This window comes from Triturus cristatus, chromosome 3_2, assembly GCF_964204655.1.
Source record: "Triturus cristatus chromosome 3_2, aTriCri1.1, whole genome shotgun sequence".
Classification (NCBI taxonomy): Eukaryota; Metazoa; Chordata; class Amphibia; order Caudata; family Salamandridae; genus Triturus; species Triturus cristatus.
In genome coordinates, this window is record NC_140584.1 from 319,116,734 (window position 1) to 319,260,912 (window position 144,179).

Consider the following 144,179-nt stretch of genomic DNA (forward strand, 5'->3'; position numbering starts at 1 on the left):
AAGCAAAATCAGGCAACACTATTGGTTCCCCGGGATGGATTCGCGAGTGGAGGAACAAGTAAAGAATTGTGCAGCCTGCGGCTCCTGCGACAAAACCAAAGTTGTCCGTAAGTCACCACTATTCCCGGTGGAGGTCCCCACCGTACCTTGGGAGAAGCTGGGATTGGACATAATTGGTCCCTTAAACCTACTAAACCAATCTAATAGATTCATGTTTGTTCTTATAGATTACCACTCCCATTGGATTGTAACAAGAATGGTATCTTCCATCACCACCACGTCGCTATTGAACTTCTTGAGAGACACCTTTTCTAAGGAAGGTATTCCAGGGGTCATAATAACGGACAATGGTGTTCAATTCGCTTCAAAGGAAATGAAGCAGTTTATGTCCACGCTGTCCATCACACATCTCAAATCCCCACTGTATTGTCCCAAAGCCAATGGTCTGGTGGAAAGGGCGAACAGGATGATAAAGGACACCATCCAGCTCGCATTGAACTCCCAGATTCCAGTGGAAGACGCCATAAGGAAAATGCTGTGGTCATATCATACATCGCCCAATGCTGTCACGGGTGTGTCACCTTTTGTTTCTCTCAAAGGCAGGAACCCGGGTTCCAAACTTACTCCTAACTGGCTAAATGGTGGATCCCCGGTGTGGGTGGATAGAGACGTTGGGCGGGAGAAAACTCAGAATCATCAACAAGAGTACAAGCTCAGGTACGACAGTCGTTGGGGAGCATCGAACAAAAGGTGGAGAGAAGGCCAGTGGGTGGTTGTTAAGAGGCCGTCTCTGTCCAAATCCAAGATCTCCTCATTTTCCAAACCACTGAGGATAACTCAGGTTAACAACAATTCAGTTGTGCTGGAAGACGGCGGCATGTGGAGTATGGACAACATAGCTAGTTGTCCAAGCACTACTGGTTCCAAACCCACTCACGAGATGGATCCTAGTCTTGAAACACCCAGAAGCAGTGAACTCAAGGTGACGAGAGTACGTAAACCCCCAAGTTGGCAATCCAACTACAGAATGGGATCTTAATCTTTCCATCATGTCTCATTCTCCCTACCCGCTGTGTTAGAGAGGCTCTCTTTCGTAGGGATTTGTGGGGGGATTGCAATTTATGTACTTCTCTATCGCTCTATATTGTGGAAAACGTTTACTCCATGTGTTCAAGTCTTTTGGAACATTTGTAATGTTGATTACTGGGGGGATTGCATTTTATGTACTTCTCTATCGCTCTATCTTGTGGAAAACGTTTATTCCATGTGTTCATGTCTTTTGGAACATTTGTAATGTTGATTACTCTCCACATTGCTTTTAGAGTTGGGTAATGTTGATCCGAGGAGTTAATTGTTTTGTATATTTTTCTCTGCTCCGCAGGGAGATGTGTTACAATCTGCCCCTGTGCCCTTCCCTCTTTTTCCCCCCCTCCTTTCCTGCGCCTATTGGAACTGCCCAGCCTTAGAATGTTGGGGCTGAAGCTCCTGTTGGAATGTTGGCGATCTCACTACGAGAGGCTGAAGGATCCGCATGAATAAACTTCCATCTCCTGACTAACATTTGTTGCGGAATTAATTACAACATATCCTCTTTAAAAATAAATTGGCAATTTGTCAAAGTTTCCACATCTCGCCAGATGTGACAGTTCAAATGTGGTTACACACAAACAATAACAGACCCACAGTATGAATAGGCCTTCACTAATACAGGCTGGAAGGTCCTTGAATTGTTACAGTTGCTAGACCGCTTCCCTCGAGGCTCACCAGGAACTGAGTATCATCTCAAAGCATTAGTGCAGAATTTGCTGCATACAGAGTCAGAATGAAAGGTGAAAATATGTCTGTGTTTAAATCCAAGATGGAGTCTAGGCCTCATTTGGCCAAAACGAGCAAAATACAATTTTCCAATGTGCATTTTTGTCTTTTTTTATGCAAATCATTCAGATTACTAAACAAACAACATCCATTAGGAAAATAATTCTAACATAACTTTAACGCCGAACCTGCAGATGCTTGCTTTGACAAGACATACCCCCACATCCTATGTAATCCATCTTCTTAGGCACACATAAGCATGGAATTACCTGGAGCCGCATTTTCTTACAACCCGAGGTAAACTGCCTAAAGCACTCCTAACACACATTCCTGGAGCTTCGGCTACTTCATGATGTGTGGAAGAACATATTAAAAGATTGAGTGCAGGAGCAGAGACACACACTTCAGTTCGCTTATGTGTGGCGATATTGGCGTGAACTTTTAAAAATACAGATCATAGGGTGTAGAAGGGCATACACGTGAAATACATTTCCCACAATGCACAGTATGGAAGTGTTGGGATGCAGTGTAGGGTGAAGGTAATCTATTGAGCACAGGATCACAAACTGGAGGGATCAGTGGTAACACGTGCCTCTCAATGAAATGTGTCTATCTAAAGTGGTAAAGCATAAAGGAAGGTGGTGTGGAGGTGCCCCACAGCATGCTGCAACAAAGAGTTCGAATAGAGGTTCTTACAAAGGAGGTCCCCAAGGAATGGTCTATAAAATACGATACTGAAGCACTAAATGTTCGGCTGCAATTATTCAATCTCAACTAATAAAAGCATATTTAGCTAGCAATCATACCAAATGTAAATAGTGGTGTACTTGTGAAAAAAGTAGGTTGGTGCTGTGGTAGTTATATAAACAGAATTGGCAGTGGCTAGTTCTAGAGAACATCAGGGTTTCAGAAAATTTGCAGCACGCTCAAAAATGCTACATTTTGTCGTTTTGGCTGCAAGCTCAAAATCGCTATAACCTGGCGTGTCCGCCCTGAAGAAACAGATAAAATAGCCTTGCTAAGTTCTGATGCAGCCGTATTAAAGCAGGAACCCCCGCGCTTTAACAAAGCTGCCCACAGAGGACAACGCAGTGCCACCTGTGAAATCAGAAAGGTGCAGAGGACCCTCTAAAAATAAGAACCGGGTCGTTTTGGAAACAAAATAAGACACTGCAGTGTAAGATCTTTGAATTAGAGTGCAGACACTGCCACCTCATAACAGTAAAAGACGGAGAACCCACAGCGGGTGAATCGAGTGTGTGTGAAGCACCAGAGCGGAACAAGTTTCTCCTGCCTCCTTGAAAATGACAGCAGAGAGACATGGGAATCTAAAATGTTGAGGAACCAGAAATCTAGAGTCACCTCAGGACTGGTTAAGAGAAAGAGCAGCATAGAAGAGCTTGGTAAAATTACCATCAGTGCCAGGTAAAAAGCTACAGAGCCGATGTTGTTAGGTCGAGTCTGGGCAGCGCATGTGCTGCTCTGCGAGGCATGCTGTATTCAGGTATGGACTTGAAGCTCCGCCCATTCTCCACCTATATTTTTCATCGGCTTGTGCCATTGTCCTTTGTAAACTGTGGCTTTTCATTGGTCAATAGGCTTAGTAGTCCTTCCTTAGTACCACCTTGTTTCATCTTTTAACCTCTCATAGTGTTGTTACTCGGTAGGCTTTAATAACAGCCTCCAAGCACTATTTTGTTAAATGGTTTTCAGCTGCCTGCTGTTGCAGGCAAGACACGCTCTCCTCCAACGTGGTGTTTTTTTTTTCTTCGCACGCCACTGTAGCAGCCGCACATTTGGTTTATTTGCGGCGCCGAACACGGCCGCATGTTTTTTTACCCCACTTTTTTTTTTTCAGTTTACAAGTGCCCCATGCTGCACTTTCTTAATGGAGGCCTTGCACCTTTCTTTAGATGAGTCACATCTAAAGAAAGGTCCATGGCCGCTATTAAAGTGAAACCACGGTATGCAGCGTTTTTCCCAAAAAAATGCATTTATTTGTCAACTTGATACACAAATGCTTTTTTTGTAAGAGCGCCCCATACCACGCTTTCACTTTTATAGCGGCCGCGCCCCTTTCTTTAGATGTCTAAAGAAAGGGTGTGAGAGGCTGGGCCGGTATATGATGTCCACTTATGTAATAGGGCACCTTGCACCAGCCCAGACAACTCTTATGGTGATTTATGAGGTCTTAGACAACCTTAGAAAGTTAACCAAGTGGTAGCTGTGGAGAGCAGCCTTCAGGCTTAGTCTTGAAGGAATGTAAAGCAGCTTGTTTTACCAGAATGCATTCTTATAGTATAGATTAAATGAAAAGAACCACACCAAGTATTTATAAAAAATATGTATTTATTATATAATATCCTCTAGTATGTTCCAATATCTCCAACACAGAGATAAACACAATGTACACAATACTTCAGCAAAGTAACACAGGAAATAGTGCAAAATACACAGTGGGCCCAGGGGGGACCACACGATATACTAAAAAGGTGGTATAAGAACCACGACTCGAGTCAGGATGATGTTGAGAGGATATAGAATTGCTGGGGACCCACTGAACCACCCAAGGTAGGTAGATAGGGACCCCACACAGAGTGTGTGCAGTATGTTAACACGACCGCGTGCTCCATAAAAGTCTATGTACAAGTCATGGTTGGATTTGTAATGATTAGGGACCCTTGACAGTGGACCCTGAAGAAATCCGTGGAAGACAGAAGGTTGAAGAGCCACCCCACCCATGGATACCATGGTACCCAAGTTACCTATCCCAGGGAAGCTGGGTTCATAGGTGTGAAGTGGCATCAGAAACCGCTGTTGAACCCAATGGAGGACTTTAGGAAAGTGCCGCTGCTGGAAGAGGAGAAAGTGTCCGGAGGATTCCAAACGTGGATTCTTGAAGAGGAGTACCTGAAAACAGAGGGGACAGAGTCTATGTCACTCAGGGGTGACCAGGAGACTTGTAAGACGAATGCCCTATGATGTCGGGTGCTTCCGGGAAAATGTCGATAACCTTGACTCTGCAGCTGTGAGGACCAGGCGATGCTGAGGAAGACCAGAACCTGGATGCGAGCAGTCACACGAAGGATGTCTAGTGCTGAGGGGTCAGTGTCCAGCAGGAGCTCCAACAAGCCTTGGCAAATGCACCCAACACAGGAAGTCGAGAAGGTGCACAGTTGGGACCAGCAAGATCCAGTGGACTCACCACAAGCAGGTGAGTTAGGGTAGCCCCGGAGCCACCAGGGTAGCCCGAAAGTAACAAGTGTGACCCTTTAGTGGACCCACAGGCGCGGAGGTACTGGAGTCGCAAGAGGACCTCAAGCAGCTCACCAAAAGATGCAGGCCATGATGCACACAATGCGGTGTGGCTGAAGATTCTGGTCACTGGAGGTGGCTACTTGGAGCCCCAAGATCTTCTTGCAAAGAAGCCAATAAGCCTTTGCAACTGCAAGCTGGATGCGGTGCACAAGGGTTCGGTTATTGTAACCCCCACCAGGGATACTGGCCTCAAACTTGGTGAGAGGGCAGGGCAGGCCTCGCGAGCTGTGGGAAACCACCACCTGTGTTGCAGAGCCCACGGAGTCAAGAGGAGCTCAGGATCTGCTGACCAGTCAACTTAGTTATGGTGCCTGCGAATGCAGGGGAGCGACTCCTTCACTCCAAGGCAGATTACTTTAGGTGTCTTTGATGCTTCACAGGCCTTGGAAAGTTCCTGTATGATGCACAGGCACAGACGATGCAGCAGAATGGAAGGGAGACAAAGTCAGCCCAAACGATGTCCAGAGTGCCCATACGGTAGAAGTGCAATGGTGTCTGATCTGAATCTTATCCCACGGCGAATCTAAAGCCCTACACCTAGGTAAGCCCTTAAGTACCTTATGGAAAGGGTTGGGAAGATTCAGGGGACCCTTCCAGGGGAGGGTCTGGACAGGGGGGAGGTTACTTCAATGTCCTTTGTCCAGTTTTGCGCGGGAGCCAACGGCTCCCAGGACTGGTTTGCACTGGCCTATGCACAGGGACACCAAATGTGCCCCTCATGCAGACTTTGACGCTGGCAAGTGCACCCACCCAGCCCTAATACACTAAATCCTGTCTGGGAGGTGGTCACACCACCTCGTGACAGGATGCCTATTGTTCTACCTTCCTCTGCTCGAGCTTGGTTTAGCAGCATGAGGGCAGAAATGTGTCTCTGGTCAGCAGCAACCATTGTGTCCTGTCCGGGACTAGAAGGCTGGTACCGAGAACACTGAGAGCCTAACAGAGGGATCTTCCAGTGTTTGGAATCATACCTCCCACACTGGTAACAGTGTGGGAGGTATGTATCCAACATGATTGATACCAAACATGATACCATTTGTTGCAGCGGTTTTCGAGATGTTCATCACACGATTACGCGGGGCCCCTCTGTATAGTATATGGCTGCTTCACTGACAACCTGGGAGAATGGACTCCGTAGGCTGCAGGGGTGTCCTGCTCATACAGGCGCACCCTCTGACTTAGAACCAAGCCCCCTGCCTTCAGGATTGCAAAGGCCTGCTATAGAGGTGACTTACAGGTTTTAAATGCAGTGATCCTTAGATATAGTAAACCTATATCTTTAGTAAGTGGTGCAAGCACCAACTTACACAGGCTGCAATGGCAGGCCTGTAGTTCCAGTTTGAATGGTCTCTCATGGGTGGCATAATACATGCTTCAGACCAAGGAAGGCCTCTGGGGTGCCTATGCCCTGGGTACATGAGTACCATATACTAGGGAATTATAAGGGTACCCCAGTACCCAAACTGAGATGTACTTAAGTACTGAACACAGAAATTTAGGGAGAGAGCAGATAGACTGGGATCCTGATTACAGGATCCCAGTCAGACTAGTCAAAAACAGCATCACATCAAGCAAAAAGTGGTGGTAACCATAGAAGTAGATCCTATTTTCCTACACCCCCCACCCAAACGTAAGGAGATGACACTAACTGTGCCTAGTTGAGTCTTCATTTTTTAAGTAGAAATATCTGGAAAGTCCATCTGCATTGGAATGGTTACTCCCAGGTCCATGTTCAACTGTATAGTCCATCCTCTGTAGGGAAATGGACCACCTCAGAAGGGTTTTCACTCTACATCTGTTTAAGCCATAAGAGGGGCTTCTAGTCTGCCTGAACAATGAAGTGAGTGCCAAACAGGTATGACCTCAACTTCTTCAGGGCCCAAACCAGAGCAAAGGCCTCCCTCTCTATAGCTGACCAAAGTTTCTCTCTGGGGGCCAACCTTCTGCTGATAAAAGCTACTCGTTGATCCAGGCCCTCTGCATTCAGTTGTGACAACACAGCCCCTACCCCCAATGGTAATGGTAAAAGAATTTCTAAAGCGCTAACATTCATCCCAAAAGGATATCATGGCGCTAAAATTAAACAATTTACAGAGAGCTGACACAGGTCGATGATAATTTTAATGAGTGTTAGGGAACAACGTGGTTTTGAGTTTTTTTCTAAAAGTAAGGTAGCCGCCGGTAAGTCTTAAATCTGTCGGTAAATTATTCCACAAGTTTGCAGCTAAATGTGAGAAGGCACGGCCACCCGTCCTAACCTTCTTTATTCGGGTGGTTACTGCTCTTGCGGTGAATTGGGATCTAAGATTTCTATTTGGTACATAGAAGTTGATTCTATTTTTTAGGATAGTCGGGCCAGTATCATGCAGTACTCTGTGAGTGATGCACAGCATTTTGAAGGAGGCTCTTTCTCTCATTGGCAGCCAGTGTAAGGCTCTCAAACAGCTTGTAGCGGAGTCATATTTTCTTTTGTTACATACGGCTTTTGCTGCCGCATTCTGAACAAGCTGTAACTTTGAAAATAGATAATCCGCCATGCCAACGAATAGGGAATTCCCATAATCAAGTCTACTAATTAATAGTGACTGGACTAAGATCTTTCTACATTCCAAAGGAATCCAGGGAAACACTCTTCGTAGCATTTTCAGTAGCGCGAAGCCTTTACCACAAATAGTTGTTACGTGGTTTTTCATTGACAATGCATTGTCAATGTGGACTCCCAAATGCCTCGCCGTCTGAGTTGGTTTAGGGGGTGTACCAAGACTGTTGGGCCACCAAGCGTCATCCCAAAGCTGTTGGGAACCGCCGAACAATAGAATCTCCGATTTATCGGCATTTAATTTCAGGCAATGATTATGCATCCAACTAGATAATTCGGTGAGGCAGTTGAACAGTCTATTTTTGGAGTCTTCTTCACCATTTAAGGCAATCATTAGTTGCGTATCATCTGCGTATGAGCAGATGTTGACGCCCCACTTCTTCCCAATAGTGGCTAACGATGATACATAAACATTAAATAGTGTTGGGCTTAATGATGTCCCCTGTGGTACACCATACTTGATCTTTCGAGGTGTGGAAGTATAGCTGCCTAGTCGGACAGATTGCGATCTGTCGGATAGAAAAGAGTTCAACCAAGTCAGGGCTTTTCCCTGTATTCCTTTTGCGGCTAACATTCGTGATAAAAGGTTATGGGACACGGTTTCAAAAGCCGCTGATAAATCTAACAATATCAGGGCCACCGTTTTACCCACATCAACCCGATTTCTGATGTCGTCCAGTACTGCCAGGAGAGTTGTCTCAGTACTGTTGTTAGACCTAAAGCCTGTCTGCGAAACATCAAGCAAGTTATTAAATTCCAAAAAATTTGACAGCTGTTTATTCACTAGTTTCTCCAACACTTTTGAGAAATATGGCAACTGCGAGATGGGCCGGTAATTGGCTGGATTGTTTATGTCCGCACCAGCTTTTTTAATAAGGGAGTCACTACTGCTGTTTTCCAGATAGCTGGGAATTCCGCTTGGTCTAGTGACTGGTTTAATACTTGCGTCACTATTGGACCAATTAAAGGAATTCATTGTAAGAAAATGTGGTGTGGGCATGGGTCCAGTGGGGAGCCCGATTTAATTTCTGACATAACTTTGATTACTTCTTCCTCTGAAAAAGGGCCAAAGACAGGACAGCTGGCCAATGAACAAGACTCTGCATCAATATGATGCTCTGTCGTTTTCTGGTCATTGCTGGAGAAGGATGAATACATTTTATCTATTTTGTCAAAGAAGAAATTGCTGATTTTATTGCATCCCTCCTGTGAAGGTGACAGGTTTGTTGTAAGGCTAGGGGGATTACAGAGTTCTCTAACAATTTTGAAAAGTTCTTTAGAGGAATGTTTATGTTCTAATATTTGCCGTGAAAAATAGTCTTTTTTTGCTTTCCGTATGGCTGCATTATAAGCTTTCAATTCCTTTTTATAAATGGATCTGTCATTCATGGTTTTACTTAACCTCCATTTATGTTCCTGCGTAGTGCATTTTCTTTTAAGAGTCTTGAGATCTGGGCCATACCACTTTTCCGACACCGTTCGTCTGGATTTAGATTTAGTAGCGTTTATTGAGCAGTGTTCAAGTGCGTCCCCAATACTTTTTTGTAGATGATAAATTTCTTGTTTAGTAGAGGAGCCCGAATTAGTATTAAAATGAAAGTGCTGTTGGAATTTCTCCAATGAGAATTTTTTCCAATTTCTAGCTGTAGCTGGGGTCTGTATCGTTGGTCTCGTATTTTTTATAGGTAGGCTGATGTTGAATTCTATCCTAAAATGATCAGTCCATGTAAGAGGCACAATGTTGTTAATAATTGTGGTTTCGATATTCGTAAATATCAGATCCAGCCTGTGTCCCGCTCTGTGTGTGTCCTGGTTGACTATTTGTGTTAATTGCAGGATTTCCATGTTGTCTGCAAGATGCTTAGTAAGTGAGTTAGTATGTGACTCAAAATGTACATTGAAGTCTCCTAATACTAAGATGTTTTTATGTTTTAGACAAGCAGGAAGAATCTGAGAGAGAAGCTGAGTACTAAATTCTACTGTGCTTCCTGGAGGGTTATAGATAATAGCTCCTCCCGTCATTAGATAAGTGCCTAAAAAGACTGAGTAAATCATTACTTCATGTTCGCTATCCTGTGTAGGCACTTCTTGGGTGCAAGTGAACTTCTCTTTAAATAGCAAGGCTACCCATCCACCCTTCATTTTGGATCTATTGAGATTTAAGATTTTATACCTTATGGGGAGCGCTGTTGCAATGTCAGGAGTACTGTGAGTGTCAAGCCAGGTCTCCCTAAGGAACACTAAATCCGGTTGCATTTGATGTAAAGTGTCCCAAAGTTCAATAGAATGTTTAGGGAGAGATCTTGTGTTCTCTCCCTAAACTCAGATGCATATGTTTGGACAATGCAGGACTGCAGAATGGGAGCATTACACAGGGCCTGCTTGAGGTCATCAAATGCCTTCTGACAGCTAACTGTCCACTGAACTTTCTTGGGCATTTTCTTAGATGTCAGATCATTCAAAGGAGCCCATATAGACCCATACCCGTTGACAAATCTTCTGTAGTACCCAGTCAGGCCCAAGAAAGCTCGGACCTTCATCTGGGTAGTTGGAGAAACCCATTCCATTAAGGTCTGGATTTTGCTCTAAAATGTTGAACCTGGCCTCCTCCTACAAGGTGGCCCAGGTACACAACCTTATTCTGCCCTATCTGGCACTTGGTAGCCTTGACAGTGAGACCTGCCTTTTGCAGTGCCTCCAAAACATTCTTCAGGCGGACCAGGTGATCCTCCCAGGTGGAGCCAAAGACAGCGATATCATCTAGATATGCTGCACTGTAGGCTTCCATTCCTGAGAGAACTGCATTCACCAACCTTTGGAATGTGGCAGATGCATTCTTCCAACCAAAGGGCATCACAATAAATTGATAATGCCCACTAGGGGTTGAAAATGCTGTTTTTGGTTTGGCATCCTCAGCTAGTCTGCTTTGCCAATAGCCAGCAGTTCAATCAAATGTACTCAAATACTTGGCTGAGGTAAAGTATCAATAAGTTCATCTGTCCTAGTAATTGGGTGAGCATCTGTCCTATTGACTGCATTGAGTCACCTGTAGTCCACACAAAACCTCATCTCTTTCTTTCTACCCTTGGTGTGAGGTTTAGGTACCAGGACTACTGGGCTAGCCCAAGGGCTATCTGAGGGCTCAATCCCTCCCAACTTCAGCATCTTTTGCACCTCTGTCCTGATGCAATCTTTGACATGGTCAGGCTGCCTGTAAATTTTACTCTTGACAGGTAGACTGTTACATGTGTCCACCTCATGGGTACAGCAGTTTGTTTGACTGGGTGTCAAAGAAAACATATGCCTGTATTGATTGAGGATCTTCCTGCAATCAATCTGCTGCTGATCAGGGAGGCTGCCTGCCAAGGCTACACCATCCACTGATCCATCATCAGGGTTTTGTGAGAGGAGATCAGGGAGAGGGTCACTCTCTTCCTCCTGTCCCTCATCAGGTGCCATGAGCAAGCCCATGTCAGCCCTGTCAACAAATGGTTTTAGCCTGTTGACATGGAGCACCCCATGGGGGCTCCTGGGAGTGCCAAGGTCCACCAAATAGGTGACCTCACCCTTTTGTTCAAGTATGGTGTGGGGTCCACTCCATTTGCCCTGGAGAGCTGCTGGGGCCACAGGCTCCAACACCCACACCTTCTGACCTGGCTGGTAAACAGTAAAGACAGCCTTTTGGTCATGCCAAGCTTTTTGGAGTTCTTGGCTTGCCTCAAGGGTTTTACTCGCCTTCTTCATGTATTCAGCCATCCTGGAGTGGAAACCCAGTACATAGTCCACTATGTCCTGTTTGGGAGGGTTGAGAGGTAACTCCCACCCCTCCATCACCAGACACAAGGGACCCCTAACTGGATGCCCAAACAGAAGTTCAAAAGGGCTGTAACCAACCCCTTTCTGAGGGACCTCTCTGTAGGCAAAGAGAAGGCAGGGTAACAGGACATCCCATTTTTGCCTAAGCTTTTCTGGGAGGCCCATGATCATACCCTTTAGGGTTTTGTTGAATCTCTCAACTAACCCATTGCATTGTAGGTGATAGGGGGTGGTGAATTTGTAATTCACTCCACACTCCTTCCACATTGCAGTAATATAAAATGTAAATCCAGTATTTGTAAAGCGCACAGCTACCCGTAGGCATCCTGGCGCTGGGGGCAGTCGGGAAGATTAAGCGAGCTATTGCCCAGAGTCACATGGTGCTGGGCTGACCTGCCACCGGTGTCGGGGATCAAACCGTGATCCCCAGCGTCCGGCGTCAGTCGCCCTGGCCACTGTGCCACACCTCTTCCCTAACTAGACATGAAGTGTGTACCTCTGTCAGTTAAAACCTCCTTAGGGAAACCCACTCTGGAAAAGATCCCCGGGTGGACCCTGGCCACGACAGGAGCTGTAGTGGTCCTAAGGGGAATAGCCTTTGGGTACCTAGTGGCATGGTCTACCACCACTAGAATGAAGCTGAGCCCAGATGCAGTTGGAGGGTTCCTAGGACCAATGATATCAACCCCAACCCTCTCAAGGGGAACCCCAACCACTCGAAGTGGCATCAAGGGGCCTTTGTGGTACCACCTGCCTTACCACTGGCCTGGCAGGTAATACAGGAGCGACAAAACTCCTTTCTGTCCTCTGACATATGGAGCCAGTGAAAGTGAGGGACAATTCTGTCCCAAGTCTTGCTTTGCCCTAAGTGTCCTGCCAGTGGAATATCATGTGCATGGGTGAGCGGGAATTCTGGGGTATGACCAACCTCCTAGTGGCACCAGGCTTGGGGTCTCTAACCTCTGAATAAAGAAGCCTGTTATCCCAGTAGATAATATGGGACCCACTGATATTCCCAGAAGCCTCAACATCACCTTGAGGGGTTCAAGAGAAGGGCAGGTCTGCTGCTCCAAAATCAGATCTGTTCTAGTAGTCCCGCCTGCTCTCAATAACTCAACCTGATCAGGTTCCAGTTCTTCGGGGCAATCCCTTCACAGAGGCTCTGATCATCTCCCTCAATAGACTGATCCTCACTCTTGAGTCTGGGGGGAAGGCACAGACTTACCCTTCCTGCTCTTCTTCTGGGAAATGCAAAAAGAACTATTGATGGACAGAATGCAGAACAATGTCATACATTCACCCCAGTACAGAGATCTGGGCCTAAATCCATCGTTTTTTTGCTCACCATGCCATTACAGTTTGGACCCAGCCATATGCAAATCAGTCTTGACCCTGTGCCCTATGGGAACAGTCCAGCCTGAACAGCCAGGCCAGGTCCTCCCTGGACTGGAAACAAGCATCCTAGGACCGGTTTCGGGGTTTCAAACCTCTTCAGCCAGGATAGCTTGATTCCAGTGGTATGGAGAGCACGGGACTCACTTCTGAGCATACCCGTCCCACTCGGGGTGACAAATGCAAAAAGAACTATTGATGGACAGAATGCAGAACAATGCCATGTCTGAACTGGGGTGGCGTGGTGAGCAAAATAGCGATGGATTAAACCCAAATCTGTGATTGGGGGTGAATGTTTTGCCAATGTGCAACATTCCGTCCATCATCTTGTGTGTTTTGCTGTTCGCCCTATGTGGGAAGGGTATGCCCAGACGTGGGTCCCGTGCTCACTACGCCAAAGGAATCAAGCTTTCCTGGCTGAAGAGGGGTGAAACCCCGAAACCGGTCCTAGGATGCTTGATTCCGGTCCAGGGAAGACATGGCTTGGCAGTTTGGGCTGGACTGTTCCCATGAGGCACAGGGTCAAGACTGATTTGCATATGGCCATGTCTGAAATGGGGTGGCGTGGTGAGCAAAATAACAATGGATTAAATCCAGATCTGTGACTGGGGGTAAATGTTTTGCCAATGTGCAACATTCCGTCCATCATCTTGTGTGTTTTGTTCTTCTTCTGGGAAGGCACCTGGTCAAGTGTCCCAGGATCCAGGGCCTGTTCAGTAGAAAGCTGTTTTGCTTGTGACGTGGTCACAGCAAACACACTTGCAGGGATGCCCAACATTTCTGCAGGAGTCCTTAGTTCTACCTCAGCCCAGGCTGAAGTTTCCAAATCATTGCCCAAACACCAATCCACAGGGAGGTCTGAACTAACCACAATCTTTTTAGGTCCAGTTACCCCTCCCCAGCTAAATTAACAACTGCCAAGGAATGACCAGTCCGGACATTGCTAGCATTGGTCACTTGGTACATTTGTCCAAGTATGTTCTGGTCAGGCGACACAAGATTGCCACCATGCTGACACTTGTACCTGAGTCCCTGTCGGCCATGGCTTCCTTCACATTGATTAAAGGCTATCTGTACTTGCCCAAGTTACTGGGACTGACAAGTAAGGTGGCAAGATCTAAGCAACCATCACAGACCAGTACACCCTGAGCTAGATTTCTGACTAAAAAAGAACCCACCTCAGAACCAAAGGTTAAACCTACTAATCCCTTGTTCCCTGTACTACCACTTGTACCTGTGCGAGGGGGCGCGGTTGCCTTAGGGGTAGTGTAATAGGAGTGTTCTCCTTGGCTTTTGGACAAACAGCATCCTTCGTCCAATGGGTTTCCACCTTACAAAAGTAACACCAAGGTTTCTTTTTGCCTTTCTTGTTGGATTGTGACTCCCTCCTCCCCAGATGCAGGTTTTTGGGCCCTTGAGAAGACTCCTTTTTTTCCTTTACCCTTGTCCCTATACTTATCTTGAGTCTTAGAAGAATCTTGCTGCTTGTGGTCACCACCATTGCTCTGATTTTTCTGCTTAAACCTGGTTCTGACCCATTTATCTGCCTTTTTCCCCCAATTCTTGGGGAGAAGTCAGATCTGAGTCCAACAGGTATTGATGGATGCAAAAGCTGATTTTGACAATTATTAAGGATCTGCTCCCTCATAATCAAATTGTACAATCCATGATAATCATGCATGTTGCTGCCAAGTAACCAACCTCCCAGAGCCTTAAAAGCACTATCCACAAAATCTGCCTAGTCCTGGGTCAGTGCTTTCTGGGTGTCTCTGAACTTAATCCTGTACTTTTCAGTGGTTAAGCCAAAGCCATCAATGAGAGCACTTTTCAAAAATGAGTAATTATCAATATCCTTTTCTCTAACAGTGAGGGGCTTATCTCTACCTTTGTCAGCAAAGGAGAGCCACAAGATAGCTGCCCACTGCTCTTGGGGGACCTTCTGAACTTTACAGGCCCTCTCTAAAGCGGTTATCCATTTGTGGATGTCATCCCCAACATGGTAGGGAGGGACAATCTTGCTCAGGTTCCTATGAACAAAGGAATATTCCTTAATTCTAGTGCTGCCACCATGGGACTCCAGTCCCAATTCTTCCTTGTCTTTTGGACTTCTGTCAAGGGCCAACTGCTATTTCCTGAGCCTAAGCCTAGCTTTCTGAAAGTTGAAACATTTGGTACTCCCTGTCCAAAGAGCTCCCCCCTTTACTAGAAATGGAGGTCCCTACTGACTGTCTAGAAGTATTGAATTCTGCAGAGGAGGATCTAGACCTCCTTGGTCCCCTCTGCGCCTTCCCAGGAGGATCAAAGTGGGCATCCTCTTGGCCCTCTGTGTTCTTCTCTGGGAGGTCTGAATTGTCCAGGTGGAAGTCAGCAGGCTCCACCTGGTCAGGGTTAGATTCTAGGTCAAAGAGGGGGTCCCCCTCCTAACCTATCATCAGTCCCCTACCCACCCACTCTGTCCTGTTCACTGACTTTCCTTAGGTCATCTAACAGTAACGCCTCTACCAGGCGTAGAGTGTTGGCACTTATCCCGGTCTTCAGCTTTCTAGAGGCACACAGTGCTTTCAGTTCTTGGAACGGAAGTTCACTGTATCTAGTAGGCAGAGAGCCACTGGCATCTCATTTAGGAGGCATACTAAGTGAGGTGTGGTGTTGCACCTACCTAACCTAGAGTGAACTAATCTCGCTGAAATTGGAGAAAGGGTGTGCTAGACCCCTAACTTCCCCGACCCCAAGTTCAGTCGAACTTACTATACTAAGCTTGTATTTATATGTGCCTAGTACTAGTGTTTTTTCAGTTAATCAATACAAAGATTTATCTGGTAAAACAATGCAGGCTTGAATCCAAACTGCTGCACAGCAATGTGAGATGCTGGCCTGGTATATGATGTCCACTAATGTAAGTGGGCATCATGCACCAGTCCAAAAAAACTCTTATTGTGATTTAAGAGGTCTAAGACAACCTTAGAAAGCTATCCAAGTGGTAGCTGTGGAGAGCAGCCGTCAGGCTTAGTCTTGAAGGTGTGTAATGCAGCTCGTTTCATCAGTAAGCATTCTTATAGTATAGATTCAATGAAAAGAACTACACCAAGTATTTATAAAAATATGTATTTATTATATAATACCCTCTAGTATGTTCCAATATCTCCAACACGGAGATAAACACAATGCACACAATACTTAAGCACAGTAACACAGAAAATAGTACGAAATACACAGTGGGCACGGGGGGAGAGTACCAAGCCATATACTAAGAAAGTGGTATAAGAACCACGGCTTGAGTCAGGACGATGTCAAGAGGACGTAGAATTGCTGGGACCCACACAACCACCCAAGGTAAGTAGAAAGGGACCCCACGGAGAGGGGTACAGTGTGTGAACACGACCGCATGCGCCATACAAGTCTATGCGCACATCGTGGTTGGATTTTTAAAGATTAGAGACCCTTCCCAGTGGACCCTGAAGAAACCCAGAGGGAGACAGAAGGTTGGAGAGCCACCCCACCTGTAGATACCGTTGTACCCAAGTTACCTATCCCAGGGAAACCGGGTGCATATGTGTGAGGTGGCGTCGGAAACCGCTGTCAAACCCAATGGAGGACTTCATGAAAGTGCCGCTGCTGGAAGAGGAGAAAGTGTCCAGAGAAATTCAAAAGTGGATTCTTGAAGAGGAGTACCTGAAAGCAGAGGGGACAGCGTCTATGTCACTCAGGGGTGACCAGGAGACTTAGAAGACGAATAACTTCAGATGTCGGGTGCTTCAGGGAAGATGATGACCATGACTCTGTAGCTGGGAGGACGAGGCGACTTCTGAGAAAGACCAGGAACCAGATACGAGCTGTCCCATTAAGGATGTTGAGTGCTGAGGCGTCGGTTTCCGGCAGGAGCACCAACAAGCCTTGGCAAATGCAACCCACGCAGGAAGTCGAGAAGGGGCAAAGTTGGGAGAAGCAAGGTCCAGGGGACTCACCACAAGCAGGGGAGTCAGGGCAGGCCCGAGCAATCAGGAGAGCCCAAACGTAACAAGTGTGAACCTCAAGTGGACCCACAGGCCGGAGGCACTAGAGTCACGAGAGGACCTCAAGCAGCTCACCAAAAGATGCAGGCCACCATGCACACAATGTGGTGTGGCTGAAGATTCTGGTCACTGGAGGTGCTTGAGATTGGGGCTACTTGGAGCCCGAAGATCTTCTTGCAAAGAAGCCAACAGGCCTTCGCACCTGCAAGCTGGATGGGGTGCACCGGGGTTCGATAACTGCAACCCCCATGAGGGATAATGGCCTCAAACTTGGTGAGAGGGCAGGGCAGGCCTCAGGAGCTGTGGAAAACAACCACCAGTGTTGCAGAGCCCATGGAGACCGGAGGCGCCCAGGTTATACTGACCGGTCGACTTGGTTGCAGTGCTTGCAAATGCAGGGGAGCGACTCCTTCACTCCAAGGGAGATTAATTCAGGTGTCTTTGATGCTTCACTGGCTTTGGAAGGTTCCTGTGTGATGCACAGGCACAGATGATGTAGCAGACTGGAAGGGAGACAAAGTCAGGCCCAAATGAAGTCCAGAGTGCCCAGACAGTAAAGGTACAATGCTGTCTGATCTGAAACCTATCCCACGGCGCATCTAAAGACCTACACCCAGGTAAGCCCTTAAGTACCCTAGGGGAAGTGTTGGGAAGATTCAGGGGACGATCCCAGGGGAGGGTCTAGACAGGGGGGAGGTTACTCCCATGTCCTTTGTTCAGGTTTGCGCCAGAGCGGGAGCCAACGGCTCCCAGGACTGGTTTGAACTGGACTATGCACAGGGACACCAAATGTGCCCCTCATGCATACTTTCTGGCATTGGCAAGCACACCCACCCAGCCCTAATACACAAAATCCTGTCTGGGAGGTGGTCACACCTTCCTGTGACAAGATGCCCATTATTCTACCTTCCTCTGCTCGAGCTTGGCTCAGCAGCAGGAGGGCAGAAACGTGTCTCTGGTCGGCAGCAACCAGCATGGACTTGTTGCCGTATCCTGCTGAGGAAGTCTGCCAAATCATTGTGCATCCGCAGAAGGTATTTCATCAACCAATGAATGTTATGGCTGAGAGCCCAATGCCAAATGGTCTGATCTATCGAGACTGCTGTGGACAGGTGTCTCCCCCCAGCCCCCTTCTGGTTTCTGAAGGTAGCACATGGCTGTCATATTGTTCACCCGGACAAGGCCAAACTTACGTATGAGGTGAGGCAGGAAGACTTTCAACGCTAGGTGAACAGCTAGAAGCCCCAGGTGGTTGATCTGTAGACCCTGGTATTTGTTCTCCCACAGACCCTGTATATTCAGATCATGCAAGTGGCCTCCCCACTCCGAAAGTAGTGTCCGTTGTAACAATTGACTGCAGAACAGGGTCGAGCAAAGGTCACCTTTGCAACAGGTAGTTAATGTTCCACCACTGCAGAGTGATGAGTGCAACAGTCGATTAACACTAGATCGTCGCAATGACCACTGTTGCGCTAAGCATTCCTACAACAGACGCATGCGAAGCCTTGCATGAGGTATTATTGCTATGCAGGCGGCCATCGTGCCTAAGAGAATCAGGACCATCCAGACGGAGTTGTTGATCTTGTTGGAACATTGGAATTAGCGCTTGGGTCCTTGCAGAATTGGGATAGGCTAAGCCTAACTGTGTTGAGAATAGACACTAGGTAAGGCTGTATCTGTAGGTGTTGGAGGTGGGATTTGGTGGCCCTGATGGTAAACCCTAATTAATGAAGCAGATCTATTGTGGCTTGTGTGTGTTTTCGGCACTGCTGACAAGTGGCAGCTTTGACAAGCTAATGGTCCAGATATGGGAAAAGGTGAACTGCGGAGATGGGCGGCCACCACCGCAAGGAATTCGGTGAATACCTAAGGTGCAGTTTTGACCCCAAACAGGAGGATTTTGAACAGATAGTGCCTTCCGCCAACCACAAACCTGAGATATCAGCGATGAGCCGGATGTACTGGAATGCGGAAGTAGGGATCCTTTAGGTGTAGTGCAGCCAAAAAGTCGCCCTGCTGGAAAAGCAGGCTGATATCCTGAAGGGCTACCACGTAAAAGTGCCCCAACAGGATGTATTCGTTTAGGGTCCTGAGGTCCAGTATTGGCCTCAGGGACCTGTCTTTATTGGGTATGAGGAAGTATAGCGATTTCACTCCTGTACCCTTCTGATAGTTGGGGATGGGTTCTATAGCCCCTTTGAGTAGGAGGGCTGGTGTTTGAAGCACCCCCATTGCTTTTGCCATCTCTGTATCCTTTTTAGGTCTCGTCTGAGCCAGCGCTTATAGCGCTGCTCTGGCGAGAGTTTTAGTAAGCGGGTTTTGGAAGTGCTAACCTAGTGGCTTTTTTCAGGCCTCCAGCTTGCGTTTGCGATGTCGTGCACGCTCACAGCGGCTATCCTGGTTTCTAGCATTCCTTTCCTCGCATGGCCGGCTTTCCTCCCCCTCTCTCACCCGCTCCTCCCCCTCCCTTACTGCACGGAAGAGTTTCATGAGATGCTAAGTTATCCTCTTACTTCTCTTCCTCACGCAAGCAAGCAAAAAGCGCTGTTCAATCACTTTACATGGTACCATAGTACCTTTATTTAGTTACTATTTTCCTTTTATTTACAGACTCTAATCGTAATTCTTTTAAAATAAATAACGCTTGTCCATACAACGTTTAGCATGAATGAAGCACTTTAGCAGATATTCCTGTAAGCTTTTCCACCTTAGTTACACATGTACTGTTTTCCACCTTAATGTTTAAGAGTCATCACACATTTGTCTTCTTGTATGTACATAGGGACAGCTTTATCCGTGTTTAGACACTTCAGTATTCATACTAATGTTAGGATATCACTAAGCACCACAACAGCACCACCACTCAGCACCACCTTAGAACCACAACAGCATCACTCATCACCACCACAAAATAACTCGGCGGCACCACCACAACACCACCGCAGCGCCACTCAGCACCACTACAACACCACTCAGCACCACCACAGCAGCACTCAGCATCACCACAGCATCACTCAGCACCACGCAGCACCATCACAGCACCACTGAGCACCACCACAGCATCACTAAGTACCACAACAGCATCACTAAGCACCACCACATCACCTCTTCTACTCCTCTACCCCTCTTCTAACACTGTACTACCCCTCTTCTACCACTCTACCCATCCTCTACCCCTCTACTACCCCCCCAACCCTTCTACTACCACTACACTAACAATCTACTATCCTCTAGCCTTCTAACGCTCAGACCCCTCTACTACCACTTGTACTGCTCGATTTTTCCGGTCTTATTGTGTTGAAGGGTGATTTAGGTGACTTCAGTCTCTTTCCATTCAAGTCTAAGGGTTAGAGTAGTGTATAGAGCCTATTTATTAGGCACTTCGACATGATCCTGTGTACTTCCCCATAGATCAGGGTTTGCATACATATCCTAGGGGATAGATTCGTTAGCATTAGAGGTAATCTGTTCTGTAGTGAGGGTATTTCATGGAGCCGTGCTGAATTCAGGCCTGGTAGGCCTTAAACGGGAGAGACTCCATCTTTCCTCCTGCTCTGGCAGCTTGGGATGTTTCTAGGTCATAGGCAGTGTTTTAGTTAAGAAGTGTTATTCGCTTGGAGAGAACCGGTTCAGGCCGGCCCTTATCGAAGGATTGTATTTTTCTTCATGCCGAAGACACTACATCAGGCCGGCCGGCTGGGAACGTGTCCTTGGCACGGGGAGGTACAAGAATTTGGTGGGCGGCAGGTTACGGGCTGGAATTTTCCATGAGGAAATGCACATCTATATTAGTGAAAGCTTGAGGCAGATACTCGCACTTGCTTCTAGTCCATGGGCGGCACCTGGCCGTTAGTAGTAAAGCTGCTACTTATTCCAGGGAAGACAGATGACAAACTTGGAGGTGGAGAAAAACCGAGAAATAGATATTCCAAAGAGAAGAGAGTAGCCGATGAGGAAGAGGTCCCAGTGACTCGGAGAGGGAGACGGGAGTAAACCCGTGATTGCGGAGGTGTGACTTCCAGGCGAAGCCGAGGCGCAGACGAGAAGGGAACCTAGATGACCATTGAGTGCAGGCTACCTACGACCAAGGTGATGTCAACCCCTTACTATTAAAGTGTACAACTATATGTATTATGTTCCGTGAGTGTGTATGTAATAACTAAATAAAGTAGTAAAGCAATATGTGCTACGTGTTCTTGTGTAAGAGGGTAACCTATTCTTCTAGTCAGCTGTGACTTGACATGGACAGATGTTAATCCTGATCAGGTAGGTGGTAACTGAATAAGGGAGAAAGGAGCCCTTCGAACTGGGGAACAAGTTGTGCTCAACTAGCTGTCTTTGTGTGGTCTGATATATAGTAGCACTGATTAAAGATGTGGTAATTATAGGATGAACTCGTGTTAAGGCTGCCGTCTGGGCAGGAAGTCCTGGGTCCGTTTGGGACCGCGGGGCTGTGACTGCCGTCTGGGCAGGAAGTCTGTGGCTGCCGTCTGGGCAGGAAGTCCTGGGTCCGTTTGGGACCGCGAGGCTGTGACTGCCGTCTGGGCAGGAAGTCTGTGGCTGCCGTCTGGGCAGGAAGTCCTGGGTCCGTTTGGGACCGCGAGGCTGTGACTTGTCTAAGGCTGCCGTCTGGGCAGGAAGTCCTGGGTCCGTTTGGGACCGCGAGGCTGTGGCTGCCGTCTGGGCAGGAAGTCCTGGGTCCATTTGGGACCGCGAGGCTGTGGCTGCCGTCTGGGCAGGAAGTCCTGGGTCCGTTTGGGACCGCGAGGCTGTGGCTGCCGTCTGGGCAGGAAGTCCTGGGTCCATTTGGGACCGCGAGGCTGTGACTGCCGTCTGGGCAGGAAGTCTGTGGCTGCCGTCTGGGCAGGAAGTCCTGGGTCCGTTTGGGACCGCGAGGCTGTGACTTGTAGGTCTTGGTATATATAGTAGGAATTCCCTGTCCTTAGGTGGTACATATATGTGGTTATTTAGGTGTGAATAGGCCCTAGGGAGGGGGTAACGTTCTGGTTTGGGTTAGAGAGGCTCTGCTGAGCGGGTTCTATCTGATCCGAAAACCCAAGCAGAACATTTGGCGTCACGAACCGTTTACGAAACCTGTGTGCGTTGTGGTTGTCTTGCGTTTGCTTTCGGCGCGTGCGTGGTTTTGTTTGCATTTTATTTTTGTATATTTGTGTGTATAGTTTTTATTTTTCTTCCTTCTTTTCTTTCTCTTCTTTTTCCTTTTTCACGATGTTTTCTAGAAGGTATAAATCTACTTTTAAGTTGCCCGTTGATATTCCCGGATGGGATTCAACGCCTTATGAAGCCTTGGCCCGTGAGTGGGCTGATTCTACTGGTTTGAGTGAGAATTGGAATTCTTCTTTGGAGCTGGCAGAGCCGGCTGATGTGATTGCTTGTTTGCAGAAGGCACCCGTATCGAAGGGTGAGGAGATTCCCATTTTGGGGCGCAGAGGTTGGATTCTTTTGTCTGCGTACAGGATTCTGCATGAGAGACTGTTGAAGCTACAGATATTTCTTAAAGATGTGGAAGCGCACTTTGTTGAGATTCAGAATTCTCATACTTTGTTGCGGTGTCAAAATAAGTTGCTTGCTGATAAACTTGAGACTTACCAAACTATTGCCGAACGGGCGGCTGTGCGAATTGCTCGTTATAAATACAAGAACAGGCGCGGTCGGGTTTCGACGCGAAAGGTGCGTCTGGTCGTGGCGACAGCCGGGCTGGATTGGAATCCTGATGAATGGGATGGTAATATGTGGAACTCGACTGATTCTTGTTCCTCGGGTGAGGAGTCTGCCAAGCGCGAGTCTTCTCGCTCCCGCCATGATTGTAAGTCTGCTTCTCGCACCTTTGATGGTGCACCCCGTGATTACGCTCGTTCTTCGAGTGGGATCAATGCTTCTTACACTGATTGTCCCTCTACGAGTACTGATCAGGCTCCTTGTGATGCTCGTCCCGCGGTTTCTGCGCATCCAGTTTTCCGTCGGAAGTTGCAGCAGTCTCCCAATGCTCCGCAGGGTATTTCTTTGGACTGTTTAGAAGACTTTACTCAGCAGGAAATTAGTGATATTTTGCAGCGATTTCGGCAGCGAGCTGGTGAGTCCTTGCTCACATGCATGGTGCGCCTTTATGAACGGGGCGCTGCTGGTATTATGTTGGATACTGGCGATTGTTTAAAGTTCTGTTCCTTGAGTTTGGATTCTACTGTGCAGGATCATTTTCGTAACTATAATGGTGTTGGTCAGATTTCTTTACTCCAATTGGCGACTGAGGGTTGTAATCTAAAATATCCTACTGAATCTGACTGGCCTGTGAATGACAAGCCGTGGTATACTTTGCGTGATGCTGCTCAACGTCTCAAAGAGGAGGTGATGAAAACGGCAATTTTTCTGGGTACTGCTGACAGGTTGCTTGATGGTTCATTGACATCTTCTGTGCGGAACCGTATCATTCGATCTTCCCCTGTTGCCTATAAGCAGGTCATGATGACTTTATTGATTAATCAGACTGGTAACATCTTATCTACGGTTTTGGAATCGGTGCGCCAACTCGGTGAGTTGGGTGAGTGGTTTAAACCTGAACGTCAGTCCCGGCCTGACACTCGTACTCCTGGTGAAAATAAACTTACTAGACGTGATATTTTTTCTGGTCTTCTGGCTGATGGTGTGCGGAGGGAGGACATTGATGGTGAGACTACCGCTCGTTTGTGGGAGTTGTTTCGCAAACGTGGCTTGGATCGAAAGGAGGGTGCCCGGCGTGTTCGGACCACTGAGTGTGATCGTGGTGGTTCTGACGGTAGCGGTGATGACGACCGCCGTGGGCGCTCTGTTCGTCGTGATGATAGACGTTCTGCACGTGATGTGTCCCCCCGTCGAGAGAGAGACAGGGAGAGAGAGGGGGAAAGAGAAAGGGGGAGAACTGACTATGTTTACAGCAGACGTAGAGATGATAGGGATCAATCCCCTGAGTTGAGGAGGAGAGAGGATCGTCACAGTTTGGTCGATCGTAACCCGCAGTACAATGCAGAAGATACGAATCCGTTCCGTACTGGGAATGGATATGAACAGGAGGTACCGATACCTAAGAAGCGTGAGAGTCTTTATCCTGATTTATCCTGGTACACAGAATGCAGTAAGAATGATTAGGAAATAGGTCAAGCTCCGGTACACAGATGGGCTCACAGAGATAATAGACCCTATGTAGATATTGACATTTATTGGAGACATCGTAATATCCAAAGGGCCCGAGCATTGGTAGATACAGGAGCGGAGGCCACTCTTATTCATGGAAAATCGAAGAAGTTTACAGGTCAGCCTTTTACTATTACCGGATTAGGTGGAAAAGAAACCCCTGCAGTTCAAACTTTGCTTGAAATGAGAATAGGTAGAATTCCCAGAAAAGAGTATTCTGTACTAGTAGTGCCACTTCTAGAATTCATAATTGGGATTGATATTTTGAGAGGAATGACTCTGCATCTAGATGACGGATGTTACCAATTTGGAACAACGCATTATATATCGTCCAGACCTATACGGGTTGGTCGTTTAAGAATGCCCCCCATACAAGTTCCCCATGCGACAAAAGTGGTTTGTCAGAAGCAGTATCGTATTCCAGGTGGTCATGAGGAGATTAGTACCACTATTCAGGAGTTGGTGGATGCAGGAGTTATAACCCCAATTACTTCTGCTTGGAATAATCCTGTTTGGCCGGTGCGTAAGAGTGATAACTCTTGGCGCATGACCGTTGATTATCGAGAATTGAACAAGCACACACCCTCTTTGACTGTTGCAGTACCGGATGTTATTACACTTATTGAGAGAATCCAAAAGCATCCAGGTACATGGTACGCGTCCATTGATATTGCTAATGCTTTCTTTTCAATTCCGATTGCCCCAGAGTGTCAGGAACAATTCAGTTTTACGTGGAACGGGCGTCAGATGACGTTTAGAAGTCTTCCCCAGGGCTATGTGCATAGTCCTACGATATGTCACCGGCTGGTGGCAGAGCATTTGGCTGAGGTACCGGTTCATCCCCAAATTCAGATATGTCATTATATTGATGATGTTTTGATCCAAGGCGAAACACAAGAGGAAGTTCAGACCCAATTAGACAGAGTCATTGAGTGCCTGCGTGAGAAAGGTTGGGAAATCAACCCAGATAAATTGCAAGGTCCGTCCCAGGCTGTAAAACTTTTGGGTATTAATTGGCATGAAGGGCACCGTGAAGTGATCCCTCAGGTTAAACAGAAGATTCTTGATTTTGCAGTTCCTAGAAATAGGAAAGAAGCCCAGAGCTTCATTGGTCTGTTTGGCTTTTGGCGCCAGCATATTCCTCATTTGAGTCAAATATTGGCCCCCTTGTACCGGGTCACGCGTAAAAAGAATGCATTTGAATGGGATAAACCACAGCAAGATGCGTTTAGTCTGGCAAAGGAGGCAATTCAACATGCTCTGGATTTATGGCCTGTACGTGATGGTGACGTGGATTTGAATGTGTCTGTACAGGGCCTTTATGCAAATTGGAGTTTGTGGCAGAAACAAGGCAGGAGTAAAGTACCGTTAGGTTTTTGGACCAAAAAGTTACCTGATGCTGGTGAACGTTACACACCCTTTGAGAAACAGTTACTTGCTTGTTATTGGGCTCTGGTGGATACCGAGCAATTGATTTTGGAACATGATATAGTTCTGCGTCCGGAAATTCCTATCATGCAGTGGGTTCTGAGTTCGCCGAAAACTCACCTAATTGGACACGCTCAAGAGGCGAGTGTGATTAAATGGAAATGGTACATACAAGACAGGGCACGTGTGGGCCCGAAAGGAGTTGCTTCTTTACATGAGCAGGTGGCGCGAGCGCCGTCGACTGAGACTGAGAGTGAATGTTCCGTACCTTTAGCACAGGAGTCTCCTGTCAAGTGGGGTAAGCCTTTTGATGATTTGTCCGCAGCGGAAAGAAACCATGTTTGGTTCACTGATGGTTCAGCGAGGTTTATAGGGATGACACGGCACTGGAAGGCGGTGTCCTATAATCCGATCACACAGAAATTGTTGAGCACAACTGGTGAAGGTAAAAGCAGCCAATTTGCCGAGCTTTACGCTGTTTACCAAGTTTTGAAACAAGAGTTACCTGGTACATGTCATATTTTCACTGATTCTTGGTCTACTGCCAATGGACTGGCTGTTTGGTTGCCAACTTGGCATTCCCATAATTGGAAGTTACATTCCAAAGAATTATGGGGAAAAGAGTTATGGCAAGAAATTTGGGAGATGCTCCCACAGAGTACTGTTACAATCTTCCATGTGGACGCTCACACCCTGATAGATTCTCTTGACAAATTTTTTCATAACATTGCAGATGAGAAGTCTAAAATTGCTGAGGCAGTGGTGGACAGGCAAGATTCTGATATTGCGGGATTGGCGAAATGGGCACACCAGAAGGCAGGACATTTTGGAGAGAAGGCCACTAGCAGGTGGGCTGCTGATCGAGGAATTTATATTCCCTTAGATTTAATCAAAAATGTTATTTTACACTGCCCCGTTTGTCAGCATATCAGACGGCGTAAGGTGCCCCAAATTGTTAAAGGTCATTTACATCGCGGCAAATTGCCCACTCAAATTTGGCAGATCGATTACATTGGTCCACTTCCCATGAGTAGGAATTGTCAATATGTTTGCACTATTGTTGATACATACAGTGGCCTGCTGGTAGCCCTTCCCTGTAAGACAGCTACCCAATTGAATACCATTAAAACATTAGAATTAATTATGATGTACTATGGTGTGCCATTCCAAATTCAATCTGATAATGCGTCCCATTTTCGTGGAAGATTGGTACAGGAATTCTGTGCGGAAAATAATATTCAATGGATATTCCATATACCCTACTACCCACAGGCCTCGGGCCTGGTGGAGAGATTGAATGGCCTGCTAAAGGACCAGCTGCGTAAGTTAACAGATGACAAGTATAAAAATTGGCGAGACTTTTTGCCCCAAGCACTATTGATTTTGAATAGTCGTCCTTTTTTAAATGCTGAATCTCCACTTATGCGTTTGTTTCCCCCGAATGTTGAGGCTATGCCTAATGAAATCAGAGAAACTGTGATGTATTGGGAAATTACTCCCGGAGCTTTGGCTCCATGTAGAGCGACCCCAGGGTCGGCAGGTTTAGACTTGCATGCTATGGATGACATTGTTATAAAAAGTAGAGATCGAGTCATCATAGAGACAGGTGTTGGTGTTCAGATACCACCTGGAAATTTCGGATTGATCGCCCCTAGATCGGGGCTGGCTGTAAAAGGCATTCAGGTGCTTGGAGGAATTATCGACAGTGATTATCAGGGAGAGATTAAGGTGCTCCTGCTGAATAGCAGTGAGGTTGACTTACTGATACATCGCACTGACCGAGTGGCTCAATTACTCATAATGCCTGTTTTCAGTGGTGTATTAATGAAAGGCACTGCTCCAACGTTGCTAACTGTACGTGGCCAGAAAGGTTTTGGCTCCACGGATAATCCTGGGGCCAGAGTTTGGGTGCAGTCGCCAAAGAATCCCCCTGAACAAGCAGAGGTCATTGCCACCGGTCAGGACAATACCATTTTGGTTATGAGACCAGGGAAAGATAGCTGGGAAGCGGTCCCGGCTGATAAATGTTATCTACGAGAATGATTAATGCCTGTATTTGGTTCTTTTTCAGATCATTCTTTGGATTGTTGCTGCAGGATGTGTCGGAACCGGACTGTTTTCGGACTGGTACGACGAGAAAGGAGGGATCCTATCAACCCGGGATGAACTGGGAACCCGAATGTTGCGTTCCTTCACTGCATGGGATTCATCATCGAACTTCTGGATCGCATTAGCTAAGAGGGTGACTGACGCCCCTCACTTCTGTTTGACACCAATGAGATCTGTACATGACATTCTTGCGACCTGTCTGGTTGCTGTCCCCGCCTCATTGGAAACTTTAATTCATATTTTTAATGTCTCGAAGGCCCGTCCCAATATTCTCCTGGGTGATTTTGCTACCCATGTATATTGCCCCCTATGTATTGAATTGCCGAACGAGCAAACCCCCATCCAGTCCCAAATACTTACTTATAATATCACACAAGGTGATTTGTGCTTCTTTCTTACGTGTAATCCTAGTGCGATCTCTGAATGTCTGCGCCTAAAACTAAAAGGCGCCACTTCGTTTACAGCTCACGAACGGACTTTGTGCTTTCAGAGGACACCGGCCACATGTGTTTCAGTTCAGAACAATATGACTTGTAATAGTTTGGTAGTTACCCCCAGTCACTATCGCACGATGTTACTACCTGCCGGATGGCTTTTCTCATGTGGTAATACTTCCTGGCCATTTGTCCCTGCAAACATTTCCGGAGGCCCTTGTGCCATTACGAGACTCAGTTTGTTGATGTTCGCATCGCATCCGAATGCCAACTCTCGTGTGCTTCGAGATACTGTAATGTTACAGGAGGATTGTGACCCATCTTTGCATTTATATTCCAAGTCTGAATACCTTAGCTTAGCTGTTTCAATTATTGGTGTTCCTGCTTTGGCGGTTTATAATGCCAAATCTATTGGGAAAATGGCCTGCTGGATGGTGAAATCTATTAATCATACTTCTACAATTTTGTCTGACATGCTATTAGACGCCCAGGGTGAACGTAGGGCCATTTTGCAAAATAGAGCAGCCATTGATTATCTTTTGCTTAAACATGGACATGATTGCTCGGACTTCGAAGGTCTCTGTTGTTTTAACTTGTCTGACCATACACAATCCATTCGTGCTCACATCGACAAGTTGCGTGACTTAACAGAAGAAGTTAGAAAACACATTGACCAGGGCTGGTTTGACTGGCTCTTTAATTGGTTACCTGATATACACATGCTACGCCAAACATTAGGTGGTATTTTGATTGCTGTTGCTGTTTTGATTTCTATCTGTTGCTTTATTCAGTGTATTCCTTCACTACTTCAATTCTGTACACTTGGTACTAGACATAGATCAGTTAGCTTTGTTTCATATTATTCTTCCACAGATGTTAGTTCCATTTAATGAATGTATAATAGACTGAAGTCAAGGGTGAAATGTACTGCTCGATTTTTCCGGTCTTATTGTGTTGAAGGGTGATTTAGGTGACTTCAGTCTCTTTCCATTCAAGTCTAAGGGTTAGAGTAGTGTATAGAGCCTATTTATTAGGCACTTCGACATGATCCTGTGTTCTTCCCCATAGATCAGGGTTTGCATACATATCCTAGGGGATAGATTCGTTAGCATTAGAGGTAATCTGTTCTGTAGTGAGGGTATTTCATGGAGCCGTGCTGAATTCAGGCCTGGTAGGCCTTAAACGGGAGAGACTCCATCTTTCCTCCTGCTCTGGCAGCTTGGGATGTTTCTAGGTCATAGGCAGTGTTTTAGTTAAGAAGTGTTATTCGCTTGGAGAGAACCGGTTCAGGCCGGCCCTTATCGAAGGATTGTATTTTTCTTCATGCCGAAGACACTACATCAGGCCGGCCGGCTGGGAACGTGTCCTTGGCACGGGGAGGTACAAGAATTTGGTGGGCGGCAGGTTACGGGCTGGAATTTTCCATGAGGAAATGCACATCTATATTAGTGAAAGTTTGAGGCAGATACTCGCACTTGCTTCTAGTCCATGGGCGGCACCTGGCCGTTAGTAGTAAAGCTGCTACTTATTCCAGGGAAGACAGATGACAAACTTGGAGGTGGAGAAAAACCGAGAAATAGATATTCCAAAGAGAAGAGAGTAGCCGATGAGGAAGAGGTCCCAGTGACTCGGAGAGGGAGACGGGAGTAAACCCGTGATTGCGGAGGTGTGACTTCCAGGCGAAGCCGAGGCGCAGACGAGAAGGGAACCTAGATGACCATTGAGTGCAGGCTACATACGACCAAGGTGATGTCAACCCCTTACTATTAGAGTGTACAACTATATGTATTATGTTCCGTGAGTGTGTATGTAATAACTAAATAAAGTAGTAAAGCAATATGTGCTACGTGTTCTTGTGTAAGAGGGTAACCTATTCTTCTAGTCAGCTGTGACTTGACATGGACAGATGTTAATCCTGATCAGGTAGGTGGTAACTGAATAAGGGAGAAAGGAGCCCTTCGAACTGGGGAACAAGTTGTGCTCAACTAGCTGTCTTTGTGTGGTCTGATATATAGTAGCACTGATTAAAGATGTGGTAATTATAGGATGAACTCGTGTTAAGGCTGCCGTCTGGGCAGGAAGTCCTGGGTCCGTTTGGGACCGCGAGGCTGTGACTGCCGTCTGGGCAGGAAGTCTGTGGCTGCCGTCTGGGCAGGAAGTCCTGGGTCCGTTTGGGACCGCGAGGCTGTGACTGCCGTCTGGGCAGGAAGTCTGTGGCTGCTGTCTGGGCAGGAAGTCCTGGGTCCGTTTGGGACCGCAAGGCTGTGACTTGTCTAAGGCTGCCGTCTGGGCAGGAAGTCCTGGGTCCGTTTGGGACCGCGAGGCTGTGGCTGCCGTCTGGGCAGGAAGTCCTGGGTCCATTTGGGACCGCGAGGCTGTGGCTGCCGTCTGGGCAGGAAGTCCTGGGTCCGTTTGGGACCGCGAGGCTGTGGCTGCCGTCTGGGCAGGAAGTCCTGGGTCCATTTGGGACCGCGAGGCTGTGACTGCCGTCTGGGCAGGAAGTCTGTGGCTGCCGTCTGGGCAGGAAGTCCTGGGTCCGTTTGGGACCGCGAGGCTGTGACTTGTAGGTCCTGGTATATATAGTAGGAATTCCCTGTCCTTAGGTGGTACATATATGTGGTTATTTAGGTGTGAATAGGCCCTAGGGAGGGGGTAACGTTCTGGTTTGGGTTAGAGAGGCTCTGCTGAGCGGGTTCTATCTGATCCGAAAACCCAAGCAGAACACCACTCTACCCCTATTCAACACCTCAAGCCCTCTTCAATACCAAAAAGCCCTATTCTAAACCTCTACCCCTCGTCGACCCCTCTTCGACACCTCAAGCCCCCTTAGACACATCAACTCCTCTTCTAACCCTCTAACACTCTTCTACCCCTGTACTACCCCTCTTAACCCTCTACTATCCCTCAATACCTCTACTACCCCTCTATTACCCCTCTAACCCTCTTCTATCCCACTACCCCTTCTCTACTCCACCTCTTCTACCACTCTACACCTATTCTACCCCACTTCTACACCACTACCCCTCTTCTAACACTCTACCCCTCAACCCCTCTACTACCGTGCAAACACTCTACTACCCCTCTGCAACCCATCTTAAACATCTCTAACCCTCTTCAACACCTCAACACCTCTTCTAAACCTTAATACCTCTTCTACCCCTCTACCCTTTTTCTACCTCTCTACCCCTTTTCTACCCCCACTATACCTCTAACAACCAAATACTACCCCTCTACTATCCATGTACTACACCTTTAATACCACTATAATACACCTCTACTAGTCCTCTACTACCCCTATACCCCTCAACCCCTCTTCTAACCCACTTCTACACCTCTACTACCCTTATACCCTACTACCACCCCAAACCCTCTTCTCCACCTCTTCTAACCCTCTAATACCACTACACCCCTCCACTACCTTACTACCTCTCTACTACCCCTCTACCACTGTAACTAGCAAACACATTCGGTCACAGCAGCATCACTCTACACCACAACAGCATCACTCAGCGCCACCACAACATCACTCTGCACCACCACAACATCACTCTGCGCCACCACAGCAACACTCAACGCAGCCACAGCATCACGGAGCGCAAACGCAACATCACTCTATACGCCACCGCAGCGTGTCCGCTTGTTCTTGCAAATATTGTGAAATAATACAACAGCCATTCCACAAGTGTTTGTGCCTTGCATAGTGCTTACACCTAACACATATCCTAGGGTTTCAAGGAGCTTTCTTCTTGAACCTTCGGTATGTCTCTCTTTTAGACACAAAAGTTCTGCTTTAACAACTTTGTTATCTTCTGCTTTGCGCCATTTAGCATTATTGTTCAGCCCACAAATGTTAACAGAGGCAATGTGTATTTTTATCATGCTAGGCATATGAACAACTTGCATCATCCAGTAGCTTCTGCAAAGCATGATTATCTATAGCCCAGGTTATCTCAGCCATCTGACAAAGGTGTAACTCAAGAGATGCTTTACAATGTTTTTGTGTCCTTTGTGGAAAACCCCTCACCCACCCCAAGAACACAGAAACCTCTATCTGGATAAATCCACCTCTCACCCCCAAGCCTTAATCCCACCCTCCTTCTCCTTCCAAAACACAAGGCAAGCAGACCGCAACTGGTCTGAATAATGGCTACTGTGTGCCATCTTCCCAAGGCTCTGAGCCATCCAACCCCACACACTTGCAGTTAAACAAACACATTCCCGTGAGACACAAAGAGAAGACAAGCATTGGCATAGCCAATAGGTCTCGCCTTTGGGACCTTATAAGAATTTAGTTATGCAGCACAATATCATTGGTACAACAACATCAACTGTTGCATGGCTAAACACTTATAAGGTCCCAAAGGCGAGACCTATTGGCTATGCCAATGCTGGTCTCATTGGCAATTCAAAGCACCTGGCGACAAATAATTTGATCAGAAATACACATTTGGTGAAATGTGAGCGCCATCAGTAGCAACCAGCTCTGACGTCCCTACGGCCAGTAGCTCCGTCGCCACTACACAATTCCTTCAATGGCGTAAGTGTGAGGGAAGCAGCAGGTGCAAAAATTCCACTGTAAACAAAATTATAACTCACAACAACATACATAAGGGTGGCATAAAAAAAAAAACACAAGGGTGGCAGAGGGTTACACCAGATGACACCATGCCCACTCCCGGGCATTGCCTTTAAAACCAATGTAGTATCACCCCCACACTGATGCGTTTCAAAAGGTTGTCATCTACCACTACAACTCCCAGAATGCAATAGAAACAAGCATTGGCATAGCCAAAAGGTCTCGCCTTTGGGACCTCATAAGTGTTTAGTTGTCCAGCACAATATTCTTGGTGCAACAACATCAAGTGCTGCATGGCTAAACACTTATAAGGTCCCAAAAGGCACGACCTATTGGCTATGCCAATGCTAGTTTTATTTTTTTCTAGAGTTAAGTCCACCTGTGGGCCAAAAAGGTGTTTCCCATCAAAAAAGGCATCGTCAGCTGATTTTTCTGAACTTCCGGCTTGAAGCCAGATACACATAGCCATGAATGTCTGCGTAGGAGATTACCAGTATTCACCCTCCTAACCACGGTGTCAACTGAGTAGAGGGTGCAGCGAATTGAATTATTGGAATTCAGCTAGCCCTATGATACTAATTCTTGGGCACTTTTTTAATGCTCCTAAGGGAGGTATTGGAGAAGCTCCTCCATTTCGTCCCAGTGGGCACGGTCATACCTTGCAAGGTGGACCATGGAATATGCAATACGCCAAGGGTTGTCTGATTGCACTGCTACACTTTAACATGTTGCAGCTACGCGTTTGCTCTATTTATCTGGTGGTGGGCATCTCCCCTGCCCTAGGAGTTTGCTAATTTATGGACAGTGTTGATGATTAGTCTTTTCTTCTGCACCAAGGCCTCTCCCGAATCCGGGGGATGTCAGAACTGGGTGATTCACACCTTATTTTTGAACCCCAAATCAAGGAGATCTTTGCCACCTGTTTGGCTACTCTAAAGTCACAAAGAAGGATGCTCCATAGCATTCCTGAGGACTTTCGTAAAATGATTGTCCATGCCTTGGTTACTTCCAAACTGTACTATGCCAACAGTTTATATTTGGGTCTACCAGCATATCTAATTCAACACAAACAATCAAGAAATCTGCTGCACGCTGAATTCTAAAGTTCCTTTTAGCGTTTCGGTGTCCTGTCACATATCCCATCTTCACTGACTCCCAGTCATCTAGAGCATCCAATTCAAGGCGCTCATCTTTGGCTTTAGGACCTTTATTCACAAAGGTTTTTTATTATCTTAGGAGTAGATTTTGGCACTACTGCTAAGTCAGATCACTGAGATCTAATAACCTCAAACCATTTCAACTGCCCTGCATTCATAAGGCCAGAAAAGGGGGCAGATCTTTCGTTTTTCTGGCTTTTAAATTGTGGAATGCTCTATCTCTCAATTTGAGGTGCAGCCCCTCTGAATCGGTCTTCAAAAAGAACCCTTTACACTCTGCTTTTTGATTCTTGCTTAGAGGGCATCTAAGCCTTTTTGCTATTAGGTTTTCCTTTTCCTGACCTTCCTGATAGCATTGGGACGCCTCTTCAGAGGCTTGTATTGTATTAGTGAGTCGGGTGGAAGCTGACTGCAAATGTATACAGGGTCAGATGGGGAGGCCATATATTTTTCATTCACCCGTGGTGTTATAACCCTAGCTCTGACGGGGTCTTTAAAAATGTCAGAGCTGTGACACAGCATGCCCTTGAGCACTGGGAGATACTGGGTGAGGCAGTGAGTTGAAAGCTTTTTGAAAAGAAAATCCACTTCTAAAGGCTCCCTGTGAAGTTCTACCTTATGGAAGGAGGCAGCTCTACTAATCAAATCTTGGAAGGATGTAGAGTCTATGGAAATCGGAAATAAATTCCGTTAGCATAAGCTGAAGCCATCTTGTTTGTGGCATCCATTTTGTTAGCTATGTAATTCTTCCGTCTTCACTGTTGCTTGCCTTTCTATTCTCCTTGAGTCATCAGCTTTAGTTAATTCCTACTGTACTGAGCCAAAGCAATGTATGTGCTAAGAAAAGGCATGTGGCTGCAAGAATGCACCTGGCTAAATATATAACTGTCAACTGTGTTTTGCAACTGTAAGCAGTTCTGTTCCCCCTCCCACTTTGCTGACTAAGTGATTACCCATCTGCCCATGTCTGGCTGTAACTATTCCAGCGTATGCTTGTATCTTCTATTTTTAACTACATGCTTACTCTGCACCAAACTGTGTATATAAGCACCATGGTCAGTGTATTCCATGTACTACCTCAGGAAGCACTTGAGAGTGCTGTGTGGACGTAGTCCCACTCATGAGGGATTAATAAACTTGTCATTTGAATAACAGCTTCAGTGCCAATTTCTATTTTGTTGGTCTACGGACCCGTGGACAGAGAAGGGTAACCCCTGCACCGGTATGCTCATTAGAAAGCAAATTTCCACAAGTCATCCAAAGGGGATGAACGGGCAGGGTAAAGGTCTTGGTCTGTGTCCCCTATTGGGTCTAAATCGTAGGAGTTCCAGGGGTCACCCTGAGAAGTATCAAATGTAAAAACACCTCCCATCATGTCCACCTGTGTCAGAATGTGGAGACCCTTGAGGTGTAATGTGAAGGGGTCCCCTTTAGGAGGAGGAGGGGAGGGCAAAGGCAAAGATAGGGAAATGGGTGGTGGTGATGGCAGAGGTAAGGGGCTAGTAGCCTTATCTGAGTTACTGCGCAGTTTTGCAGGAACTGAAACATCCAACGCTTCCTGGAAGGATAGCTGGCATTTAGAGGATGGAGCTGCAAGTTCTGAAGGGCAGACAAGGATGCGGCTTGTGTGATGGTGGATGTTCAGCTGTTTTTTGCCTTGAGTCAACCTGTTCCTGGAGCTTATGGAGAATGGGCTAGACTGGTTTGCTAGTGTCGGAACTTGGAAGTCGGTGCGGAGGGTCGATTCAGTGCCGGGGTGGTTGGAGCCAAGCTGATCGGTCTGGAAGGTTTCTTCGGCACCGAGCCGTAGCTGTGCAGGGCTTCTGAAGCAGTTTTTCGGTGCAGACCATGGTAGTGATGGTCCAAGAGCCGGTCTCTGATGTTTCAGAGGGGCTGCATGCTTCTTGACAGAAGGCTGCTCGGGATAGCCTTGAGAAGGAGGGGGTACCATACTCATGGACTGTTGCGTATGTGGAAGGTCCTCTATATACACGTCGAGACTGAAGCTGCCTTCAAGAAGGAAAGCCTCTTCATCTGCAGCTGATAGCTGTGAGTGTTGTTCCTCCTCGACATCAACAGTACCAAAAAGGTCTGGTGGATTTTCTACTGTCTTCTGAGACATCTCGAGATGATGGGTGCGGCAGTCCAAAGACTCTTTTTGCAGCAGGAGAGGCAGGCTTCGCAGTTGGACTTGTTGTGTTACGGCGACAGACACAAATTACAGACTTGATGTTGATCGAGGGTATTGCGCATGCAGCAAGGAAAATAGTGAAAGGCGTCCATTCCATCACCATCGAGGCATGGTAGAGAGACGCAAAGGAGACTCAAGTAAGCTCCAACAGGCAAGGCCCAGGAGAGGCCGCAGTCAATACAAACACGGGTCGCTGGAAGTTTTTGAACGTCGACCGCAGTGGAAAAAAAGAGAAATGTGATCGAAGTGCACCACAGACTGAGGGAAAGATACTGTGTGAACCGAAAAGAGCACCGTGAGGGAGTTGAGACGGAGTAGAGGAGCACACATCTGACCCAGACGGCGGGAAGAAAACAATCTAACATTGGAGTCGATGTCCATCTTGAAGCTTTGTGATGACAGAGATTTATTCTTTTTGAATGGTAGTGCAAAGGGTTAACAACTGAGCTATGAAGTGTGTGCTTTTAATTGTCATTGTAGAGATGTTGAAGGAACAGGTATGTAAAAAAATAGCATTATGCACAGTTTGGGCATTACTAAAATCTATATTTTGGATGCACCATTTTATTGTAAAACGTTTTGCGCATTTTGCAAGAAGTCTACCTTGTACTGTGTGTAATGCAAGTATAAAATAATAACTTACACATTCACAGTGATTTCCTTCATAGGCTGTGACCTCGTAGCACAGAAGATACACAAGTCACTATTCTCCACTGCACTTAATTCTGTTGCTCTCTCGTTACACACAGACCTCTGCAATAGAGGTTTTATAATGTACTTTAGTGCATTTCCCACTGAGTAGCAACTTTTAAAATGTATTTTTCATTTAAGCTGCTCATTATTTTATATGTAGCTACCTGATGGTGAAAGACCTAAAAACACAGAATATTTTGTTTTTAGCCACACATTTGACTCTGCCCCATGTTCAGACTCTCAAGGCTCTCTAGCCCTCCTCCCCACCTACTCAAACATGACTGAAGTCAACAACAGCCGCAAACTAATATAACTAGGAGTCCGTTTTTGCTAAAATAGAAGAGTTTGTTTTCATAATGTTAAAAATAAAAACCTTTTTAGAAAACCAGTATGAAAGAAAATTATGGGACCACTTCCTCCCTGGGAATTAAAGAAAGCGTCCTACTTAAACCTTACAGTTCATCAAATGACTGTAAATGGCATATTTGAATTATGATGAATGAATTTCAGCAACCTCTAGTTCCATGCAGCTGTAAAAGCCAAGCAGTCAGCATCCCATGAAATATAGTATGGTTCTCCTCGGATGCCTTGCGCTAAACTTGCAGCCCACGCATTACTGCCATTATACCCAGAACCACTGGAAATATGCCATTGTGTGGCCGCAGCGATTTTAGCATCACAGCTACCCACAAACCTTTGGTTTGTTAAACACTATTTAATATTATTTACCCACTCTAAAAATAATTTGCTGCGGGGGTTAGGGGCGGTCATTGGTGTCGATGATGAGGAGTACCAGGTTCCAGATATTTGTCAGGAGGGGGTCCTTGCGCCTAAGAAATGTTGACGGGCGGTCTCGGCATCAAAAAGTTTGAAGACCTCTGCCATAAGGAGATGGAGAAATCAGCAAGCACACCTTGAGATGATTAGAGCTCAGGAGCATCTCAGTTCACTCTCAGGAGAAATCTACTGTTGCACCCAGAAATGAATAGGGCTCACTGTCAATTCAATTCACCATACAGCTAGGTGTCCCACTGAACAGAAACCTAACATGGTAAAGTACCAAAACGTTGAGGTTAACCTCAGATGTAGCATCTCATCTGAAAGAATTTGGCAGAAAACGTTTCTGCAGCACAAAGAGGTGAAGACAATAAAGAAACCGATTCAGTCTTTATTGAGGTCACAAAACATCTTTGGTCTGAAAACCACATGCATCCTCGAAGCTATTTCACCAAATGTAAAAAGCACACAAAGTAGGAAAGTGTTTGTGAATGTCGAGGCACAGTGTTAGGAAACCACTTAGGTTGTTGCTTCTTTCAATAAGTGTTGGGTAAGGCAGTCCATGGAGAAGGACTATTGCGTCTCATAGTTCTGATCTGATAAAGTCATGTAGAATTGGCACTCCCGAGACCTCTAAAGTAGCCTCCATAGACCCCTCCGGCTGGGACAATGCACCACTGAATGGTAGAGAGTTTCAGCATGGCTCAGCTCATCTCTTGCTCGATGGGCTGTGTTTGAACATCCACCTTCTTAGGAGCAATATAGGAGCCCATTCCAGCAGCTCTTTCAGCCTCTGCCTGTGTGTATGGCTCCTCCCTCAGTTTCTTCAATCTGAAATCACAAGGAGAAAAAAAATGTAAATTTAAAACACCTAATACCACATACAACCTCTGCAACCTAACTCAAAAGAGAGTAGCGCCACTCCCATGACAGGCTGACCCCTTCTGAAAAACTTACTAGAGAGCTGAATAACTCACATCGCAAACCGACCCTTGCCATCACATTGCAAAACTCAGTTAAGTCCTAGCACGCTTTGCCCACTGCCAACCAACTAGCAGAGATGATGGCTTATTCCTACCACACAGCATCAGCCTCTGCCAAACCAAACTCACTAGGAGCCTTTCTATGCTAGTAGCGCAGAGTGCCCTTTGTTAACTAACAACATCACTCATATCATGCACAGACTTCTGCTACCAAACTCAACAAGGTGCAAACCCTCCACCGCCAATCCAACTCTAAGAGGAGTCCAGCAGAACATCTGTCCTTCAAGAGATGATCATTTACTCCAATATTTTTTATTTTTTTTTACCTTTTCTTGTGGACTTTTGTCTTGAAGTGGTCTTTCATGCTCTTAAAATCCACAAAGTATCGCCTAGAAAAAGAGGAAAACAGAACATCCACATTAACATAAATGGCAGTGGTGTACGATTATCAAGACAGATGTGTTCACTTGTGCCCAGAAGATCCCAAAATCTCAGCTACAGATGTGAACTCATAGCACATGTGCACATACCTGACAAAAGACCGAAGCAGAGAGCCATGAAGAGTGCAATCGCACCCACACACACACACCCCCACAAGAATGAACAGGACCCCAATCTAACCCCAATTACCGTTTGCCTAAAAGGTTTGACATAGCCTCTTTTTTTTTAGAAAGACCTGACACGGGGGCTCTATCTTCTTCAGCTAGACACATATAGGTAATTCTGACGGTCATTGCTCGAGAGGAACATGGTCATAGGGTCAAGCAGGTCGGTTGCTTCTTTAAGACTTTCTCCTCAATGAAATAAAAAATGTCCGGTTTGATTTCTCAAATTTAGTAACTTCCTTCCATGGCTTGGTGATGGAGCAAATCTAACCATGCTTTAGGTCTCACCTAGAGAGAGCTTCAGCGGTTTGTTGGCAACAAAACTATACTATACAAAATAGACTTCGAGAAGGGTTTCGGTCAGCCCCTTGCTCGGGATTTGATGGCTTCCTTATCCATGATAGGTACCTGCTTCTGGCTTTCCTCCTAATTCTTGTGTTCGTCCTGCTGAATGAGATTTTGACCTCTGTGTGTTTTGACCTGATGATGTGATCCTTCCACTGTCAATGTTAGGACCTTGTATAGTAGTGCATAAGGGACTATTTTCTCTCCCTCTGATTGTAGGTCTTGCCTAGACAGCACATGTGCTGTCTCTTAGAGACATGCTGTATCTACAATATGGGCTTCAAGCAATGCCCATCTTTTTCCTTTGTTCCTCTTACTGTCCTTTGTAAACAACGGCTTTTGCTTGGTGAACATAGCTTCATTTGCCGTGCTTGATCTTTTCTCACGGTAGCCGCACTATCTTGTGGACTTTAGGTGCTCTGTTAATATTTTAATTCAGTCTTTCCCCACCTGTTTTTCTTCAGCTACTGCTCCCCCCCCACCCACCGTCTCTAGGCGCCCGGTCCTCTTCGCCACACCCAGTCCTTGCTTGCTATGTAGCTCTTTTTAACACATATAGAGTCAGTTACAGGTGAACTGCCCACAGGCTTCCCTCAGTCTCCGTAGTACCCAACCTTCGTGTCAAGGACATATCAAAAGGTTAATGGGGGAGAGGTTTTCATCAACAAGATATTTTTTGTTCAAACTTTTGCTTGAGGGGAGGTGGTCACATTGTGGTGCTTATGTTAACTTTTTGGAGATGGAAGCCGAGGAGTAAAGCACAAGCTCATATATTGAGGATAAAGCCCTCACCACTTGGCTCATGGCATTGTCCAGTCTTACAAATTCCTGGGCTTCGGAGAGACGCACCAAGACCATAAGTGAAGACTTATTGTAACAGTACACATTCCCTTCTGTTAGTAGTAGTTTTACAGCCCCGTCATGCTCTGTGCCAGGAGCTTCACAAGCTGTTCTCTCTCTGGGCAGACACCCCATCCACTCTGTCCATCAAGTACTGTTGTACTCCCGCAACTTTCATTCCCTGTGCATAGTTGCACGTCTAAACAATCGCACCTGATGTCACCCCCTTCCAAACCATGCAGACGGCAGTCAACCTTCTCTCTTCCCTGCACTAACTAGCACATTATGCCACTACCTCTCCAAAACACCGCCCGACATGGGCACTGCTCCCATCGTTCACTCTACATACCACACCCCTTTTCACTCCCTACCCAGCACAACCATCACTCAGTCACATCTGCACAATGAGTGGACCCTTCCTCAGCACCCCCACCCTGCCCAAGGTGTCTTTTTTTCCCATACACACTCCACCCACTGTTTTGCTGCACTCTGTACCCTCTTTTTACACTGCTCCACCTCAATCTCCATACACCCTACTTTTTTTAAATTGCAGTGTCTCAATTGCAGGCAAATGTTTTCGCTCCTTTTGGTCCCCCACATTTCATGGAGACATGTTTCTGTTTCTAAAATATTTTTGTGGTGAGAACGACGTGTCATTAAAAGTGGGTGTGAGAAGGGCTCAAAACTCAAGACCACTTAAAGTTATTTTTCTGAAGACTGCAGAGAGGAACACACACACAATGCCGAGAGCTGAACTGGGAGACACTCTAGGGTTCACCAACTAGCTTATGATGTCACTGAATGTACTGGTACAGAACGAAATAAACGTTGCCCTTGTGCAATGACATTTTGTATCAACATTTGCCCTGTCTGAGCAGTATGTATGAAAAGAATTATGGGCCAGATGTATCAAGATGACATTTTGCGAGTCTATAATAGCGAATTTTACCGACTCGCAAAATGCAATGTATGTAGGTTTTTGCAAAAATGTTGCGATTCCTACATATTCCTTAATAGTGAATCACAAATTGTGATTCGCTATTAAGGAATGCCTTCACATTCATTCCTATGGACCTAGAGGCCCATCTGAATGAATGGGAAGATATTCGCAATTTGCGAGTACCACATAGGTACTCGCAAATTGTGAATGCATTTTGAAGGGTGATGGGGGCCAAAAGGTCACCCTGATGCACCCCCCAAAAAAGGTAAGTGTGCACTTGTGGCGTACATACATGCCCCAAAGGGCACGTATGTGCGCCACATGCCACTTAGAAGAATGCAGAAAAGTTATTTTTTCTAGGAATTTGCAAATTGCCACCAAATAGAAGTTGGTGGTAATTTGAGATTCCTTGATGCCAATTTGCAATTTGCGATAGCTATAAGAATTGTATTTAGGGAATGGCAAATTGCGATTCCCTAACTGCATTCGCAATTTTGGTAATCGCAAATAATTGCGATTACCCATATTGTGAATTACAAATATTTGATACATTGCAAAACCCATATTTGCGATCGCAAGCAGCATTGATACTTCTGGTTCGATGTTACTTACCCAGTAAGAATCTGTTCTTGGCATTTAGAGCTGTAGATTCACATGCTTATGCCATCTAATGTTGGTCCTGGATGTTTGCAAGTTGTTTTAATACGAAGAAGTCTTTCCAGTCATGAGGTAAGTTGACTCCTCCTTTTGGTGATCGCGAGCATGGGCATCGACTCCATTGTTAGATTGTTTTCTCACAAGAGGGTGAGAATGGAGTGAGCGAGTGTAGTAAAGAGACGTCCATGCGTGGATAATGTAAATAATGAGAACTGCAACAACTACAAGTGCCGGGGGAGGTGGGTGGGCGCATGTGCATCTACAGCACTACATGCCAAGAACAGATGTTTACTGGATAAGTAAAAATCTGTTTGAGGCATGTGTGTTGTAGATACACATGGTTTGCATAGACTATATAGCAATATTCTCCCAAAGCGGTGGCTAAGCAGTAGATGTTGCAGTTGTCTGGAAAAGTGTCTTCAGCACTGTCTCCCCAACATTGGCTTGTTGGCATGGTAGCACATCCACACAATACTCTTTGGTAAATGTGTGTGGTGTAGACCATGTCACTGCTTTACAAATGTCAGCTACAGGAATGTTACCTAAAAACGACATAGATGCCCCTATTTTGCGAGTGGAATGCGCTCTAAGGGGTATAGATAAAATTATTTTAGCTTTGCGTAGCACGTTTGACTGCGCTAAACAATCCATCTTGAAATGGTAGATTTAGAAATAGGATTGCCTTTGTGAGGTGGTGCAAATGAAACGAACAGTTACTTTGATTTACAAAAATCTTTTGTTCTTTCAAAATAGTCAAGTCAAGTCAAGGAAAGCTTTATTCGATTGCTTTTTTAACAATCATAAAAGCACATAAAAAACATACAAAGGTTTCAATTTACACAAGAATAAAAATACAATGAACGTTAAAAACATCTTAAAAATGTATATAAAATTCAGCACAATTAAAATCAAACAATCTCGCTCCTTATGTCACTATACTCTTCCTTTGACAAAGCACTTTCTTCAGAAACATGGATATCCTCCAGGCTATGTGCTCATTTTCTAAAAACTGAAGCTTGATTAATGCCGGGTAAGATTGCCTCACGCCCAGAGCTTTTAAAAGTGGAACCAACCACGCCTTTCTTAACTCCGTGTAAAATGTACAAAATAAAACTAAATGGATTGTAGATTGCACCGAGTGATTGTCACAAGGACACAATTGTAATTCTCGAGCCCAATCGTTCATTTTTGGGAAGGAAACGAAACTGTAGAAGCCTGTCCACCAGGGACAAATGCTAAATATGGCTGCATAAGAAAAGTAGTTAGAAACATGTGATGCTGCCGATGGGGCTTCAAAGCCTCCCCAAACAATCTTAACATTTTCAGCATCTGGAGATCCTTCTTTCTTAGGTTTTTTCTAGTAATCAACTGGATGGTGCTTGGGTTAGAGAAATATTCCGGATGACCTAAATCTCTCGTAAACTCTTGCACAAACTTAACCCATGGGATCGTTAAGGCCCCTTCCAAGTTCAAACTGTCCCGTAGAATATCCCTGTTTAACTTGGTCTGTTCTTTTGACCAGATCCTATGCCAGAGGAGAATAGGGTCCAGTTGTATAAGGTCAGAGATATATGGGAGGCCTAGCTCAGCATGACAAACATATGTGGAGGTACTGGCTGGAACTGACAAAATAAACTTCAAAAAAGTGTTCTCCACTAATTGTATCGGATGTGTGTCAGCAAAGCCCCAGACCCCCGCTCCATACATTGCGGTAGAAATGCATTTAGCTTTGCAAATTTGTATAAGTTCTCCTGGCGGTTCCCTACCCAATTTGTTTGAAAAGGTGGCCAGAGCAGTTGTTATTGCTAAAAAGCTGGTGTTTATTACAACAGCTTGTGTCCATAAATCGTTCTGATTAAATAAAATACCAAGACTATTTTGTGCCCATCGACAAACATGTCCCTGGACCTCCGATTCCCACGTCCCCATCTCATTATAAAGGTCTTAGTCGTGTTAATACCAAGACCAAGATCCTTCATATAATTAGTTAAACCAATCTGCGTACGGGACATCAGTACTGCGTCATCCGCAATAAGGAGAGCAGGTATCAGACGGTCACCTATTTGGGGAAAATCTCGACCATCCTTAAGGAGTGCCTGACCTAACCCATTAATATAAAGGTTAAAAAGGAAGGGGGCTAGGACACAACCTTGCCTAACCCCCCTCCTAATGGGGAAAGAGGCAGTACACTCGCCACCCAAACCAAAACGCACTCGCTCCTTCGCTCCATTGTAGAGGTGCATAAGAAAGTGGATGATATTAGGGTCAACCCCCAGGGTCTCAAGGACCTCCCAAAGTTTACCATGCCTCACAGATTCGAAGGACGCGGTAAGGTCCACAAAAGATAAAAACAATCTGCCCTTCTTCACCCTAATGTACTTCCCCCTATGAAGATGGCCAAATTAAATCTCTGCTCTATTGTCCCTAGCCCCTCACGGAAACCATATTGAATATCAGATAGGATCTGGTTGTCCTCGGCCCAGTCATGTAGGCATTCCAAAATAATTCACTCCACAACTTTGGCCAAGGAATCCAATAAAGAAATGGGCCAATAGCAAGCAGGATCCTGATGGTCCCCTGTTTAGGTCTCGTCTGAGCCAGCTCGCATGCGCTGCTCTGCGAGGCTTATTGTAAGGACTTCCAAAAGGACTTCCAACTCCCAGAGCTTTGCTCATGTTTTTTTTTTTTTACTGCCACGCATTTGATTGGCCATTGCATAAGGCTTCCACAAAAGAAAGCACGCAAATGGCCAAAGGCTCGGGTATGTTTCGCCTTATCTTTAAATGTCCCCTCCCATAGCCTGTGTGTCTCGGGAGCGAGCAGCGGCGCCATCTGTTTCCAATTATCGCACCAGCGCTTGTTTACATTTGCCTGTCTCGCGGTCGTGTTAATTGGAAACAGATGGCGTTCACTTTTGGACAGCCTGCGCTCGTGCCTGTAACAGACCACCCTCACCCCGCCCCACTTCCCCTCGCCCCGTTAACGCTGCGACCCCTTGGCCGCAGAAACCCGTTCCCCTCCCCGCTTGCTCCCTCACATACCCAGGACATTAATGGTAATGTATGCGAGGAAACAGCCGAGACTCAGTGCCTTTTTGCAGCATTTCCAACTAGGCACGGAACCAGATTCAGAGTAATCAAGCACCCACCGTTTAGCCCCAACTTCAACAGCGCGCGCCTTTTATGTTATCAGCACGGCGCACCACGTGAAAATAAGATCCAAGTATCGTAAAGAAGATCATAACTTGCAAACTATTTGCCGGATTCCAACATGGCCACATGTCAGGACATATGCCCAGCGTTGGAAGCCAGGAAAGTGCAACAAACTGCATTAAACACATGATATAATGTCAGTCACAGCCCCCACGCAGCAATGCACTACTTTAATATCTGGAACGTGAACCAGGTTTACATTTAAAAGACACAATCTGCACTTCGGTGTCTTTAAAAGTGAAGTCAAACTAGTTTGCGTCCTTCCTTCAGGTCTATGACTTTAGCCGCGTCCCTTTCCTGTAAATACCCAGTGAAAGAAGAATTAATAGCACCCTGCATGGCGACACTGCAGCGACCCAGAATCCCAGCCTGACTGGGGGCAGTAGTGGGAAGAGCCATTGCAGCAGCAGTTCTAGTTTGACCAGCATGTGAGTAAGAGCTAACCAGGAGACGAGCTCGCCTAATTTTTGGCATGTTAATTATGCAAGCACATGGTGCAAAAAATATGAAAGACATGATTAAAAAACATACCCCCGCCTTGCTTGCCGCTCACAGGTGTAATATTGTTCCCGTTATTTCTAGCCTCAATGAGAGTAGCAGGGGGATTGTGTTGTGCTGGTGTAAGTTAAAGCGGAAGCTCCTCCACTCCTCCCAAGAAGCATACATGGAGCCATTCATCTGCAACACCAACACAAACGTGGCACTCTCCAAAACAAGTCGTAATTGGTCCTTGTGATAGCAGCCCCTTGTTGGATGTTGGTATTTATTCCAAAGCAGCCCGCAATCTTGGTGTATGTTTTACTAGCAACAAAACAGAAGCCTCTCTCGCGCCTCTTCCAAAGCAGTTCGAAGTTCCATTTGTTTGAATTCCCATACAGCGTTTGTACACTGGCATCTGTAGGCATTTCAACAGAGTTGTTAATTCAACAGATTCCTAAATTACATGCTTTCATCCACGTGTCATCTGAAGCACCTAGAGTAAATATAGTCCTTCCCCACAGCACAGAAAATGTGCTTGTATGCAGTTTGTAGGAGAAACATGTAAAATGTAACTTATGCATGTACTTCATAGCAAGAGAGTTTAATGTGCCAGATTTTTCAAACACTCAAGTGCTTGGCGAAGGATGGTGGTTGCATACAAGGAGCGTGTAGTAACATATACTGGGTAAGCGCCTTCAGGCAATCCAGTCTGCTGTGCACTAAATTTAATCAGGAACCACTTGCACTTTAACTGCTTTTCTTAGTGTGGACGAATAACAAAAATTTATAATATAGCACAGGCCACTCACAAAATTATATCCAAACGTTGATACCAGGTGTTACTGTTGTTCAGTTCAACGGCAGGTGTTTCACCCACGTATTTCCATCCTGTGATCGGTAATGCTGAGATTTGTATTGGAGAAGCCTAATCCACTGGCTATCTCATTGTCTTAGACATTAGTTTTTCCGACTGGCCTGTCCCCAGAGCTGTGCAACATCAAGGTAGCTGAATCTGATGCTGTCAGCTACGGACCCACCAAATAGCCTGGTGAATCATGAACTAGGGCCAGATTATGATAGGAGAGGACTAGTAAAATGCTGCTTCACTTAAGGTGGCTAAAATTCTAGCACTTGCATATGTGTAGCTGGCTGAACAAAAATCCCTCCGTACATTGGAACTTCTATCACTGATTTCATATTTAGCTGCAGCAGGTGCTTTAACCTCCTGCACTTTATATGCAGGACACAGAGGAACGCAGACATATACAGGTACATGGTGCCTTTACACACCGACAAACATAAGCGTGCACAGACAGATATATACAGTCGCAACCATACAGAGATCCACAGATGCACGCACGAACCTTCACAGATAGATATACAGACACAGGAAGATACAAACACACATCAAAACAGACACGTGGTTGCACGAACTGCACACATGGATAGACACACATGCAGATTAAACTCATAATAGACACACTCACCTAAAGACAAAGACACCTACATACACACACACCAACATATACAGATGCATACAGACACAGGCATACAACAATATAAACACAAACACAGATACAGGAACACAATTGGGCACCCACAGGCATACAAAGAGGCAACTGCTATACAAATGCTACAATACAGCTGAACACACCCCCACATAGACAACTCAGTGGTGTCTCTCCAATCCCTGATGGCACAGCACCCAGGGTAAAATGCTGCATGACTAAACACTTATGAATCAGACTGCATGGCCCAGTGTGAAGTAACTGTATAGCTCTTCAATCCCCGACGCAGAGCACCCAGGATAATATGTTGCATGGCTAAACAATAATAAAGTCCCAAAAGCGAGATCTATTGGCTATGCTAATGCTGGTTTAAAAATAGGAACAATGATGGATTCCACCTATGTCGACGGAAATTAGGCCTGGCAACTGGCATTTATTACTTGTGTAATAATTGGACCCCAGAGATTAATGTTTAACTTAAACAAGTCCACTGGGACCCCATCTGGGCCAGGGGCCTTGCCACCTAAACTTGCTGAGAGTGCTTTATTTACTTCCTCCAAGGTAAAATGGAGGTCCAGGTTATATGAGGTTGCTTCTTGAATATTGCTATGCTGGATGTTAGAGTTTTCCTGCCCACTGTACATCGCGGAAAAATGTTTAATACAATGATCCTCGGATATAGCGATTACTATTAAAAGACCCCCTCCCAGTAATAGAAATGGAGTTTTTAATGCTTTCCAGAAAGTAGCATTATTATTTTAATTGTGAGGCTGTGTGGAGGGATTCCCACGCCTCTTTCCTCGGGGCGTTCTTTTTTTTCTATGAATGCCAGCCTATAATCCCTTCTTGCCTGCCTAATGTTAATGTTGTTTCTTGGTAAATTATGTAACTCGCGCTTTAAGATAGTGTAAGCTTGTGCACACTTTGTGTCAAACCAACCCTGGGGGCCAGCTTTTTTTCGGTTTTGTGCATGTAATACTTCCCTTACCATACCTGCTATGACTTGGAAGGAAGATAAAATACTATCAGGAATAGCTAACTCGCTCAGGTAGGTCTCACAAGACAGTCTACATTTGGTTAACAATTGTTTTGTGACCACTACGGGGTCCACCATGGACCAACGTAGAGTGTAACCATTGATTTTATCGATTTTAACATTTGCTAGTGCCTGGTCGACCTGAACGTCCCTTCCCGGTTTACTAGTAGGGAAAAAAACGATAAAGACAGGGGGAAAGTGGTCACTAAGAGAATTATCATCAACTATAAGGGAGTGCAGCCTGGGTGCGTGGATGTTTGACAGTAATATATAGTCTATTGTTGAACATAGGCCTTTGCCGTTGAAAGTCTGGGGCATAGAGACGAGTCTAACACATAGCTCGTTTGCAAAACCAAGGTCCAGATTAAAAACCAATTCATTAAACAACTCCCCTGTACTGGAATGGCAAACGCGAGTGTTACTTATACCTTCTTCATCATTAAAACCACATATTTTACCATCCTCATAGGAGCACAGAGCACAGTTAAAAATCACCAGCCAATATTAGCATCCTATCTATAGCATTATCATTACACAATGATTTCAAGTCATTACCCAGTTTTTTTAATCACATCAAAAAGTCTGTCTGGTGGGACATGGTTATAAAGGTTAGCCAATACAGTGGGTTACACTTAGGTGCAGTATACAGTATAATTAGTTGATAATACATTTCCCCTAGGTAAGTCTCAATCTTATTTATTGTTAATTTATTAGATATACAAGTGCAAAGCCCACCTTTAGCTCTACCATATGTGACCCAAACTGCTTGCGTGTTAAACGTTTTGTATCCATTTATATGTATTGGTTCCTTCGGCCACATTTTCTGGAAACACAAAATATCAAAGTTTTTATATAAAATCACTCCATAGTGGATTACTAATCTTAGAACGTAGGCCTGATAAATTCCAGGAGATAAGACTACAGCCAGAGCTCTCAGAAGTGGATGGGGGTCCGGCAATTACCAGTTTATGGGAATTAGGGTCACCATCACCAGTGGGTACTTTGCCTAGAGACTGAGGATCATGTGGTTCGAGGAGGGAAGCCTGGTTCCGGAGAGTAAAACAGATATCTTGGGCTTTCTCCTCAGTAAAGGCTAGGGGTGGCATACAGCCTTCTTGCTCTATGTTAACTTGAACTGTGTTATCCTGCCTTAAAACCTTATCTCCGGAATAATCATGTCGTCCACCAGCAGATCTTAGACAGAAGCTCCGAGGGGTCAGTCAGTCAATGTCTTCCAAGGTGTTTAGAATATCAAAGTGGTTACTGACTGGGACTGCATAATTAGACTGATTTGTCAGAGTGAATCTCTCCTCCTCTGCACAATGCCATAGGTGTCTTGGTGGTTGATAAAAATTTTTTTAAAAAACAGAGGTAGAATATCCCATTCGGCCTTTCGGGCCGGTTGCCAGCCCTTTCTAGTATTGTCTGAACCAAACCAGGGGCCCTGAATGTTAGTACAACACAATCTCCAGGTAATTACTTATTAGACTTTCCTACCCAGCCGATCCGATGGGCAGTCTTAAATTCTGAAAACAGCATATTAGTTATCCCAGTCCTTGCACTCAGAAAATGTAGGGATTTATTCCTCAAAGTTGACCAGTGCTCTTTGTCGCTGGGCAACATGGTAGGGACATTAGCCAACACCACAGTATACAGGGTTACTTCTGGGGGTAAATTAGCTATTGGGCTGGGAGAAACCCTATGATTAAAAAAAACTGGCCCCTTGGTATACTTATAGACTGGGCTCTCTCTGATTGAGTATGACTTTCCCTAACAGGGAAGGCCCTGTTTGAAACGAGTACGTTTTGAGCGTGCCCACACCGCCTATCATGTGTGGGGTCTCAATGTTATTAAATAAATTGGATAACAAATCGTCCTTAGCCTTATTGCTGGATTTAGATATAGGGTTTTGAAGTCCAGGATAGGGTTTAGAATGATACACACCCCCATTCATATTATAGGTCTCAGGTAGATTATTAGAGGAAGTGACCATAGCCCTACTTGGACAGTTATCAGGAGAGGTTGAGGAGGTGCTAATCACAGGCTTTTCGAGATTGACTAGCCTGGCTTCCATTTGCGTTAACTTTGGCATTATCGGGTCCAGAAGGGCTGACACCATTGACTCTAATCTTTTCCAGAAATCTTCCTTCTCCTGAATTGATGGTATTCCCGTTAATGCTGCCGCCTCTAGTGCCGAAGTCGGCCGTTGATTATCGACAGGTATAATCTTACGTCCTAATGACTTTGGCAAGAGATGACTTTGTTTGTGAATACCCAGTCCCTTCCTTTTCTTAGGTGGTGGTGCGAGGATATTCCTATGAGTTATCTTTGCTTTCTGGCCCCTGGTGATTACATTTGGCCTCGTTGGTTTAACAATTAAATCCGAAACATTAGTAATTTCAAGGTCCGAGACCATAGAGTGTGACGTGATTATTTGAGAAGAAATGTCTTCAGGGTTAGTTTGTAACACAGTAGCTGTAGATACAGATCGATTTTTGGACCTTTGGGGCTCTAGGGATAGTCTGCGCTCTGTAAGTTCGATCTCGTGAATGAGTGCCGACTCAGCCCTCAATAAGGCGGCATCCAATGTTCCTACAACTCCCTGCCCAGTTCCAGATTTGGGCCTATTTATTTTTAAACCACCCAATATGCAGACTCTGGTTCAAGTATAAAAGTTGTTACACAGTACCTTAGGTTGAAAACCAGTAAGTATCATCCCGGGATCGTAAAATGTCAATGGTGTGGCCCAGCCCGGCCCGGCCTCCTTCGGTCTTGGACGGGCCTGCCCTTGGTCTGGGCATGCCCGCGGCTGCGGGAGCCCTGGCCTCCTTTTGAGGGCCTGCTGGCGCATTGAATGACGAGTGCGGCGTGCGCGCCGTTGAGGCTGCTGGGTGGTGTAGTTCTTCACCGCTTGTGGCACCAGGAAGGCAGACTGCGGCAAATGGCGTGGTCCAGCAGGAGATTAAGGTAAGTAGCAGGCATCAGTAAAACAGTACAATAAAGCTCTTTTTACATCAAGTGTATGAAGATCCTGTTCTGCTACTGAATCATGTTGAGGAAAGAACACAGGTAACTCAACTGATTGGGCGATATGAAAAGCAGAAACTAATTTGGGAAGGAATCTGGGATTGGTGCGATGAACTACCCGATCTATATGTAGTTGAAAGAAGCATTATTCTAAGGTTAATGCCTGTAGCTCACCAACTGTCCTTAATGAAGTGACTGCAATGAGGAAGGCAACCTTCCATGAAAGAAACTCTAAAGGACAATTATGTAATGGTTGAAAGGGTAGACCCATAAGTCTTGTAAGTACAATGTTAAGATTCCATACTGGTCCTGGAGGGATTTTTGGTGGTATTACTCTTTTTAAGCCCACCATAAAAGCTTTAATGAGAGGAACCTTGAATAAAGACATCTATTTTGCAAATATGAAGCTACTGCTGCAAGATGCAAACGAATAGATGTGCAAGCTAGCCCACATTGCTGTAAGTGTAGAAGGTAACAGATAATGTTTTGAATAGAAGCATCTAGGGGAATAATTTTGTTTGTTGTTACAGTAGATAACAAGTCATTTCCACTTTGCTGCATATCAAGCTCTGGTGGTAGGTTTTCTTGCTTCTCTCAGAACAGTCATACAGTCTGGTGGCAAATTTTAAAATCCAAACTCTATGACTTCAGGAGCTAGATCGCTAAGTTGAGCTCCTTGGGATTTGGATGCTTGATTTCTCCATGGTTCAGTGAGAAGGCTGGAGGTGAAATATAGCTTTTGATGTGGGACTACCGACAGTTCTAGGGTGGTGTACCATGGTTGACGGGCCATGTGGAAGCTACCAAAATCAGTGTGAATAATGTTTGACTGAATTTCCGAACCAGAAACGGAAGGAATGGGAGAGGCGGAAAAACGTAGCCAAATATCCCTGACCAATTCATCCATAGGGTATTGCCTTTTGATAGAGGGTGTGGGAATCTGGAGGCAAAGTTTTGGCATTGGGCGTTGTCTATTGTGGCGAACAGATCTATTTGCGGGTATCCCCACTGTTGAAAGTATGGAAGGAGAACTGGGGGATGAAGTTCCCACTCATGTTTCTGCTGCCTCCGCCTGCTGAGGAGATCGGCAATTGGATTGTTCACTCCTGGAACGTGTTCTGACAGAAGGTGAATTTTGTGATGGATTGCCCATTTCCAAATTGTCTGAGATAGGTGTGAGAGTTGGAGAGAGTGTGTCCCTCCCTGTTTTTGTACATAGTACATTGCTGTCATATTGTCTGTGCGGACTAGTACAACTCTGCCTGTGAGAGGAGACTGAAAAGCTTTCATTGCTAGAAATACTGCTAGAAGCTCTAGAAAGCTGATGTGGAGACGCCTGTGTTTGTCGTCTCAGAGACCCTGAATTGTGTAATGGTGGAGATGTGCACACTAAACTGTGCGATATGCGTTTGCTGTAAGCACTATTTGTGATAAAGGGTTGATGAAAGGCCGCCCTTTTGATACATTTTGTGGGTTCCACCACTGCAGAGAATGATGGGTGTGGCTGTCTACCAACACTAGATCTATTTATTGACCCTGTGACTGATTCCATGGATGTGCTAAGCATTCTTGTAGTGGACACGTGTAGTCTTGCATGAGGCAATATTGCAATGCACGACACCATCATTCCTAGTAGGCGCATGAAAGTCCTGGCTGGCAAGGATTGGTTGATTTGGAACTGCAGCAATAGAATCTGCATATTGCAAATTCTGGCTGCATTTGGAGAGGTTAGATCCGTCTGAGTGTTGAGAGTGGCTCCTAGATAGGATTGAATCTGTGAGGGCTGCAAGTGAGACTTTTGCATGTTGACCGTTAAACCCAATTGGTGGAGTAGGTATAGCGTGGTCTGAGTGGGTATCAGACTCTTTTGGTGTGTGCTGGTTTTGATGAGCCAGTCATCTAGGTACGCGAAGACGTGAATTTGTTGTCTTCTGAGATAAGCTGCCACTATCGCTAGCCATTTGGTAAACACTCTGGGAGCTGTAGTTACTCTGAATGGGAGTACTTTGAACTGGTAGTGTTTGCCTGCTATCACAAATCTGAGATATTTGCGATGAACTGGATGAATGGGGATGAGAAAATATGCATCTTTTAGGTCTAGCATAGACATAAATTGCCTTGCTGCAGAAGTGGAAGGATTTGATGACGTGTTACCATATGGAAGTGTTCTGACCGTATATAGCAGTGAAACACTCGGAGATCCAGAACTGGTCTAAAGGAACTGTCTTTTTTGGGGACTAGAAAAAAAGAGTAAACCCCTGAACTTTGGTACTGTCATGGAACTAGTTCTATGGCTCCTTTGTCTAAGAGAGATCGCACCTCCTGTTTGAGTAACTGTAAGTGGTCTGATGACAGTTTGTGAATGTGAGGTGGGACATTTGGAGGATTAGTGGTAAGCTCCAGGCAATAACAATGTTGGATAATGCCGATCAACCATTTGTCCGTTGTTATGGATTGCCAAATGGAAAGAAATTGTTTAGGTTTTCCCCAGACAGGTGTGAAGTGTTCGGGGGGTAAGTGTGGGCATGTCACTTTTTGTTAGCGGAAGGGGGGTTAAGCGGTGTGGCGCCTTTACCACTACCTTTGAAATTGTTTCTGCTATACCCTCCTCTATAAAAACTCTAGAGGGAGATAATTAGGTATTGCTTTTATAAGAGGAAACATTTTGGTCTGATGATATTTTAGACCCTGCTCTGTAAAGGGAGTGACGAAAGGCACCTCTATTTGATGGGGACTAGAGCGCTCCCATGGACTTTGCCACTTCGGTATTTTTCTTCATTTTTTCTGGGGATTGGTCGACTACAGGACCAAACAGGTGTTCTATGTCAAAGGGGATGTTTAAGATGGACTGCTGGATCTCAGCCTTAAACCCAGAAGTCCTAAGCCATGTATGCCTTCTAAGGAGAATGCTGGTATTGATCTCCATAGCTGCTGTGTCAGCTGCATCTAGAGCACATCTGATTGACGAGTTAGAGATGAGTTTTCCTTCTTCAACTAACTGCTGCGCTTTAGCTTTGTGATTTTCTGGAAGGTATTGGAGCAGGTGTTTCATCCCAGTGTGCCCTATCATACCTGGCTAGTAGGCCCTGTGTGTTTGCGATGCACCAGTGGTTAGCGGCTAGAACAGCCGTTTTCCTGATGCATCAATGAGCTTAGGTTCTTTGTCTGGGGAAGGTGCATCACCAGAGGTTTGTGAATTGGCTCTTTTGCGAGCATTGGACACTACTAGTGAGGTCGAGAGGTAATTGTCGCTTGATAAACACAGGATCTGATGGTGAGGGTTTGTATTTTTATCTACTCTTGGAGTTAAAATACGTACCTGTACAGGGTCTTTAAAGATATTCACTTCATGCCTCATCATGCCTTTAAGCATAGGGAGTGAGTGACAGGACCTGTGTGTGGACTCAAGAGTCTCAATAAAAAGTCTTCTTCTAAGGACTCTTTATGTAATGCCACCCCATGATACTCTAGCAATGAGTTGTTGATAAACCATATTATCATCTGGAGGTGTTGGCTCTGCAGGATAAAGGTCTGGGTCATTATCAACTGGAGGATCAATGGTGTAGTCATTCCATGGGTCTACAGGCAAAAGAGTGTCCTCATCAATATGATCTGGATCTGTATGTGGAGATCCCCGAGGTGTTATACGTAACAGATCCTCAATTATTAAGTGTGGAGAAGATGGTGGTGGAGAGGGTTGTGGGGCAGGATGAGAAGGGCTAGGAGCCATGTCCTCCTTCTTCAAAGGAATCTTGTAGCCCAGGTCCTCTGAAGGAAATTAGCATTTAGTGTTTTAGCAGAAATATGTCCTGTATCAGGATTAATATAAATCTTTTTCCGCTTAGTATCCAGTTTGGCCTTAAGAATGTCTAAAGTTGATTTGAGGCTGTTCTTGGTTTTTGGCATCAAAATAAACTTGTCTTTGGGAGAGGAAGGTTTCTGCTTCGAAGTGTGTTTTTGTTTCGGAGCGGAAGGTTTCGGTTCCGAAGCATGTTTTTGAGCAGAGGGATTCGGCTCTGCACTAGATTTGTTCGTTCTTCGATCCTGATGGTTTCAGACCCGAAGATGATTTTGTTTGACTCGGTCCCGAGCAGGAACGTTTGACAGTCTGTTTCGGTGTCGATCCAGTAGGCGGGGCATCGGAAACAATGTCTCTTTGCCGACCTTTGTCAGAAGGCAGAGGTGGTGCCTAAGCCTTATGCATTTTGGAAGAGGTTTTAGGGGAAAAGGGGTCTTTGGTACTCTCAGCACCTTGTCCGATAGGCACATCTTCAGACTCTAGAGCGATCTCCAGCTCAGGATTTGATTCTGAAATAGAGAAGGCCTCTTCTTCTGCAGCAGACCACTAGATCTCCTCTTGCTCAGATTCTTCCCCGAAGAGTGCTGAATGCTTTGACATTGCATTTCTCATTGTAGAGCTTGGCGATCGCGTAGAGTCTTCTTGGACCGAAACGATTTACAAGCGTCGCAGTCGTCCTCCTTGTTCTCCAGAGCGAGGCACAAGTTACAAACTTGACGTTAGTCGGTGCGAGGGTACTTAGCGTGGCATCGAGAACAAAATTGGAATGGAGTCCGTTCCATCGGCAAAAGGTTTGCCTAACGCGGCTAGGCCTGACGGCCGCTCACGAGGTTTTCGACCAAAGATGAGAAATTGACAGATTCAATTGCAGTGAACATGGAAAGGCGTACGAAAACAATACAGTCAAGAGTACAGTGGGTTGCGCACCAATGGAAACCTGAAGAATGGTTTTGAATCGGAGCGCAGCAATACACGTCCGAACCCAATAGCGGAAAAAAACTATCCAACAATGGAGTCGATGCCCATGCACACTATCACCGAATGGAGGAGTCACCTTACCTCGTGACTGGAAAGACTCCTTCGAAGAAAAGCAACTTGCAAACAACCTGACCCAACATTAGATGGCAGGAGTATGCAAAGCATGTGTATCTACAGTACACATGCCTCAAACACATGTTTGTGTGGGTAGGTAGAAATGTTATGTTTACTAGAACGTTTTTTGCCGCTTGGTTCTTGGATTCTGGGGGTGCACGTCACCTGTCTGTCCCCTCGCCTTTTACAAATGGTTCCTGCTTGATGCAGTTCCCTTTATGGGTTTGTGGACATGTGTCAAGTGATTTAAAAATCAGTCAATCCTACTGATGTTAGCTGTTGTGCTGCTCCCTCCCCCACTCTCCATCGTCTTCCTGACTACTCCCTCCCCTGCTCTGTCATCTTGCTGACTCCTCCTGCCCCTCCTCCCACCTCACCCCTACCTTGTTGACTCCTTCCATCCTCCTCCCGCTGTCCCTCATTTCTTCTAATGTTCTCCCATTGCACTGTGCATGCTTGTTTATTTTTGTGTTCATTCTGTACAGCATGAAGTAAAGGCATTGGCAGAGCCAATAGTTCGCAAAGGTGAGTGCTACTGACCTTACCAATGCTTGTTTTTACTAGCATCCCAATTAAAGTGCTCGCCACACTTCACAATGTATAGAACAATGCGGCCCGGCTTATGGTATTGCTGACCTTCAGTCCCTTATCACACCCCTCCCTGAAATGTGCTACTCAAAATAAACGTGCCACCATCTCAACCTATCTTGAGGACCATGGAGGCAGATTCAGCGTGTGCAGGGCTCATCACTTTAGAACACCCAACTACCTGCTTATCTGAGACCTGCACTCCGCCGCCTCTTCCCCCCTCCCAATCAACCCCAGCCAGATCGCTTCACAGCCAAACACGCTTTATTTAATCACTCTACAGAGTGCATCTTTTCGCTCCCCCACCTCAGGAACCCGCAAGCACTTCTCTTTTGATTCCTTTTTATTTTTTGCATTTTTATATAGCGCAAATGAAGGTATCAAGGCACTTTACATGAGCACACGTTCCATTACAGACATTTGCCCAGTGAGGGATAATGTGCTGCATGGCTAAACACTTATAAGGTCGCAAAGGTGAGACCTATTGGCTATGCCAATGATTGTTTTCCTCCTATGCTTGTTCCCTTATTGTCCTAGAGACCCTGTAGACATTCTGTTGATTCTTTTACTATTGCCATAGACCCATCCCACCCATGTTTATTTTCCATGACACCCCAGCAAAGGTGCTGTTTTAGTTCAGGAGCCATGATGATGAACCAATTCTTTATTTTGAGAAATACAACCCAGGAGTGGTACCATGCAGGCCATCCAGCTTCATAACTGAAAAAGCAATTCCATACGTACACAAGGCTTGGACCCAAGCAGGTTTTCAGTGTTCTTTATAATTACATCAATGTTTAACCTCAATTTCCTTTAACAAACAACAAAACTATGAAATAATTTGAACAGCACAAACAATTCCACATGAAACTCAATACTAATCGTGGAGCAAAGTAGTACTCTATGTCATGCAGTGGTCTGACTCTTCCACAACTCCTTGCCACCCATAATCTCTCTTGTATTTCTTGATCGAACATTGGACAACTTGTGAAGTCAGTTATGGACTCATCAATCATTTCCCAAACACCTTATGTATGCGCCTGCATACCCTCACATGTGATTAGCAGAGTTCTACAAATCCAGATTGATTGATTATGGCAAGCTACCGCAATATGGCTACAAATTCATTTACTGACTTGTTTGGACGCTGTAGTTGGTTGTAAAACATGTGGTATCATAGCATGGTTAACTAACTTCACAAATCCTGCCACAAATCTTTACTTTGCTTTTTAAACATCAGCTGTGACCACTACTCATACAGCTACAGGAACATATTTAAAAGGTACGTTTGCCCAACGGGCTTCAAAACAGTGTTTTTTTCTGCTCACTGATAAGTTTCTACCATCTAAGGCTTCTACATCGTTTTCAATATTCTCCATCCATTCTTTCCACTCTATAGAGTTGGGCTTGACAGCAAAAAAATACATTGTGTTCAATAACCATCCACAGCCACTACAGTTCAGTTCATACAATGGGAGTATTTAATGACGCTTTCGTCCTTGGTACAACTGGAAGTAGCACTTTGCATTCAGTAGCTTTAATGCTTTATGAGCTGGAATCTAGATCCTGATACCTAGGCAACAGATGCCTTCCTTCAAGACTGAGACCTCTTTCTATTTCCAACATAATATCAGGAAGCTGGGCTGGAGGTGCTGTTTACTGTTAGGCCTGGTCATAGTACAAGGAAGCAGTGCCCGTTGAGGATTGCCTTTCGGTGAACAAACAGCTGGAGGTTATTAAAAGGTCCTGGCACTGACTGGATATAGGCTGTGTGTGCACAGAGACCAAACAGTTATGTTATGCAGATTTGCAGAGTACACCATCACCCGGGAGGGTATCCTGGCACTGAGCAGATGTGTCTAGCCACACTTAGGGCCTAGTGGAACTAATCAAAAAGCCGGGTCTTCTGCTTCTTGAAGAATTCAGGAAATGAGGATGAGGCTCATATGTGTGACAGGTCATTCCACGCTTGAGAAGCGATGTAGAAGGCTTGCCCGCCTGATCTGGTTTTACATACGAGTGGTGTGTGTGCATGTGGGAAGGTTTGTGAAAGAAGATTAAATTGTTATGGTATACTGGGCCAGTGTTATGTAATGCCTTGAAAGTGTGGGTGAGGAGCTTGAATTGTACTTGTTTGTGGTTGGGGAGCCAGTGGAGCTCCTTTAGGTGTGGTGTGATTTGAGTGTGGGATGGGAGGTTGACAGAGATTCTAGCTGATGAGTTATGAATAGTCTGCAGCCTTCTGGTGAGTTTTCTGTTGATCTCGGCATAAAGGGTGTTTTCCTGGGTGGTGATTTGGAGCCATTTGAAAATATTCCTCAGCATCTCCACGGTATGGAAGCCTGAGGTGGTGACGGCAATGACTTGAGCGGTCAGGTTGCGTTTGCTGTTGATGATGATCCCGAGGTCCTTGACGTGACAGTGGGGAGGGGGGAGCGCGTCGGTCCTAGAAATGCCTGTTGTCTTATGAATTTCGGTACCAGAATAAACTGTATGGCAACACGTTATTGAAAAAAGACAACGGAGGTACGACCAGCAGAAGTGTAACGTTTTCTGAGCCAACGTGGCATCGCACCTCAGAGAACCTTGTAGTAAAAGAAGAAAAAAAACAATTAAGAGGCGAGCGGAGCCAGGATATAACAGCTGTGGTGACGTGTGACAGGAAATGTCTGTTCTCAAATGTCATATTGGCTAAGTAAAGCAGCGAAGGAGCACGGAAGCCGAAATTAACCGAGTGCAGGTCACCTGTGGGAGAACTGCTTTGCCGGGCTGATTCTCAGATCGGGGCGAGGTCTTCTCAGCGTTTTCTCTGTGTGAGGAACAGCGAATCCTGTCAGAGAGGCATCTTCACAGGGATTGCAAGCGCAATTGGAGACTGCGCACATTGGAGATCTGACGCCTCATAACCACTTTCCTCTAAAAGTAAAGAACCACTAGCCGGTGTCATTCAGCTGGCATTGTTTGCATTGGAACCTTCAGGGAGCAGAGCAGGTACATAAATTATTATGCTCATCGGGGCAGGGGATGCCCTGTCACGCAAGGAGGATAATCTCTGCGCTGTTTGGCCTGCTTAGTATGCACGGACTCGTTGGTGTCGTAAGTGAGCGTGCATGCTAATTGGCAGACACACCTTATATTTCCTGCCTGTTCCAGGGTGCAAGTTAAAGTAGACTGTCTTGGGTGACGCTGTGCAGATACATGCCCTATGTGGTGAATGCTCACTTCCAAGTTTCAGCATTCTCTATATTAAATTTACGCTAGGGCATCCTTCCTGGAGGGAGTCATTTTGATCATCACCTCTCATAAAGTCGTATTGGGTTACCTTACTGTTCTCACCTTGCACCTACCATGGCGGTACCCGCGTTAAGCCAGCCACCTGCATTACTCAACGAAATTGGTGAGCCAGAAATCCACTGGAACGACTGGGTTAAGCTTTTTGAGTCCTATCTTATTGCCAGGGGGGTGGGGGGAGGGGGAGCGTTTTTCCGCTGTGCCGAAACAACACATACTATTGCACAATCTAGGTATACATGGAAGGAAATTTATGAGACTTTACCGGAACCGGAGGGAGATGAGGATGATAATGATAAAGATGTATTCAGTGTCACCTTGTTAAAACTTCAATTACATTTCGGGGACAAAGTGAATGTAGTACTAGAGAGACACAAATTTTTCAACCGCACACAAGGGAAGCAAGAGTCAGTTACGAACTATGTGGCAGCACTTAGAGGTCTTACTCTGTTGTGCGAGTTTGGTGAACTAAATGATTCATTGATCAGAGATCAATTGGTAAGGTGCACAAATAATAATCGCATACAAGAGAAACTGTTGGCTAAAAATCCTACTCTCAAGGAAGCAATTGATATAGCCAAATCAATTGAACACACAGCTAAGTGTGTACAAGAGATGAGAACCCCAAGTGAAGTTGTCGCTTACATCCAGGAACAAAGCAATCCACGAAGCAATGATTAGGAGTGCGAAGTAATGAAAGTCAAAACTAAGGAACAGAATATAACCAGACAAAGCAAAGTGACTGAGGGGCTGAGATGCTTCAGATGTGGAAGCAACAACCACCTGGCTAACAAACCCTTTTGCTCTGCACGAAATGTCACTTGTAAAAAATGTAATAGAAGAGGCCACTTCGTGAGAGTATGCAAGGACGGGGACAGTAATCAAGTGAAAGCTATCTACAGCGAGGGTGACCTTGTACCGAAATATGTTTTTCAGGTGAAAGATAAAGAGGGAGAGGATACTCCAAATTATCCTAAATGTACGGTGTACCTAAATAGTAAACCCATAGTTATGTTTGCGGACTCGTGCTCACCGTTCACGCTTATCAACCAGGTGTATTTCAACAAATCCTTTGATGTACGCAAACTAGACATCTCTGAACCAGACACATCACCAGAAGGGTACGCTAAGGAACCCATACCCCTTATAGATATGGCAAAAATGCTGATAACTTTCAAAGGCAGGTCCACCTACGGGAAAGTGTATGTGGCGAAGGTAGGATCCAACCTACTAGGATGGCGCCATCAGAAATATCTATGGATCCTTCTGGATCCCAACAACAAGGAACAAGTACTCCTTATTGAAAGAGAAGAAGGGGTTAATGAGATCTGCGAGGATTATCCAAGTTTATTCTCTGACAAACTTGGGTTACTGAAGGACTTCCAGCACAGGATTAAGGTGAAACAGGGTGCCAGACCACAAACCCCGCCCTGCTCCCCTCATACTGAGAGAGAGCCACTGAAGAAGGAATTGGACAAACTGTGTGAGTTGGGAGTTATTCAGACCATAGAAGTGTCAGAATCGTTGGCTTCAATTGTTCTGGCGACCAAGGCCAATGGCGAGGGGATCCGTTTGTGTGTGGACCTGCGCAGCCTAAATGACAACATATGGGTTGAGAGGTTTCCCCTTCCACACTTTAACGAGATGCTAAGCACCATGGGGGATGCACAAATATTTTCAGTGATTGACTAATCCATGGCTTTCTACCAAGTGGAGTTGCACCCAGAATCTAGACCCCTCACTGCATTCACCACTCCTTTTGGGGCTTACATGTTTAAGAGGATGCCGTTTGGCCTAGCATCGGCCGCTGCAGTTTTTCAAAAAAATAATGCAAACTGTGTTGAGCGGCATAGAAAAAACATTCTGCTTCCAAGATGATATCTTAGTATATGGTACTACTGTAGAAAAGCATGATGCTACATTACGAAAAGTGTTCAGTAAATTGATGGGAGCTGGCTTCACAGTGAAACAGAACGAATGTAAATTCAAAGTCAGTTCCGTAGACTACTTGGGGCACACGATATCACAAGAAGAGTTCAAACCCAAACACAGCCTAATCCAATCTGTTAAGGATGCCCCCTATCCTTCCTTGTTTTCTGAACTCAGATCCTTTCTAGGGTTAATCGAATATATGGCCAAGTATGTCAAAGGGTTCTCAGAGAAATGCGAATGCCTACGTGATCTCTTAAGGAAAGGCAATGATTTTGTTTGGGAAACAAAACACAGCACCATGGTTGACAACCTGAAAGATGAGATAACAAGGTCACCTTGCGTTGGGGTCATTTGACCCCAAAAAGAAGACATTCTTGACCACTGATGCTTCAAACAAGATATTAGGAGCCACCCTATCGCAAAAAGGAGAACATGGCGAGACCATCATTGCATACGCTTCCCGATGCCTAACCTCTGCAGAATGTAATTATTCCGTAGTGGAAAGGGAAGCACTTGCTGTCTTCTGGGCGGTGTTACATTTCAAATTTTATCTTTGGGGCATAAAATTCACTATCCTAACGGACCACAAACCACTCACATTCATGTTTTCAACCAAGAAGACCAATGACGGATCTCCCCCAATATACAAATGGAGGTCAGGCCTTGAAGGTTATTGTTTCAGGATCCAGTACTTACCAGGGGTTGACAAGGTCATAGCAGACTACCTATCCAGGGCACCGCTAGAGGGAGAAGTGCAAGATGAACCCCTAGACATGCCTGTCCTTGCCATACAATTACAGGCCATAACAGAACTTGAATGGAACGATGAGATGGTTTTGGACAAAACGTTAAGCTCACTTATTATCTTATTATCAAAGGATGGCCTGAGAAGCGCAAGGACCTGGACGAAGAGATGCAGAGCTACTGGGAGGTCAGACATGAACTGTCCATGATTGGTGGGAAGGTATACAGGAATGACAAAGCCATACCCCCTACCAAATTGAGAGGAGAAATGATAGACTTAGCTCACGAAGGGCATTTAGGCAGGAGCAGAACAAAGAACAGAGTGAGGAACAGTTTCTGGTTCCCCAATATGGAATCTTGGGTAGAACTAAAAGTAAAAGAGTGCACTAGCTGTGCGAAAAGTGACAAGACAAAGACTGTGCATAAAGTGCCATTGTACCCAGTTGGGATACCCAAGATGCCATGGAGCAAATTGGCAATGGATATAATAGGTCCAATGGAGAACTAAGGACAGCAGAAGAGATTCATGATGGTACTCATCGACTACACCTCCCACTGGATAAGATATAAATTTGTGACGCACACTACTACGAGAATCCTAGTTGAATTTTTGAGTGACTTGTTCAGCTGCGAAGGAATTCCTCAAACTCTAGTCACAGACAATGGGGTACAATTTGTATCAGAGGAGATGAATGGATTTTTAAGCAACATGGGGATCACACATGAGAAAACTGCCTTATATTGCCCCTAGGCAAATGGCCGCATAGAAAGAGCGAATCGCATGATTAAAGAAAACATCCAATTAGCCACGGTTAATGGACATGATGTAGACAAGTCATTACGCGAGTGCCTGTGGTCTTACCACACCTCCCCTAACTTAATGAGTTAAGGAGTCTCCCCTTTTGTGTCCCTCAGGGGTAGAGAGCCCTGCACAAAAATGAACCCCATATGGTGGGAGGCCTGTGCACACTAACGCACCCCTCATTAATGATAGAAGGAATAAACATCAGCTCAAGTACAAAAATTGGTACGACTCAAAACAGGGAGCCATGAAACAGGATTGGGAAGTTGGCGATTCTGTAAGAGTTAAGATACCTACCAGAAAAAATATAAACCACAGCAAGTTCTACCCCACACACCGACTGACTGAGGTTAAAAGAAATGTGGTCCAGCTTGACAATGGTCAAGTCTGGAGCGGGGACAGAATTGTGAAGGCCGGTTTGATTCAACTTGTGGGCCTAGCGCCTCAGTTCCCAGTTCCCCTCCTTCCCTCTTTGCCCTTGCCTTCCTCTTTCCCTGCGCAGGTAGATGCGTTGTAGTTTCTCCCTCTCCTCCCCTGCCCTTGGCACCTTCCCTCCTCCCCTTTCCAGTTGGAACGTTCCTGGAGTTCGCTTTGGAATGTTGCCTCTGTGTGACCCGTGATACAGAGAGTGGATGACTGCGAATAAAGACTCATAATTCTTACATGCTGCTTCATGAGGATTATTTACAATACAAGGGTTTAGAATTTTATAAAATATATAATTTAAGGGAAGCGACGCTTCACAAATCTACTTGCCCTGTTAAAAACAAAACTCCACTTGTCCCTTTTGGTGCCATGTAGAGAGGTGACAAATTATGGCAGTGTTTTCATAATATCCAGGCTCTGACAATATACAATCCAATTACAACAGGGCTCAAATTAGATCAGAGTAAGGGTTCAAGCAAAGCTCCGATATTGATTCCTTTCTGCAAATCTGCATTCAGAGTCAGAAAGTAGACGGGAAGAGGTAGCCCCAGGGTTAGAATGCCGCCTGAGCAGTGACCACTCAAACTTACAAGTTGAAAGGGGATTTACCAACTCCTCTTCCCAAAGGGTAAAAAATTTACTCCTGGAAAGGGCAGGAGTAAAGCTTTTCTAGGGTGCAGGTTGAGTGAATTTGCAATCTTATGGCAGATTTTTGAGTGAGCAAATATGTGTGCATATTTGCTCGTGCTAAAATGGAATTCATAAACGTCTGCTGAAGGTACAGTTTCTAGGTCTACTTCCACAAACATGTTAATTCCCAAAAATCATAACTCTCCACCAATGGAAGTACATATAGCTGTAAGTTCACTTGTGTGACCTTGCTGAACAATCATCTATTTTTATGTTGCTCGTAATGTTGCCCATAATGGTCGAACACTGTTTCCCTATTATTGATTTTATTAGAAAAACAAAACAAAAAAAACCATCATCTTGAATTCAGCAAACATGTTTTACTAAATAATGCCTCAGAGAAATGAAATCTAAAGTTGCCCAATAGTTTAGCAAAACAAATTTTCCAAGCTGCCAATGTTTGTACACATTTTATTTTGAAAGCAAACAATCTTGCTTTCAGGCTCCTTCGTCTATTTACAAATAATCAGGGAGTATTGTAAGAAGCCTCAAACTGTTACATTTTGGATGCGGCTCTACATTTTTATTGTGGCAAGTAATGTAAACTAAGCTCACATCTCACGTTTTCTTAGAAAGCTCACTAAAATAATAACGGTGATACATTACAGAACTGTATATAAATGTTTGAACAACTTGCACATTTGAATACAGATCTTCACTTAGTTACAGGCAACTCTCTTTCTAGAACCATGATGTGGTAACGCTAACTGGTAGCAGAAGGGTTTGTACTGCAGCGGGATGGGCCTACTTGTCTAGGTGACAAAATAAACATGAAGACTTGCTGTTCATAACCCCTTAGCTGCTAAGGCTTTTCTAGCCCCAGTGCTGAGCCCTTTTTTGATAATTGGAATACTTTGTGCAGGGGTGGGGGAATCCTATCGCCCGACGCCCGAACCATGTTGTTTTTATTGAGGGGCAAGAAGATTTAATGTCTATTTTGTCCGACGGACAAGTAGACATTAAATCACGTAAATAAAATAGGCTGTGAGCACTCTAGGGCTCACAGCCAATCATAAAAGCTTGCCGAGCGCCTTTGGAGCCCTCTGATTGGCTAGCAGCCCATGACTTCACTGGGCTCTAGCCAGTGATTGGCTGGGGAGTGAAACGTCACCCAGTCTCAGCAAGCAGTTGAACTTCGGGACAGCCGCGAGCAAGGCAATTACATTAGAGGTAAAATTAAAGCACTGCTAGAGTGTTATTTTTCCCTGCTTGCATACAGATTGCACTGAGATATTGGAATAGAACTTTAATGTCTGCCTGCTGAGGACCGTCGCTAATGCAGCGTCATTGTGGCTGCAGAAAGCAGGGGCTCTCATCGCTGCTCTTGCCGACTGCGCACGTTTCTATTGGTATGCACAGTGGATTAAAACTCCCTTTCATACCAGACGTCTGACACTGATTGGGCAATTTCTCTCACAAATGAGCGATATCTTTCCCATTAGTGTGAGAAAATGCTCAATTGGCCAGTGCCTATTTTTCTGGATTAATTTAGGCCGTTGTGCGTATTTGTTTTAAACTGCAGCGGCGCCTCAGTGTCGTCGCTGCAGTTTATCTCTCATAATTGTAAAAGGACGCTTAACTGTTCCCTTGAAAGTTAATTGCCGGTAGCATGAGCACTGCACATATAAAGTTGCACCACATCGGTGCCAGGACTTCGAACTCATCTGAAAGCGGGGGTTAAAAATACATTTCATTTTGGAAAGCGAAAGTAGCCGCCTCACTGTTCTGATGCTGAAGGTGTAAAGCTCTTTGTGACCGGGATTATGAGTCACATTAGAAGTCAGTATTTCTGCTGAAGAACGCTCCCGCCATCGCAAAAGGTCACGAAAGGCTCTCGAATTACACCACGAAGGAGGCATCTAGGGTGCTTGTGTTTTGGCTGGGCAATTAATCAGCTTAATGTTCTGGCGTGATAAAGTGAGGCAGCGCTGCACTGGGGAGAAGGAAGAGGCACACATACAGTAGTAGATTAAAAACTTCAGAAGGAGAAAGTGAAGGTGGAGGCGCGAGGAAAGGAAAGCGCATGCAGTGAGATTGAGCATGATCTACATTGGCATAAAGTGAACTGCAGGCGTGTGCTTATGTGGTACGGAAGGGCACTGCCTAACTGTGTGTATAAGGGGAGCAACTGTCACAGTGAGCCACACATCAGCCGCGCCGTGCTCCAAGTGTAGCAGAGAATGCCTAAGGCGAGTCACAGGGAGGCACCTGATGTACCTCTAGCAGCAACTTTGTTTTTCTCTCTGAAGACTACAATGATCGCCTCAATATTTTATTGGCGTCTGCCAGAATAATGTCCCCTCTGCAGGCTCTGCATAAGTTCACATATCATTTGATATTTCTCGTGCAGCTGCCAATAGTGCTACACTTTAGAAATAAATGAACGTGTCCTTGTAGTAATGTAACTGGCGCTCATCTGAAGCGCTCGCGCTATTAAACTGCAAAAAAAGTCATTATTTTATTAGAAATGCACTCTCAGTGAGTCTCAAGGTCATATGCAAAAGTAGTCATGTCTTAAAATAACTTGGGCTAGAATATTAGAAACAAGTTAAATCGGGAGGTGGTGAGAAAGATATGAAGGGTACTACCATTAAAGAAGAAGAGAAAATGCTGATTTCACTTGGCAGGAGTTCAATTCTGGTGGTGTGTTCATTTGGTATGTGCTAGTTTATACAAATAGATATGCAGAGCTCCGACAATGAACACAACTAGATCAGTCTGACTGACTGTGCTTGTGTGAAACAGGGGGGCTGGGCCTCTATGAATAGCTCTGCAATGCACGTCAGTTCTTCCTCAAATAGCTCTGCAAATGCACGTTCATGTTACATTATTTAATCAAAGTCCAGGATTCTTTTGGTTATTTGTATCTCTATAGTCTTACTTGAAGCAAGTGGATATATGTTTTGATGACTGTCCGTTATTTGTAATATGTCTGCATGCTCTGGGATAGTCCAGTATTTTGGATAGGTAGTGGCTTGTTGGCGACCGATGTTCATTATTAGTGATCATGATTTTTTTTTAAGCAGTGAGTTAAGTACGTACTGGTTGCAATTAGTTGTGACATTGTGCAACATCCTTCTTGAGTGCAGAGTTTATTTACAGTAGTTATCTGCTATTTGTGATGTTGCAGAATTCTTGACAGTCCGGAACTATTTAGATACTCTTTGTGAAAGAGAACCTGGCTTGATAAATTAAAAACATAGCTTCCATGCTTAAATTGTGTGATCTTAGGCAAATATTTTATTTTCACCAAAACTAACTTTTTCTTCATAATTAAGGCTCCCTGTTTTTCGTTTTTACTGATTTTTACAGGTAAATACAGACAGAAAACCATTTATTTTCTTATCTGTATTTATTTTTAAATGTGGATAAAAACGGAAATTGGGTGCTTTTTGAGTGATTCTAAATACACTTTTTCATGATTGCCAGGCCAATAACTGCGTGGATTGATAGGTCAGGGGGTTAAAAAAAGGGACTTTAGTAAAGAGGCTTAAATAGCACTAGATATGCACAAGGCTGATACTGAAATGTGCATATTTTCACATAAGTGTATTGATTTATCTTCTGCATGTGTTCATATCAATGAAGCCTGGAAGGCATTCAAGCATGAATGCATATTTATTGGTTAAATAAATGTGGAAATATACCAGTTTCAGCTTTGTTTTTTTCACAAAACTCATAATAAATATGGATAAATATAGACAGAAATGTCAAAAAAATAAATACCATAAAACCGGGAGCCCTAGTCATAAGAATGGAAGCACTTTCAAATGCATGCTGCGTTCAGAATACCAGCTGAGTCGACTACTGCTATTTCATGGCATTCCTGTGGACTCTCTTCAATGGTTCTTTGATAAACTTTGCTCAGGGAGAAAAACACATTTTATAGTGTTTAATTTGCAGCAGTTTAAAAAAAATACATATGGGTTGTAATCTGGTTCCTATACACTCTTTCCTTTCATTTTCTTTCTTTCCGTTTTGCCTCCTTCATTTTTCCTTCTTTCTTTTCTGCCTTTCCTGTTTTTCTTCCCTTTTGTCTTTCCTTTCTTTTCTTTCTTAATTACCTCCTTCATTCTTTATATATTTTTTCTTTCCTATCTTTTTGCCCCTTATTTCCTTAAGTATATTTATAAGAGGTTTGAAAATTTTAATTGCATGCCGGTTCAAGGTTTTCAGGCATTTGATTATACACTGTGGCCAGAAAGTAGAGAGGAACTCTATAAATGTGGGCTCTCTGATATTGAGGCAATTGTACAACATTTTAAGGTACTTTTCACCACAGACGAGAGGTTGGCAATTGTAGAGGAGTTTTGTGCGGACATAAAAGGCCACATCTATCATAACTGTTGAAGTATTGCTAATATGAGTCTTAGAGCTTCCTGCCATGCAAGATCATTCATTGTTTTATTTCTACAATTTCTATATGTTTGGATAAAAGGGATAATATCGCTTGTCAAGTTTTTCTTAAGCATTATTATTTCACAGCATTTAATGGTTTACTGATTTTAATAAAACAAAAATATATTAATGTTTCTCTGTCCGCCAGAGCCCTTATGTTTGATGTGGGACGGGAGTAGGTGGGACAAGTGGATTTTACAGGACATGTAGATCTCAGTGGCATTTTGTCCCTTGGACAAGTAGATTATTTGGAAAATTCCACACCCCTGTTTGTGCTTATGATTTCATACATTTTGTCCACATAAGGTGTCCACTCCAAATCTGCACCTTTTTTTCCAACATCCTCAAAATTCTAAAGGTACTCCGGGTTTGAGAAATCTCCTTGAGGGCACCGAGAAAATATCCAAAATATAGCTAAACTTTGAATTTTGGGGGGGAAATAGGGAAAAGGTGCTGTACAAGACGATATATGTTTTTTTTTCTCCTAAAAATGGCATCTACTAAATGGTTTGCTGTGCTAGGTCACCATCTCCACAGATTTCAGGAAAAAGCAGTTATACATAAACAATTTGTTCAAGGCATGCGTGGCTGTAGATAAACATCCAGTGCATAAGTCCACCACCTAGTGTTGGGCTCAGATGACAAAGTTCTTTTTGTTCGAAGAATGCTTTAGAGTCACAAGGATGTGCATCTCCTCCTCTCGGTGATACTGCACATGGGCATCAACTGCATAGTTAGAATGTTTTTTTCTGACAAATGGTTTGAATGTACTCTCTTGCACACCGGTTCGAGATAGTTTTGGGTTGCCTTTGGTTCACCGTTAGTCATCTAACTGACAGTATTGTCTCAATCAAGAAGATTTTCTTCCATCTCGAGCTCTGAAACAATCCCTTGCATTGATTTTCTTGATTTGCCTTAGCAGCCTTTGGGCCATGCCCTACTGGACCTCTTTCCTATCATTCAGCTCTACCTGAAAATGAGCTGCTGATGGAACGCACTCCGTTTCTCTTCTGTCCTAACTGCTACTCAAAATACCCCCATACCGATCAACACTCGGTCTGTAACTTCAGGTCATTTCGGTCTAAAAAGACAGTTCAGGACCGACATGTGCGGCGGCTACTAGAAAATCAGTGCAAAGACTACACTTCAGATATCTTTGGCCAGTCAGCAGAGGAAGAAGAAGAGGCCTAGGCAGTGGTGGTAGAGTCTGTTTCCATACAATACTCCAATTCGCAGTCAGACACCGAACAAGAACCAGTTCAAAGGCAGCCTTCGGAAGATCCGACCATGAGTACAATCACCCCTGATCCGAATCTCAAACATAGTCTCTGACCGAAAAAACTGAGCACGGTCTGCCACTGCAGAAAAGCCATGGCGCACACCACTCTATCAATTCGGAGGCCCCAACTTCAGGCTTGGCACCGAAACACTACAGCCAGGGCCTCCACATTAAAAGCTACATTTGAGCTTTCACACCGAACCATGCCATCCGGTTCTAAGGCCACAGCCCACAGCTCATCGGCTCTGACCACTCCGGCACCGAAATCTAAACAGTCTTCGGCACTGAAACGTTACACTTTTGGACTGAAAAACACCATCAGAGCCCATTCTCGAGACAATGCAAGAATGGCTCAATCCGAAACAAAAGAAATTACAAATTCAGCCTGGAACAAAAAAGAGCTTGCCCTACAATCAACTACGCCTCCATCAAAAAGACACCCGTCTTTCAAGGAAGCCATTTCTGAGCCTCTAATGCCTCCAAAGAAGACTAACAAGCATTTGCAATGCAATAGGTCTTACATTTGTGAGACTTAGAGGCATTAGGATGGTAAACTTAAAAGCGGGCGCCATGCTGAAACAATTTCTGTATCTTGTAGAGATCCACTACAAACTGCAGACTTCCTTGACCCTATAGGTTACGAGGGAGAGAGGTCAGTCCTGTGTTTCCTTTTTCTCTCCTATCTCATTCCACTGTATTTTTTCCTACCACTGGCGATCATATGTTAGCATATTTGGTCATTCGTGGGGTCGGTGGGAAAGGGAAGAAAACATTGCCGCTGTTGGATCCTCCTCACAAGGTTAGTGCAAACTGATCCATACAGTATCTCAAGATGAAATACCTACTGCTAGCTACAACAAATGTTTGTGCTATATCAAATAATAAAAAGTGAAATAAAAAATAAAACTGAGTGTGTACCTATGCACTGCCGTTTTCCCGACCTCTGGTTAGCAGCTTATTACTGCTGCCTTCCTTTTATAAGAAAGTGAGACGTACGAATCACGCTTGTGTGAGACTTAGCAAGGAACAACCACATCTCTTGATCAAGCTCCCTGTTTAGTACAGTATAGAATACAGACCTTTGTTTATGGAATGCAGGATCGTTGCACAGGAGAGTAAGTCAAACTTTTCTGTGGTGCAATTCTGTCCCTGTATCCACTTGCTGCCATGTTTGCATTGGATAGTCAATCACTCCCTGTATCAGCATCAAAGCCCTTTACCTGTCGTTTTTCATTCTTTATACACATGCCATTCTCGCTTGGTCAATGAAAGAATTAGTTCCCAGAACTCATCTTAAATTGGTACCCATGAATCTCAAAGCGTCCTCACCACATTTCAAGACTACATCTCTGTATCAGCAACCAGAAAATAATCTCAGACAAACTTTTCTACTCATCTTTCAAGTCAACCATCAGCCGTCACTGCCCAAGCAAACCAAACACTGGCAACCGAGGTACTACCCAATTTCTGCTGCCGACAGCGCCATGTGATTCGGATGATGCCGCTCTTGAGCTGCAGTATTCCCAACCAAGTTGTCAAAAAGCGAAGCAGCAATCAGCAGCAAAAATCTAATAGTTAAACGAACAGTCAAACAAACATACTGGGGAATTGTAGTTCTTACCATACACTATTAAGGCCTTTGATTAAATGTGGAGCATCGTTATGGATTGAATTTGATCATGTTTACATATAATGCGGTTTGCTTTGGGACAGAAGTTTAAAACTCACTATTTAACTTGTGGCATTTTTCTAGTGACAACATAGGCGTGTCTCTTCAAAATTCCCTTTCAATATCCAGTGAACCGTGTGCTAGATAAATAACTATAGTACCTTTCCAGTGGCTGAAAGGAAATTGGATCCAGAACAAGAAAAAGTGTTCCAAACAACATAGGCTTGCACACGGACACTAAACACAAGCAGAACTGCAGAGCTTCCACTACTAGGGGAGTGGATACTTTTGTCTTAGAGAGGAGTCCCACAGACATCAGCACATTGTAGTCAACCAGGTATACACATCCCATTAAGGAGTGCTCAGTACGGCACAGGAAGCAGCACATCACTCACAGGCAGCAGTACACGCAGTGCAGGCAATAAAGCAAGCAGTAGTGCACAGGAACACTGCTGCACTCTAGCCAGTGTCGTTCTAGCTCAGATCTTGATTCAATTATCTGTCCATTTGCAAGTCATGCCCCCCATACTCAGGTGCCTTGTTTGCAACACCACTCGCTCTCTACTTCAGGCCACAGCAGTTGCTGTCACAGGGTGCCGACATAGGTGCTCATGCAAGCACAGCCCAAGCAGCGGCGCTTACTCACGCGCAGTGTAGACAGTAGTTTTGGGCATTGCCCACCATGTCGAAGTCCACAGCTTGGTTCAGCAGCTTTCGCGCATTGTCTGGGTTCATGTCATGGTGGATCTGGTCTAAGTCCTTTGTTCGGCGCTTCGTTTTCCACAGCTTTGCAATGCTTTTCTTTTTGTCACTGTTGTGGTTCCCAATTTGCTTAGATTTTCCCATGGCTGCAGCTGCAGTTCAGAGCCAGGAGAGAAAGGCATACAGTGAGAACATGAAAAGTTGAGCAATAGGAGTCTGGTTGCAGTAGGCCCTTTTTGGCACAGAGAATTATCACTCTAGTGAAAATAAACATGGCCCAATAACACGTCTTATAGATAGATTCATGCATCTATTGCAAAGGTCACATTCCCTGTTATTACCAAAGTACACTGTAACTGACTAGAGGAAACAAAGGTTATGAATCCAGGGGTGTGGAATTTTCCAAATAATCTACTTGTCCAAGGGACAAAATGCCACTGAGATCTACATGTCCTGTAAAATCCACTTGTCCCACCTACTCCCGTCCCACATCAAACATAAGGGCTCTGGCGGACAGAGAAACATTAATATATTTTTGTTTTATTAAAATCAGTAAACCATTAAATGCTGTGAAATAATAATGCTTAAGAAAAACTTGACAAGCGATATTATCCCTTTTATCCAAACATATAGAAATTGTAGAAATAAAACAATGAATGATCTTGCATGGCAGGAAGCTCTAAGACTCATATTAGCAATACTTCAACAGTTATGATAGATGTGGCCTTTTATGTCCGCACAAAACTCCTCTACAATTGCCAACCTCTCGTCTGTGGTGAAAAGTACCTTAAAATGTTGTACAATTGCCTCAATATCAGAGAGCCCATATTTATAGAGTTCCTCTCTACTTTCTGGCCACAGTGTATAATCAAATGCCTGAAAACCTTGAACCGGCATGCAATTAAAATTTTCAAACCTCTTATAAATATACTTAAGGAAATAAGGGGCAAAAAGATAGGAAAGAAAAAATATATAAAGAATGAAGGAGGTAATTAAGAAAGAAAAGAAAGGAAAGACAAAAGGGAAGAAAAACAGGAAAGGCAGAAAAGAAAGAAGGAAAAATGAAGGAGGCAAAACGGAAAGAAAGAAAATGAAAGGAAAGAGTGTATAGGAACCAGATTACAACCCATATGTATTTTTTTTAAACTGCTGCAAATTAAACACTATAAAATGTGTTTTTCTCCCTGAGCAAAGTTTATCAAAGAACCATTGAAGAGAGTCCACAGGAATGCCATGAAATAGCAGTAGTCGACTCAGCTGGTATTCTGAACGCAGCATGCATTTGAAAGTGCTTCCATTCTTATGACTAGGGCTCCCGGTTTTATGGTATTTATTTTTTTGACATTTCTGTCTATATTTATCCATATTTATTATGAGTTTTGTGAAAAAAACAAAGCTGAAACTGGTATATTTCCACATTTATTTAACCAATAAATATGCATTCATGCTTGAATGCCTTCCAGGCTTCATTGATATGAACACATGCAGAAGATAAATCAATACACTTATGTGAAAATATGCACATTTCAGTATCAGCCTTGTGCATATCTAGTGCTATTTAAGCCTCTTTACTAAAGTCCCTTTTTTTAACCCCCTGACCTATCAATCCACGCAGTTATTGGCCTGGCAATCATGAAAAAGTGTATTTAGAATCACTCAAAAAGCACCCAATTTCCGTTTTTATCCACATTTAAAAATAAATACAGATAAGAAAATAAATGGTTTTCTGTCTGTATTTACCTGTAAAAATCAGTAAAAACGAAAAACAGGGAGCCTTAATTATGAAGAAAAAGTTAGTTTTGGTGAAAATAAAATATTTGCCTAAGATCACACAATTTAAGCATGGAAGCTATGTTTTTAATTTATCAAGCCAGGTTCTCTTTCACAAAGAGTATCTAAATAGTTCCGGACTGTCAAGAATTCTGCAACATCACAAATAGCAGATAACTACTGTAAATAAACTCTGCACTCAAGAAGGATGTTGCACAATGTCACAACTAATTGCAACCAGTACGTACTTAACTCACTGCTTAAAAAAAAATCATGATCACTAATAATGAACATCGGTCGCCAACAAGCCACTACCTATCCAAAATACTGGACTATCCCAGAGCATGCAGACATATTACAAATAACGGACAGTCATCAAAACATATATCCACTTGCTTCAAGTAAGACTATAGAGATACAAATAACCAAAAGAATCCTGGACTTTGATTAAATAATGTAACATGAACGTGCATTTGCAGAGCTATTTGAGGAAGAACTGACGTGCATTGCAGAGCTATTCATAGAGGCCCAGCCCCCCTGTTTCACACAAGCACAGTCAGTCAGACTGATCTAGTTGTGTTCATTGTCGGAGCTCTGCATATCTATTTGTATAAACTAGCACATACCAAATGAACACACCACCAGAATTGAACTCCTGCCAAGTGAAATCAGCATTTTCTCTTCTTCTTTAATGGTAGTACCCTTCATATCTTTCTCACCACCTCCCGATTTAACTTGTTTCTAATATTCTAGCCCAAGTTATTTTAAGACATGACTACTTTTGCATATGACCTTGAGACTCACTGAGAGTGCATTTCTAATAAAATAATGACTTTTTTTGCAGTTTAATAGCGCGAGCGCTTCAGATGAGCGCCAGTTACATTACTACAAGGACACGTTCATTTATTTCTAAAGTGTAGCACTATTGGCAGCTGCACGAGAAATATCAAATGATATGTGAACTTATGCAGAGCCTGCAGAGGGGACATTATTCTGGCAGACGCCAATAAAATATTGAGGCGATCATTGTAGTCTTCAGAGAGAAAAACAAAGTTGCTGCTAGAGGTACATCAGGTGCCTCCCTGTGACTCGCCTTAGGCATTCTCTGCTACACTTGGAGCACGGCGCGGCTGATGTGTGGCTCACTGTGACAGTTGCTCCCCTTATACACACAGTTAGGCAGTGCCCTTCCGTACCACATAAGCACACGCCTGCAGTTCACTTTATGCCAATGTAGATCATGCTCAATCTCACTGCATGCGCTTTCCTTTCCTCGCGCCTCCACCTTCACTTTCTCCTTCTGAAGTTTTTAATCTACTACTGTATGTGTGCCTCTTCCTTCTCCCCAGTGCAGCGCTGCCTCACTTTATCACGCCAGAACATTAAGCTGATTAATTGCCCAGCCAAAACACAAGCACCCTAGATGCCTCCTTCGTGGTGTAATTCGAGAGCCTTTCGTGACCTTTTGTGATGGCGGGAGCGTTCTTCAGCAGAAATACTGACTTCTAATGTGACTCATAATCCCGGTCACAAAGAGCTTTACACCTTCAGCATCAGAACAGTGAGGCGGCTACTTTCGCTTTCCAAAATGAAATGTATTTTTAACCCCCGCTTTCAGATGAGTTCGAAGTCCTGGCACCGATGTGGTGCAACTTTATATGTGCAGTGCTCATGCTACCGGCAATTAACTTTCAAGGGAACAGTTAAGCGTCCTTTTACAATTATGAGAGATAAACTGCAGCGACGACACTGAGGCGCCGCTGCAGTTTAAAACAAATACGCACAACGGCCTAAATTAATCCAGAAAAATAGGCACTGGCCAATTGAGCATTTTCTCACACTAATGGGAAAGATATCGCTCATTTGTGAGAGAAATTGCCCAATCAGTGTCAGACGTCTGGTATGAAAGGGAGTTTTAATCCACTGTGCATACCAATAGAAACGTGCGCAGTCGGCAAGAGCAGCGATGAGAGCCCCTGCTTTCTGCAGCCACAATGACGCTGCATTAGCGACGGTCCTCAGCAGGCAGACATTAAAGTTCTATTCCAATATCTCAGTGCAATCTGTATGCAAGCAGGGAAAAATAACACTCTAGCAGTGCTTTAATTTTACCTCTAATGTAATTGCCTTGCTCGCGGCTGTCCCGAAGTTCAACTGCTTGCTGAGACTGGGTGACGTTTCACTCCCCAGCCAATCACTGGCTAGAGCCCAGTGAAGTCATGGGCTGCTAGCCAATCAGAGGGCTCCAAAGGCTCCAAAGGCGCTCGGCAAGCTTTTATGATTGGCTGTGAGCCCTAGAGTGCTCACAGCCTATTTTATTTACGTGATTTAATGTCTACTTGTCCGTCGGACAAAATAGACATTAAATCTTCTTGCCCCTCAATAAAAACAACATGGTTCGGGCGTCGGGCGATAGGATTCCCCCACCCCTGTGAATCACAGATTCTATACCACAATCACTTTACCAACACTTTACCCAGTCACTGTGGTTTTATCACCCTACACATATTTAACCCCTTTATTATAGGTACATCTTTCTTTATACCTACTACACATAATAAACTCAGTCTGGCATAAACGACACATGCAGATCCACCAAGTGTAATATGCTATTTATTACCATTTTATTTATATTATTTTAGCATTTATATATAGTAAACTAAAATAGGTGGCAAAGGCAAGCTGTAAAATTAAACACATATTATGCGAAGAATTTTAACAAGAAGGAGTAAAGTAAACAACTATGTCTAAACCAGGCGCACCCAACTTCAGAATCAGGAGCAGTGTGCATGACATATAGCCAACGTAAAAGTGAGTGTGAAAAGTGGGAGTGAAGAGAACGTAAAAGGGTAAAGAAGCAATAGAGACATAATTTGTACAAAATAGGTGCATCCAACTTCTTGGTCAATAAGAAGGCAGGCAAGAGATGAAGCTACATCAAAGTAGGGCCTGAAAAGATGGGACTGTAGGGACACAAAAGGATAAGGCCAAGAGACAGCATTCAGTGGGAGGGCTAGTGAACAATATCAACTTTATTCGGCTTTGGCAAAAAAAAAACATAAAAGTCAAGTAAGCAATATATATACACAAGAAATCAGGTCTGCCACATCTAATACTAGATGGAAGTCAATCATTTGATTACTCACAAAAAAGTCTAAACTAGTGGTCTTCAAACCTTTTAAAGCTGTGCCCCGCCTACCTCCCCCCACCCCCGCGTGGGAGGGAGAGAGGGGGGCAGGGGTAGTGATGGCCCATAAAAGAGCAACTTACTGTCACCAATTTTTTCCACTTAAAATAAAGCACTGTAATCAGTGTAATGCTCCTTTTGGCCAGAGTCTGGCGCTGCACCCGTCCTCCTCCCCTCTGCCCCCCCCCCCCGATCATTTGAAGCCCCACAGTTTGAAGACCCCTGGTCTAAATAAATGTGTTTTTATATTCTTATGGACACAATACAGGAACCACTCCTGAGAATGCTTGCTAGGAGGCCTTTTGGTACTAAAATCCGTTTCCAGAGTTAGGTTTTGCAGCCATCATGACCCACCTAAATCATCGTTTCTCTCAAGCTATGGCCACACCTCATATTCAAAAATAGTAATAAACAGCATATTTCACTCTAGGCAGAATATATATACAGATACATAATGGGTCACAGTGCAATATAGCCACACATTGCCATTCAGAGGTTCTGATGACATCATAAGGTATGAGGTGAAAAGCAGAGTGCTTTCAAAATGTCTCCAGAACCCAGAGACTACATTAGAGGGCCTCTGACAGATTTTACCCACAATGTGTTTTAGTATAACATTTATTTTGGGGCATTAAGTGGGAAAATGTATTTTTTCAGCCACTGAAATTATATGTAAAATAGTAGGTGAAATACTTGACTACAGCATTTGGTTGTTGTTGGAAATTTACTCCGCTCCCACACCGGTAAGGGTTGGTGGTAACGGAGTATATTCCGGGAACACACAGTGGTAGCTTGGCTCGAGTGGTCAGGAAACAGGCACCGTGCTAAGCATACGACATACCCATACAATAACCATGCGTGCATCCGTTCCAAAAACGACTACACCGTAAAAATTATGAAAATATCTTTCTTTATCTTCTTTTTCTCTTAGTTGCTGATTAGATAAATAATAACACAATCACAATATACAAACTTTTTAAATAGTGCAGGTCACATAAATACTGGCTTAATGATTCAATAAATAGGGGTGATCATAGATATTAAAGGCATAAATATAAGTGCAATTCATACAGGCAATTAAATATTCTGAGGCAATAAATACTGTAAAGCAATAAATATTGTGCATTAATAAATACTGTGGACCAATAAATACAGTGAAGCAATAAATAGGTTACATACAATAAATACAGTGCCTCCAATAAATAATTAAAAGCTGACAGTGACACTCATAGAATCAGATCACATTTGAGATTACTATGGGCTAATTTGGCCCAGGCACAGCTTGTGGGGATGTGGAAGGCTTGAGGGTGTCTACTCCCTAGCTTGGACAAGGCGGAGGCCTAAACGGAGGTAGATCAAGGCGGAAATACCAGAGACCTGGCTCTCTCACTCTACACAACCCCTCTAAATTAGTCTCAGCTCTCCCCTGGCACAGTCCAGCTGGTTCCAGCACCTCTCTAACCCCTAGAGTAGTCTCTTAGGATTCCACAGGGCCTTTGGCGCCCTCTATTCCACTTACTGCCCTTTTTCTGAAGTTCCGACGCCGCTGGAGTCGTGTCGACGCCGTGAGGCGGATCCGGTTCGATGTCGGCGGCCTCGGCACAATGTCAGTTCCGGACGACGCCGGTAGGCGGCTCCGGTTCGATGTCGGCGGCCCCGGCTCGATCTCGATCTCCAATTCGATGGCGTCGGGCAGTCTTGACTCGATGTCGACTTCGGGCGGCTCCGGTCCGATGGCGACCTCAGCTTCGATGACGTCGGCCGGCCTTGGCTCGATGTCGACTTCCGGCGACTCCGGAGTGCGATCCTCACTCCCGACCTCCGGTGCTCCTCTCCTCAGGTTTCCGGCGACTCCGGAGTGCGACCTCCACTCCCGACCTCCGGCACGATTCTCTCAGGTTCCGGCGACTCCGGAGTGCGATCTCCACTCCCGACCTCCGGTACACTTCACCTCGGTCTCCGGCGACTCCGGAGGGCGGACTTCACTCCCCCGTTGACACCGCTCACTCGACCTTGGTTAACTTCCTCCTCGACCTCTGGTACACCTCACGTCCTCCGTCGGCGCCCTCTCACGATCTCTGGCGGCTCTGGGCACGACGTCTGCTTTTCCAGTCAGCGCCGCTTCTCCACCTCAGGCTCCAGGTCTCCAGGCTACTCGACGTCCGGCTCCAGGGAAACCAGTATCCAGGTCAGGTACTTGCTTTCTTGACTTCTAAGGCCTGTTCCTGCTGTCCAGGTCCTTAAGATGGTTTTTCTTGCTTCTTCCCACACAGGGCTCCAGGCTGGGCTCAGTCAGTAGGGACTAGTATCAAGGGTGGGTTTATGGACCCCACTCCAGGCACAAGTTTCCACCCCTGCTGCCTCACTCCTTCCTCCTTCAGGTTTCTGCTGCTCACTCTTCACCAGTCAGGTGCCAACTGCCAGCTCCAACTGCCAACTCTCTGTCTTAGCTTCCCAACATTCTAAACCGCCTCCAACGGTCACAGGGTTCTGGAATCTTCTGGAAGGTGCTGGTAGGTTCCAGTGGATGCTGGTGATGTCACAGGTGGCCACCATTTTGTGCTCCAGGCCCTCAGACAGAAGTTTCAGGGGTAGATAAAATGGCTCCCTGAATCTGCAGCAACACGAAAAAGTCTGGTGGTTCCCACAAAGGAAAAATTCAAACAGGGTTTGAGGCAAAAGTGGGACAAAATAAATAATGATGAGGAGGGACCACCCACAGGGCTGACAGGTCTAACACGCGTCCCCCCCAGCTGAAAGTGGGGAGAGCTACCCAACCCCTTGGGAGTTCTCATCACTAAGGCGGAAATACCTTGAGAGACCGTCTGCATTGGCGTGGTCCACTCCAGGCCGGTGTTCCACCTGAAAGTCCATTCCCTGTAGGGAAATAGACCACCTCAACAACTTGGGATTCTCCCCCTTCATCTGCATCAGCCAACGAAGGGGTCTGTGGTCGGTCTGAACTAGGAAGTGCGAGCCAAACAGGTATGGCCGCAACTTCTTCAGAGCCCATACCACTGCAAAGGCTTCACGCTCTATTGCACTCCACTTCTGTTCCCTGGGAAGTAGTCTCCGGGATAGGAAGACCACGGGTTGATCCAGTCCCTCTTCGTTGAGTTGCGATAACACTGCCCCAATGCCATGTTCTGATGCATCTGTCTGGACAATGAACTCCTTGGAAAAGTCTGGGGCCCTTAAGACCGGGGCCTCGCACATGGCTTTCTTCAATCTCACAAAGGCCTGCTGACAAGCCTCCGTCCAGACTACCCGTCGAGGTTGTTTCTTGGACGTGAGCTCCGTGAGGGGGGCTACGATGGTACCGTACCCCTTCACGAAGCGGCGGTAGTATCCCGTGAGGCCCAGAAAAGCTCGGACCTCAGTCTGAGTCTTGGGGGGTTCCCAGGCCATGATGGCCTCGATCTTCGCCTGGAGGGGTTGCACCGCTCCCCTACCCACCAAGTGTCCAAGGTACACTACCGACCCCTGCCCGATCTGGCACTTGCTGGCCTTGATCGTCAATCCAGCTTGTCTCAGGGCCTGGAGAACAGCTTGCAGGTGACGCAAGTGATCCTCCCAGCTGTTACTGAAGACGGCTATGTCATCCAGATAAGCAGCAGAGAAACTCTCCATTCCGGTGAGGATCTGGTTTACCAGGCGCTGAAACGTGGCAGGTGCGTTCTTGAGCCCAAACGGCATCACACAGAACTGGTAGTGGCCATTGGGCGTGGAGAAGGCTGACCTTTCCCTTGCTCCATCAGTCAAAGAGATCTGCCAGTACCCAGAACTAAGGTCAAAGGTACTTAGATATTGGGCAGCTCCCAGCCGGTCAATCAATTCATCCGCCCTAGGGATCGGATGAGCATCAGTTTTGGTTACTGAATTCAGTCTCCGGTAGTCCACACAGAACCTCAGTTCCGGTTGGCCACCCGGTGGTGCGGCTTTTGGTACTAACGCCACCGGACTGGACCAGGGGCTGCTAGAAGGTTCGATCACTCCTAGCTCCAGCATCTTAGTGACTTCACTGTTAATGCTGGCCTTCACCTTGTCTGACATCCGGTAGATCTTGGACTTTACAGGTGGGCTGTCTCCTGTGTCCACGTCATGGACGCACAGGTGAGTCCTACCCGGGACAAGGGAGAACAACGAAGAGTACTGCCCCAGGACCTGGCGACAGTCCTCCTGCTGTTCAGGAGTTAGAGATGGGGAGAGAATCACTCCCTCCACCGACCCATCCTTTTCTTGAGACGCAAACAAATCGGGGAGAGGCTCGCTTTCCACGTCCTCTCCTCCGTCAGTCACCATCATCAAGATGACTTCGGGCCTCTCGTGGTGGGGTTTGAGGCGGTTGGCATGCAGCACCCGCAGGGGCTGACGAGGGGTCTTCAGGTCCACCAAGTAGGTAGCCTTACCCTTCTTCTCCAACACCTCAAAGGGTCCTGACCAGCGATCCTGGAGGGCACTAAGCTCTCCTGGTTCGATCACCCACACCTTCTGGCCAGGCTCCAACTCCACCGGGTGAGCGTTGTGGTCATACCACGCCTTCATCACTGCTTGGCTGGCTTCCAAGTTGTCAGAAGCTTGCTTCCACAACTTAGCCATTTGGCTCCGGAAGGCCAGCATGTAGCTCACCACATCCTGGGGAAGCTTTCTGGGAGTTCTTTCCCATCCGTCTCTCACCAGGTTGAGAGGTCCACGTACAGGGTGCCCATACAGAAGCTCGAAGGGGCTGAAGCCCACTCCCTTCTGTGGCACTTCCCTGTAGGAAAAAAGTAAACAGGGTAGGAGGACGTCCCATTTCCTCCGCAGGCTTTCAGGCAGACTTCTGATCATGCCCTTCAAGGTTTTGTTAAACCTCTCCACCAGACCATTTGTCTGGGGGTGGTAAGGAGTGGTGAACCGGTATGTCACTCCACACTCCTTCCACATGGCCCGCATGTACGCTGACATGAAGTTGGTCCCCCTGTCGGACACAACTTCCTTGGGAAAACCCACTCGGGTAAAGATTCCCATCAGGGCCCTAGCCACAACAGGTGCTGTTATGGTCCTCAGAGGTATTGCCTCTGGGTACCGTGTGGCATGATCCACCAGAACCAGGATAAACCTGTGACCAGCTGTAGTCGGCGGATCTAATGGACCCACAATGTCGATGCCCACCCTTTCAAAGGGGGTGCTAACGACAGGAAGTGGTTCCAGGGGAGCTTTCAGCTTCACCCCTGTTTTCCCACTGGCTTGGCAAGACACACATGTCCGGCAGTAGGTATCGGACGACACTTTCATCTGAGGCCAATAAAAGTGTGGGACAAGACGGGCGAAGGTCTTGTCTTGCCCCAGGTGTCCTGCCAATGGTATCTCGTGAGCCAACTCCAGAAGGTAGGCTCGATAACGTTGAGGGACTACCAAGGCTCGTGACGATCCGTGTAGGGGTGCCTTGGGTTCACTGTAGAGGAGGCCATCCTCCCAGTAAACACTGTAGTTCCCTTCAACGTTCCCTGCTGCCTGGGCTTCGGCCTGTCGCCTCAGCCCCTCAAGGGTAGGGCACTCCCTCTGGCCCTGGCAGAACTCCTCCCTGGACGGGCCTCCCTCCACGTGCCACTCGGCCGGGATGGGTAGGTCCTCCAGGTTGGTAACGTCCCCCACCGCAGACTCCTGGTCCACCACCTCCGGTGGCCTATCCGTCCTACGGGGTGTGGACGCCGAGGCAGGCTCCTCCTGTCCTCGGTTCTTCCCTTGACTGGCAGCCGGCTGGGCCTTTGTTCCAGGCTCCAGCCGAAACGAACTCCCTCTTCGGGTAGTCGCGGACCTTGTGCTAACACAGGCCCAATCAGGTGTACCCAGCATCTCAGTGTGAGTCCGGTATTCCACCTCCTTCCAAGCGTTGTGCTCCATGTCATTCCCCAGCAGACAATCGACTGGCACGGCAGGGCTTACGGCAACTCGAAGTGAACCTGCAACCCCCCCCCCATTCAAAGGGAACCTCGGCCACGGGATAGTGGCCTGTTCTGCCGTCAGCCATCGCGGCTGGGTGGAGTACATCGGGAATTACCTGCTCTGGAGACACCAGTTGGCTACGCACCATAGTCATACTGGCTCCTGTGTCTCTCAGAGCCTCCCCTCTTTGGCCGTTGATGGTGACCCACTGCCCATACTTTGCGGTATTTGCGGGCACCTGGATCTTAGGAACCATCTCCCGTTCTCCCAGGGACACTAAAGTGACACCCGCCCACTCCCTTCCCTTAGTTAAGGGCATCTCCTCCCCGAGCACTACACTAGCTACTCCGGGGGTCTTTCCTCCAATGGGAGGGGGTGGTCGTTTCAGGCACTTTGGATCTCCTTTATAGTGTCCAACGCCACCGCACTCGTAGCAATGGACAACCCTTGGCTGCTGACTCTGGCCAGGATTAGGGTTTCTGGGTTGGTTAGCCCTAGGGGTGAATCCTGTTCCCTTCCCTTGGAAGTTATTTTGGGGGCCTTTGGAGAACTCCTTTTTCTTTTCCCCTCCCTCTTTCTTCTGGGGGGCGCCCTGTCCGGCCTTTTGAGTATCCCCTCCAGTCCCCCTTGTGGACACCCGGGTACTAGCCCAAATGTCCGCCTCCTCAGCAAGCTTCCGGGGACTGGTCAGCTTGCTATCCACCAGGTGTTGACGCAGTTCAGGGAAACATTTCTCAAGCAGGTGTTCCTTCAGTACTAGGTCAAACAACCCCTCGTAGTTCCTCACTTCACTGCCCTGAATCCAACCCTCTAGTGCCTTCTTTGCATAGTCCAGGAAGTCCACCCAATTCTGTGTGCCCAGTTTGTGACTACCCCTGAACTTCTGTCTGTACTTTTCGGGTGTTAGTCCAAACTTCCTTATGAGCGCCAGTTTCATGGTGGGGTAGTGGGTCTGCTCATCCTCTTCGAGGGCCAATAAAGCATCCCTACCAGCTGGAGGCATGTACTTGTACAATCCCCCTCCCCAGTACTTCTCTGGAACCCCATGGGCCCTTAACGAGACCTCATAGGCCGCTAGCCACTTGGCGATATCGTCACCCACCCCATAGCTAGCTACTATGTCCTTTGGCAGGTAGGGTTTGGGTTCCCTGGTGTACTCTCGTTCTTCGCTGCCACCGTTAGGTACAGGGTGTGCCCCGATTCTCAGGATCTGAAGATCTATCTCTTTCAGCCTTATCTCATAAGCCATCCTCTGTTCCTCTTTCTCCTTCTCCAGCCTTGCTAAGTCCCATGTGAGCTGTCTTTTCTCCCTCCGGTCTGTTAACTCCACTTCAGACAAGCCACCGCTAGAGGCACTGCTGCCCTTCCTGGAAAGTGTCCTGGGCCCCGCTGACAGGTTCCCCACCTCCGGTTGGTACAAACCAGCTCCCTCACTGTCGGGCTCTCTATCCCTGTCCTCCTCCTCAGCCTTGCTTTCTCTGCGTGCCTCCCCCCAAGCCCTTAAGCTGGTTTGGAGTGCACCCTTCTTTGCTCCTGGGGGACAATACACCCCCTCCCGCTGGCAAAACTCCCTGAGTTGGGCCACAGTGTACGTTTCTAAATTCTCCAGTACAAACTCCATCTTGCCCACTCAGGTCAGAGGACAGTTATTTGCAGTAACAATGCAGGGGGGTACCTTTAATAATACCTCCTCCCACCACCAGAGTAAATTTGGAAAAAACAAAAACCCACAATTAGGAAGGCCGCTTTGAGAAAACTCCCGGTGTAGGCCTATGGACTACCCACAGTTATTGTTGAGTATACGTAGGCACAGCTCTATCCCACCACTGAACACCAATCAATGTTGGAAATTTACTCCGCTCCCACACCGGTAAGGGTTGGTGGTAACGGAGTATATTCCGGGAACACACAGTGGTAGCTTGGCTCGAGTGGTCAGGAAACAGGCACCGTGCTAAGCATACGACATACCCATACAATAACCATGCGTGCATCCGTTCCAAAAACGACTCTACACCGTAAAAATTATGAAAATATCTTTCTTTATCTTCTTTTTCTCTTAGTTGCTGATTAGATAAATAATAACACAATCACAATATACAAACTTTTTAAATAGTGCAGGTCACATAAATACTGGCTTAATGATTCAATAAATAGGGGTGATCATAGATATTAAATGCATAAATATAAGTGCAATTCATACAGGCAATTAAATATTCTGAGGCAATAAATACTGTAAACCAATAAATATTGTGCATCAATAAATACTGTGGACCAATAAATACAGTGAAGCAATAAATAGGTTACATACAATAAATACAGTGCCTCCAATAAATAATTAAAAGCTGACAGTGACACTCATAGAATCAGATCACATTTGAGATTACTATGGGCTAATTTGGCCCAGGCACAGCTTGTGGGGATGTGGAAGGCTTGAGGGTGTCTACTCCCTAGCTTGGACAAGGCTGAGGCCTAAACTGAGGTAGATCAAGGGGGAAATACCAGAGACCTGGCTCTCTCACTCTACACAACCCCTCTAAATTAGTCTCAGCTCTCCCCTGGCACAGTCCAGCTGGTTCCAGCACCTCTCTAACCCCTAGAGTAGTCTCTTAGGATTCCACAGGGCCTTTGGCGCCCTCTATTCCACTTACTGCCCTTTTTCTGAAGTTCCGACGCCGCTGGAGTCGTGTCGACGCCGTGAGGCGGATCCGGTTCGATGTCGGCGGCCTCGGCACAATGTCAGTTCCTGACGACGCCGGTAGGCGGCTCCGGTTCGATGTCGGCGGCCCCGGCTCGATCTCGATCTCCAATTCGATGGCGTCGGGCAGTCTTGACTCGATGTCGACTTCGGGCGGCTCCGGTCCGATGGCGACCTCAGCTTCGATGACGTCGGCCGGCCTTGGCTCGATGTCGTCTTCCGGCGACTCCGGAGTGCGATCCTCACTCCCGACCTCCGGTGCTCCTCTCCTCAGGTTTCCGGCGACTCCGGAGTGCGACCTCCACTCCCGACCTCCGGCACGATTCTCTCAGGTTCCGGCGACTCCGGAGTGCGATCTCCACTCCCGACCTCCGGTACACTTCACCTCGGTCTCCGGCGACTCCGGAGGGCGGACTTCACTCCCCCGTTGACACCGCTCACTCGACCTTGGTTAACTTCCTCCTCGACCTCTGGTACACCTCACGTCCTCCGTCGGCGCCCTCTCACGATCTCTGGCGGCTCTGGGCACGACGTCTGCTTTTCCAGTCAGCGCCGCTTCTCCACCTCAGGCTCCAGGTCTCCAGGCTACTCGACGTCCGGCTCCAGGGAAACCAGTATCCAGGTCAGGTACTTGCTTTCTTGACTTCTAAGGCCTGTTCCTGCTGTCCAGGTCCTTAAGATGGTTTTTCTTGCTTCTTCCCACACAGGGCTCCAGGCTGGGCTCAGTCAGTAGGGACTAGTATCAAGGGTGGGTTTATGGACCCCACTCCAGGCACAAGTTTCCACCCCTGCTGCCTCACTCCTTCCTCCTTCAGGTTTCTGCTGCTCACTCTTCACCAGTCAGGTGCCAACTGCCAGCTCCAACTGCCAACTCTCTGTCTTAGCTTCCCAACATTCTAAACCGCCTCCAACGGTCACAGGGTTCTGGAATCTTCTGGAAGGTGCTGGTAGGTTCCAGTGGATGCTGGTGATGTCACAGGTGGCCACCATTTTGTGCTCCAGGCCCTCAGACAGAAGTTTCAGGGGTAGATAAAATGGCTCCCTGAATCTGCAGCAACACGAAAAAGTCTGGTGGTTCCCACAAAGGAAAAATTCAAACAGGGTTTGAGGCAAAAGTGGGACAAATTAAATAATGATGAGGAGGGACCACCCAAAGGGCTGACAGGTCTAACAGTTGTTTTTCATGAAAAGAACAGAAAATACCTAATTAGCTATTTTTATTTTTGGTCCTGCAAGTTTTGAACTTTGCTGAACCTTCGATCTGCTGCACGTTGCCTGGGAACTTCAAAAACCTTGTTGAAGATCTAGGACAAATTAAAAACATTTACCCAGTGCCAGACCTTGACAAAAACAACTTTTTGCCATCCTTCGTGAGGAGGGTAGATATAGTATCGAGGGTTACACACTGAAAAACATTCTAATGGGAATAGCAGTGCCCGGCAGAGAAAGAGAAAAACCTGAAACAGATATAGCAAATCTGTACACACAAAAAAATAAGCACTGACAAACCCAATAGGGATCGTCTTTACAGCCTTTTGGATTCTCCAATAGTTTTTTGCTGATACTTTGCTGTGCAGAGCAATGCCATGCATGCGTTCCTGCACATGTCACTGCAGCTTAGACTGATGCTGTATGCACATGCACGCATACATCACGAGACTTGTGTTTGCATATGGCATGAAATGCCACCCACTTTATTTTTTTTTATTTAGCGTTCCAAGATGGCAGACACCACAGGCAGTGGTACATTTAAAAATAAACTTCTGAATTTAAACATTGCAAAAACAGAGCAACCAAGCCACAAATGCCAGCTGTTGGGCCCTCCAATAAAGTTGTAAATTGTTTTTTTTTAAAGGACCAAGATCTGAGAGGTAGGGAGCAATGGGGGAAGCAGGTTTGGGAGAAGTGACAATGAGGGAAGCAATATAAAAATTAAAAAAAGGAAAAAGATATATATTAAAAACAAAGAAAAGACAGGTTGGGCAAAGTAATGGATGAGCTGGGTGGGGGAACACCATGGTGAGCGCAGGGGGTGGTATTTGAGAGTGGAAGCAGCACGTGGAAAAAAGCAAGAAAACGAATGCAGTCTTGTTTTTTGCAGGTTCCTGAATACGAGCATTGGAAAGATACAAGTCACCCAATCAAAAGGATGGTATGGAAGCTATGGTCCATGGGAAGGACAAACAAGACAAAGAAAAAACTGACCGAAGAGCAAGTAAACGAGGGTGACAAGAAAGCTAACCCATGCTAAGCAGTGGACTGGTGTGAAGCCCACTGCAATTTTTTAGAAAGGTTCACAAGAGGTCTTTGGAATACAGACAGCTAAAAGTGGCCTGTAGCCAAGACCTAAAAAGACAACTATGGGAAGCGGAGCAGACTTTAAGAAGAGGATAGATAGCCTCGTAGATGAAGGTTCTGAAAGGGGGCTCTGGGAGACATATGGGATACCATGAGGAGAAACAGCGTGCTAGAAAGAAATGTAAGAGGTGACTGCTTGTCACTAAGAACACAATGCCACTGTCCTGATATGCCTTAAACAACCGAATGCATTTTGAGTGCTGTAGTTCTGTGTCAATTCATCTGGCCCAGTTTAAGTTAAACACATGAAATGAACTACATGTAAAAAAGTCAGGGACTGGAGCATTGCAAAACTGGTGACACAGTTATCTGGTAACTTTAGACAGCTACAGTTTCTTATACTTATTTAAACTCTTGCTAGTTTCATTGTCTCCAACAATTGAACTGAACTCCAAATCTTAAAGTGAACAGAAATAGCTAAGGCTTCAAGAGTAAAGGGCAGAAGGTAAGGGTTGAGATGGTAAAGTCCTTCACTTGCTGACATACAGGTACCCCTGCCATGAGTGCCCCAACAGCAGCTATCGCTGAATCCTTAGTGTGGATTTTTGTTGTCTGAGGAGAACATAGATCATGCATGTGCGCACGGACACAGGACTGTCTCATGGATTGCGGTTATGTTGGACTAGGAGGGGTGCCCAAAGAGCTACCCTCATAGTGGTGAAAGGATACTGCTTTTGCCAGGAGTTAAGTGGCACAAATGCCATGGTGGCAGCATACCATGTAGTGATCAGTAGAGGTGAACAGGCCTTTTTATATCTGTTACTGGAGTGAGGCCTACTGGCTCACTAATGTAACGTTCTGCTGCTGTGTGCTTAACTCACCGTTGGCCTACACCAAGTTAGTATTTAGCGCATGTGCTGTTTGTATGTGCACCTCTGAATGATACAATTCATGGAAGATTCTGGGTTCATTTTGGAGTCCCAGGGCAGACTGGAGGAGCATAAGGAAGCAGAGGAATTCCCCCCACCCCATTCCCGAGATATATGTGGATTGCTGCATTCCTGTGAGCTGAGTGAGACACACACTTGGCGAACAACGACCATGATCTTTAGTACACTTCAAAGGGTTCTCTTTAATTCAGAGAGCGGTTATTGTTAAGGGGCCAGGGCACATCTCAGCAAGGAGATGGGGTTGATAAGATAATTGTATTGAGTAGGGATTGGGGCCCTGGAGTAACCTTTTTATGAAAATATCACTGTTGCTGGACATCCACTTGTTCGCCTCAAAGCCTGTACTGTGGGGCTATTAGATTTGAAGTTTCTCCTACTGTGACAGACTACTTTCTGGAACAAGGGCACGGCAGAAGAGCAGGCCCCAAAACAAACCGTCCGGAGATGGACTATAAGGGGTGCGAATTTGTTAACTGTCAAGCAGTCAATTGGGCTGTGCGAGGAAGAGAAGCTCGGCAAGATTTCTGTCTGTGAACAGGGCTGGAGGTTAAGGCCTGCCAGTCTCAGCTGGGTGAGGGAATATCACCCAGGGACATCCAAGACCACCGGCCCCTGGAGCACCAGTGCCTGCCTGCTTGCCAAGACCAATGTGCTCTCCTGTAAGGAAGAGGAGAGCACTGAAGGGAGCGAACCCCAGTGGGGGAGCCTGGCAAATTGATCCCTGTAGCAAGGTGTGAGGAGACGTCTGCTGCACCAATGGGGTCTCCGATCATGTGCAGGTTCAGAGGCGCAATGGTCAGCATCACAGTTGTGCCGAACAGGCTGCAGTCCATGTGGGAAGTCAGCAACCCTGAATGCCAAGTTGAGCCACTATGAAGATTACAGCTGTGCAGATAGGGCTGTAGCCCGTATGCAGAGTAAGGTTGGTAACCATGTATGCCAGGTGAAGAAACCAGAAAGGACAAGGACAACTGAGTGGAAGTCCTCATCATGAGGCGAGGCAGCTGTGGTGACCCATGTGGGCCTGCACCCCAACCGAGGATCGGGACCGGAGCAACCAACCCCTGTGGGAAGGATAAGAGAAGCTTACCATCCCACCAGAGGAAACCTCGTGGACGCCCAGTGGCTGTCCCAGCCGGGCTTTAGATGCTACTCACCAACAGCAGCTTCTGCTGCTCCCCGCGGAAACTCTGGTCACACCATCCTCGCAGGAGCTGGTAACACTAATCGCAGAGCAAGAAGGCCCCACGGGAACTTCTTCTGCCACCTAGTGTGCCAGTACACTTTTGACTTTTATCAGAGTGGGACTCCTGAGACTGGGACTGCCAGTGGGGCCTAACCTGAATGTCACCTGTGGTGAATGGGGAATAACCATGACCACTAGTAAGAGAGAAGTGGTATTCAGGGACCTGCCTATTGAACACCAGGGCCCTGACCTTAGGGAGCTGTGTGTATAGGTTGTGCATGCTGTATTTCACTTTGAGTTCATATATAAATACTAATTCTTTAATAAAAGAAAGTATCTAACTGGACAATCATGTATTGCTTTTGATTGTAGTTTGAGTTGTGAGCCCCCGCCAAGAAGCCCTTGCCTGCGGGCCACAGACAAAAGCTCAAGGGGTATTTTGCCCATTTGCCCGGGACCCACAGGAGGTCAGGCCATGAGGCTATTGGAAGTAAAAGACCTCAACCCCCAAGGGGCCAGTAGCTCCTGCTTGCCCCGTGTCCCTCTGAAACAGGTTCTGACAGCAAGGATATAAGCCCAAAAGTAAAGTGTACAAGGAATAGAGTAAACAGATCTCTAAGGTTTTTCCAAGCCTCGCGTGAAAAGCTCACTCATTCCAGGTTTTTATCCTTGCATTCTGCCACTGGTACTGCATTTTTGCCTTATAAATTGCTTACTATGCAAAGAAAAAAACAGTACTGTATAAACTATTCACATCTTTGTTGTTACATCTGGAGAACCCTAGGCGCTGCGCCCGAAGATAAAAGCACTTCTTTCACAACACCAAAGTACTTACTGTACAGGAGCACAAAAAAATTAAACTGTGCCAACTATGAACCGTGCTGCTAACCCGAAAATGCGCATTAGGGGGTATGAAGAGCTGTTTAACTGCAATAACTCTAAATGAAGGGCGCGTCCTCCTCAAACACCACCAGAGTCTCAATCACAAAAGCGACCTACAGTCACCACCACTTTAGAACACGCCGACTATTAACAACCCCTCTCCCAAATCCCCATAAACCAGGCGTTCCCCATACCACTGAAAAATAAGTTGGTTCCCATAAGCCCACAGAAGTGTAGTAACTCCATGAGTACATTATCAACTACTGCAAGCTGCGAAGTATCACTCCCTAACGAGATTAATGACCGTAGAACTACAACTCCCAGAATGCAGTCGCTGGATGCAAAAAACCTATCACCGGCAGTTATACACAGTATTAGGTCATTTGGTACTTATATGGGCGAACCTTTGCACTACAATTCGTCCTCACCCGTACGCTAATAAGCACCTTCCATTAACCCTCGCCTTTTCATTCCTAGCAACCCATTACTCCGCACCGTGCGTACCTGTATGCTGCCCTCTTCGTCAGTAGAAGGATCATAGAGGCCGAGGCAGAAGGAGCGCCGCTGCGCGTCAACTCAAACCGGAAGTCTAAAGGATAGGCTATACCGATAGAGCGTCGCCAAATTTCCGCCATAGAGATAGGAATACTAAGCGCGCCCCCTTGGTTTCAGCTCGGGTCTGTGCAGTAGAAAAAAAGAGTCATGTTTGGATATTCAACCCAGTGTTTATATGTCAACTTTTGATAACCCAAGGTGAGGCGAAAACGGAGCAGAAACAAGAATCGAGTGAACAGTATAAAAGCATTCGTTAATGCTCGGGTGAAGGTACATAAAGACAGAAAAAAACTCGAATTTTCGTGAAAAGTAAATTAGAATGTATAGGAAGGGATGTTCAAAACGCTTCGATTATTGATAATATGCGTATGGACGGACGCCTCCTTCCTCAAGCATGGTAAACCCACTAGATCTGGTAATTACTTTTTGTTTAATCAGTGCTCGACGTGGTTTTTGTAACGTTTTGTAGAAGTTTATGGTTGGGGAAGCTGCTGCGCATTCAACAGTATAAAGAATCGAAAACATTAGCTTAAGGTGAGATATGTTTTTGGACTCAAGGCTGACTTTGCTAACGTAGTCCCTTCTGTACCGCGCTCCCGGTAAAGTCACATAGGTGACAGGGCCCGGTTCAAGCTGGCCAATAATGATACATGCACACGGGGACTATTGGTACGTAATGGGCGGAAGACCCTATGTGGTCTCCAGCCCTTATATTTATCTCATCTGACCGCTCCTGCCAGATGGGTGAGGTCACCCCAGATAGCTGTAAATTCTTTATTGTTTAGCTACTAAAAGCCATTACAAATAGCATATAATATAATGGAAAGACATGGCCGGGATTCAAAGTGCATAATACAAAACAACTGTAAAAAAACAATAAAAAAACACTGTTAATATTGAAAACTAGTAAAAAGCTCCCAAGGCTATTCTGGAGACGAGAGACCTGCTATACTGGTCCAGGCAATAGCCTAGCTATTGTATGGGTGACCCAGTATGCAAAGCGAATGATGTAATTAAAGTCTGTCTTTATTCCCGATGAGAAACTGTTGCCTTTAATTGAGAGAGGTGCTGTTTTTAAACTTTCTCAAAGTTAGCACATCTCTCCGGCACCACAGGGGACCTGCTACTAACTGAAGCAAATAAAGGATGCCTGGGCGCAGGTGAGTGCACTCTCGGCCAAAAAAACGGTTTGAGGAAGAGTCTCCTTTCATGGTCTAAAATGGGGCAGCTACACAGCAGGTGAGCCCATGATCTTGATTGTTGTGGCATAGCCTGCAGGCTCTATTGCCTCCCAAGCCAGCCCAGACTGGATTACAATCTTTTATTGGTAGGGCTAGTTATCTCACATCAAGGATCTCGGCCCGTGTTTCTGCATTAATGGGATCCGTGAAGTGAGATTATGGTTTCTCCACGTGGTAGGAGAACTTCAAAAGCTGAGCCAGCGCAGAACTGTCAACCACTGATGGATCCTGTTCCCAGGAGGTCACTTTCATTTGTTTGTTGATTGCTGTCTTCCATACAGAGTATGGGAATAGTACCATCCCCAAAAGCAGATTCTACAATCTTGAGTGTCAGGATCATTTCTCTTAAATTGCCTAGACCATGGGTTACCGGAGCTTTCATAGATGGTTTTTAGAAGGCTTTTTATATAGTTCGTGCCAGCCATCCTGGACTTCATGTAATATTTTAGCAAGGGTTCTTTACACTCAAGAAATTGAATTTCTAGCCCCAACTCTAGTCTGAATTTGGAGTGTCAAGCATATCGCGGTTGCTGAAATAATTTCTTATATGCTCTAAAGTGGCGTAGCCCCAGGGTGTAGTCCAGTGCAGGCATGATGGCCATAATGTAGAGCTGGAGTTAAAGTTCTCTTCATTACTCTTAAGATGGGGCCACAGCGGCGCTGCTTAATAAACAATTTAGTTGGCCAATACCTGTGCGATAGCAGCCGCCTTCTTTGTAAGTTAATTTATTTGGGCTATGGCTGACCCGATTTTGCTAAACAACACGCTCAGATACTTGTAATGCCTGGCTGTGGTGATTGTCTTACAGCCCAGACGCCATGCCGCCGTCTTCTTGTGCCGATAACTTCCAAATATCAAGGAATTTTGTTTTGGCCTGGTTAACCAGTAGGTGGTTAGCCATGTTAAATCTGTTTAAGGCATCCATAGCCCGTTGCAACCTCAATTTAGTGTGATCCATGATCACAATGTCATCAGCATATTGGATTGCTTGCAAAGTGTTGGTGCCTAGCTTTGGAGGAACCAGACTACTGGAATCCAGTGCCTTCCCTAAGCCAGCTGTGTATAAATTAAACAGCATGGGGTCCTAAACACAGCCCTGTTTTAACCCACAGTTGGTGTCAACCTTTCATGTGACAATATATGGGCGATATTCACCCGCACCCACATCTCTGTGTATAAAGAGAAAATGGCTCTCATGAGATTTGGCGGTATGCCCCATGCATCAAGCTTCCTCCAAAGGTGGCCCTGTCCACCCTGTCAAAGGCTGCACTATAGTCTGTGAAGCAGCACAGGAGAGGTAAGCTATTCCTCTGAAGGGCACGATACCTGAGGACTGATAGTCCTTGGATGTTGTCTATAGTAGATGCCCGGCCCTAAAGCCTGATTGAAAGAAAGGCTGAATGTCCTCCTCACCTACCAAGGCTTCTAGTTGTTCTAATAGAATTTGGGCATTTACTTTTTCCTCAACATCTAGTAAGGCGATCAATCTGTAATTGGCGGCTAGACTCCGATCTCCATTTTTAGGTCTCGGCTTTAAGATGGCGCGCATCTGCTGTCTCGAACCGAGACATGGTGTATGTACGTCGAGGTCACTGCCCGCCCATAGTCTTGCCATTGGCTGCAACCATCATCGCTCCATTTTGCGGGCTCCCAATTTGCCGAGGGCATGCATAAGTCATGACTCTTCAAGTTTTTAGCCCAGCCCCAGTGACCGCCCAAACTTCTGTTTAACATACGCAGTGGTCATTGTGGGGCATTGTTTCTAGACTACTTTTTTACTCGCATTAGTCAGGCGATCCAAAGGCGCTGCCTCCGATGTTGTAGCTCAATAAATGCCCCTCGCTCGTCTAGATGTCAAAAATGTATATTTACAAACACATGAAGCGTCATCGTGCAGCTTAAGACCAGTCCCTGTCACTACCGGGTTCAGTCGGTGTACTCTCTTCCACTCCACATTGCACCTACCTTGGGAATTCCAGCAATGAGGAGGTCAGGACTTCTCCAAGGTGATCCGCCTAATTTACATCTTTCTGTTAACTCTGCGAAAGGCGGGAAACCTGCTGATTTCAGCAAGATTGCCAGCTGTCAGCAGTCTTTCATTGTTTTTCTGTAATAATTTATCTTGTATTTAAGGCACTCAGCTAACTGTATTTCTGTCTGACTCTCACATGGATTTACGGGATACTCCGTTTATCATTATTAAGTGAGTTGGGTGTGAAGGGTAATCAGGTGCTCATATAGTATTCACACAATTATAAAATAAACAAATTGATTCCTAGTGTCTTTCGGTGCATTCAACATTGGGAGAAACATCCTAAATCCCCAAAAATCAATCTATGATTGATCAAGCTGTTTACAATTATTGAAGCACACGTATCATATAATACAGTAAGTACAATAGTGTAAGGAAAGAAAGCAGTAGTAGATTGGGCTTTTTGTTTCTTCTTTATTGTAACAGGGTTTTCCACTCCCTTACGCCAACGCATTTCGACGTTATTGGATATGACCCAACGACTTCATCAGGGCTGGAAGTAATACAAATAATCAAGGTTGTAGTATGCATTGCAAATGCTACAGAGTTTTTACATGATGCAAGTCCAAATACCTGAACCGTGTACAGAAGGACTATTCAAAACAATGCTCGTGTATATACAGAATGGAACATATAGGTGCACATATTCATAATGATTCTCCCGACTTTTGGATTGAACTCTTTCAAATAAGTGAAACATGTTAAGTACACATCTTAACAAAATGTTGTCAAATATCAATAAAGCATTCCTTTTCAACCAAGCTATATCCATTTCTCCATAATATTGTGTGTGTGGAGATGCTAAAACCAATATTAAGACCCTTGTGCTTTTTAAATCTTAGCTAACCCATGTGAATTGCATCCTGTCCCGGTGTTAAATATACGTGAAACATGTACCTTTCGACTTCTTCCAACCAAATATCTGTAGGGGTTGAAAGTTTAAAAATTCATCACCACCAGAGTTTGAACCGCATGAGGCACAGGTCTTTCAATACATGTGTCATTAATCCTCAATTGCAATATTCATAGTAAGTCGCTCCTACCTTAAAGAGGTATTATCCAAAATCTACTCAGTTTCATTCAATAGCGTCCAGTATTCAATGTTTAAAATTCAATGTCAATCAACGACCCTGAAATAGAACGTGATCCCGTAACTGTTGGATATGATCAAACTTTGTCTTAATACTAGACAAATGAAAGAATTGGTTTAGTTTGGATATATTAAAATGGGACTGTGGGCACATATATCAAAGGTTTGATCAGCACACACTAACTTGTACAGTCAAAAGCATGGGACAAGTATAATAATAAACAGCTTCAAAGAAAGATTTTTTTTATAAATGTTCCTTTATTCTTATTTTCTCCACAGGATAGCCAATGCATTTCGTCCTTATATTGGACTTCTTCAGGGCTCATGCAAAATTCTTACAAATGTACAGATGTGTATGCTCCAAAGGTTAAATTAGAAGCAAGAGTCTTCTTCTAAGCACATATGAGGCTTCTCAGGTACAGTTATTTGAGTATAAGGTGTCACCCTGCTGCTATTATCGTATTGAAGGTTGTACTTGGGACAAAAATCTTATTCTGAGCACATGTTAGGCTGCAAAGTTCAGCTATTTGAATATACAGTATGCTATCATCACGTTCGAGTTATGTTGATCAATGTCAACCTCCGCATTCAATGGGGTTCAAGGCATGCATCCACCTTCCTCCAGCTTTTTTCGTCCAAAAAAGTGTGACTGTGGGCGCATGCAGTCCTGGTTGATGATGGCGTGTTTCCCTGGAATGGGTGGTTCCTCCTGGAATACTCTGGTATTGCCTTGCACTGACCTCCTTTTCATTCTTATTGACTTTTTCCTCAGTTTTTATCTTTGTTTTACTTTGCTTCTGTGTTTGATGGGTATGTCTACCTTTCCTTGACTGCAGGTTTCGCTTCGCCTGAGGGACTGTTTTGTATGAGCATGTAAGGGGGCCTGTGGCTTTTATGTCGCTACTTGTAATAGGTCAAATAAGAGTGCGACCCATACATCACTAAATCCTGCCAGAGCAGGACACTGGCTGCTTGGAGAGCCACCACCACAAAGCAGTACAAGGCGCTGCAGCGGGATGCCCTGCGCGTGGAGCCCAAGTATCCCTACCAGAAGCTGCAGCACTAACAGCATGCCATGGAGAACTACACAGAGTGGCTGTAGTAAGGAAGCAGTGCGTCTGTAAACACATGGGGCACAGTAGTCAATGTTTTCGTGCTAGGGGAACTCTGGTTTTGTTTCATATTATCACATGACCGTGTTCGATGTTGTTACTCTGGTCTCTTGGTTAAACATGCTCAGTGTTGTGCCAAGGGTTATCGTCATTGTATTGTGGTTCATTGTGGTTCACGTTATCACCCTGGTGCTGGTTAAAGATGTCTGCGTTATCACCCTAGTGCTCAAGTTCTGTGGTTAAACATGTACTATTCGATCACCTCAGTTCTGTGGTTAAACATGTTCTGTGTTATCAAGCAGGTTTTTTTGTTTGCTCCGTGTTATCACCTTACATGTTATTTATCACCATGGTGCTGTAATTCAGTGTGATTCATGTTATAACTCTGGTGGTTTAACGTTTCCTTCTATCTTCCTGGTACTGTCGTTGAACAGATTCCTTTATCACCGAGACACTGTGGTCAAACTTGCCTTTTATTATTACCTTGATCTTCTTATTTAATGCCAGCTTCAGCCAAGCAAATGGGAAAGAATAAATACAGGTCTTCCCTGCTCTGGCACGAATAAAAAAACATTGACAAAGCTTAAAGGTGTCAACATATGGCTAAAAAGCATTCACATTAATAATTCCAAAAGCTGATAGCTCGGTCATTGCCGAGAGCTATTGACTTTGCGAATGCTTGTTGAATATGGGGCATAGAATGGATCCTCTACAGACCTAGGGGTGACAGGATTTTTAAAGGAATAATTAACAAGCATAAAAAATGCAATAGGTCTCGTCTTTGATTAAGTTAAAGCCATTTGCTTTGCTAATGGTATTCTATAGCAAAGCAAATGGCTTTAACTTAATGAAAGGCGAGACCTATTGCATTTTTAATGCTTGTTTATATAGCACAGATGTCAACCCACATGTGAGAAAAATATTCCTAGTAATTAAAGGCCACAGTATCATGCAGCCAGTAAAAGATCAAATCCCGATGGGCGGGGCCAAAAGGAGACAAGGCGGCAGCAAGGAGGGACTAAGAAGCCTCCTTTACAATCAAAAGGCAGCGTTTTGCATCTAAGCTGACGCTAGCCAATTACAAAGATGGGCAGGGCTTCAACTCCGCCTCCGAGAGCTTTGGAATTTGTGTTGATTCCAAGAAGCTCTTGGATGCCGAGAGCAGCGCATGTGCGCTGCTTTCGACAGCCGAGACCTAAAAAGCACTGGCAGCACCCTAGCCCAAATACGGGTATCTTTAAATAAGCCAGCTGGAAAGCCATTCGGGCCCATGAACCCCTCTTATTTCAGCTGGTTAAGTATTTTTGCAACCTTCCAGGAGCAAATTTGACTTCCTGAATCAGATTGGCTTACCTCCAGGAAACGACCCTGATCGTGAATAAGTTCATCTTGGTGATATATCCTGGGCTCACTGGCTCCCAGGTTTGCAGCAAGATTTGGCTTTTGAACTGTAGTTTCAACCAGACCGGCAATTGGTGTGATGCCTGACCGATCCCATACAGCTCAGCAATAAATGCCGATCCCATACTGTGTCAGAGACTCTGTTTTCCCTGGTCACATTGCTGTTTTTTAGTTTGTTGATTTGGGTCCAGAAGCAAGCCTCGTTGGAACCTTTTAATATGTGAAAGACTGTGGCCCATTCTTAGTCATGTAGTTCCTTCTGTTGTTCTCAAACTGTTTTTTATGGGACATTCTGGCCAATTTTATTGATTCAGCTGTAGTATCTGATGGATTAAGCTGATGGCTTTGCGGAGGGATCTTTTGGAGTGTGTAATTACTTTGCTGTAGTGACCAGACATCACCTGTTTCCGGCCCGCATGTTGGAAATTGGGCTTGTACTCCTGTACAGATGCATTCTTAAATCATCTATGTATCTTCCTCACTCCTGTAGGGCGCATTCTGGTTGAGATGACTTTAGAATGAACTCCAGTCCCCCTAATCAGGTGCTAACGTTTGTTCTATGAACCCGCTGCCACTTAATTCTTTTTGCTAATTTCACAGTCTCTTCCCCCGTTGAAGTGCCCACTAGGTTGATTTTGTCTGCAGGCTGTACTGCGAGATTCAAAGTACACTTCAGTGGATTATGGTCACTTTCTGGTCTAACGTACATATCAAAGTGACCCAGGCGGGTGACCAAACCCTCAGATAGAAAAGTGTAATCAATGGTCAGTATATCGTTACAGGTTGGGGAGAATACCCAATCTTTATTTTTCCCCTCGTATGCCGTCTGTGCTGATACTAGATTGTGGAGCTTCATAAAATCATTAATAGCAGTCCCTGCTCTTGACTGGGAGCCTTCAGCGGTGGTCTTCCCCAGACCCCTTGTAGGAGAGTAGGATCTGCTTCCTATGGTTACCCCCACTTTTTACTGATGTATCACTGTTTTCGACTTAGATTGACTGGGATCCTGCTATCCAGGACCCCAGTCTAGCTGCTTTCTCCTCTAAATTGATTGCATGTACTTTAGGTACACTCCAGATTGGATACTGGGGTACCCTTATCAGTCCCTAGTATATGGTATACTATGTACCCAGGAGCTGCAGCATGTATTATGCCACATCTGAGAGACCATTCAAACCGACACCACAGTTCTCTAATGCAGCCTGTGTAAGGTGGTGCATGCACCCCTTACTTAGATATAGGTTCACTATATCTGTTCTAAATCACTCCACATATAAACCTATCAGTCACCCCTATGACTGATAGGTTTATATGACCCCCTATGGCAGGCCTTATCAATCCTGAAGGCAGGGTGCTTGGTTTTATGTGAGAGGGTGCCCCTGCATGAGCAGAGCCCCTCTGCAGCCTTCGGAACCTATTTTCCGGGGTTGTTTGTGATGCAGCCAACAATATATATTTAAGTGCATTATAACCTCGTGACAAATGCTAACTTTAAAACGGCTGCTTAGAAACATGTTGTGTTTGGTGTCAAACACCTTGGAATCATACCTCCACACAGAGGTATGATTCCTCCCTTCTAGAACCACTACTGTGGGTCACCGGTCTACCCGGTACCAGCTTTCTCGACCTGGGCATCACAAAAAAGGATGCTGCCAGCCACAGATGAAAGTCTGCCCTCCTGCTGCTGATCCAAGCTCGAGCAGGGGAAGGCTTGACATAGGTTTCCTGTCACAGGGAGGTGTGACCACCTCCCAGACAGGATTTAGTGAGCTGGGTGGGTGCACTCTGAGAGTGTTTGAAAGTCTGCACTGGGGGCACATTTGGTGTCCCTGTGCATAGTCCAGTTCAAACCGGTTGCAGGAGCCATTTGCTCCTGCTCTGGTGCGAAACTGGACAAAGGACATGGGTGTAGCCACCCCTCTGCCCTGACCCTCCCATAGATGGGTCCCCAGAGTTTGTCCCACCCCTTCCCTGGGTATAAAGTAGGAACCCTGACTACAGGACTTTAGATTTTACCTGCACTAAACTCTGCTACAGAAACCAAGTACTTCGATGATCTACACTTCGCTGGACGACTGAAGAATCTCCCTTGGAGAAAAGGAGTTACTCCCCTGCAGCAGCAGGCACCTAAACGCATCTGACCGGTTTGCATCTCCCGAGCTCCTGAAGACTCGAAGATTTGTGCAACACAGGAGGTGGGTTCCCGAGCGTCCCTGAGGTTGATCTGACCTCTCAGCAATTCTGAGATCAGTATCCCTCGTGGGGACCCTGCAACCCGAAACCCTGTGCACCGTGTACTTTTGCAGCAGCATATGCTTTTTGGCGATCCCTGAGGCTGTGCTTTGGGCTACGTGTAGTCCTGACCCGAGCAGTATTTCCACCGAAGATTTCCGGCCTACACTCCACGAGTGTTCCGTTGGCTGGTATATTGTGATTCAGCTCGAGGTCCCTTCGTGATCCCTGGTCCGTTAGCCTGTGGGTCCTTGTGAAGGTAACTTTGACTTTCCTTGGGCTTTCCTGGTTGCTCCAGACGTGCCCTGACTCTCCATTGCTTGGAGAGTCCCAAGGACCTTGCTGGTCCTCGCCGTAGCTTTTTTCCTCTGCCCGTGTGGGTTGCAGTTGCCAAGGCTTGTTGGTGTTCAATCCGGACACTGACCTCCCCAGCACTCGACATCCTTCGTGGGACAGCTCACCTCCGGACTTTGGTTGTCGTTGACGTCTCCTGGTCCCCGTGGCTGCAGAGTCAAGCATCCTATCTTCTCACCTGAAGCACCGGACATCGGTGGTCATTCGTCTACTGAGCCCCTTGTCACCCTGAAGTGACCCAGAATCTATCCCCTCTGCTTTCAGGTTCTTCTCACCTCGGATCCAGGCTTGGATTCCACCGGACATTTTTCATCTTCCCGGCAGCAGCACTTTCTCGCATCACCCCATTGAAAACGACAAAGGTTTCCGATACCACTTGACCCCTATGCACCTGGCTCCCCATGGATAGGTGACATGGGTACCTCAGTACTCACAAGAGTGCTGGCCTTAGAAACCTCCATGTTCCAAAGGGCTTGCTTAAAGTCCTCTTGGAAGTGTTCTTAAACTCTAAATTTCCAACCGCGACTTTCCCATAGGGTTGTACGGAGCTCGTGCCTGTGTTCTCACACTGCACCCGTCCTCCGTGGGTCCCCTGTGTCACTACTTTGGGTGGTTCCTTGGGGTCCCAGCGATTCTACTTGCTCTAGGCACTGTGTCTAGTTAAGTCGTGATTGTTATACCACTTTCTTTGTATATGGTTCGATCTCCCCCTGAAGCCCGCTGTGTATTGTGCTATTTACTGTCGTTCTAGTGATTTAATATTGTGTGCTTTGTGCTCTAATCTCATTAAGAGGTTAGTAGGGAATGTTTAGTAATAAATACATATATTTACTATATCTCTTGTGTGGTTCTCCTTTCATTTGGTCATTGAGGAGGTTCTGATCTGGTACAACAAGCTGCTTTACTTTCCTTCGAGACTTAGCGTGAAGGCTGCTCTCCACAGCTACCACTAGGATAGCTTTCTATAAAGGTTGTCTTTAACCTAATCATCAATAAGGGTTGTTTGGACTGGTACAAGGTGCCCACTTTAATTAGTGGTCACCATATACCAGGCCAACTTGTCACACCCCTGATGTAAAAATCTCCAGTGATTGTAAATTCATGAAGGGGATGGACTAGAAGGAGTTTTTCAAGGCTTTTGAGGAGGTTGCTTACCAACAATGGGGCCGATTCACAGAGCTAATCTGAGACAAAATCCTAAACTTACTACTTTTGGTATTCACAGAAGGCATTTAGTAGTAGTAAAGTTAGGATTTTGTCTTAAGACCAAAACTTAAGTTTAACTTAAGTTTAACTTCAGGTATCTTGGACTGCCCTGCATTTGTTATCAAGTAGCGTGGCTTCTAATAAGGCAGCATGCTCAATGAGGCTCGCTAGACCCTCCCCATCAGGCGCCCAATAAGGCTAGTGTGGGATGCCGTGGTAAAATTCTTGTGGAAACCTCACAAGGGCGTAGGGGCCATAGCCCAAGTTTATTGGAGGCAGAGGATGTCGTCTGTATCCAAGTAAGACCACACTTCACTACTTGCACTGATTTTTTTAAGCCCCATCACGTTCCATGAAATTATCGAAAGTTTAAAATTTGTCTTTTGTGGTGTAGGGCAGAGACATGTAACCCAATGTCCTGTTAATGTGATTCTCCTGCCACCCTGCCTCCTGATGTATGATAAGGGCGAAGCACACCTCTCTCTGACTACGTATGTGTTCAATCGTTAGGGCTCTAGAACTTTTCATGTCCTCTGTTTCTGCCTGATGTGCCCTTAAGGATGCTTTGTGCTGTCTGCCATAAGGGTGGGTTCAGTAGGACATGTGGGTATATGTGGGGTGTAGGTTTGTCCAAGTCACTTCCCCAATCTGCAAAAGTGTTTTTTCTCCCCATTCTGCTTCTCTCAGTGCCACACACCTCCATGCTGTGCTTTAAACGTCCCATGTGGAGTTTGAGTGGATTTCACCCATATCAGATCTTCCGAGGAAATATGCTTGAGAGTAGGGATGTGACTAAACAATCTAAGCATGTTCCCTTGGTTAAGCTTGTTCTGAGGCCCCTGGGGCAGAACCTAGGTATGAAAACGAATTTGGGGAGGCCGCTGCCTTCCACCCCTCCGGCAGGCCTGATGGGTGGGTTGTAAGTGCTCAAGACTAATTAGTGGGAGATCGCAGTGTTCCCTCACCAGCTCTGATTTGTTGCAATTGTGCAGTTGTCTACAGTCCACCCTCTGTTGCAAGTGGCTGAATGCTGGACTGCTACATGAAATCACAGACGGCGGTGCGAGACTCAGAGCCCCAGAAAGTATTTCCTCACTGGCGGGCCTTAGGGGCTTCAGGGTGATCGCTCCCTTGGGGTGACCACTAAATGCGGTACCTATATTTTGTGGCTCTGGGATGAATCTGGGCCCTTCCATTCTGCCTGTGTACTTTTGTCCTAAAACTTCTAGGTTAACCTTGATGCTGACACAGGCTGTGAAAATGGGAACCTTGGATAAAGGCAGTTCCAGATGGCCCGGGAGCTGTTTCTGTGGGCATGTGTGGTTGCATCTTTGGTACCTGACTGGCTGGCTGGCCACTCCCAAGACTTTAGATAAAGTCTGCTGGGACTTAACCTTGCTTGCTTGCCCAAATATTGGATACAAATTGGTGGAGCTGCACAAAGATGGTCTAGGCGATGCTCTTTCTAATAGACTTTGCTTCTTTGTTTGTTTTTTTAGTTTAGTTTTGTCTTCATTGAGAGACTAACCGTAGCGGGGGGGACAGCTGAACTTGAGATTTGAAGCCTTCCTTGATTGGCGAATGCTTGTTGATCGTTAACTGCACCTTACTCTATGTAGGACAAATTGGGCTGGGTTGCCGGTAGCTCGATCCCACTGCCAAAACCAGCACTAGGAAGTCTTCAAGAGTGTCCTGTTCCACCATCATTGATCTTAATAGCTCCTTCGGAGCATAGTGTATTTCCTGAGGTGTTGTCCCGAATCTTACTGTATTGGCCTTGGTGGCCTACACCAGTGCGCCCAAGACCTTGGGATGGGAGTTTAGCTTGTTGATAATGGGAGAACATGGGCAAAGTTTGTCCTTTTCTAGGGCGCTTAATTTAATGTCCAGTCTGGTTAATTTGCTCCCAAATCTACAAGATGTGTTGCAAGTGACTGAAGCAAGTAAATCTGTAGTTCCATCTTGCTAGATTGCCAGAGAAGAGCCCTGGCTGTTGTATATTGCAAGGCACTTTTGTCTGCCAGAGTAGGGTACTTTGGAGAGACTGGATCGTAGTCTGAAATGTTGTTAACCACTCTCCGTCACAATATCAAGGTTTGACTAAGCGTATCATTTGTTTGGGCCTCAATACAGACTACAAAATAATACAAGAGGTTGCCCAGCTCCTGGTCTGTGATACCCTATTGTCTGGCCGTTGGTACAATGATAGTTGGTGAGTTTATTGCCATAGAGAGTTTAACACTAGTGGGCAGTGGTGAGGTTGGGGCTCCCTAGATCATTGGTTCGACTGGCTCCACTATTGGTAGTGTTAGATGCAGGGAGCATACTGCTGCCTTCTTGTTCCCTTTTGCCCCTGTAGGAACTTCGGCCAATGGCAGTGGGGGTGGACGAAGCCTCCGGCGGAGATTGTCGGAGGCATGATGTATCCCCACAAGCTCCTCAATTGTTAACTTTGGACATGATTGCAAGCATCGAATGTTAAAGCCAGCCGCATGTGTTGGGTTATGGCTGATGTTGTGTAGACTGGTTGCCAGAGAGATGGAAGACCCTGAGCCAATGGGGTCTGAGGCTAGTGCTACGTCATCTGAGGTAAGTTCTGAGGGCTCACTAGTAGCTCCTAATCGACCCTTTGGTGAAACAGGTCACCTGCCCCGCTGTACCACTAGCAGCCTCGCACTTTTACCATTCCTCTCCCTCCTTTTGTGGCAACTTATCTGGTTCCAGCCCACTATTTTCTTGTTGGACTGGAGTAATTTCCATCTCGCCTTTGCCAGGTGAGCGGATGCTTGTGTATGCTTGAGTTTTGGCCAGTCCGGGGACCCTTGCCCTAGAGAAATGGCTGTCGAAGAAGAATCACTCACAAAAAAGCACCGCCTCACCTCCTACAGTACACAAGGTACACGATCCTGGGCTACCAACAGGAGTGACACGAGCATGCTGCAATTGCTATTTCTGTAAGATCCTCAAGTTGGGTTGGCTTCCGTGTTGCTGTACTTTTGTACTTGTGTGTTACAATGAATGTTGCTTGGTATTGCTTGGTACATGGGTGAGCGAGGCACTAATCATATATTGGGCAACAAAGGAGGCATAGCAGGCAGGCTTGGGCTCGCGAGGGTGAGTTCACACCGGTCACAAGCCGCACCCAATTCTACATGGGCAGGCGGCTCAAACCAACTGCTGCTGGGCCTAAACCAACTGCCTTGCGCTCCCGCACTCCCGTCTGCCACCACAGACACTTGTCTCCTGCCACTCACCCCACTAGGTTGCAGCCGGCTGCTGCTGACCCCTTCAGGCGTGGGGGTGGGGCAGGGTCGCAGAAGCAAGGGGGTCAAGGCACAGCAGGAACATGCCGGGTGCCAAGCCGGGACCAACATGTCCCTTAGCGAGCCAGCAAATCACTCTCGCTCACTCTCACTCTCTGGAATCAAGCCACATCCGGTTCAAGCCACCAATCTACTGTCTCTGGGGTGACATCCTAACACCAATGGCCCAGATAGTGGCTGGGTGGCTCAGTACATCCATCCTCCATTTTGCTGTGAATCCCACATCTGGATGTTGCTGACAAAGTCTGTTAGTCTCTGACCATACCAGGTCATCCACTATTGCCTCTAACCCTGTGAACCAAACCTTACCCCGCATGCTGGACTTTTTTGGTGTTTGGTGGTGTCCCCCATGGACAAGCACAGCCACCTGACTTGTCAGACTCTCCAGGATGACTAACTTGTGGCCCTGGAGGATAAGGCCCTCTTGTGTGGCACTAAGTTCGTGGCGGACCCTCCAGAACTGCGTGCGGTGCACCTTGTCTGAATCACTCCAGTTGTTCGCATTGTGTAAAAACAAGCCCCATGACCCTTGTTGCAGAGTGCCTCCAGGACCTTCATGAGCACCATGTCCCCAGTGGTTGCCTCCCTCATTTTCTGGAGAATCATGGTCCTTGAACAAGCACCTTGGCTCACCAGTCGGATGTACTCTTCTTCTGGTTTCCTGTTCCATGTCACTGTGCGCTTGTGGCTGGTGACACAATACAAAATCCTCCGGAATCTTGGATCCATGTCTGCATACCACATTGTATTGGTACTGTTGTAGCTGTATTGTCCGGCGTTCAATCTGTGGAAGTGGATGAGACGCAGTGCCCCTGATCAATGGCACAAGTGGTTGTTTATCCATGACCACACGGAATAAGCGTCCACATAGATACAGGTGAAAATGCCCACAGGCACACTTCATTGCAAAGGCCTCTCTCTCAATCTGGGTGTATCTTGTTTTCTTGGCGTTAGTGCTCTGTTTGCAGATGCCAAAGGCACCCAACTTCCAAGCTAAATTTCTTGTGGGAGCATTGCCTGAGACCCACCAGGCTTGCATCCACCACTAGCTCCATCTTTTTCTTGGGATCGAAGTAGGCTATGGTTGACTTTCCGAATTGCCTCCACCTCCTTGGGGCTCTGCAATGGTTGCCAGACTGGGTATAAACCTTCCTCAATAGGTGGCCATTCCTAAGAAGCTGCATACCTCTGAGACTTTGCATGGCGCTGGAGTGTGTTTGATGGCACGTGACTTCCTTGGGTCTAGTTGTACACCGCCCTGTGTGAACACAGCCAAAGAATTCAGGCTCTGATGATGTTCCTCTGCTATTGTGGAGAATATCAAAATGTGATCACTGACATTCACTATGCCTTGCAAGCGTCATTGCACTTCCCTGATGTTGTTTGAAAAACTTCTGTGGCAAACAATGTTCTAAAACTGAGCCTTTTATAACATCTTGTTAGCAATGTGGTTTCTGGTTGGCTAGGGTATGCACCTAAGCCGGGCAGAACCCACCACTCTAGTCAGGGTAAGGGAGTTACACACTGAAGATAACCCCCTTGGTAGCTTGGCAGAGCAGAGCAGTCAGGCTTATCCCAGAGGCAATGCCTAAAGCGTTTGTGCAACACACTCACACAACAGTGACACACTAGGCACACCACAAAAGAGACTCCACATAAGGTTATATAAAAATATTCTTTGTTTTATTCATAAGAACACTTTAGATCACAATCACATAAATTACTGTGCCATGAGGCACTTGTCATGGCTTCACACAGAATCAAATAATCACTTTAACATAGGGCAAATGTCATAACAAATTTCATAACAATACAGGCATCAGGAACTACTTGGATAATCGATCGGGCAATTGTCTTACCATCGTCAGCAGTGCACTACAGTAAAGACGTGTAAGTTGCACACGTTATGGAAATATCCTTACTGGTAATGTAACACCACATATATCCACATCAGGGCATAAACTGCACAGTATAAGATATGAATCATAAGTAGGCCATGAATTACAACCACACTAAGAGCAGCCCTTGTGCTCTCACAACGGGTAGTTCTTTCCCTCTACCGGTAGGCTTCTGGGCCATCTGCCTGACTGTACCCGGAAATGCGGTAACTGTCGGCGATTCCTTCCCCTGAGGGATCATGGCCTCCAGCAAAGTTCCACCCCTCGATGCCAGCCAAGAAAATGCCCCCCCCAACTCCCCGCACAGCAGGTAAGCTTGCAGCTGCCCGCGACCTTGTGGCGCAGCTCCGATACTGTCAGGAATGTGTCGGATTCTCGCGGGGAATCGGGTACCTCCAACGAGGTTCCACCCTGTCCTAACCATCCTGCAACAATTCCCTTGGTATGTGCACACCCAGGAGAGAGGTACCCACACTGGCCACGTACGGTGGGAGCCCTCCACTCCCACTCCTCCCAAAAGGCACGTTCCCACAACCTCACGGTGCAGGCACACCGCTCCTGGGGGCGAGTAGGGGGAGTGCACTAACCCGCTCCCCGGTCAGGACCGATTGACTTCCAACTAGGGTGTTTCTCCGTTCAGCATGGCTCCTTGTGGTGAGAGAGCGTACTCTCGGTGCTCGATGTGGTGACCAGCAGGTCCCTTGCACGTTGCCGGCTCCAGCAGGTTGCTAGGCAACGCCTGGCACTCCAGCGGCACTGGATCCTTAACGAGCAGCCGCTCTTGATACCTCTCTCTCTCTTGGGTGGGGCTCCACCCGGATCTCGGGCCTCCGTCGGTGTAGCAGGCAGCGTCCACAACGACTGGCACCCAGGGGAGCACAAAACAACCTCCACCAGCGGTGAAGCACATGAATTTTCGGAGTTGGGGAAAACGATCCCACACTCGCGCTTCAGTGCCCCGTGCGTGCGTTACCTTGAAGAGTACATCGCTAACCATGCGCTCTTCCGCTCAATCCTCCTAGGAGAATAAAGCGCTCAACTCGCTACAGTTTACCCAACACAGGGGCAGTCCTCTTGTGCTGGACTCCTTGGAGAGCACAGCGGCATGCAGTCTCAGGAGAGCAGGCAGCAGGCCATTACACAGGATCCTTTGGCATAGAGGCAGACCCTGCAGTAGTTCAGCACAACAAGGCAAGTCAAAGTGAGGGTTTCCTGCTAGCACAGCAATCCTCCAGTCACAAGTCCCACGCAGTGTCTTCTCTCCATCATGGGGTCACAGCCCCTGTACTTATAGTGCCAATGTCTTGGTTCTGGGGGTCACTTCAAACACTATATTGAAGTGCACAACACCCTCATTCACATTTCCAGCCCAGGCCCCAGACACACCACAGGGGGGTGGAGCCATCATTGTGGAAGGCAGGCACAACCCTATTCAGGTGCAGGTGCAACTCCTCCCACTACTCAAAGTCCTGACCAGGCCTATTCAGGTGCAAGGGAAACTCCCCTCACTACTTTAAATTGAGCCAAGGTCTTATTCAGCCTAGTGCTGAGTCACCCAGGAAAGGCAGGACATACCTCAACCACCCTTTGAGACTGTCTAGAGTGAATGAACATCTCCTCTCTCCTGACAATACACATCCAGGCAGGGCACAAAGACGCATACGCACACAGAAATGCCCACTTCTAAAAGTGGCATTTCTAAAATAATAATAATAAAACTGCTTTCACCAATAAGCATGATTTATCACTACTATTCCAAACATGGCAAACATGGTCATGCTACCCCTCTCAGATCAGAAATTACCACTGAAGCACATATCAGGGAATCCTCAATGCAAACCTATGAGAGGGCAGCCTTACAGCATTGCGAAACCAAATAGGCTGTTTGTCACTACCAGGACATGCCACATAGTTAAGGCACATGTCCTACCTTTTACCTACACCGCACCCTGCCCATAGGGCTAGCTAGGGCCTACCTTAGGGGGGACTTATATGTTGTAAAAGGGGAGTTGCAGACGTGGCAACCACTTTACATGTCACGTCACAGCAGGCTTGCAGGCCCTGCAGTGTCAGAGGCCTGAGACAGGTTTGAAAGGCTACTTCGGTGGGTGTCGCAAGCAGCGCTGCAAGCCCAATAATAGCATTTAATTTACAGGCCCTGGGTATATGGGATACCACTGTACAAAGGACTTACAGGTAAATTAAAATATGCCAAACAGGTGTAGACCAATCTTACTAAGTTTACAAGAGTGAGCACATGCACTTTAGCACAGATCAGCAGTGGTAAAGTGCACAGAGCCATAAAACCACCACCAACAGGTCAGAACAAATACAGGAGGAAGGCAAAAAGTTCTGGTTGACCCTGCAAAGGGGCCAAGTCCAACACATCTCAAACCTAGGTGCATGGAGAAGGTGCTCCCTTCTTCCAGCTGAAGTTGGTGGTATTCAGGTTAGAAAATCAACTGGACCCATTGAGGTCCGTAATAATGTCATCCATTGTGGGAGTGATAGCCTTAATCGGGAGACGCATGTCAATTCATAGGCGCACCTAGGTTGTTTTTGCTTTGAAGTGTTCACTATTGTGAACAACCAGCATGTCGGGCTAGACATTTTTTCGATCACCCCTAAGTTCTCAAGTTTGTTCAGCTCTTGTTCCACCACCAGCATTCTCAGGGAAGCTGGAAACTTCCCCAAGAATTCATTCCGGCCATTGTTTACCATTGGATTTGTGATTTGTAACTCACATTTGCTTGCTTTATCTATTTTAGGCTGTCCATCATGTCTTTGTCCCTCCCTTGGAGCAGGTGGAAAGGAACATGACGATGGCGTAGCACCACTGGTTTGATGTTCATGTTAATGTGCAGCAAATTGGCGATGCTCGCAGACAACCTAACCCTTTGAACAGTTCAGGGAGGAGATCCAGCATCCCCTCCACTTAGCTGCTTGCACGTTTCCATTGAATTACACTAGGCCCAAGTCATCTGCTGTGTGACACCCCAGTAGGGTATCCGCTTCCTTGTGAACGACATGGAAAACTGCAGTGACCGCCTGGCCGTTTGATCAAAAACACCTTCATGAGCGGCAGTGGCATATCCCCACTGGAGGTGTATAACTTTGTGTGTGACGGTGTCGTGGCAGACTTTGTATGGAGTTGTCAATACTGTTGCACCCCCATTACATTCTCGGAGGCCCATTTATTTATTAGGGCCTTGATGGCTGATCATGCTATTTCGACCACATAGATTTATTGTGGTCTCCTGTGCCTTTTTGAGATGTTCTGTGAATGAGATGAGGAAGGCCTTCCTCCTCCTGCTCTGAGGGTAATTCATCCTACTGGCCACCCGCCCATTTGTGGCACTTTGCTGCTCCCTGGTGTTCTTGGTCGTCAAGCAAGAGCGGGTGGATGGCTTTTGTCGGGGTTTGCCGCCCACGGGCTTTGTGGCACCTTGGTCCTACCCTGCCCACCTTGGCGAAATGGTTAGGTTTGCCACAACTTGAGCATGTTCTCCCTTGGGCCGGGCAGTTCTCTAGGGGGAGTTCCTCTCACCCACAGTTCCTACAGTGCATCCCTGATGTTGTTGGCATGCTCTTCTTGGGCCTGACTGTTTTTGGTCTGGTAGATATGGTGTCTGCATGCTCCACCTTCACACTGTGCACCTTGCTAGGAGGTAGTGACATGGCCATGGCCATGTCCTAGGCCCTCGCGGCTGATAGGTCATTTGATCTTGCCATGATGAGGATGTCATCCGAGCTGATGTTAGGTTGTCATAGTATTAGGCTTCTTAAGGTTCTGTTCCTGCATCCTTGGATTTTTTGTGCCCTGGCCTCCTTTGGCTGATCGTCCAACGTACATGTGCTATCCAGCTTGTGGAGGGGAGCACAGAAAGTGTCAATTGATTCTGTGTCAGGCTGGCGAGCCTGGCGCAGCTTAAAGCTCAAATTAGGATTTTGTTGCAGGTCAAAATGAGCATTGAGAGCCCTCACTGCTGCTTCGTAGTCATCCACCCGTGTGTGGGAGATGGTCAAATAACTTATAGATCTCCTTCCCCGCATAGTGGAGTACCTGGGAGCACTTGACAGCACCATCATTTTCGCAGGTGGCGATGAAATAGTTGTTCAGCCGTCTCACCCGTATCTTCCACCTGGGCGCAGCCATGCCCGGCTCAATGAGTTCTCTGAGTGGCTGCAGGACACCCACCAGGCTGTGTTGCTGGGGCGCAGGTCGCAGAGGCGGGCCTTGAACACATGCATCATTTGCGTCATCCACCATGGCCCTCTCACTACGAGCGTGGATTTGCCCCCAGACTGGTTAGTGACCATGTAGTGTCCTTTTCCACGGCCCTGCTGTTTGTCTGTGCTGTTTTTGTGGAACTTTCTTTTCCCCCAGTCTTTGGTGAGCATGAGGCTTTCTTTCCACATTTGACCTTTTTATTAGGTCGAGGACCGTCCGGTCTGCCGAAGGCAGAACCGGAAGTCGGAGATTTAATGATTCTTAGAGTGGTTATTTAGCCCGCCTCTCTTTTTGCTTCTCCTCCATTGGCTGGCTTCCTAAATGGAGGCCAGCCATTGGAGGAGAGAGCCGTCCCTCCAAATAGGCTCCGTCTTTTTCAGATTCGGGGGCATGTTCCGTGCTCTTCTTTCCACTTTTTAGCCACGCCCTTTCTCAGGCGTGTTTTTCTCTCCTCCAGCCAATGGCAAGAGGAGAGAAAATGAAACACACCCCCGAATCTGAAAACGCCACTGCGTTTCTCCGAGGCATTTCTGCTTCGCCTCGGAGAAAGGCGGTGGTGTCTCCTACCTACTTCCCCTTTGAAAGACTTGTTTCCTTTGTGTCAGAACGGTGCCACCCTGCCTCCATTTTGTTCATTCGTCCTCCTCTCGCATCTTTTCTGTGACATGGACTCGAGTCTTCCTCTCAATGCCAGCAGCACACAGAGTGTGGTTTAGCCCATAGTCGATGGCGGCTACTACCGCCAGGTACTGGTAACGGTTGTTTAAAGGTTGTAATCTATTACAGTGAGAGGCATTTTCTCTCTACCCATCGGACAAGGATGTTACTGATCTTTGAGGTAAAATGTGTGCTGTGTTAATGTGTGTTGCACTTGTAAACGCGTTGGCCCACAACCCACAGTATAAATCCACAATCTACTAAGCATGCACAGCAAACTGAGTTGCTTTTTCCGTGGTAGCCCAGAAGCGCTTTGGAGCCTCGTCGGGGTATGAGGTGCTATACAAATGCGACACACCAGTGCCTGTTCCGTGTTTCCATCTTCTGGGTCTCGTTAGTTTTGTGTACTAGAGCTTTGTGAGAGGCGTGAGGAATACCTTCCGGATCAGCAACACCGTTAAGTTCCAGAACACCATTTGGGGTCCTTTTCGGTCTGCTGTTGCTGGTGTCAAAGCGTACTGCTTCTTTTCAGCTAGTTTCTTTTCATGCGGAGGCATTGCTTCAAACACTCGAACTACGTGTGCCGGAAAGCAGCGAATGAAACGTGCAGCTCAAGAACTGGCTTGCAGGTGAGAAACAGGCCACTGAGCCGAGCGCGGAATCTGGGGCTTTACAGCCAAACTCCCCCCCCTCCCTCCAGGGGCATCGCATCACACAGTGAAGGGCGAGCGAGAAGCTCAGGTAGAGACATTCGGAATGGACGCAAGCCTGCTCTTGTGACTCCCCGCGGGGCCCCTCCCTCTGTGAGTTGTGTTTTGGCACACCCGCAGGTCTCAGAGATCGAGGGCCTTGCTGGTGGATGTGGTTGGCCGGCAACTGCCACCCCGCCTTTCCTGCGAGCCGGTTTGGGTGTCAGCAGATAAGCTCTGGCATATGTTTGAGGTTGACTCTGAGGTATGCCGAGTGGCAGTTGAGTTCTTGTTTTAGGAACCGGTAAAAGTCTAGCGGAGCGTGATTGCTGATTGGCTCTGATGGCGGTCCGCTCGCCTCCCCGGGAACCTGCTTGCTGATTGGCTGCTGTGGAAGAAAATCCCAAAGCCACGGATTGAACACCACAGTTCAAAAGCTCTAGCTTAACATGAACATGTAGGGATTACATCAAGAGTTCAGTGAGGCTCATGTGCGGACCAGCATCGACTGCACTGACTGCAGCCGGTTCAGCTCTCCCCGTTCTGAGTCTGCCTCCCTCCTCCTCTACTCTTACCACTCTTCTCCTTTCTTTCTCTTCCTTCTCCTTTCTCGCACTCCTCTTGCTGTCCCTTTTCCTCCTTTCATTCCCTTTTCTGCCCTCCTTGCTCTTCCATCTTCTAGCCTTTCTCTCACTTGCCGCTCTATCCACTTTTCCTGCTTCCTTTTTCTTCTCTCCCCTTCATTCTGTCTTTTTCCCATGTTATGCACTCTCATCCTTACCAGCTTTTCCTTCTCTCTGTCGCCTCTCTCTTGCATTCCTTCCAACAGAGCCATCATGCCACATAACTCCTATCAGCATGATTTCATTCAGCGCCACACAACATCCCTCACTACCTCACTCTCTCTTTCACTACCTCAATCTTTCTCTATCTCACAACATCACTCACTGTTTCTATCTCACTACGTCAGAAAATACCTCACTCACTAACTCACTCTTTCACTACCTCACTCTCTATCTACCTCACTACCTCACTCTCTATTTCAATACCTCACTCTCTCTCTCTATCTCACTACCTCACTCTCTCTCTGCTAATGCAATAGGTATCACATATGCAAAAAAAAAAACTAATGCCAATAGAAATAACAATGCCATTTATTTAGGGATACAAAAATAATAAAAAAATAATGAGCAATACCAATAGCTCTACCTATAATATTGCCGAGACCATTGCATTGTAAATGCTTGTCTTTCTGCACTCACAGTGGCCGGTTAAGAAAATGGACCCTTGGTGGACCAGGGCCGCTATCAGGCTTACCGCCTGTGTTGCTGTGGGGGTCCGCTGGGACCTGCATGCTGCTGGAGGATGACCCCCTTCCAGGCACAGTACAGACGGGCAGCGAGCGTGCGCCTCTTTGGGCCTGACACACTGATGGCAAGTGCTGCCCGAAGATCGCACCTCTGTGCCAGAGCGGTACCGCAGGGCAGGACCTCAAGGACACAGCAGCCAATGCTGCCGGGATTGGCTGCATAGCGTGGATCGTGGCCCTTCTCGACAATTGTACCGGGCTCCCGGTGAAGTCATAGCGGTGATGGGGGCCGGTACCAGCTGTACAATAATGATACATGCACACAGGACTCTTGGTATAGACGGAAGACCCCGTGCAGTCTCCGGACCTTTTATTTATTTCCTCTTGCCGCGCACGGCCAGAGGGAGACATGTAATTACATTCTGGTCTCAGGTTGCCCTACAGAGTAGCCGGGTGGCTCAATAGTACACCATCCACTGAAGGTAACTACTTTGTATACCAATGTGACTCCCTTTGAAATAGCACAATGCTGTAGCTCATAATGAAGTTGGCTCAAGAAGGGCTGACCCACTGGGTCATGCTATATGCTGTAGGGATGAAAGACAAGCATTTGCAATGCTATAGGTCTGGCATTTGCGAGAGTATGAGGTATTGGCATTGTAAATGACAATGCTTTTTATTTATGTGTTTTGAAACCCTGCAAGCGGTGCTTGTAGTCCTTGTTATTTATGTGTTTTGAAAACCTGCAAGCGGTGCTTGTAGTCCTTGCTTACACTGCGCCTCTTTTACTGCCAGCCTTGCTTCTGTAAGTACAAAGTGCATATTTATGCACCGTTTGCAAGTTTTCAAAACACATCAATAAAAGGCATTGTCATTTACAATGCCAATAGCTCAAACTCTCGCAAATGCGAGACCTATTGCATTGCAAATGCTTGTTTTACTTGTGGTTCACATGTACCTAGGGCTGAGCTGGGGTGGGGTGCTGTGCTCAGAGATAACATGGGTTTAAATGCACCTGGCCTGCTGCAGAGTTACTTGTGGTGGAACAGTTGTCTGGCAAAAATAAAAATGTCACAGTTGGAGGATTCCAGGTAAAATGGATGGTATAACAAAACAGGAGACAAGGGGGGGCGATCTTTATACTCGGAAATGTAATGATGTTGGTTGGCTGTGTGGTGAAGGGGGCGGAGGAATGGATGAAATGGTAATGGTAGACATCTTCGCATTGTCAATATATTTGTTATGCTCACTGTCTTGGTTAATAATAAAAAGTGTTTAAAAAAAAAAAAATGTCACAGTTAATTGATTAATGGCCCTGCTGGATAAAATCAAGTTTTGTCTAGTGGCAGCTTTGACTCACTATAAGTTAGTTCAGAGGGTTAATATGTCTGCTGCAAAGTTCAGGGGCTTTGCTGAAGTTTCAAGATTTTTTTTAGGGTTTCTTGTTGCTCAAATGGGTGTTATTTGCCATATGTGCCTGTTTCCGTGGACTTCATTGTTTGATTTCGCTTGCGAGAAAGTGTCACTCGAAGTGTCACACATTTGGTTGTTTAATGTCACCCATCAGTACAGATACCCTCTTCTATCCCTCCATTATCCTATTCAATCCAAACAGACTCACATGTCCACCTCTAGAATTAACATATTTTGCTATACTAACCCACCACTATGTTTTTTTTAGGGTTCCGGAGTATCGTGCTACTCGTCGAAAGGCACTTCGACGCCTCGTCTGGGGTAGTAAGCGCTATATAAATTAAGTTGTTCTAATGAAAACCTGTTTACATATCAAAATAAGCAGGCTTTGTTTCCATTCCACCATTCATCACAATCTAAAGTAAGTGCTGTAATAATTCTTGTCTAAATAAAGGTGCACCTGCAGGGGAGAGTGTTATATATCAGATGGCTTACATCGGCTCGAGCTCCCAGGTGCAGCATCTAATTACTTTGGCTGTGTTTTCGGTATTGAACATGTGTAATGCTTTAAATCCTTGCTGCCTAAGGTCAGGACAGAGAACAGAAGCCCTATATTGGATCCCAGTGGTGGGTTACCTGGCTGACAAAAGTAAGGTTGTACACTTTTTGGAGGTTCTGATCACCCACGTTCAGACTCTCTTCCCTGTGGCGACATCAGGCTCAGAGGACATTGAGCATGTAATTGTAATTACACTGCACAGAAATATTTTGCTTATAGCCGTTCTGAACAAAGAGAACGTCGGACCAGGGAACTGAAGAAACCGTGATCCATTTAGGAAAACACTTCCTGAAATCTCATTCCTTCTCAAACTGGGGTTTGAGACTGTAGTGGTATAAACCTGCAGTGGCATAATTACCGGTTGGCCAGACCTGACACATTTTAAAACAAAATTTATGCCCCTAATTCTAAAAAAAAAAAAAAAAAAAATCGTTGGCACGTGGGTGTTCTGTCTCCCCATGCATGTATCTATAAAGCAAACAGGAGAATTGAGAATGCACAACAAAATTTGGGGAATTTCCAAAGAAGAAATGAACAAAATTATTGTAAATGGAGCGCAAGAAACGTGTTGTGTTATTGCATATGTTAGAGTGTTGATACAATTCGTTTTGAAAATTCCAGCAGGTGGCGCTGTGTCTGAGCCTACTGTCATTTAAGGTGAGAACTATATGAATGACAAGATGGGGGATCAAGTCCTCTGGATCATAGTATGGGTCAAAAGTTGGAAATCATCCCAGCCCATATAAGTACTTCAAAGGCCACATTTTGGCCATATTACACGGGCAGCTGTCAGTGGCACCCCTCTCCCAGCTGGCGTATTGCTCCTGGGAATTCCTCGTGTTATTTGGGGGACGGGTGAACGCATCACAGCTCTTTGCACTGCAGATGCCAACCCCAAGCGCCTGACACTTCACCGCACACCAGACATTATGAAACATGGAGCTCCTCAGCACTTGCCATGGAAACGATATTCTCTGTGTGTGTTTCAGAGCTTGTGTTTTCATTTGTAAGAGCGGGTGTTCTTTTCTCCATCAAACAGAAAATAAGCTGATGTGGCTACTAGCCGCTGCACTGACGTTGGGGACACTATTCACCACATTAGTATGTCTTTGTAACTCTGATAACCACCATTGTGAGCGTTCTGCTCATGGGGTTTCAATTTGTTTTTTACCTCATAGCGCTTATATGTGAGCAGTTGGCATATATGGCCCAAGTGCTTTCCTTCAATACCATGAAATATGCAGACACTGTATTCTGCATCACAACCGTACTCAATGACAGTTGTAATTAAAAAGTAAATATAGCATAGTCTTTCGTCTCGATTACTCAAACGTTCACCTTTAAAGCAGATTTTCAAGATTACACGTCCCTTTCTGCTAATTCTGACAAAACTTTAATTCGAACAACAAAAACGAAATATGTAATATGTATACTCCTTGTTTGTATTTGCAACATTGGTTTGCCGGAGCAGAATGTAACAAGCGCGTGTCTGCCTTGTATAGTTGCAGCGCGCAGTGAAACTAAAAGCTCAATCAAGTGCGCGGTGGTGAGCGCGCGGTGGGAGCGTGTGAGGCAGAGAGGAGACGCCATGTGCGTCCACATCGCCTGTCCGTGCGCGCACATGGTTTGTCTCCCTTCGCGCACCAAACCGACAACAATAGTCTCGCCAAGGCGAAGCAGCGTATGCGCTGCGTTCACTAGGCGAGACCTAAAAAATGTGAATGACATAGCAACAGACCTATGGATGAACAAGATTTACTGAAAGCCCAGTTACTTAAGTATATTGTGTATATAGTTTTAGTTAAATCACAAGGTCTTGTCTAACCCTAGACCTATAAAAACATTATTGTCCATTTGTGTAAATTTTGCTATACTGGCTGGGCCAGGTGCCAATAGGTGAAAAGGAATTTGTGTGAGATTCTCAGAATTCTTATCTATCATGGTAATTATTATCTTTTTCTATTATTAATCATTTTTAAATTATTCTGATAGCTCTTAAACTCTGTTTGAATGTTTTCTTCATTCATCTGCTGATTTAGGTTTAGATTTCAAAAGATTAAAAAAGCCATAATTTACTGCTTTTTCCATTTTGTTTCTGGCAAGACATTAAATACAGCCTGGCCAGTTAAAAAAAAACACGCCAGGAGGCATTAGCAGTGTGGTATTCCTAGTTTTTAAGTTAAAGCCAACCAAACATTCACCTGTCTGGTTGCGAAAATACTTTTTGGGGACATTCTGAAAGCTTCCCTGAGAATGCATTCCACCCATTGCTTACCTTTGGCTTTTTGGTTTATAGCTCACATTAGCTTGCTTTCTATTTGCTGGCTTTATTAGTTTTAGGTTTTTAGGTTGTCTATCATGTCTTTGTCCCTCCCTTAGAGAATACCCTTTTTACCATCGATCCTTGTGTTTTTCCACGTGTGCTTCTTATCTCATCACATTTGCTGTGAATTCAAAGACAGAGGTCAAATTTAAGAGCCTGTCTTTTGAGGGAGCTTAGTGTTTACTTTTCTTTTGCTGGCTTCATAGTGAGAGGCTTTATGAGACAATCTCACTGGATACTGGGGGTGGGAAAGGACAGGTTTTGTTCTAGCACACAACAACATTTAAATATCTGTAAACCAACTGTGCAAAAAGTTCAGAATATATCATCATTAGAAAAGCGTAAATGAAGCACATTGTTTTGTAAATCTGAAGTATGGTGGAAACAAATATTTTAGTAAAATCAAAACAAACCAATACACTAGGCGACACCATTTCCATATATTATCTTTTGGGGACTGTATAGTTTTATCAGTAAAACTGTATGTCCAAATGTAATGGTCATTTCAATTGAAAATGTGATGCCTGTAATAGCAGTGCGCTACCACACCTTGCATACTCCATGTCAGAACCCCTTTCAGAGGGCTAAGGGCAAGCAGGCGTTACTGTGTCCAACCGTGGTGGTTGAGGCCTTTTTCTCCTGATGTCCTGTGGCGCTACATACTATGGATCCTGCTCAACTGTGCCAACTACTCCTTCCGCACTTGGAGGGTGGGGGGGTTTAGAAACAGGTCAGTCAACAAGATTCAAAACTCAAAGTACAAACAGTAGGAACAATAAATCAATATCCAGCCAAATGCTTGCTTATAAAAAAAAAAGTAGTATTTTATTTCTTACTCAACATATGCAAAGAAACTCATCATTCAAATGCAACTACACAATTCCCCTGGAGGTCGGGGCTCTAGTAGTTGTCAGGCAAATCCCTGCCCCACCGTCTATCGTGTAGTATGTTTGGGGTTATTCCCCATTCACTGATGGCTGCATTATTGGAATGTACACTATTAGGCCGTTCTCAAAAGTTCTCAGGATTTTGGTCAAAAGTATCTATGGTGCCACAGGACCTTCAACAGCGAATCCTCTGGGGCCCACATGCCCTAGTTCAATTCAATTTGGAAGCATTAAGTGTTACAGTGGGTGTCCTCAGTGTGAGCACTCACGGGACCAGATCCTGCTTGAAGAAGTCAGGCTGCTCGTGGTACACAGCAGCAGCGTCAGGCTGGCGCTGGAGCATTCTAGAGAGTGGTGCAGCTGCTCTGCGATCATAGCAGCTTCCATCCACTCAGTAAGTCAAGTTCTCCCCAGCTAAGGAGGGACCAGTCCCGATCAATGGTCTAAGGTCTAGGGTGACTTGGTCCCAGCAGCCCTTCCTGGCTCACAGGGTTGTCACGGTACCTTCCACATGCAACATAGACTCCTCAGGTACAATCGTCCACACCACGGTGGCACTTCCTGCCACAATGAGTTGTCACTCAGGCTTTCACAAGTGCCGGCACGCTGGTCACACAAATACTTCACTGGTGGCCTCCTCTGGCATACAGGATTCCCTTATCAGCCCTATCTCCCTTACTGAGATGTGCCCAGCCCCTTCCGTGTGATCTATCACTGAATCCAAGAGCAACCTCTTGAAGTGCAAAGGTATCCTCCTTTTTCTCCAGTATGTGTCACTCCCAGCACACAGGAATGCAGCAATCCACATATCTGTCTGGAGGGATTCATCACCTCCTCATGTCTTCACCAGGTAGGCCTGAGCTTCCCAAAATGCGACCCAGGGTCCTCCATATAATGTACCCTTGCAGGCACATTTACTCAGTGTACACTCACAGCACACTTACCGTCCAGCTCTAATACGGCTGTGCATTGTACCCTTATATGTACACATGCATTTAGTATACTCAGTATGCTTGCAGTGTTCAGTCCTGAAGCTTTTCTATCTTCAACCAGGGTGTGCTTATTTTAAAACACAAACACTGCCAGCACACACATACTCACCATGTACATGCTGCACAAAACTTCACCCTTCATGTATTGCACTTCACACAAGTACACATACACCCAGCTTATGTCATCATTGTGCATGCACTGCACAGCACTACATCTTCATTTCATGTATTCCTCTTGGTAGTTCGGGCTGGACTTTTCCTATTGGAGCAGGGTAAAGACTGATTTGCATCTGAGGTGGTATGGTGTGCAAAATTACAATGGATTGGGGTGCGGTCTGAGTTTTTACCAGTGGCTGAGATTATTTCAAGCATTCCATCCATTTCTGTTTTGTATACTTATTGTATTCCTCACAAGCATACATACACTCAGCACATGCACCAATCTCACTTGTGCTATACAGTACTTCTTTAGCCCTGCAGTGTACCCTTCCCAGGCCCACACACAACCAGGCATAGTCACTACTCTTGTGCTATGCAGCACTCCACATCTACCTGATGTATACTTACATTAGTGGAATGTTTAAAAAGATTTGTGAGCTTGTAGGCCTCACTCCAGTGATACAGGGTAAAAAGGTTCTGTTCACTGCTGCTGATCCTTACACGGTATGCAGCCACCACAGCTCTTGTACTACTTAACTCCTGGTGCAGGCAGTAACCTTCCACCTCTATAAGGGTATCGCTTTGGAAGCCCCTTCCGGTTCAACAAGACCGCAATCTGTGAGACAGACCGATGTCATGGCGCACATGCATGATCTGTGTTTGCCTGTGAGAAAACAATCAGCATTAGGGATCCAGACAACAGTACAGTTGGGCATTCAGGGCAGGGGTACGTGTCTTTACCATGCAGAGGACTTTTCCATCCCAACACTCCACCTTACGATATTCCACTCTACAACACTCCACTATATGCCAATCTATGACACTACACTCTACTGCACTCTATGACATTCCACTCCATTATGCGCTACTCCACTATATTCTACTCTATGCTACTTTACTCTAGCCCACTCTACGCCATTCCACTCTACTCCATAATACTCCACACCACTCTCTTCTTCTACAATTTACGCCATTCACTCTACGACACTCCATGCCTCTTTGTTTCACTCTATATCATTGCACGCTACGTCACTCCACTCTACATCACTCAACTCTACAGCACTCCACTCTACAGCACTCCACTCTACTCCACTGCACGCTAGGACACCTTACCCCACTCTATTCGCCTCTCCGCTCTACGTTCCACCACTCCACTCTACAATACTCTATTCTGCTCTCAACAACTTCACTCTATGACACTTCTCTACTCTGTGCCTCTCCACTCTATGACACTGCACTCTATGACACTTTAATACACTCTATGCCACTCCACTTTACGCTCTATACCCTACGCCCTTGCCACCCTACTCTATGACGCTCCACTATATGACACTCTACGCCACTCAACTCTACAACATTCTACTCCATGACATTTTACTCCACTCCACGCTACACCACTCCACTCTACACCCCTCCACTTTATGCCAGTCCACTCTACAACACTCCACTTTTCTCTATGCCACTCCACGACACTGATATAGTATTCCTCTCAACCGCACTACTCTACTCCACACAACTCCCTCTACATCACTTTACTCCACTCTTCTCCACTCCACTCTATAAAACACTACTCCACTCCTCCTTTCTACACCCCTCCAGTTAACGCCACTCTACACCACCACACTCTATGCTACTCTGCTCCACTCTGTGGCACCACTCACTCTACGCCACTCCGCTCTACTCGACTCCATGAAATTCCACAAAAGTCCACTCCATGACACTCCACACCATGCCACTCTCCTCCATGCTACAGACTTTTAGCCATGCTGAACAGCAGCCATGCTGGTGTACAACATGACTAAAACACATTGGCAAAGGCAATAGCTCTACCATAGGCATGACCTATTGGCTTTGCCAATGCTCACTTGCCTTGTGCAACACCCTCAGGATAGCACCTCGCAGGAATGCAAAGTTACAACTTTTTACCCCTTTTTTAAAAATACCTGAGGAATTTTCCACTTTCTCCAAAATATTCCAAGTTTGAAAATCAAATATGCTTCCTGGACTATTTTATTGAAAGTCATCTTTTCCTCAGTTATTCTAGGACTGGACTTAGAATAGTACATTTGCCTTCCCAGCATCCACAAAACCCTCTGATACCTTGAGGGAGCAACTGAATCCAGTGCTGGAACTGGAAAAATGTAGTTTGGCAACCCATCGGTAGGGGTGGTGAAGTCATGAGAGGTGACAACCTAGTCATTATTATTACTATTAGCGGTATTATTATTTACAGAATCCGCCCTCTCAGGGACCTGCTTTAAAGATATACGCGCACCGAGCAAGGAATAGCATGCGACATGAGGAAAGAGGGGTATTTAAAAAAATAATCAGGGAAGATTTATTTTGCCTTTCATTTAAGTGGTGGCAATTTTAGGTGGAAGAAAGTCAAACTAACAACAGTGTTTGCTTTGAAATGGCCCCTTAATTAGTTCTTTTGGCATGTATGGTATAAGTCTTACGAAATAAAACTGGTGGTTAATGCATTTGTTGGAGACGTGTGTGCAGTCTGGTCACTGGTCTGAGTCATGATAAACAGCCCACAGAGTTAATGTTCGTGCCACAGAACTCAGTCTGGGAGTGTAGGCTTGTTGGAAATTTGCCTTTTCTGCATGGTGACCCAGATTTCCTTTTTTTAACTTTATGGATAAACACTATTTTTTCCTGGCTATAGAACTGTGTATTTTACCCCTGCTAATTAGTTGTAAAGTGCTTGTGCTCCTCCTTTCAACATTGTAGAATTGGTAATATCCTGGTGCTGTATTATGCATTGTCATTGTTTGTGCCCGTGCACCTTTTAAAAGGTGCGCTGGGCGCAAACAATGACAATGCTCCTTATTAGGATGAATGCGTTGCTCCCAGGGCAGCCACGAACTCGCGCTGCTCCCAGGGCAGTGCTTTCATGTGAAAACACGGAGCAGCTGTTCCATGTTTTCACAGTGCGGGCGGCAACCGCCTATTATGCCATCTACTATAGTGACAATGTAAACATGACTATAGGGCTGCCACCAATAGCCTGAATGTGCAGGTTTTAAATGCAAATTCAGCCAGTCAAAATAACACTTTTTGACAGGTGTAAACCTTCCTTTAATTATTTATAAGTTCACCACGAAGTAGGCCCTAGTGCCCATAAAGGCAGGCTGAATGTTTTTTAAAAGTAGGACATGTAAACGTTTAATGTTAAACATGTCCTTGCAGTAAAAATGCCCACATAGCTATTGTCACTGTAGCAGGTTTGGCTGCATAGGACACAGGAAAACACTGGGAGGCAATATTAACTACTAATCCTGTATCTCAGGAATGGTACTAGCTTGAAAAATTATTCATAACAATTTTTAATAGCTGTTAAAAATACAATTCAGTGGTCAAGTCGGATTTGTTCTAAATATTACGGAAAGGTATCTTTAAAAACATTGCCCTGCCTGAAGCCATTGGAAGCAAAATCTGGATTTTGTTCCCTATTTCAGCCAGCCAGTAATTAGCATTTAAATAGGCGTGAATGTGATGTGAACTTGCACCCAGGAGCAAAACAGTAGGCTCACCTGAATGAGCAGAGATGACCCCTCTGAACCTGACAGAATTTGCAAGGAGGATGGAAGGATTCCTTTTGACATTAAAGTGTCAATTCCTGCTTGAATGTCACATTCTGCTTGACAGTCTGCTGGGGTTATTCATCTGACACAGGGATGTACTTCAAAGAGTCCTCCTGTGTCACAGGCAAATATTAGCTGACACGTGGACACTGCACTTCTGTTCTTTTTCCAGTGGGGCCCCACTCACAGTGGGACTCTTTTGGCGTTACAGTGTCACAACCTGTGTGACAGGTCTGCTAGGTTTACATATATCATGTGGGGCACTCTTCAAAGGAGGGATACAGAATGTCAAAATAATGTGTGTGTTTACACTGCCTGCTTCCTGAAAACATACCTTTATTATACCAGATGTCCTCTGAATTAGTTGTGAATAAAGGGCCTACATCAAACTGGATTTTGATGTTAGATGTGGGAGAACACTGGGATGATTATAGTACACGACACACCCCAGCTCTTGGAGCCCAAGTTTAGTGTGGCAGAAGACTACAGTCATCTTGAAAATGTCCAAAGTGAGTAGGTTGGTTCTGGGAACCTTTACCTCATTGGTTTGGATGTCCCCATTGGTCGTTCCCACCCACAGACCTGTGCCAGGCATAAATGTCGTATCTCTGGGCACCCACTTAAAAAGAGCAGAAGAGTTCTGAACCTGCTGTCTGAAACCTTAGAAGAGCCCTAAAGTACTGGACCCGCTCCCCCTCTTGTACCGAGGAGAACGAAGTGGACTCCAAGTGTAACAAGGCTGACCTTCTTTTCAAGCTACAGGGATACAACAAGCTTCTGCAACTGTCCAGCTAATCTATGGCAATTGGACCTTAGCTGGATTCTGCTTGCCACCCTGTGAGTATCCAAGCACCACTCCTGAGATCCTGGGTGGCTTTAGAAGTGTTCACCAGTGGTGAATTGTGACTTAAAGGACTAAACTCAGAAGGTGAAATCTTTGACCAGGAAAAACTTGGGTGGTGTATCCAACCCACGCTCCAACACTGTCAGTGTTAAATTGTACCTGGGTCTGGGACAACCGCAACCACTTTGTGCTTCTTGGTGCTATTTCGACTTCAAACTTCACAAATTTGTATCGCCAGTTCCTCTTATTATATTTTTGTCATCTTGTAATTTACTCTGGTTTTCTAATTTGTTTAGGAATTTGTATTGTTTTGCGTTTAAACTTTATTACTGTTTTAGTGTTGTATAAATACTTTACACATTGCCTTTAAGTTAAGCCAGTGTGCTATGCGCTATTTACTAGGTTGTTGAGCTCAGGTTTAATTAGTGACTTTAGCAGTTCACCCTGACAAGAACTGTGAATATTACTTGAGGTGGGTACCTACCCCCAACTAATCACCCAGTTTCTTACAAGGTTGCAGATTTATTTTGTAAGTAAAATAGCTCACAGGTTTATGTGTTTGTTACAGAGATCTTTGTGTTACCTGCTGTCCGACTCACGGTCCACTGTGGGGATGTCTGGACTTTGATGTTGCTCCACCTCACCTACCATGTTTTCTGAGGAGGCTAAGAAGCCATTGCTGAAAACATGAGGGAAAGGGAAGTTGAGAAAGACATACAGCTCTGTGGAGCACCCCTTCTTGAACCTGGCATCGATTTGTCTCATGCTTTGGAGTCCTGCGGAGAATAAACAACATTTACTATATAGTCTTATCAAATTAACTGTCTTACAGTATCTAAATTACTGTGCATGATATACACTTTAGTGTTATGTAACACTTTCTCTGCAGTAACCTGTTGTTTTGAATACAAATGGCTCACCTACAGCATATAATAGGAAATGTTAGCCTTAAGTATCTCTTTTCTATGGTGTGATCGCATGTGCATTCAGAATCTAATTCCTCAGATACCTTGAATAATATCAAATGCTTTTTATAATACGTTTAGAAAACCAAATCAAGTAAATAGTTCAAAGTCTTTAGAACGAAGGGGACACTGGCACTCAGCAGACAAAAACATAACTGAAGTTCAAAAGAATCAGCCATGAAACAATACGACTTTGAAAAAATGTCCAAATCCATGTAGAGACAGATGGTGACACTCCACAACAATCCGTTCCAATTAAGAATTTCTGCTGATACCACGAAGATGATTTTCCAAAAGTAATCGTAGCACAATTCAGTCTTCAAACTGAGCGAGATGCAGCAGAAAAAAACAGCCATTGGGAGGCAAGGTTCTCCACGGTAAGTGCCTTGATGTAGTAGTGTAGTAGAGTTCAAAGGTTTCCAACACATCCTAGTTCATGTTTGTTCTTTTTTGGAATGTGACTCTCACTATGTGGATGCCTTCTTGGTTTGGGAATGATGCATCAGACCCTCATCATTACAGGGTCGCCGCTCATCTTAGTTTTCATCTTAGTAGTATAGAATGTTACTTAAATCTGTATTCGGTATGAAATATGTGAAATCATTGTTAAAGATATAAATGTTCTGACTGACTTAAATGTACCTAATGGCAATGTCCTTCTACCTTGATTGGTCCCGTGGGGGATCCTATCCTACTCTGACCACAAGTAGTACATACTGAGTTGATATTCCTGACTGTAGACAACACAATCCCTTAAATGTCTTAACTAGTCTCGGTGCACAAGTATGAATAGCCAAATTCCTTCCAACCCACTAAATATTGTGCTGTAACTCCATGTACCAACGTGCTCTTGACATCATATTCTTGATCAGCACCTACTACAATAGATGGAGATGGGTGCACTAAACTACTATTCTACACCAGTTTTAATAGAGCAACATGAAAGACTGGGTGAACCCTTATAGATAGTCGTATAGGCAGTTTCAACAGCTGCATCATTTATTACTTTTGTATTTGAAAAATGACCAATAAAACAAAGGTGAGATTTTCATTTTCCATGCATATGCTTAATAATAAGACAGACTCAACCCGCAGGCTGATACGTTGGACCATTACAATGATGTGTATCTGCAAATTTCTCATACAGTTATTTGGCTTTCAATAATTCTGTCTTAGTCTCCTTATGAAATTAAACATAAATGTTCCTCTAAAGATGATACAGATGTTACTACTTGATCTATATCTAAAATAAATCAAGGCTGATACCCCTGATGACAAAAATGGACTATGATTCAATGACACCTACAGTGTTGCAAAATGCCTTCCCAATTTGTGAGATAACTGAGCTCCTCGATCTGAAATTATACTGAGGGTATTCAGTAGAGGCACACAATATTTTGTAGAAACAACTCTCTATTTTCCGGTGCTGTAGGATTGCCTTTGATTGGTATAAAGTATGCTATCTATGTAAATAATGCATACAAAAAAAGAATAGATGGAATGCCTCAATCACAGCCACTGTTAAATACTCAGGCTGCATCCCAATCCATTGTTACCTTGCACACTTTGCTGTCTTAGTTTTGACTCAGCCATATGCATATCAGTCTTGACCCTGCTCCAATGGGAAAGGTCCAGCCCGAACCGTCAGGCCGAGTCCACCCTGAATCAGAACACAAGCAACCTAGGACCAGTTTTGCTCTTATTATGGGCTCAACAGCCTGCTTGATTCCAGTGGCATAGTGAGCCCGGGACCCACGTCTGGGCATACCTGTCACAGTTAGGGCATCAAGAAACAAAGTGATAGATGCAATGCTTGAATTAATCTCAGCCACTGGCGATCTTATGGTCTGCATCCCAATCCATCGTTTTGCCCCCATCATGCCACCTCAGTTGGCACCCAGCCATATGCAAATCAGCTTTGACCCTGCTCCAATAGGGACAGTCCAGCCCGAACTTCCAGGCCAGGTCTTCCCTGAACCAGAACACAAGCAACCCAGGACCGTTTGTTTCCTTCTTATGGGCTCATCAGACAGGAATAGCTGGATTCCAGTGGCACAGTGAGCACGGGACCCAAGCCTGGTCAAGCCCACCATACTGAGGTATATCTTTGTGAATAAATCCACCACCACCATGATAGTAGTGACTCCATTCTCATTGATCAGTTCAATTATGAAATCTACTGATACCATGGACGTGGTGGATTAAGAAGTGGGTGTAAATAACTTGATCATTCTTTGTCCAGATACAGATATCACAGATAGATACACGTTGTTATTCTTTCTCTCTTATCTCTTCCCACCAGAACCATGTATTAATTAGTTCAGTCTAATACCAAAATGACCCACAAATGGGGAGGCTTGCATTTCCCGAAGACCCTATTGTCATAATTCCACAGTAGGTATATAAATATTCCCTTTGTACCACAATAAACCACCCTCCACCCTCTCCATGAAGAAGCAGGCCAACGCCGTTTCCTCCTCCTGCTTTAACACCCCCCGCATGCTCCGCAGGATCTTCAAGTGGATCCCAAGCGAAACAAGAAGGACGGTCACCCAGGCCCTCGTCAGCAGTAGACTGGACTACGGAAACACACTGTACGCAGGAGCCCTGGCCAAACTCCTGAAACGACTCCAACGCATCCAGAACGCATCCGCACGCCTGATTCTCGACATCCCCCGCCACAGCCACATCACTCCCCATCTGAGAGACCTGCACTGGCTCCCCATCAACAAGAGGATAACCTTCAAACTCCAGACCCACGCACACAAGGCTCTCCACAACACCGGACCAGCGTACCTCAACAGCTGACTCAGCCTCTACACCCGCCAGCTCCGCTCCGCAGACCACGCCCTAGCCACCGTCTCCCGCATCCGAAGAGCAACCACCGGCGGCGCCAAGACATGGAACACCCTCCCCATCCGCCTACGGCAGACCGAAGACCTTCTAACCTTCAGGAGACTCCTCAAGACCTGGCTCTTCGACCAGTAGCAGCTTCCCCCCCTACCCCCCCAGCGCCTTGAGACCCTCACGGGTATGTAGTGCGCTTTATAAATGACATGATTGATTGATTGATTGATCTTTGAATTTTCATCTTCTGCCATCCAATGAGCAATGTATTTAGAAGTCAATTCTTCCTGTATTAGTACTATTATGGTTGTGGCTTGATCTTTACGATTTGTTCCAACAATTTTTAGCACTTGGAAATATTGGCATAGAAGACTCTACCTTTATGGATGAATCAGGAGTTTGATTACTTGATAATGCGTCTGCTTTTCCATTTTGACGGCTTGGTCTAAAGGTGATGACAAAATCATATAGCAAAGAGTAAAGACCATCTCTTCTGTCATCCAGTAAATGCTTTAGCAGATTTTAGGAAGGTAAGATTTTGTTTATCGTTATACATTCCGACTGGAGATGTTTCTCCTAAGAGATAATGCCTTCATTCTTCAAAGGCTGAATTGAAAGCTACGAGTTCTTTAAGCGAAATCATATAACTAATTTCTACTGTTGTTAGGTTTTCAGAATAAGAAGCCACAGTGTGCAACTGAACTGCCTCTGAATGCTATTGGAAGAGTTATTGCTCCAAGGGCGATATCTGAAGAATGCACTTCTACAAAGTATAGTTGTTGGGCAGCTGGATGATGCAGTAATGGTGCAGTAGTGAAAGGCTTAGTTTGCGTCTTCAGACCGTTGGAACAGAATTATTAATTAAGCAGTCTGTTGATAAAGAACAAGAAGAGACTGCCTCTGGTCATCTGATTTCTGCACCTTCTGTTATACTCTTTGCGCTAATGTTCAGTTTTAGGATGTAGAATTCTAGAAACTAAGGACATGGAAATTATTAGTTTTCTTTTACTAGCTTAGATCTTGTCTTACATAGTAATATCATACTCTACTCAATAAACCTGTACATACCCAAAATAACCCAGGCTATTGCTCCTCTTCTAAAGTATGGTAACGTTGTATATTGAAGATGTCAGTAGCAGAACACTGTCAGATTAGAAGTAACACTCAAAAAGCCAGTTTTCTCACATTTTTTTTTTAATTTTGAAAAAGAACCCATCATTCATCTAGCATAGTATAACCTATCCATTGTTACTTCTTCGCCTTATTCCCAAAATTGCCATATGGCCTAATGTCTTTTATGGCCCCTACTCGCTTTGCATAAGCTTCTTCAAACTTCATAGTGCGAGTCATTTTATCTTTCCATTGCAATTTTGTAGGAGGCTTCCTAGTTCGCCAATTCTGGAGGAGCAAAGAACGTGCAATCAGCAATGCTATAAAAATAAAATATTGTAGACCCTTTGTTAATTGTTGGCTTCTTTTAGAGACACCAAATAGCGCCAAATTGGGATCTGGTAGCACTGCACATCCTATGACCTTGCTTACATCCTGAAACACTTGCCGTCAAAAATTGGTAAGGTTTGGACATATAAAAAATGTATGAAGCCATCCCCCTTTGCCTAATTTTTGGCACCGAAAGCAGTTATTGGAAACTGGTGGATACATTTTGTGGAGAATTTCTGGTGTATAATATGCCAGACATAAATGCCATTCTTTTATAGTTGGCTGCCAGTAAAGATTTATCACCAAACTCTGCCTTTAGTTTCCAGTCACTTGCTGATAGCTGGCATTGTGTTTTTTTTAGCACCCTTGAGAAAAAGGCTGTTAGCTCTATCTTTTTGGAAGCCTCCTTTAGTGTTTTATACCAGTTTCCAATTCCTGTAATTTGCCCATATCGAGAAAACTGCTAATTGATTGAAGCTCTTGTGTCCGATTTTTATAGTGAATCCGGAAGAAATGCTTCATCTTGTTAAAACTTAAAAAGTGTTGCTCACACCGGGGCACACCCTAGCAATTAGATCTCCCCATGAGAGAGATTTCCCTTGTCCTATTAAGTCACCGAAAGTATTGAAACCTACAGAGTTTCAGAATCTAATCTCATGATCTGTCAGGGAGAGGCACAGGTATCTACCTTCCTCTAGCTCTAGTGAGAATCCATCAGAAGAGGACTTATATTCTTTGCCCAGGGTGCCCATCCAACTGTTAAATCACACCAAAACGTATATCTACTTTTTTTTGGAAGCTTCACTATTTTTTTTTTTTGTAAATCTTTTTATTATTTTCAGACAACAAAAACACAAAACAGGTCACACAAGACAGGTCTCGTTCATGCAGTGCATCTAGGGTGACGCAGCACCGGAAACTTATGAGGACAGTCCAAAGACCAGGCTAGCAGCCCGAACCGGCCTGCAGCCTATATGACGTCCACACTTTCGAGGCCGGATAGGCGGGCCCGTGGCGGCTCAACTATATCCCCCCGGTATGCGTTCCAAAGCGACCACACCTCCTCCCATTTCCTGGGACACCCTCGTGCCGTGTATACCGTCTTTTCCTGTAGCATACACCAGTCCATATCGTTCTGCCAATCCCTCAATTTCGGCAGGGTCGATGCCCCCCAGAGGCGGGCTATATTCCTTTTGGCGACAATTTGTCCCAGTGTGACCCATAGTCTCCCCCGTTGGGACAAGTCCGTGGGTTCCCAAATGTTCAGCAAACATCTCTTAGCCTCCGTGCGTATCTCAGTTTCCCACACCTCCCCCATACAGGACACCACTCGCCTCCAGTACCGCTGTACCCCCGGGCACTCCCATAGAATATGAAAAAAGGAACCTCTCTCTCCACACCCCCGACGGCACAGTCCCTCCCCTCCCCTACCCATCGCCTGGAGCCTGGTGCAGGAGACATACACCCTGTGCAAAATTTTTAACTGCACCAGTCGGAGTCTAGCTGATATCGCTACTTCCCTAGGAGACCCCAGCGCGGTAATCCACTCCTCATCATCAATCTCCAGCCCGTCTGCCACCCATTTCGCTTTCAGGGAGTCTAGGGGGTTGGGGGGGTTATTAATCAGTTTTTTTGTATGTGAGGGAAATGGCATGCTCCGGCATGTGGCAGTCCAACAGCCTGTCCTCAAGCGGGGAGGCCTGCGGAGGTCGGGTCCCCGGAGGGATGTTAGCTCGAAGGGAGTGACGGACCTGGAGGTACCTGAAATATTCTGTTCGCGCCATGTCGTAGGTGTCCTGGAGGTAGGCAAATGGTCTGACCCCCTCCGGCCCGCAAAGGTCCCCCACCCGGGAGATCCCAATGAGGTCCCAGTTACGGAACCCCTTCGTGTGCCTCAGGCTGCCCAATCTCTCTGACGCCCACAGGGGGGTGGCCAGTGTAAGTGTGTTAGCCCACCCCAGCGCCCGGTGCGCGGTGTGCCATATTTGAACGGAGTGTTTCGTTGGCCCCGTGAGGTGGAACTTGCCCGGTCTAGAATATAACGCAACGTCATAGTTCCCCCCTGGGAGCAACCACCTGTCCATCCCATAACCCGGGTCGTTGCCGTCGCAGTATGTCCCCTGGTTTATTGCCGACAGGTGGGCGGCCCAGTAGTACTTGCGGATATCCGGGAGAGCGATCCCCCCATCATACCACCCCAGGGTGAGCTTCCGCAGAGCTATTCTGGGCGCTCCCGACCATAGGAGGGCCCTCTGTGCCGCCTCCACCGCCGCAAAATACGAGGCAGGCACCAAGTCTGGATGGTTTTGGAGCGCATACAGAAACCTAGGGAGGGCCATCATTTTGAAGAGGGCCTCGCGGCCCAGCAGCGACAGCGGCAGCCGTTGCCACGAGGCTGAGTCACGCTGGAACCGTTGCAGCGGCGGCATGAGATTCCTTTCAAACCGGAGGGCTTTATCCAGTGTGACAAACACTCCGAGGTATCTAAAGCCCTCATCCACGATCGCTAGTGGACAGGTGTCAGGCAGCCTGGGGGGGTCGCCGTGCAGAACATAAAGGACGGATTTCGCCCAGTTGATGCAAAACCCAGAATTCTTCCCGAAGCTGACAAGAATATCCATCACCGCCAGTATAGATCTCCGCGGGTGGGAAAGATAAAGGAGGATATCATCAGCGTAGAGGGATATTCTGTCTTCCCATCCGTCCGCCCACCGTAGCCCCGTGAGGCATCTGTCCTGTCGGATCCACGCCGCCAGCGGCTCGAGAGAAAGCGCAGAGGGGAGAGCGGGCACCCCTGTCTGGTGCCCCTCTCCAGACCAAACACCTCAGACACCCTGCCGTTAACCACTACCTGCGCCAGTGGCTCCGTGTATAGGAGGCGAACCCATGCCATGAAGCGCGGCCCAAAACCCAGCTTTCGGAGTACTGCCATCATGTAGGGCCATTCGAGTGTATCGAATGCCATTGTGGCATCAAGCGATACCACCACCGCGTCCTCCCGAATCGTGTGGCACCTACCCAGTACCCCGTGCAGGCGGCGGAGATTGAGCGCCGTGTTACGGTGGGGCATGAAGCCGGATTGGTCCGGGTGGACCAGCATGGGGAGGACTGAGTGGAGCCTGTTCGCAAGAGTCATGGCAAGTATTTTCGGCTCTGCGTTCAGTAGAGAGATCGGCCTATACGAGGAGCAGGCATCCCTGGGCCTCCCCTCCTTGGGTATGGCCACTATGGTGGCCACGCGTTGGTCACACGGCAGTATCCCCGCCTCTACACTCTCCTCGAACAGTCGGAGGAGATGCCTGCCAAGGACGTCCAGCTTCAGCTTGTAGAGCTCGATAGGCAGACCGTTGGGGCCCAGCGCCTTCCCCGGGCGGAGGTCCAAAATCGAGCGCTCCAGTTCGGTCGCGGTGAGAGGGGCTTCCAGAGCCTCGCGGTCGGCATCTTACAGGCTGGGCATACGAATATCCGCCAGCAAGTCATCTGAGTCTCCCTCCGGACGGTCCGACCCTCTACTGTATACCCGTCGGAAGTGCTCCGCGAATTCCGCGACAATCTCTCTGGGCTCCGTTACCGTATCCCCCGCCCGCGTCCTGATCTCCGGCACCACCGTTGCGGCCCGCTGCTTTTTCTCCAACCACGCGATAAGTTTGCCTGCCTTGTCTCCCTGGTCGTATATCCTGCCCACCTTGTGCTGAATGGCCGCCTGGGCCGCGTGTGTTACCAATTCCTTGTATTCTGCGGTTTTAAGACGCAGCTGGTGGTGTACACCCTGCTCCGCCTCCTCACACGTGGCCTCTTCAAGCCCTCGCAGGTCCGCCTCAGCCGAGGTGACCTGCGCCTCTCCTTCCTTACGGCAGCCGGCAATAGCCGACCGGGCCTCCCCCCGCAGCACCGCCTTGAAGGCCTCCCACAGGGTGACTGCAGAGCTCGTCGACCCAGTGTTGAGCTCAAAGTAGCGCTCAATGGAGCTAGTCAGCTCTCTTCGCATGTCCTCGTTCCGTAGGCGCCAAGCGGGTATGGGGAAAATACATCCCTCCCTTCCACCCCCTAGCTCCGCCCGCACGTACACTGGCGAATGGTCAGAGATGCCCCGTGCCAGGAGCGAGGCCTCCCGGATGTGCATATCCGGCTGTAGGGAGGTCAGGACATAGTCCAGCCGAGAGAAAGAACGATGCGGACCCGAGTGGAAGGTGAAGTGTCTACTCTCAGGGTGCATCAGCCGCCAGGCGTCTGTAAGCCCGAAGGCCTCGAGGAAATCCACCAACCACCCCTGCCCCGGGGGGGGTCACCCTAGGGGGGGGCCTGTCTAGTGTGCCGGAGGCCACCGCGTTAAAGTCCCCCCCAACCATCAACTGTCCGTCGGGGAAGGAGAGCAGAAGCTTACCCAGGTCTGCGTATGCCAGCGTCTGCAAGCCGGGGGGAATATATGTGGAAACGAAGTTGACCCGCCGACCCGCCGACCCGCCCACCTCCCCGACAAACCCGCGAATCGTCCCAGGGAGTCTATTTCCGTGTGGTCAATTTGTAAGGACAGGGAGCGTCGCAGCAGGATCCCCACTCCCCTCGAGCCAGAGGTGAAGCCGGAGTGCACCGCTAGGGTATATCCAAATCTATTGAGGGCCTGACACGTGTTTCCCATCAAGTGCGTTTCCTGTAAAAGCACTACATCGGGAAGGTGGCGTTTGATAAACTGCATAACAATAGTACGCTTGAGCCCGTCCCCCAGCCCATTGACATTCCAACTAAGGAGCCTAAGGCCCTCCCCTCCACTACTAGCCATAGTCCCTACAGAAGATCTCCGCCCGTCCCCGTGCCCCGGCGCTGTCCGCCGTCCCCCAGCAACTAGCAATGTGTGACCATAACAACCATACAACGTCCCCCCCCCCCTCCCACCCACCCCCCGCAACCTTCTGCTGTGAACATCACGATTAAGGCCAACTCAAGAGGCCCAACTTCCGGCGTTAGCCATAACTCCCCTGCAGCCCCTAGAACCGTCCCCCAAACAAAACCCCCCACCCCCCTCCCTGCCCCCTGCTCTGCGGGCCTGAAACTACCCACTACCCCAATTAGCAGAGCGCCTGTCGCCCAGCCCAACCCGGAGAGAGTAGCCACCCTCCCCGGAAAAACCCTGTTAGGGAAAAACTGAGGCCGGCGCCAACTCTAGCCGCCGCCCACACTATGCTGCCCGCAGTAGAACACCATGAAATGTGCAAGGCAATTTTAGGTACCAGCTCAATGTCATTGAAAAGCACTAAAGAGAGGGGGAGGGGAAGGGATTCCCAGCCATCCCACCTCCCTGCTGCCCCTCCAGGTCCCCAGTTCTGGTCACATACTTTACTGTTCGTTGCGGCCTGCCGCCGTGGTCAGAATGTTCAGTGCTTCGTCGTGTCCGGGGGGGAGTCCCATCGTGGACTGTTCGATCTGGACCGCCACGACCCCTGGCTCTGTTCCGCTCTCCCCACTCCGTTCTCTAACGATCCAGGGGAAGTTTCCACCACCTGGGGCAGGCGGTCCCGGTCGCGTCCGCCGCTGCCCTCCGTCGGCGCCGCGTCCAGCCACTCCCGGACCGCCTCCGGCGAGGTGAAGAAGTGCGACTTGCCCTCTGCGATGATCTTCAGTTTAGCGGGGAAGAACATCATGTATTTAATCCCTCGCTCCCTGAGCGCCGCCTTGACGCCCAGGAACGAGCGGCGCTCCTGCTGTACCCGGAGCGTGAAGTCAGGGAAGAATCTGATGGTGGCCCCCTCGCGTTGGAGATCCCCTTTCCGTCTGGCCTCTTGCAGGATGGCGTCCCGGTCCCGGTAGTTCAGGATCTTCGCGATGATTGTCCTAGGTGGGGCCCCCGGCCGGGGCTTAGGAATCGGGGCCCGATGAGCCCGCTCTATCGTGAAGAGCTTTGAAAGCCTTCCGGGCTTCAAGTGGTGGAGGATGAGGTCCTCGAGGAAGAGCTCCACACTGCCCTCCTCCATTCCCTCCGGCACACCCACGACGCGGATATTACTTCGCCTCGCCCTCCCTTCTTGGTCCTCAAGCCGCAGAGCCATTTGGCGGTGTTGAGAGACTAGCTCATTGATGCGGCCCTCCAGTCGCTTCTCTGCTGTCTGCAGGGCCTTAATGTCCGTCTCGTTGGCTTTCGACCGCTCTGTAGTCCTTCCGAGATCCGTGCGCAGTAGGTTGACCTCGATCGAGATCTTGTCCATTTTGGTCTCCAGGTTCGTTCCGAGCGTCTGGATGGCGGCCATGATGGAAGTCAGGGAGGGTTCCGCTTTCTCCGCCGTGGGATCCGCCGTTGCCCCGGGGAGCGCCGGACCAGCGGGCACTGTATACTTGTCCAGCTTGTTAGTTTGCGAGGGTTTCCCCGCCTTGGGGCGCATGGCAACAGTATCTCGTCACTCCGTCAAAGACGTGCCCCAGTCCGGGCGCAAGCCAGGGCCCCGGGCTTCGCGGTGTGTCCCCCTGCCACCCGGGCCAGCGCACCGTCGCCTCTTCCACGGCCGGCGTCGCACTCGTGGCCCGACCAACAGTCGCCTCCCTGCTCCAAGCGTCGGCCACTCGCGCCCTCCGTGCGCGCCAGCCTCCCCCGCCGGATCTCTGTGGGCTCGGCCCCTTCGCAGCACAGTATCCAGGCCTCACGCTCACTCACAGCAGTCCGGCCGCGTCCCGCGAGCGCGATCCAGCCGCGGCCCCGCAGGCGAGACAGGCCCCAAGCCGGGACCTCGAGTTACGGCCGGCCCGGGTCTCAGGCTCCAGCCGGTCGCGGGTGCCGGCGCCGCACCAGTCGATGCGGCCACCGATCGCCCCCTCTGTCGCCGGGCGCTCCCGCTGGCCTCTGCCGAGCACGCCCCCCTTCAGGAAGGCGGCGCGGCTGCTCCGGTGCCTGCAGGGCGGATATAGAGGCGGATTATGCGGGCAGCACAGGTAGCTCAACGGAGCTCACGAACTAGGCGGCCATCTCCGTCGGCGCCTGGCCACGCCCCCCAAGCTTCACTATTTTTAATAACACTGGCACACTTATATCTGATTCCTGAACCATCCTTGTGATGAAAAAATTATCTAATCCACCAGTACTACTCACGCATCGACAGAGAACATCCAGCAAATCTGCCTGATAGTAAATACGTATATTAGGACATGCCAACCATCCTTCTTTCTCCATTTGAAGCACCTCTAACTTCACCCTGGCCATTTATTTTCCAGCTAAAACTCCTCACTATTCTCAATATAGAGTCAAGTTAATTTAGTAGTCTTACTTTCAGAGCAACAATGTACACTCTAGTCACATGGCAGAGCAATTTCTAAAGTACTTAGCTGAATAACTTCTTCTCCGCTGGTCGTTAATTGAAACACACTCATGAAGGGAAAGGATGCAATTCCGTGTTTGCGAGAATGGAGAGTAGCGTTGACAACTAAAGGTGATGCGCACCCTTGAATGGCAAGAAATGGCCTACTGTGAACTTCCTCTGCGCATACTCGTGAAGAACAACACTCTCCTCAGGACGGGTTGAGGCGGGGCTTGCGTACTGCAAGAGGGAAACACTGTGCAGGCTCCAAGAACACTACTCCGGAACAAGAGGAGGAGTCAACACAAAGTGTTGAGACTTGTGGACGAAAAACTAACTGCCTTGGGGTGCTGGAGAAATCGGAGGGTCCCGCCACAGACCTGTTCATTGAAAATCTGATCACGACAAAATTGCAACCGAAGGGACTGTCCAGGCTGTTTGTGGTCGAAAGATTGCACAGGGTACCCAGAGGTCTTCCGAAGCCGGGAGCCCCACCCCGTCTGATACTGGCCCGGTTGCTGAATTACAGAGACAGGGACACAATTCTCCAAGCTGCCAGGGTCGCTCCTCCGGTCCAGCTGGACAACTCAGAAATCACCTTCTTTCCTGACTTCACTCGAGCAGTGCAGATGCGTCAACGCTCATTCCTGGATGTCAAACGAAGGTTGCGGGAAAAAAGGTCTTAAATACGCCATGCTCTTCCCTGCGTGTCTACGTGTCGAGGTTGATGGGAAAACCCGCCTCTTCAACCTACCAGAGGTGGCATCTGACTGGCTGGACAGCTGGAGAACATCACCGGAAAGAAGCCCCAGCGACCATTGAAACAGACAGGGTACTCTAATCGGATGGCTTTTGATGGTTCCGGACCTCCTTTTCTCTCCATAAGCTGGACTCCGCACACGTTCTCTTGACACTCGAAGACGCCAAACGGTGCACTGGAGTACTGAAGTACCTAAAATTCTGTATTTTGGCTTTCTACTTCATAATGCACCTATAATGTGCAACGGTAGGAAAGGGGGTTGCCCCTATAAATCCATGGTACCTCAAGAACCCAAAAATACGTAAAGACCTAAACAAATCTATTGACGACTATTTCTTGGAAAATGAACACACCATTGAGTCCCCTCAAGTGTTATGGGAAGCCTTTAAAACTGTGGTCCGGGGTCAAGCCCTCTCCCTAATAGCAGGATCAAAAACGGACAGGATATAGGACATCTCAGACGTGGAACAAGAGATTTACCGTCTTGAACAAGACGTGAACTCCGATGCCACTCCTGAAGCCCTTCACTCACTCCGTTTACGCCAGGACGAATACCGGGCTCTGGTCACCGACCGTGCCAAAATATTGGGACAGGACAAACTGGGCCGGATCTATGACTGGGGAGATAAAGCCGGAAAATTAATTGCTTGGATCGATACAAAAGAGCATGCTAGTAGGCTCGTTCCAGAACTTAGAGACGCTGACATGTCCCATAACGGACCCCCAAGACATAGTCAATCAGTTTGCAACCCACTTTCACACAGTCTATAGCTCGGTGGCACCATACACAGAAGCAGATTCCTCAGACCTTATTAGAGATAGCTCCCTTCCTACACTCTCTGAAGCTGACCAAACATTTATGGATAGTGCCCTCACCACTGATGAAATAGCACTCGCAATACGGGCGCTCTGCCCGGGTAAGGCCCTTGGCCCAAACGGCATCCCAATTGAACTGTATAAGCTCCGTACTGATAAATTAGCCCCATATTTGAAATCCATGTATTGAGACAGCCTTGAACAGGGATCACTGCCCCTTGATCAGAGAATCGCTACCATTGTTACAATTTACAAAGAAGGGAAACCCAAAACAGACTGCACCTCTTACCGCCCCATTTCATTGCTAAACACAGCACCCAAAATCCTAGCTAAAGTACTTGCCAATAGACTAATCAAGGTAATAGGGGACTTAGTACATCCTGATCAATCAGGGTTTATGCCGAGGAGTGCACGGGGTACTGGAAAGGGCATCAACCATACGCGAAGATGCAGTCATAGTCTCCCTAGATGCCACTATGGCATTTGATACACTTGAATGGTCTTATCTTTTTGATGTACTCGCAAAACTGGAATTTGGACCGGTTTTCAGCCGATGGGTGCACCTACTATATAGCGCGCCTATTGCCCAAGTAGTCGTAAACAATAAAAAAAATCTGAGACCTTCACACTTAGCCGGGAGACCCGCCAGTGGTGTTCCCTCTCTCCCTTACTATTCGCTTTGGGCCTCGAACCCCTTACAGCATGGATCCGCAAGGATGTAATGATTCGAGGGATGCGATGGTCGACAGACTGGAAGACCGTATCTATTTATATGCGGATGATATCCTTCTGTATCTCACATCCCCCAAGAGATCCCTGATTGCCGTCTTCGACATCCTAGACATTTTTGGCAGATATTCTGGATTCCGAGTCAACTAGCAAAAATCTCTCCTATATGTCCTCTGTGGGGGCCCTCCTCCGCTACCCCGTGACTGCCCTATACCGATAGTTTCAGAGGGCTTCAAATACCTAGGCATATTCATTTCTCCCGACCCCACGGTCAGATACGCACGTAACCTTGTTCCCCCCCTGCAGAGATTCAAACATGACATTGCAAATTGGAAGACACTCCCGCTCTCTCTGTTAGGCAAGGTGGCCCTTTTTAAAATGATGTCCCTACCCCGTTTCCAATATGCCCTACAAAACTCGGCCGATCCTGTCCCAAACTCGTACTTTAAAGAAATTGAAGGGCTCCAGCGGGACCTTCTATGGGGTGGGAGACCGCGCATTGCTTTACAAAAACTCACGCTCAGCTGGTATGATGGTGGAATCAGATTACCCGACATTAAAAAATATTACTGGGCAGCATACCTCACAGCAATAAACCATGGCACTTAGGGCCGCCTGGCCGGGGTTCAATATGGATCGTTGGCTCCTCCCGAACGGGACCTACACCCATGCACTATACTCCAAACCAGACAGATACCCACTTACTGGTCTCACCAATCACACAGTTAAAATTTGGCATGCTGCAACCCAATCACTCGGCTGGAAAAATAGGTTGACCCTCGCCACACCCTTGTGGGACTCACAAAAGCTAGGAGACTTGGGAAACTCCAAGGGTTTCGACAAGTGAGACCTGATTGGCATCTCCCACATTAGGGACCTATGGGGCACAGAGGGCATGTAGCCTTTCGACACTCTCCAAAGTCAATATTCCCTGGCGGATACGGAGCATTTTCGATACCTGCAAGTCCGACACGCATTACAGACAGTGTTGCCCTGTAACTCCTCTCCACCAGATAGCTCCCCACTAGAGGACAGACTATTAGATGGTCACCTACCGGAAAGGGCTATTTCCCTAACCTGTAGAAAACTCATCAACAATATGGGTGACCCGCTACTGTCACTACGTGAAAAATGGACTGGAGATTGCATTGAATTAGACGATGAAAGCTGGCAAATGGCGATCTCCTCCCCCAAAACTGTTGCGATCCCGGCACAGCTTCGTCTAGTGCAACTAAAGATCCTGCACAGAATTTATATAACAGGCCCCCAACTGGTGCACATGGGTGGGCTGACAGACGGGTCTTGTAGACGAGGATGCACTCAAATGGGCACATTCATGCACATTATTTGTCATTGTGAACCAATCCAGGAATATTGGTGTAAAATACACACAGTCATGAGCGAAACATTGGAGGTCGAAGTCACGCCAGAAGCGCCCAGATGCCTCCTTAATATTTGGGAACCGACCGACCTCAACACACACACCACACAATGGGTCACTCTCGGCTGTATGATCGCCAAGAGGAATATAGCGCAGCTTTGGGGGGCCTCACATGCACCCACGATTACTGATTGGGAAAAAGACCTTGATTGGTGTATGCTAAGAGAAAAGACTGTATATACGGCCATGGCTGCCCCCGAAAATGGTCCAAGATATGGGCCCCCTGGAATGCATGCCGTGGTAACATTTGTACTCCTCCTCGTGACCTGGACAGTGATGACCCCCCCCTCCCCGTGATTTCCAATGAACTATCCTATTGTATTTGTATGCATATTTGATTTCACTGTACCCTCTTTATTGACCTTTGTGGAACTGTAACTTCTGTCGAGTCTGTTTAATAAAAAGATTTATAAAAAAAAAGAAAATCTAACTGCGACGAAACCAAAGCACACTACCCTGACTAACTACACCGACGGAGTTGCCATAACTAGGTGAACTTCACTAATTTCTTCAGGTGAAGTGCACGGGATGTAGAAGCTGTGCGCTCCAAATAGAATCTTGAACGGGAGGGGGAAAACACTAGAACTGTTCTCCATCTGAAGTGCCGGCCATCTTGGAGTTTCTCACATTCCATAACTTACATTCCATACCTTACTCCAAGAACGAGATTCTCTTCTTTTGGTCATTAAATATATTTTCCATGAACTATTGCACATACTGTGCTTCTCTTACTTCCATGAATCCTGACAATCACAAAAATATCAATGTATTCACAAAGGATCTCATTATTGAAATATTGAAATGCAGCTATAGCGTTGCACAATCCAATTGGCATAACTTGATAATGAAAGAGCCCAAACTTAGTATGGAATTCTTTCTTCTCTTTTTACCCTTCCCTCACATGAATCATAGCTCAATCTTCGTGAAAATCTGCTTTGTAAATTTGATCAAGCATGAGCGGTATTAAAGATACGGGATAGCGATTCTTGCTTGTAATTTGATCCAAGACTGTATAATCTATACTGTGTGTAACTCACCCACCTTCTTGGGCACGAAGAAAAGAGGGGAGGCGGGAGGTGAATGCAGTGGGCAAATATATCCATTTGCCAGTCATTCATCCAGATATTTGCGGAGCTACTCAGTCAATGGCTTAGTCAATGCATAGATTCCTCTGCATTGTCTAGCTGATCCTGGTTCCAAATCGATTTCACAATAAAAGGAATGATACTTAACACATCTAAATATTCATGATACACTGGAGGCACCACAGTGAGTATAAATAATGTTGGTGGCTCAGTGTTATCCTTAAAAGTTGTGTTAAGTAACAAACCCCTCTCAGGTGCATCAATCTCTTCATCATTATTTTGTAGCTTTGCCCAACATTCAGACAGATATTGTGGTGAGTTCAATTGTTCAGTGCCCTGGTCCCAAATAATGACTGAATTGTTGGTGGTGAGCTAAGGAGGTCACAACAAAGTTGGAAATATGAAGCGTCTTATCAATTCTGATCTTAATTTTTCCTTTTTTTTTTTAAAGCTTTATTTGTTGAATAAATCACAGACCCATGATACAAGAAGAGAAAAAGCAATATCTCGACAGTTCATAATTCCAATAAATAGTAATGTGTTCCCGTAGTCCAGTCGGCTGGTGACGAGTGCCTGGGTGACCGTCTTCCTGGTTTCGGTGGGGATCCATCGAAAGATCTTTCGGAGCATGCGCAGGGTGTTGAAACAGGATGACGAGATGGCGTTGACTTGTTTGGTCATCGAGAGGGAGGAGTCCAGGATGAAGCCCAGGTTTCGTGCGTGGTCCGTTGGCTTGGGGGTGGTGCCCAGGGCAGGGGCCACCAGGAGTCGTCCCAAGCAGAGGGGGATGATCCCAGGATGAGGACTTCCGTCTTGTCTGAGTTCAGTTTCAGGCGGTTGTTCTTCATCCACTCGGCGACGTCTTTCATTCCTTTGTGTAGGTTGGCTCTGGCGGTTGCGCGGTCTTTGGTGAGGGAGACGATCAGCTGGGTGTCGTCGGCAAAGGAAATGATGTTAAGGTTGTGTTGGCGTGTGAAGGCTGAGAGGGGGCTCATGTAGACGTTGAAGAGGGTGGGGCTGAGTGAGGATCCTTGAGGTACGCTGCTGCTGACTTCGGTGGTCGCGGAGCGGAACGGGGGGAGGCGGACTCTCTGGGTTCTTCCGGCGAGGAACGAGATGATCCACTCCAGTGCCTTCTCTTGGATTCCGGTGTTGCTGAGTCGCTGTATTAGTGTGCGGTGGCAAACTGTGTCGAACGCTGCAGAGAGGTCCAGGAGGATGAGGGCAGCTGTTTCCCCGTTGTCTAGCAGGGATCTGATGTCGTCGGTGAC

The 144,179-nt window shown here is 46.4% G+C and overlaps 1 protein-coding gene across 2 annotated transcripts; it reads right to left on the reverse strand.

Moving 5' to 3' along the window:
- Positions 1-37,883: 37,883 nt before the first annotated feature.
- ZNF593 (zinc finger protein 593) lies at positions 37,884-92,091 on the reverse strand. Of its 2 annotated transcripts, none has more exons than XM_085647779.1 (4): positions 91,952-92,091; positions 72,496-72,703; positions 38,816-38,878; positions 37,884-38,337 (listed from the first exon to the last, which is right to left on the reverse strand). In XM_085647779.1, exons 2-4 carry the CDS (start codon positions 72,693-72,695, stop codon positions 38,211-38,213), a joined length of 390 nt encoding a protein of 129 aa, XP_085503905.1. In that variant the 5' UTR covers positions 72,696-72,703; positions 91,952-92,091; the 3' UTR covers positions 37,884-38,210. The 2 variants fall into 2 exon arrangements, with proteins under 2 accessions (XP_085503905.1, XP_085503906.1); XM_085647780.1 differs by lacking the exon at positions 91,952-92,091 and adding an exon at positions 91,876-91,935.
- Between the last annotated feature and the right edge of the window lie 52,088 nt (positions 92,092-144,179).

Excerpts from the sequence above, each read along its gene's own strand:
- ZNF593 (XM_085647779.1), bottom strand. The coding sequence starts at position 72,695 with ATGGGAAAATCTAAGCAAATTGGGAACCACAACAGTGACAAAAAGAAA. Across the intron at positions 38,879-72,495 it reads AACTACTGTCTACACTGCGC|GCGATACTTTGTGGATTTTA; the intron begins GTGAGTAAGCGC and ends CTCTTTTTCTAG. Across the intron at positions 38,338-38,815 it reads ACAAAAGTCCACAAGAAAAG|ATTGAAGAAACTGAGGGAGG; the intron begins GTAAAAAAAAAT and ends TTGTGATTTCAG.